Source organism: Argiope bruennichi, chromosome 10 (assembly GCF_947563725.1).
Source record: "Argiope bruennichi chromosome 10, qqArgBrue1.1, whole genome shotgun sequence".
NCBI lineage: Eukaryota > Metazoa > Arthropoda > Arachnida > Araneae > Araneidae > Argiope > Argiope bruennichi.
This window is the reverse complement of record NC_079160.1, coordinates 99,250,483-99,385,079: the sequence shown is the minus strand read 5'-3', so window position 1 is coordinate 99,385,079 and position 134,597 is coordinate 99,250,483. Positions and strand designations below refer to the sequence as shown.

General features: G+C 30.1%; 6 protein-coding genes across 8 annotated transcripts; 3 read left to right on the top strand and 3 right to left on the bottom strand.

Annotated features, from left to right (window-relative positions):
• Positions 1–3,064: 3,064 nt before the first annotated feature.
• LOC129988227 (ubiquitin carboxyl-terminal hydrolase 22-like) lies at positions 3,065–6,458 on the top strand. The gene has a single exon (XM_056096397.1). The coding sequence runs from the start codon at positions 3,206–3,208 to the stop codon at positions 4,655–4,657; it is 1,452 nt and encodes a 483-aa protein (XP_055952372.1). The 5' UTR covers positions 3,065–3,205; the 3' UTR covers positions 4,658–6,458.
• Positions 6,459–18,117: 11,659 nt separating this feature from the next.
• On the top strand, positions 18,118–56,744 carry LOC129987672 (gastrula zinc finger protein XlCGF57.1-like). Its single transcript, XM_056095627.1, has 4 exons — positions 18,118–18,275; positions 18,362–18,458; positions 20,520–21,534; positions 55,348–56,744. The coding sequence occupies exons 3-4, from the start codon at positions 20,691–20,693 to the stop codon at positions 56,400–56,402; spliced, it is 1,899 nt and encodes a 632-aa protein (XP_055951602.1). The 5' UTR covers positions 18,118–18,275; positions 18,362–18,458; positions 20,520–20,690; the 3' UTR covers positions 56,403–56,744.
• LOC129988228 (gastrula zinc finger protein XlCGF8.2DB-like) lies at positions 34,246–47,835 on the bottom strand. 2 transcript variants are annotated; one of them, XM_056096398.1, is made up of 2 exons: positions 47,646–47,835; positions 34,246–39,297 (listed from the first exon to the last, which is right to left on the bottom strand). In XM_056096398.1, exon 2 carries the CDS (start codon positions 39,139–39,141, stop codon positions 38,179–38,181), a length of 963 nt encoding a protein of 320 aa, XP_055952373.1. In that variant the 5' UTR covers positions 39,142–39,297; positions 47,646–47,835; the 3' UTR covers positions 34,246–38,178. The 2 variants fall into 2 exon arrangements, 1 of the variants encoding a protein (XP_055952373.1); XR_008785638.1 differs by lacking the exon at positions 34,246–39,297 and adding an exon at positions 45,040–45,217.
• On the top strand, positions 48,150–65,645 carry LOC129988229 (oocyte zinc finger protein XlCOF19-like). Of its 2 annotated transcripts, XM_056096399.1 has the most exons (3): positions 48,150–48,183; positions 58,345–58,497; positions 64,264–65,645. In XM_056096399.1, exon 3 carries the CDS (start codon positions 64,413–64,415, stop codon positions 65,364–65,366), a length of 954 nt encoding a protein of 317 aa, XP_055952374.1. In that variant the 5' UTR covers positions 48,150–48,183; positions 58,345–58,497; positions 64,264–64,412; the 3' UTR covers positions 65,367–65,645. The 2 variants fall into 2 exon arrangements, with proteins under 2 accessions (XP_055952374.1, XP_055952375.1); XM_056096400.1 differs by lacking the exons at positions 58,345–58,497; positions 64,264–65,645 and adding an exon at positions 54,360–55,180 and having other exon boundaries at positions 48,153–48,183.
• A 19,777-nt stretch (positions 65,646–85,422) lies between these two features.
• Positions 85,423–103,702, bottom strand: LOC129987823 (C-factor-like). The gene is made up of 5 exons (XM_056095785.1): positions 103,461–103,702; positions 97,777–97,834; positions 93,499–93,686; positions 91,808–91,972; positions 85,423–85,777 (listed from the first exon to the last, which is right to left on the bottom strand). The coding sequence occupies exons 1-5, from the start codon at positions 103,590–103,592 to the stop codon at positions 85,553–85,555; spliced, it is 768 nt and encodes a 255-aa protein (XP_055951760.1). The 5' UTR covers positions 103,593–103,702; the 3' UTR covers positions 85,423–85,552.
• A 4,672-nt stretch (positions 103,703–108,374) lies between these two features.
• On the bottom strand, positions 108,375–124,644 carry LOC129988869 (C-factor-like). The gene is made up of 5 exons (XM_056097146.1): positions 124,437–124,644; positions 116,242–116,299; positions 115,262–115,449; positions 113,440–113,604; positions 108,375–108,680 (listed from the first exon to the last, which is right to left on the bottom strand). Exons 1-5 carry the CDS (start codon positions 124,566–124,568, stop codon positions 108,456–108,458), a joined length of 768 nt encoding a protein of 255 aa, XP_055953121.1. The 5' UTR covers positions 124,569–124,644; the 3' UTR covers positions 108,375–108,455.
• Positions 124,645–134,597: the final 9,953 nt, after the last annotated feature.

Here is a 134,597-nt window from a genome sequence, read left to right as displayed (position 1 = left end):
ACTTATCAGATAAGTTCCTAATTCGTTTACTATCTTTGAACACTTTTATTTCTGATTTCGCTGAAAAAAAATTTTTCAATAATGGAAGAGATACGGCAATCAAATATTTTACGGAACAATGAAAAGAATTTGATTAGTATAAAAAGTATTTTTGTAAATAGCGCATGAAATATTTTTCAACATTTACTAAAATTTTTTAAAAAATGGATGACAACTTAATTGGTATCATTAAGAAGATATATTTTTGAATTTTAAGAAAACTACAAATATCTTCTTTCTCTCTCTCTCTCTCTCTCTCTCTGTGTGTGTGTGTGTGTGTGTTTGTGTGTGTGTGTGTGTGCGTGCGTGTGTGCGCATACGTGATATTTCCATAACCAAAATAAGCCAAAATGTTGCTTGTTTTGCTAAATTCAAAATTTAAAAAAAATCATTTTGAAATCTTCTAAATATTTCTATGCCAAGTTTGTTATGAAATATCAATCGAAAAACAAACAGACGCAAGCAAACCTTTATTATTATAACACCGCAACAAGACAATAGAGAAAGATATGTGATTTTACAAAGAATTGCTTCTAAAATAAATGTTTCTAATAATAAACAATGATGTCTAATGGATTATAGAAGAATATGCGTTTTATAGATGGTATATAACTAATGCATGCAGAATTATTAATCCTAAACTTTTAGCTTCTAAATACAACTAATCATTCTGTAGCATCGGCATAAATTTTCATTCCCTTCTGAAATGAGATAGAAACATAGTTGGTGTTAACTCCTCTTCCCATTCAAGAGATGAGATATCGCCCGCACCATCTTGCTCTGTAATAATAAAAATCAATAATAAAGGTAATAAAAATGTGTGTTGATACTAAAGGTGTCAGCGCTTTGACTCTCTATAAGGCAGACCGTCTGACATTACTAACTACCAAATTGGCACATATATACTTTGGAAGACAGGAAAGGGCGCGGCGGATCGAATCGAGATTTTAATTTAAATTTTATTTAACTAAAAATTTAGCGAAATTTCTCATTTTTCGGCAATAACTTAAGAGAATGTTATTAAATAAAAAAAAGTGACAACACTTCAAAAACTTTTTTTTAAAATAAACTGTGCAAATTTTGACAGTTTTTATTCATTAATTTATTATGCCTCATTTCCAACAACACCTTACATTGCTGCCCTAAATTTCAAATTGTTCCGCCGAGTTTTGGAAATAAGTATTGAAGAAGCAACTCGTCTTTTAAGGAGTAGCCAGTCGTATGATAGTGAATATGCAGTCGGGTATAGATAAAGCGAGGAGACAGAAGAGAATAACAGGCATTTGGAGAAATCATAGAGAATAGCTACGTAGATTCCCACCTCTCGCTGAGATTTGCATGGTCGTTTTGTGTACTGTAGTTGTTGTTTATACCCATTACAACTTATGGCTTGCTGCTTGTTCTAAGGGCTGCTATATATTTCTTGTATACGTCTCGGGTGTGTTTTGTAGTCTGTGTATTCGTATCTTCTTGTTATTAAACGTCGTTATTTGGTATTGAGTCATCTTGACCCGATATCCATTATAAGCGAATCCCGTTCACCAGTTTTAACGGATGAAATAATTTCCGCAACAATATGTGTGTGTGTGTGTGTGTGTGTGTGTGTGTGTGTGTGTGTGTGTGTGTAATTTTATTTTAACTCTAATTTCAATTTAATTAATTTTCAAAGTTTTATCTTAATTTAGTCCTTATTCCATTTCATTCTCTTATTTCCTGATCCAATTCCACTTTCTCTACTTAATTAATTCAAGGGAAGCTTTATAAAATTGCTGAATCAGCTAAACGCCCACACATTCTCACGCTCCGCGTTAAGGGATAAAAAATGTCCAGTAAACACATTCTTTTTAAAAGATCCCTGTGTTTCCCTTACTTGTGATTGACATGCGTCTGAAATCCCCATCAGAATCTTATTAATATATTGGCACTATGAAGAAATATTTTCCCTATAAAAATCTCAGGTTATATAAGACCAGGGATAAAATGCTTTCTCCTCATTCCTTTTCGGTATCTGTCTGGGTGTTCATCGCTTGTACATATGCCTGCTTCTTCAAAATGAAATAAAACGACGTCAAGAAATAAAAAGTCTTTTCACTGTTCTTCAAAACTGCATCCCTACTTCACATAAAATAATGCTTACGTATATATATATATATATATATATATATATATATATATAGGTAAACACATGGAGAGGAATGGGAGAAAACCCTGTTATATCATATAGTTAAATATATAATTTATAGTAGAGTAATCAGAACGTTAACAAAAATAGAAATTATAATATAGTTCACAAAATATTATTCAACATTGTCTAAAGTGGGATTCCGTAAAAGTTTTCACATTGTGCTTTCAGCTAGCAGTCAGCACACAGTCATATAGCTATGTAAGTAAAAATATTCGAAATTACTAAAGATTCTGTTAATTCTCAAGATGACAGGATTGTGTTCAATGTTACGTAAAATTGTACGTAAAATTACGTAATAACGAAAAAATTATGTAAAATTAACGTAAAAACTTACAGTTCAAGAAAATAAGTATATAACAAAAAAAAAATCAATAAATGATAATTAAAAAATGGCTTTTTTTTATCCCTTGCTTTCTTTTTTAATATCTTAAATTCACAAACTTCTTTTTCATTATGTCTTATTATAGTTCCATATTCTCTCTCTTTCAAAATATCTCCAGCTTTCCAGTTCGAAGCTCAGGGAATGTGGCCATTTTAACTGGAAAGGCATGAAAAATAAGCATTAATAAAACGATCAAGAAATTGAAATGGAAAATGCCATTTTATCTTTTCTTCACCATTTATTTTAATTCATTTATTTCTATTTGTCATATATTATTTCCTTCTCTCAGCTTTTTTTTTTTTTTTTTCCCACTGGGGACCAAGATTCCGTTTTATAAGCAAGAACGTAAAAAATTTCAAAGGTAAAAATTGTTTGTTCAACGATAATGCGTAGTGATACATCCACAACAGATGCATGTATCAATGCGCCAAAACGAATGTGTTATTACGCATACTTTATCACGCAGGGTTTACTAGAAAATGTCGATCGGCGATTGACGAGCATATTGATACCATTCTCGGCTGCAGAAGATTCTCCTATAATTTAAATTAAGTCGTCATAGAGAGAATATAATCAATGAAGTCTATTTAGAGGCAATCATGAACCCGAATTTTACCTGTCCCCATTTGAGAAAGGTTCGATCTGCTCTAAAAACGTATAATGTTATACTGGGCTATTATGTAGCTTGTATAGCTGAAGATGACAAGTTTAATAGAAAAGCGGAGGATGCGTATTGTCGTATCTGCGAATCAACCAAAGGAAGATTACATGCATGTTTAGAATGTGCATTTTTTGGTTGCTTTAAATCTGAGGATGGAAAGGTTAGTCATATGAAAGATCATGCAGTGAAATTTCGACACTATTTTGCCGTTAATCTTAACCACGGCTCTTTATTTTGCTACTTGTGTGATGATTATATCTATAATGAACCCTTTGATGCTTCACTCGCTGAATTCGAGGTAGAAGCTAGAAGAATGAAAGTCACTCGAGCTTACTTGCCTTGGAAACCTAATGCAAAAGAAAGAGTTCTCCTGAGAGGTAAAATTGTAAAAATCAACGAAGAGTCATATTTTGGTTTAAGAGGTATAGTAAATATAGGAAATAGTTGTTATATCAACTGTATTGTGCAAGTGTTGATGCACACTCCTATACTGATAGAATTTTTCTTTCGTGACAGGCACGTATGCAAGTTACGACAGTCTTGTCTGTTATGTGAATTGTTTCATATGTTCCAGGAGTTTTACTCTGGGATATCAATTCCTTATGATCCATCAGAGCGATTTTTTTTTGCATTGCAGAAGTTTTGTAATCAACCTCTTGGAATGGAACAGCAAGACTGTTATGAATTATTTCAAGAGATTTTGACAGGATTGCATGCTAATTGTCCAAATAAGGATGAAATTGATTGCAACTGTCTGATTCAAAGAATGTTTTATGGAATTGTTCAAGGCTGTAAAGAATGCCAGCAATGTCATGATTCATCAGCTTTACCCCCTGATTGTTTTATGGATATCCTGCTCGATTTGGATAGGAAAGATGATTCTCTTATTAATGTTTTGAATAGAAAATATCTGGAGTCACATTTATTATCTGACTATACATGCTCTAATTGTAAAGAAATGAATACAACATATTCATACCAACATATTAAAAAACTTCCAGCTGTACTTTGCTTCCGCATGAACTGCTTCCTTCTGGAATTTGACAATAATGTTTCAGTTCGAGCCAAAAACAAAAAAATGCAGAAGAAGTCAACTGCTTTTGCATTTGAAGAGTTTTTGGATATGTCTCCTTATTTGAAGTCGGTGATTATTAATTCTTCTGGTAGACCTCAGACATTTCGTACTCCTTCTCGTCCAGGTCAGAATGAGTATCGGTTGTTTGCAGTTATATTTCATAAAGGTAATTTACAAGGTGGACATTATGCAACATATATTCGGCAGTGGAATAATAAATGGTTTGAATGTGATGACAGATACATTTACAAACGGACATTGGAAGATGTTCTTCAATGTGAACCTTTCCTTTTGTTTTATCAGAAATATCTGTAAATTTGCATGCAGTTGATTTTTATGTATTTTAAATGGAGTGTCTTTTTTTTTTTTTTTTTTGCACACTCGATTAATTTTTCAAGAAATTGTCAGGTCATATCTCTGTTAATATCAACTTATAATTATTCATTTTTTAATTGCTTTTCCTGATTTACATTTGATATATTTCTGTTGAGGTACCATCCCCAAAACATTATACTAAAATATTTCATAGTAATTTGGAAATTAAAGCATTTAATTTCAACTTTTTACTATAAAGTATAAATAAATACTTGGATGTTTAAAAGAAAAAGGTACACATTCCATATATTCAAAGAAAAAAAATCTTTGCATAATTGTCATATTTGTTAATGAAGTATTAACTTTAAAAAAATTACATAGTTTATTTTCAAGTCATTTTTAAATATGCTGCATGTACAGTGTATATAAAAAGAAATTTGCAACATTTATTGTCTTGTAACTAAGGACTTACTGGCATTTGACAGTTCATTTGGGTCATTGTCCAAGTAGCTGTTAAGATATCTAAGTAGTTAACAACAAGAGTTTTAGCTCTTTTTACTTGTTTCTTTTTCAGTGTAATGGATGTGGATCTGTAACAAAGCTCTATGGATCCATTTAGTGAGTAGTGCACATTCTATTTCAGTGTTTTGGTCTGAGGATATGTTGGGTGTTGAACAATTCTATGCATCCATTTTAGTGAGTAGTTTGAATTCTTTTTCAGTGTTTTGGTCTGTGGATCTATTAGGTAATGTATGCACTTTAGCATCCATTGCAGCAATTGTTTGCATCCAGTTTAGTGAGTAGTTCACATTATCTTTCTATGTTATGGTCCTTGGATATTTTGAGTTTCAATGGCTCTATGTATGCATTTTAGTAAGTAGTTCTCATTCTCCTAGTATTATGATCCATGGATGTGTTATGTCTTAAGCATTTCTGTGCATTCTTTTTAGTAAGTAGTTGACATTTTTTTCTCTTCATGTAATGTGATTATGTGTTTCTGCTTAAATATAAAAATATATTTAGAAACAATATTGTTAAAATTAGTCAAATAATATGTAAAACCAAGTTGACATCTACTTGTTTTCTCCTGTGTACTGTGCATTTCTTATTAAATGTATATTAAGGGCTAATGTAATAAAAAAAAAATACAGTACACTCTTGAATATCTGGTTTGCGAATATCTGGCCTAGTTCCCTTTTATCAAAATTAAACGAGGAGTGCAAAGCATTGGAAGTAAGCATTTAATGTTTTTTGTAATTTCCCTACATTTAAGTTAGGCATTACAAAATTTGTTTATACCCTTTAACATAACTTTTCTTTAATAAATTCTTGAAATATGCAGTACAGTATATAAACTACCAGTACAGAGCTTTCTAGAGTAACTCAACACGATTCTGGCAACTGCTTTTATGATTCACCAGGCCGCAGCCACCTTCACATTCTACGTGGATTGAGAAAAATGGAGGGTTTAGTATTCAATAAGAAGTGAGAAAATATGTATTGTATCGGTGAGTTTTGGTATAAAAACTCTTGTCTTCTAGCATTGAAGGCAAAGTTTGAATTCATAGAACTTTATTGTTATCCAGTCTGCCCTTCCACCACATTAGGCCGGATACTCGAAAATGTACTGTAGGTATTTTTAAAATAATTATTACTTATTTTAAGAATGTGTTATTATTTTTTACTAATATTAATATACCTTTTATTATATAACAAAGCATTGGATGGCTTATATTTTTCTTAAATGTACATATATTGTTTTCAAGCTTATAAAATTTGTATGTGAATAAAATACTTTGAAAATGCAAAGTTGTGATATAATTATATGTATACAATTTATGACTATTTAACTATCAAACATAGTTTTTGAATTATAATAATATTTGTCTAAAAAAATACAGTACCAACTCCAAATTATTTTGTAAAAATGATCAGTTGCCAAAAATAGTAACCTAATTGTATTCTTTAATTAATAATTGGATAGGTTTCTATTGTTTTGCAGAAAAATCTATGCCATATTATTGGATAGGTTTCTACTGTGAAATATCTATGCCATATTATGTTGAAATGTTTGGAAAAATAGAGAAGATTGGAATTTACATATTATTAAAAGACTATTTTAATTTTTTTAAAAATAGAAAATCCTTTATAAAATAATTTTTTTTAAAGAAATTCCTATTATTTTATGAACATTGCTGAAGTTATTATATTCATTAAAAAGAAATTTGAATAACCTAGTTACAAGATTATCTACCAATAAGAATTTGATGAAATCTAATGATAGAATCAGTTTGGAAAAAGTTTTACACAAAATCATGTGGGAAGTTTGCTTTTGCTTCCCAAAATTTTAAGACATCAGCATGTACAATTCTTTTTAATATAGATCTAATAAGTGGCATTATTTTTAATGAAATTTAGAATTGGTAAAATTTCATAAAATATTTTTAGTATAAGTAACTACTGGTAAACTTGAATAATTTCCACTCCATGGAAGTGTAATAAAAGAAAATAAATCAGGTATAGGTTTTCGTCATGTATATTTTTCTAGGTCATTTTTATTAAAAATGTCCTTATTGTTATTTATTCAGCAAATGGAAAATATTCTCTAGCATATAACTTAAATGGAACAAATCCATTTCAAAGGAATTTTGGCTGACATCACAAAAAGAATATCTCCTTGTTAAAAAAAACTATGGTTTAAGCTTTAAATTAACCAAAAAAAATAAATAATAATAATAATAATCTTGTTGAATTAACAGATTTTTTAATGCATCTGAAAAGACTTTTCTAATTGAAAGAATCCTCAAAAATAAAAACTGAAATTAGCAAGCTAAGTAATAATAATACATTCTACTGAAGCACTCCAGAAACCTGATGAAGATATGCCTCATAATAAACTCTCATAATTATAGAATGGTATAAATAATATGTACAATTCCAGAAAGTTCCTACTTTTACAATATATTTATTTAAAAAATGAAGAAACAATGCATTCTTTTTAATCCTTTAAACCTGGACTTGTCCCAAACCATTCTGTTCGACAAAAGCCTAACTCGGAACACTTGGCTGTATTTGAGGTGAAAGGTAGATGGCTGATGTTATAGGTAATTTGCCACCTATCGCACACATGTTCTTTATGGTATACTAATCTCTTGATTGTAATTGATGAGTGAATTTTTAATCAGTGCGAAGAAAAGAAAGGGATGGAAGTACAGTGATTAGATATTTATCAATAAAGAAAAACTTTTATTCACTTAATTACAATTGTCATAAATTAGTTCTTTTTATATTTTTAATGCAAAAGGAATTAAAATTTTTAATTTCTTTTGCAAAATATTGAAAAACTTTCCTCTCTTTTTTTTATATTGATATTGGTTATTCATTTTTTTTAAAGCTTTCAGCTTCCCCCCCCCCCCAGATAGTCTAGATTTTTTATTTCAGCTTTCTGGATTTACTGCTTTATCAAACATATTTGTTATAGTTAAATACTTTAAGATTGCCAGTTTTTGAATTCTAATGTAGCTTCTTTGTAAATTATTAGTGAAAAACTAGTTACCAGTTGAGAAATGTCTTTGAATGACAAATACAGATTATCTAACATATTAACTTATTTTATTTATCAAAAAGTTTCTAATGTTATGCAGCTATATTAATTGTGCCGATTCTTTTAATACTTGTTTAGCATAAACTAAATCTTAAGTAAAATAGAAAATATTAAAGTTGGTTCTCAAACCCTTGTGAATTTCTATCAAAATTCTACAAGGTTGTTTATAGGCTTAAACAGATTTTTTCATGGTAGGAATACAATGAAGGTCATTTGAGCTATAAATAGCAATAATACTTTTCTGTAAAATATAGCCAAAACATTTTTTAAAATTATTTTTTGCTCAGTATATGTTTGAACTGCTAAACAGTAGAAGGTTTTTTTTTTTTTTAATTTTTTCCCCCCCTTTCTTTATTTTCTGACTAAACAGATGATAGAATTACTTGAAAATCAAAGAAGTGCATTGAAAATTTTGAATTCCATTTTATTATGTAGTAATTCTATATAATTATCTAATAATTTCTCTATAATTTATATTCATTTTTTTATATATATTTTTTCTGACACTATTATGTAGCCTCTTCACACATGTAAATGTACACATTTCTTTTACTGCAGTTTTTAGAAAGCATAAAGCATTACATACTTATTCTAATAAAGTGTGGGGATTCTTTTCCTTTCTGAATAAGGCTTGCTTTTGTTTCAATGTATTTCATAATTACTTTTTCAAAGATATGTATCTCAAAATTTAGGAGGTTTTCTTTTATTTTAAATGTAAACTTGTAGAAGAAAAAAAAAAAAAATAGGTTTTTTTTTTTTTTTTTCCTCCTATTTGTTGATAAAAAAAATCTTCTGTCACATTTTAATTTATTAAAAAATACAGAAAATCTTATCTACAAAGTGACAAACTGTTGCTTATATTTCATTTTTAAAATGTAAAATTCCATAGTGAAAAGGAAGAAAATGAAGTTAAATTAAAAATCTCTTAAATGCAAATTATCTGTAAAAAATGGAACATTGAAAACAAAATTTATATTCTAAAAAAAGTGAAAAAATATTGATGAATAAAAAAATTTTAAATTCTTATGTTGCAAAGGATGTTATTGAGGAAGTACAAATTAATGTTTTCTGTTTGTTTCCTCATTTGATTTTTTTTTCTTTAATTTTCTCTTAATTATATAGCAGTGATATGTACATACAAAAGAAAAAAAAATTGTTGAAACTTGCATGATTGTAATATTAGCAGTCAACAACAAATTAACTATTCCTTCCATAAAACAACAAGTAGCCACAATAGGGTGTTTGCTCTTGTCTCCTCCTTGTAATTTCTCAGCTGGTTGGGGCATTCTCTTTTCATGCTTGACAAATTAACCTGGATTTTTCAAATATTGGAATTCTAATAATAACCAAGATAAAAAAATTCCAATTTTTTTTCTGATGTAATGATGTATTACAATAATAGAGATTAAAAATTGCTAAATTATGATTATTATTATTATTTTTTTTTAAGTTTTGAACAAAGTGTATATATATTTATATTTTAACCTGTAGTTATGTCAAAATTTAAATAAATGTTCAAAATATAAAAATCTATATGAAAGAAGACTGCACATACCATTTAAAGATCATATATAATCAAGGGTGTTTTTTTTTAGAAACTTGCAAGTAAAACGCTTTAATGAAGTAGTTCAATTAAACCACAATGTTTACATTTTTGTGTTCAAAGATTTCTAACATGCTCAATAAAGATGGGAGATCTGCAATTTTTTCCATTTACAAGAGAAATAAAACTTTAAAAAGATGGATTAAAAAAATATCTAAAGAAGATTTTAAAACAATATGAACTTACTAAAAACAATATTCTAAAGTAAGTATCATTATTTTATTCACTTGAATTGCTGATTTCTAATTATCAGTATTTTAGATTAACCGCCTTTGGTGATCAGTTCATTCGCCTGGATGAATGGTTGCTAAAAATTTCAATCGTTTTTTCTGAGCAAAATATTTTTTAAATGCATATAATTTAAATTATTTCAAAAGCCTTACACAGTTATGTTCATTGTGCTTTACATTTCTCTAATTTTCTATCTATATCTTTATGTATCAAATTATATCACAGGAAAAAGCAATATTTTAAACTGAAAGCCTTTAAAAAATTTATTTAAAGCATGTCTTATATGGAAACCTACTCAGCATGGCAAATGAGCCAAATCTACATATTTTAAACAGTATAATGGAAAAAAAGGCACAATGAAATATTAATAGCAACAGTGTGAATTTTAGCAACAAAATATATTTTTGTAAAATATGTTTAAAAAATTAATTAAAAATAGAAAGGAAAATAACATGGCAAAAACCTAAGAATCATTGAAAAGTAAACTTTTTGAATTTTAAAATGCTGTAAAAATCATTTTTCTATGGCAATATTTTTGGAAATTGTAGCATAAAAGTGCAAAAATTTTGCCTAATTTTTAATTAAAATCTGAACAAAAAGAATAAAAAATCGCTTTTAGATGCACATTCCATTTTCCACAATTAAATGTGCCAAGTTTGATAATTGTATGCAAATGGTCTGATCAGTGCTAGCATACGCACTTTCATTTTTATTATTAGTAAAGATAAAAGAGGTGGTTTTTCTCAATTAGGGGATTTTTAAGGTAACTATTTAAATTCGATATTTATTATTAATTAGTTGATATATACAGTTTGTTTAGAAATGAATAAACAATTTCATGTCAAATAATTTGATATAAAAATAACATGTATAAAATGTAATTAAATTCTCTCAACATCTTAACCTTGTATAAAGAATGAAATAATAAAACTCAGTAGCATTCCATAAAGAACAAACATACATCCATATAGGCATTTTTTATTGTACTACATGCAAGGTTTACATTTATATACAGGCACATTTTTGTGTTTCAATGATTAAACATTATATACACAAATTTCTTTGGACGGCAACACAGAAATTTGTAACACATAATTATATGGATAAGGACCAGCTTTAGGGGTGCAGGATTCAACGGGAATAATTCTCAGAAGTATCACATTCCCAAAAAGTTTTCATCCAGAAAATAAAATAAACACCTTCTTAAAAAGCATGTTTATTATTGATTAACTAAGATTTTTTTTTTAATTGTAATCCTTTACTACTTTTTAGTATTTAATTATTGTTATATACATTAAGGTATTTTAAGATGATTTTTTTTTCTCAAATTTACACTCAAGTGCTACCGCTAAAATGAAAAGTAAATTGATATATCAATTCATAGGTCAATTCTGAGGGCAGGGGGAAAAAAACCTAAAATTCTGTACAAGTTTAAAGAATGCAAATATGTGTACAATTTCAAAACAATTATCACATCAAGAAGTGAGTGAAAATCTCATTAGAAATAAAGACATTCCTTTAATAACACCCCTGAGAATTCCATTATAAAGAAAGAGATATAAGTAATGTACATGAAATGCATGATTTATGGAAATAAATATTTTCCCGATTTAAATAAAAATGCTTATTATTTAAATGACTTTGTAGAAAAGAGTTAAATCATAGTATTACAGATTGTTAAATTTGCTATAAAACCACAAAATTATGATCTTAATGTTAAAAAAAAAAAAAAATGTTTTGAAATTCAATTCAACTTGAATTTTTGTTCATCATTATTATGTTTATAATATTTGAATGAAAGAAAAAATACTCCCAATATTTGAAAAATCTTCACTTTTTAATTAAGTAAATTTTTTTTTGTCATAAATATCCAATGATAATTTGTATTGGTATATATTTACAGATCTATTAAAACAAATCATATTTTTGTAAGCATAATGAAAAGAGAGGAATTTGTTTAATTCGCATCTGCTTAACAACTTGATTTATCCAAAAAATTTGAATTAAGAAAAATTCCTACTAAAAATGCAGAAAATGATAGGCAAAGAGTGATTCATTCATTACATTTAAGAATTTTAATTAAAAAATATAATAAAACAATATATATAGATAAAAAATTTAATAACTTTATAATAATCGCATTTAAAAATCAGAAATTAAGAAAATGTTTATTTATTTTTTTTTTTTCATTGGATACATTGAATAGCATCAAATGCACGAGGTCAATAAGAGATTTAAAAGTTCTTTACTCATGATCACTACGGGCATAAAGTACGAATGAAATTACTGAAATTAATTCGGAAATTTAAAGAAAATTATAATTTAGTCTTGACTTAAATTTATACAAAAATTAAATTCATTTTGAAAATTTTATTTTAACATATTAATAGAAAATTTAAGGTGACAGAAAAAAATTTGAATTTATATCACTTGCTGATTAAATGGTTTCCCAACAATTTTTGTGCTATAATATTTTTAAAAAATTTTCGTGAAAAAGCACAAATATTTTACTTAATTTTTATTTTATAAAATTTTTTTAAATAATCTCTCTATTGAGTACATTTTACTTTCCAAAGTATATATATCTATCAAAAGGTCTGACTTATAAAGAACTACACATTCTAATTTATTATTAATAAAGATGAACTTTTCTTATTGCATCTGAAATTGTAAAACCCTTCATGAACCCAGCATCCTGCCCAAATATTAAATGAAATTGAAACTGCCCAACACACATTTATGCATATTCTAGATTTGGATTTAAACCTTCCCATTTAAATAAAAATTCGCAATTTTTTAAAAAAGCAATCAGTATAAACAAGCAATAATATGCTATTAAAAATAATTCAATTCATAAAAGTAATAAAATGATGATGCAAAATGATAAATTTATTATTATCATTTTCTGTTTTTCCTTGAAGATATTTATATAAATAAAACTAAATTTGGAAAAAAATCATATGAAAAAAAAAGAATTTCTATTTAAAATTTAAATAAAAGAAAGAAAGAAAAACAAATAACCAACTATTTCTACTACACAGAAATTATGAAAAGGTATATGACAGTATTTATAAAATATTTAATGCATAGTATGGAGATAATTTGACATAATAAAAAAAATCACATGTAAAGAAATTAAAGAAGAAACACATTAAAAAAAAAGACATATAAAGAAGCCTATTAAAATAAATATGTTGATGTGATCAACAAAAAGGAAAGTTTTTATCAATAAAGTATCTATATCAATATTTAAACCTGCATGTGTTAAATAAATCAATTCACAATTCTCCATTTACTTTAAAGTAGCAGAGAGAAAATAGTCTCACAACACAAGTTTTCCTTAAAAAAATTATTGATTAATTTTAACAAAGATACCTGAAAAAATAAATAAAAGATTAAAAACCAAGCAATCAAAATAAGAAATCCAGAAATTTGAAACAAGGTATTTTATTGAACACACTCCTGTTATATTTAATTTGTGCATCACTGTTTGAAAGAAATAATTTCATTAATAATTTTAAAAAATTACTCTATTAAAGAGTGTAAAACTTTATGTATTTTGTAATAATTCAGCTATTCAGTTGAATAATTTTCAGAAAGGGAAAAATGCTGTTCACAGAGCAATATTTAGAAGATAAAAATATATAATAGAAAAATTATGCTAAAAGCTTCCAGGACAGAGGTTATTTCATGCAGATATTTATTTATTTATTCTAAGCTTTGTTGATTTTCCAGATCAACTTAGTGAGCCTCTTCAAAATATTGAATCAAGAATTCTTTTATCAATTAAATTCTAAATTTCAGGTATTTCTAATTTCAAAGTCACTAAAGTCCAGTCTATAACTAAGACTTCCTTTTTCTATTTGAAGTTTACCAATGATCATGCAATACTTTTACAAAATAGTAAAAGTCTAGAATCATTAATCTAAAATGGTTGATTGAATCATTTATAGAGTTCTGTATCGTGTGAATTACTCATAATATGCAGAGAAAGATAGTCTTATTTAGGCTTTTTAAGCAATGCAATTTCCAGAGGCCCTCCATTCCTTTATAATTTTCAACCAAATGTATTTTATTCTTTATATTGTGAGTTTTCAGAAATAAATATTATGACAAGTTGAAATAACAAAACATTTAATTATGCACTATTTCCTAAGAGTTGGTTTCAATTCCTGGTGATTCAGTTTTAAATTATAAATAATGTTAAACAAAACAGAAAAAAATTACAAAATGCTTAAACTTAATCCAAATATATTAGTGCAAAATTTTTCCATTCTTAACTTGCCTGTCCAAAAATCGAGAAAAAAAATACTTTGGGTCCCACTGATCTGTAAGCATGAAGGAAAAGTCTTAATTAAAATTTTAATAAGTTTGCATACACAACCTCTGTAAATCAAATGAAAACTCAAAGTAAAAATATTCTAAATATACAGGATAAAAAGATGTTGTAGAGAAATCCCTGAAGTTGCAAAACCTCAAAGTCTTAGCCAATTCAACGATTGTGTCTATTTTTGCCCCATATGAGATTAAGAAAGGAAGTGTAAAAGAAAGTAAATATTAATTTTGATGAACTAAACACTTTTTACAAATGTATTAATGGCATCTAAAATAAAGCAACACTGCATTTTTAATTAGTAGCAAACAGTTTAACTCATTATAAATGTTAAAAAAATTTTAATTTAAAAAATAAATCAAACAAACCATTTTTTTTTTTAATACTACTGCACAACTGGCGACAAATTTCCCCTTCAAATGTTTTTCCATTTACTAATATCATAATTATTATTTTTTACAGAACCTAAAATTAAGTTGGGTTCAAAAGATGCATTTCATTCTTATATCAATTTCTGGGGAAAATGAGAGAATTTGCCGCAGTATAGCACACAGCACTAGAAGCAAAAACAATAATAAATTTTAAAAAAATCATTATATGAATTTGGGAAAAAAATTTTTAAAAAATCCCTGACCACCAAAAGAAACATATTGTAAATACGAACAAATGCAAAATTTTCAGAAAACAAGAAGACAGATAACTTATGATATAGATTTGATATTTATAGCATAGTATAAAATGTAAAGTAGAATAAAAAATAGCAAAAAAAAAAAAAAAAATAGCAAAACCTCTTGAAACTATCAGGGAAAATAAAAGAGTGCATGTTCTATAAGGAGAACTCTTAATAAAGATAAGTTATAACTCAGAATTTTGTATACAAAATCAAGATTCTAAAGCATACTAAAACAAGTAACTATAATTCTCCAGTAATTTCCATAATAAAGATTTAAATTTTTTTAAATAACACCTTTTATAATGAAAACTTTGACATAAAGAAGCACGCAAAAATATGGATATCGAAGAATGAATCTATAAAGTATTAATTTGAATTAAAATAAATAAAAATTATGGATCTGCTGTAGTTTGAGAGCATATAGTAACATCATAGAAAATTTAGTATTTATTAAACTAAATTAACTGTCTAAATGTCTTGAATATGGCCTTTTTTAGAGTGATATTTTGCAAATTGTATCCGGATTTTTTTTTTTTTAAATGCAATGAAAGAAGTTAATTACTTTGTATTATATTCAACCAAGATGGTGGGCATTTGGCGAGAATTTGGAAAGTGGCACGATTCTTACGTGCTTAGTTAGAAACCAGTCAGATTTAAAATTTTGTTTGAAAGAGAAATTGAGTGATGTAGAGTAACGAAGGCAAATTTAAAAATCTTACCGAGTGTTTGTAAACAAATCAATGGTTTCACGGAATCAAATAATAAAAACTTTTAATTCTAAGCAATCAATTCAAACAGTCCCTAATGGTTAAGAAATAGCAAATCTGAGACATGAAAAGGACGTTTGATTTCTTAGTTCTACTTTTTTACATCAATTATATGATATAGTGATATGCCAGTCATAGAAAAAGCTACACAGGAGTAAGTATTAATCTATTTTTAATTTCTTAATAAATTATTTTGTTTATAACTTATCCGATATTGTATTTGGTCGCCAAGTAGCAACACAAAATGAGCGATAGTTCACAGACGCCAGTTACCCACTCATTTCTTCTCCGACATTTTAGGTGTTAAACGGTTCTTATGCCTCCGCAGTAGAAAATAGTTCTCAATTCTTTCCGTGAGATGTGATGCGGATTTGTACCTCCGCTTTAATATAAAAGTTCATTTAGTAATGATATTTCCTCAGACATTTTAGGTATTAAGAGGTTCTTATGCATCCGCTTTGGCAAATAGTTCTTATGTGAAGTGTGATGCGGTTTTGTATCTCCGCTTTGGCAAATAGTTCTTATGTGAAGTGTGATGCGGTTTTGTATCTCCGCTTTAGTATAAAGATCCATTTAGTAATGATATTATTAAACAGGGTGTTTATTAAATCGAATAATAAAAGCAATGCAATATCAAAATTCTGAATAAAAAATTTAACTGTTATTTTTAATTCTCATTTACTTTGCAATTCCAATCTTATAATTATATCCAATCTTATAATTATAATCCAATCTTTAATCTATAAATTAATATTTATATAATTAAAAATAATCTCTTTGTTTTATAATATAATATTAATCTGATAATAATAATTACTCAGTTCAAATATATTTTATTATTTTTTGATAATATCTATATATTTTTTTCACTATATTATTACACTTTATATTAATTACTTTAGTTGTATACTATTTTTTAAATTGTATTGAAACACTTTTTTCCCCCTTATTATTTCCAAACTTATCTATTACAATTAATTTTTTTTCTTTCTTTCTGCTCAAATTTCGTCGAAAAAGGAATTGAAAGTTTAAAATTTATTACATGTGAATAAGTAAATGCAGTAATGGATAATATCGTTCACTTTACAGTTCCAGAACTTGGTTCCGAGGTCTACATCCAAACATCAAATGGTATTATTACTCATTTTCTTTAATAACAATATATTTAATATTAAAAGTTTGATAATTTGTAAATGAATAATTTAATAAATTATCATTATTAGCATAATTTTCATGAGATTAATTAGATTATTTCTATTAACTAATTTGAAGAATTAATTTTTAATTAAAATTATTATTAATAATAATAATTAAAAAATTCTTTAAAAATTAATATTTTTATCTTTTTGTATTTTTTACTGTGATTATATGTTACTTGAAGCAATTACCAGTATTTCAACAAAGACATTCGACACTGTGTTGTATAGTTTTGAATGCAAACCTTTCTATTAATTTGTTTTTATTTTCTGGAAACAATTTATTCACTGTAACGCTCAATCATGAAATCGCGCTTAAAATTTCTAATAAATTCAATTTAATTCAATAGAATTTCTAATCTAACATGACTAGCTCTATATTCTACAAAATGCCATATTCATCATCAACAAACGTTAAATAAGTATAATTTTCTTGTCATCTGTATTATGACATTTATGCATTACATGTTCTAGTTATCTATTCACCAGATGATAAAATATAATTTCTGACATAATAAATTTCAGAATTAATAATAGTTATTAGTTAAAATTATTAATAAAAATTATTAATATGAAATTAAACCTTAATATTTTAATTTCAACACTTCTTCTTTGCTGCTTGTTTTACAATACAGAAACTTAAAACTGCTAAATAAATATAAGCATTTTTGTTTAGAAAATAATTTATAAATTTAAAGTATTAAGGTTTAATTTATTATTTATTAAGGTTTATATTTATTATTAATTTATAATAGTTGTTAAATTTTTTTAAAAAATTATTTTCTTGTACAATTATTACAAATTATTAGTTATCAAAATGAATTATCAAATTTTAAAGTATCAATTAATTAAATTAAATTACAATTAAGTTACAAGTAATATTAATTCAATAATTTTGAGGATACGGAAGTCATCTCGGAAGTAGATGAGAATCCGAATGCATAACATGAATCAGAACTCTTTGTAAATTTCGGTTCATACTTATTCAAAATACAAATACAATCCTAACATCCGAATGTTTGAATCTGCATACCACACAATTGGTTACCATTTCGGAGTCGTACTCTAACAATCAGCAGAAAGTAACTGTCCCATCACAGATGTAAACAAACTTGAAATCCCGCCATCAACAGAAGTGCCTGATATTAAATTATGCCGACTTTAATAATTACATATTCAATTCAGATTATAAAAATTGCCTTTAAATAAATGTAATTTTCATTATTTAATTCCTTAAAATCATTGACTTTTCTACAATGCTGGTAAATCATACTATTTATCTATATTTTGTTTTCAGATGTCGCATTACCTGGAATCATTATATTTGTTTTCCATGAAACAACTATACTAAATCATATCTCTCGCGTCGTTAAAATCAGAGAAAATACCAAGATGTTAGTATAACACTATATATCTGTGTATATATATATATAATTTTTTTTTTAGCATTTCTCTTCAAATTTCATAGCTATAGAATTTAAGCCACATAAAATGAAAACAAAATTTCGCCTGAAACTATACTGAAACTTTAACATGATGTTATCATATTGAATTGCTATAGAAATTGCAAAATGTAATACATTGTAATTTTATTGGAAACAAAAAGATAACTACATGTAGTATAATTGTTGTGTAGACATTTAAAAGAAGATTTCCATTGTATCAAAAACATCTGAAAGGTTTATTATTATTGCTTGAAATGCTTTTTATAATAGATGATAATAAATGATCAGATAATATTATGTGATCTCAACCCATGTTATTTTAGGAATGAATAATGGATATAATAGTTTCTTAGGATAATCCAGTTTTGAGTAGTTTATAATTGTCTCCTTAATTTCAACATGTGTATATTGGAAATTGAAATTAAATATATTGTAAAAGTTAAATTAAATATTTCACAGATTTCAAAGTCAGTTTCAAATAAATTTTCACACTGACTATATTTTCCTAGTCATTGGTACAAACATCTGATAAAATGATAATATCCTAAAGGATTATTCTAGCACTTAGGTTTTCCAGGATACTCATTTTGATAATGACAAGATCTGTTAACATCTTTTTCAGTTGATTATGGGATGTTAGATATTTTAATAGATAATCCGTAGTCCCTCCCCCCTTTTTTCCCATATACTGCTTTCCCCCCATTTTTATGTCTTTATCTTTCTATTCATCTCTGAAAAATATTAAATACAGCTAGTTATTTACAAATAATTACAGAATTATTTAATACAAAACTTTGAAATATTGTGTAAATCAGATAAGAAATAAATTGGTAATGAGTCTTGGATCATAGAAAGGGAACAGTTTTTTAACATGAAAGATTTCTTAAAAATTATGTTATCTGAAAATATGTTCCTAAATTGTGCATATTATTAAACCATCAGAAATATTGAATTAAAATCCAAAGAAATAAAAAAGGAAAAGATAATTTAAATAATTGCAAACAGTGATGGCAATTAGATAGATAATAGAGAAGTAATTGGCAGTTTGATAGATAATAGATAAGTAATTGAGAGTTTCTTAAGACCTTTGGGCTAAGAGGATCATTAGCAAGTCAATTAAAATTATATTAGTCTTGCTTTCAAGTAAATAAACTTACAAAAATTATATATTCTATGCTATAAAATATTAAAGATAATAACATGTTGTGTTCCTCAAATTAAGGAAATTTGAGATATGCAATAATTTATGTTTTTAATAATTAATTTTACAATAAATTATTAAAATAATTATTAAATAAGGAAAATTAATTACTTGATTATAATATCTTAGAATTTTAATTATTCATTTAACTTTGTATATTACATTCAAATTAATAAGTAAGCACTGCAAGTTAATAATTTTTAATATTATATTTGTTTGAAACTTATTATTTATTTTACCATTTATCATAATATTTAAATGTTTTTATCTGTAAAAAAAATCATTAATTAATAATTAAAGTTAATTTTTCAGGAAATTTACTACAGAAGTCCTTTTTTTCCCTGCGTCATACATATTTAAAAAAAATAAAAGTATATGCATTTTCACAAAATTACTAAAATAAAAAATTAAAATTAAGCAGTAGTATAGTGATTAGCAAATTTACAAAACTGAATTGACCAATTGTTAAAAGAGATGCCTCTTAATGTGCATTGCATGGATCTACAAAATGCCTATTGATTAAAGAGATTCAGGCTAGTTGAGAGTATTTGGTTAACAAACATGTCAAGGAAAATCTTTTTAACAAACTACCTAAAAAAAAAAAAAAATTGAGGTACATAAAATAGAATTGATAGAATATTCCTATTTCTTAAATTTAGAGCACTTTACATATTAATGCTTTTTATTATTAATTTAATAGGCTTTTGCATTAACATTTTCTTGGTTAAAAATTTCAGTCTGAAAACTTTTAACTTAATAATGAATGAAGAAGATGAAAAGTTATACTAAAAATACATTTTCTTTTCCAGGTGGTTTCTCTGGGAATAACCAAATTGAATAAAGGATTATTTTTTTTATAGATCACAAAATGGTTTTCATTATGTGCTAAGAAACAACAATTTTTTGAAGTCAGTTATCTGTGATTCAACTTAAACTCAATTTTAAGAACTGAAATTTCAAATTGAATAGAAAGTTGCAAAATGGAGACTCCTATCGAACCAAATGAAACATATTTAATAAGTGATCTTTGTGTTACAGCCTTTGGCACTGATACAAATGAGCAAATGCCAGTTTCTGTACATCAGACAAATTTTTCATGTGATATATGTGGTAAAGTATTTTCTGAAGAAAGTAGTTTTCATTATCATTTTCGAACTCATATAAATAAAAAATCCTATACTTGTGATGTATGCAGGAAAAATTTTGCTCGAAAATGTGACTTGAATAAGCACTTTATTACTCATACAAATGTAAAACCTTACTCATGTGATATATGCTGCAAAAACTTTTCTCGAAAATCTCATTTAAAGGAACATTGTAGAATTCATATAAATGAAAGACCGTATATTTGTGAAATATGTAATAAAAAGTTTTCACAGAAAAGTGTTTTAAATGCACATTTCCTTATACATACAAATGAAAAACACTACTCTTGTCATATATGCAGCAAAAAATTTTCTCGAAAGCAATTTTTAAATAAGCATTATCGAACTCATACCAATGAAAAACCTTATTCTTGTGATGTATGCAGGAAAGGATTTTCTCAGAAAAGTAATTTAAATACTCATCTACTTATTCATAGAAATGAGAAACCCTTTTCTTGTGATGTGTGCAGGAAAGAATTTTCCCAGAAACGTTATTTAAATGAACATTATCGAAATCATACTAATGAAAAGCGTTTTTCTTGTGATATATGCCATAAAGAATTTTCTCATCAAAGTCATTTTGATCAACATTTTCGTATTCATACAAAGGAGAAACCTTTTGTTTGTGTTATATGTGAAAAGGCATTTGCTTTAAAAAGCAATTTGAATAAGCATTGTCGTATTCATGCAAATTAAAAAACACTTCCCATGTGATATAAAAAAAGTTTCTCATTAAGAACATTTAATATAACATCAACATACTGGTATGGTGTATAAATGTTTAAAAAGTCTGAAATCTTAAAAAAATTTTGTAATTTTCATCTAAATTTTACAGAAAAAAAAATTTCTAAATAGATTTTTAAGTTTTTCATTTCCACAAATGATGCAATAACATCTGATGGCCTTTTATTATTTGTCATATATCTAATAATGAAGTGCTGTCTTCATTTTGAATTAATATTCCAGTAATTGATGCTTAAATATTGCCAGGACCATAATTTTTCATTTTTAATCAATTGAGGATGTGCCTTTCCATGCAACTAATTTTTGTTTGTTTTAAGATAAGATTTTGTAGCTGTCTGTGTCTTAGTTTACAAAAGTTTGGATGAATAACTGCTTACTTTTTCAAAATAATATTCAAGGAATATATATAAAAATTTTATTCTTTTGCAAAAAAACTTTATACTATACACTCTTAGTGATTTTTGATTTACCAAAATAGCTTCGTCAATTCATGTATAGACATTGTAAAATAAATGCATTTCCCAATTTATTTATTTTTTAAATTTCACCCTATATATTTAATGACTCAATTTATTTTATTTTGTATGGATATTTAAATCTGTGTTTGGGAATCTAATGAAATTCTAATGTGTGCAGTTTGTCTAAACTATTTCAGTTTATTTAAAGGCAAGATTTATTCAGTTTTATTAAAGGCAAATCTCAAGTATTTGCATACATTTCATGTTTAAATTGATCTATTTTACTGTAAGTTCTATTGATGAAAATTCTATTAATACTCATACTTGATCAGTATAATTATAATAAATCAATGGATATTATGGTGAATATTTCATAAAAGCAATTATCATATTTATTGATCAGGGTGCTTGAACTATGTCTAGGTCTTCATTAATAAATTTGCAAGTGCCTAGGGGCCTTGCAGCTCTAGACATCCCATTGTCTCTGGAATTTTTTTTTCTTTTCTTTTTTGCAGCAAATTTTGAAAAATTTAACCTATAAAATCAAATTTATTCATATAGAATGAAATATCATCTAAATTTTAGTCAGCCAGCATTCTGACATCCCTAATTAATCACCATATACAAGTTTGACATTACATTGTTTCATATTTGTAATTAGAGATTCTTCTTTTGAATTTAAAAGCTGTTCACTTATATAATTAAACAATATTTAAATTGGGTTTTAAAAAGTTTTTTTTCTTCTTTTTTACTATTTTGCGTAAAATTATTTTTACAATTTAATTTTGAAATCTTTTTTTTTTTTTTTTTTTGAGTTACGGAAACCAATTGAAAAATAACTCAAAATGAAATGTTTTGTGATTTCAGTTTGTCAAGATTTACTACTTAAAACTGTGTATATGAATATTATTTTTTAAAAAATCTGGATTTTGAAGCTGGACATGAGAAAGAGCATCCCTTCCTCTGCAATATTCATTACCTGAGGGCCCCTCTAGAGCTTAATCCATCCTTGACTTTTCTGGTCGCACTTTTGCACTTGTTGATTTCTTAATAGAACTATGAATGTTTCATATAATTATTTTTTTGGGAGGGCATAGATATTAGATTATCAAAATTTCATTATACTTACATTTTACCTTGAATGCAGAAGATATAAGTGATGAAATGTGTGTTGATGCGAATTGTGTCCAAATTCCATAACTTATCTGTACCAAAAGAAGTTCATTTGAAGTCCTAATAAATGTTATCCTTTGAAGACATAAAAAGAAGTTGATAGAATATTAATGGATATTTTATACATTTTGCTATTGTCTTGTAGAAAATATAAGCATTTCAGTACAATGTAATGTTTTGTTTTTTAAAGTGTATTTAAATCTCTGCCTTGTATCAATTAATGTAAATATTCATATTGTTTTGTAAATGCATATTTTTATTATATTTTGGTAAAAAAAAAAAAATGTTATTTGCATTGTATAAGTTCATGCTGTCATACTTACCCCTCATAACTTTAAAGTGAAGTCTGTTCCTATATAGGTTTGAATGTGCTTTCTGAGTATTTGTTACCACTAAGTTCAACTACAGTCGGTCTATATGCTAGCTTGTTAAGTTACTAATAGTTTGTTTTAATTATTTTAATCCAGGCGAATTATCAGGAAAAGTATAATAGTGTATATAAGGGTAGCAATTTTAAAGATCCAAGTTGCAGGGTTGATAGTTCAACTTAGGCCTCTCTCTCTCTCTCTCTCTCTCTTTCCTTCCACCCCAAATAAAAGAGGAAATGGGGAGGTCGTAAAATCAGATTATCGCATTCCAATGAAAATCTGTTGATCTGAGAGGAAAGATTTAACTAAATAAGATGCAAATAATAAAAAGAACTATACAATGAATCATCAAACTTTAAAATAGATTAAATAGACAGTAAATTTTTTAAGCGTTAAGTTCGGATTTTTAAAATTTTTTTTTTAATTTGAGCGAAATTTTTAGAGTTTTTGTTTAAAAGAAATATATAGTAAAAATGTCAGATCAATGTTTACATTATTTTTCGAGAAAATTAATTTTGTTGAAAAAAAATTGTTTATTCAGTCCAATATGAATGACACTTCAATTTCGGATTGCAATTTGTATTACTTCTTCAGTCGACCTATATTTCCGGATCTCAAAAGGTGTTGTCGTCCAGGGGCAAGGACATCGAATATTTCACGCATTTGCAGGTATTTCGTCGCGTTTTCGGTATCATTTTCGAATTCAGAAGTTATCTCTTTATTCTTAACTCAAGGTCAGATGACGTTCCTTGTTTTCAGAATTTGAAGAAAAATTATTTTGATTTTCATAATGAATCATAAATTCTACGTCATTGGATGGCAGTTGGTTTTCAAACTCGTGAATAAAACGAACATCGCGGCATTGGATTCAGTAGAATATCCAGTGAAATATGCTCGTTTGACCTTGGATCGAATTCACCTTTTTAATGCTTGTTCAGAACGAATCTTTTTGTCAGAAGATTTTGAAGTATGATAAACATGGTTTGATTCCAAGAAGATTTCGTAAAGGGTTTTTATTTTTTCACTACGCTTTTGGAAGGGAACGATTGCATATGTAAATAGCACAATTTATTACTTCTGCCAAAAGGTAAAGAGGTAGATCAGATTGAACTAAATACATCTAAAAACTGTACATTCAAATACATATCAAATATATTCAAGTACATACCAAAACTGTACGATTCAATCGTTTGGCATCACCGTTTTATTGTAGGGTTAGAACAGCTAATTTTTCTTTTCTGATTCCTTGTTCTAGAAGAAAATTTTCAAATTCTACATCGCAATATTCTAATCCATTATTCGTTCGGAATGTTTTTACTTTCTTTCCAGTTTGATTTTCAACTAAAGCTTTGCAGTCTATGAAGGCTTTCTTTACTTCATGTTTCGTTTTCCAGAAATTCATTACGATATATTTTTATTTATCATCAATGAAAGTGACAAAATAATATTAACCTGCAAATGATGGTATTCGTATAGATTCTCAGACGTCAGAACGCAAAAGTTCTTTTCTTTTAAACTTAGATTCTTTTGGAAAAGGTTTTGACTGGATGCAGATTTTACAGCCCTTTGATGAATATTTATATTTAATCCTGGCACCATTAATTTTGGAATGTTTATAGTGGTGGGAGCTGTATAGGGATGACAAATATTTTACGAGCGGTTATTACGTAATCAATATCATAAAGTCACAAATACCAGTGATCAATACTTTTCAAAGAGGGGTGTGATTCAAATCCTTGATACGATCTTACTGGTGATATTTTGATTACAGGTTTAGAATCACGATAGAAAGTAACAATCGATACGACCTGTCCAATGGAAGCTCTCGAACAAAACTGAAAAGGAGAAATCTGTGAATGGGTTGAAAAGTGAACGGATCGGTTATTCTTGGAATTATCGTATCATTGAATTGCATATCACTAAAACTTATCGGAGCGGTGCCTTCACTGGAAAGTGTGAAGTCGCCGCTTTACTTCATGAGAGTGACCTTGACTTTCCGATATTCGCATTTGAGGATGCACTATTCCATACAAATCATTTTTAATTGCTTGTGACGACTTTGATTGCATATATTTTGTTTACTGCTGGAGCCATCTATTGGTAGAATATAGAACTAAAGTAAACATTTTTAAAGAAATGACATATATATTTAATTCAAATTTTTCAGAAAATGGTTTACTCCAATAAAGAAATTCAATAAAAAGTTTTGAAGAAAAAATGAAATTTAAGAAGTAAGCTAAATAGATAAATTAATTCAATCACACGTTATTTAAATTAGTAAATTAAGTATTAATTTCAATTAATAAATTTTATATTTAATACTAAGTAATAATTTTTCATTAATAACATGATTGAAATGACAGATATTTGGAACAAATATTTAAAAATAACAATAGCAAAATTATTTGTTATTCAAAAAATCGTGGATTATGCATCTCTAGAGCTGCAATGTATAATATCGGAACCAAATATTGATGTCTTAACCCGGTTTCGTCTTCGTCATCTAATCAAATCATCATCCCATCATCTAAACACTACAAGATTAACCTTGACAGAGTCCTAGCACTGCTTCCAAATAAGGCAATAATAAAAATAAGGTTCGGTAACTAACGTAAACTAACTCCCTATACTTAATAAGTATTCTAAAACAAAAAGTATAGCTATTTGTTTCGTTACATTTAAATGAAGAAAATGAAAGAGTGTCAAAAATACCCACAAATAAGGTTATGTAATAATCTGCAATAGTAGCAAATGACTTTATCCATTAGAAATCTTTTATTCAATACCATTTCTGGAACTTTTTTCTATACATAATAATTTCTTATTAATTTCTAAACTGATCTTTCATCTGTATACCAAAAATTCTCTATTATTTAAAAAACTTGAATTCGCTATTTTACCTAAATTTGTTAATTTTTTTTTCGCCAAGATTCTAGCATAAGATTTTTTTTTTTTTATGTCCGTAATTTTCAATTTATAACAAGAAAAGATTATTATGCTCATTCACTAAAACATATTTCAAAGTGAGTTTTTCAAATTTTTTAGACATTACATCTATACTTTTTAATTTTTTTTCAGTATATCATATTTATTAATTGCTTTTTTTTGGTGAAAAGAGGAAATTATCTTGGGTTTCAGATTACTCCACTTGATTCTCACCGGGGGCACCTCAGATATGAGGATGAGAAATTTCCGGCATGGTGGTTGGTTCTCACCATCTCGATGGGTATAGAAATGGTAGGGGTCAGCTATCTTCTACCGATGACGGGACGTGCCACCCACGAGACAGGTTGTGTCGTGGCCGGTAATGGCACTTAGGACTCAATCTTTGTTCTCGCCAATACTGTGGCAGTAGTTCTGTCAGTCAAATTTAATCCGTATGCCTTAGCGACGAGTCGGAGTAGTCAAGTTTGCGGTTACTCCACTTGATATGTTTGTACAAAAAGGAAAGAAGAAAGAAAAACGATCATTAAATTAGAAACATCTTTTATTTTAATTAATTAAATTTTGAAATAACATTTGAAAAATTATTTAGCAATTTCAAGCTTTTCTGAATTTGCAATTATGGTACCTAGGTAATGGATTGCTCTGATAATACATATAAATTATTAAATGCAAAAGAAATAACTCCACTTTATCTGAATATTTTCTCTTAATGGGAAAGTCATTTGTCCACTCACAAAGAAATGAACAAAATGCATAAGAATTATTATTATTATTATTATTAAAGAGGAGATGTCAGTCATCGCGTCACTACCGTTGATGTGAGACTTAAGTTAGCTGATATTTTTCGTTTTTAGTGTTTGCTACTTTAAGTGTAGTCTACTAAAAAGCAAAATTATTTATTTCTTATAAAATAATATTTGTTCCTGTTTAAAGATATTGTTACGAAATTTCTGGGGGTTCGTTTGGATAGTGGGAGTTGTATGGTGTAAAGAACGCACAATCAGCAGTAGAAAATGAAACAACGACGTTTATTTACACGAAGACACACAGGACAGCACAAAAACGACAGCTATATACAGCACAGAAGACGATTATCTTCAGCCGAGACGTGCAGCATACAACAGTATACACAGCAGCTCTACTCCGTCGCTGCTCCGCTAGTCCCTGGAAGACAAGTTCTTCACCGTCGCTTCCAACTACTCTTCGACTCCACTGCCCCACGACTCAATTCACCACTTCTGGGTCACGACTACTCGGCAGCTGCGGGCCACTCCTTTTATAGGTCTCAGGAGTCGGGGCTAGAAGCCTCTCAACCAACCAGGAACGTTCGAGGCGTATCACCGTTCCTACTGGACAGGTTCGGGAAAATTCTCGATGTTTCGGGTATAATCTATTTTGGCGCCGAAGTCGCCAAATTCGTTTCCAAGTCGCCAAATGGTCGCCAAGCTCTGGGAACTTCCATGGAACCAACTATGCTGGAAAGGCGCATCACAAGTTCGTAACAATATTTATACAAATGTTTCAAATCGTGCAACAGTAATATTCTATACATATTTTTAAATCATGATCCAATTCAGATTAGTGAATGGTTTCCAACCCACATATGTGACCCTTTTCAACTGAGCCAAAAGGAATGACCATTTTTACACCATCGTCCCTTTTTTTACATGGTAAGACTACAAACTAAAATAAATCAATTACTCTAAATTAAATTAAACGAATACTTTTGAATTGTTCATTATAATTAAATAATAATTTAACTCTTTTTATAAAATATTTAAATGCAAATGAAATCGGCAACTAATAAAATGTAATATGGATATTATTCTTATAAAATTTGAACTAAAACTTCATAATTTTACACTGTGCTTGTATTGTATATGATATGAAATATAATTTCAAGGAAATTTCGTTATAAATAATTACGTTATATATATTAAAAATTCATTTTTCACTAAAATTAAATTCTTTTCCTAAATGAAAAATGTGTATTCCCGTTCAGAAATGCATTTAGTTGTTTCGGGCTAATACAAAATTAATACTGATATATAAATTGGATTTGTTATTAATTATATGTTTTAAAATAGCGTAACTTCACAACTTTTAATTATTATAATTATATATTTTTGTTTATGATGATTTTTACATTATGTAATACTACAATTGCAAACAAAAAATATCTAACACATTTCATCAATGATCTCAGATGAAGCATTGAAACAAATGGCAACTAGTGAAATAGAATATTGGTGGAATTACGAAATTATTTTAGCTGCTCTAAATATATTCTCTGAGGCATATCTGTACGTCAGAGACAGTCCCGATTCCAGAGACGACGTGTTTATTGTACTATTTAATTTCAACCACCCTGGTGTTCTTTAAAATACCTCAAAGTTTTTAAAATTTTGTGCATCAAGCATTAAAAAAAAGTACGTGTATCATAAGCAAAGTATCATAAATGGAAAGCTTGCAATCAAAGAATAAAACATTTTAAACATATTATCCAATAATATTTATAAATTAAACTTTTATATTATATTCCTACGAATTCATAATATCCAACGAATGTGCATAAAGAAGTGTAAACTAAGCATTTTACTAACTGACATTTTTTACACTATGGGAACCATATAAAAATATACTTTCAAACATTTTTATTTCCAATTTCTATAAATATTCAAGTGTTTTCATACAGTTGTTCTTCCTATTTAATAAAGGATCTGGTGACTAAGTGATAAGATCTAGTCCTTGGACTGTAAGGCTCCAGATCGGGACTCGATTCCGTTGAATATATTTATGTATGCGGGCTTGGTAAAAGTTAATTCTTATGTCGTTAGCCAAATATTCTTCAGTTAGTATGGCGCAGAAGTTTGGATTAGCTAAGGTGCCATTTTGGCCATCTAACTGGGACTCAAAAAACTAAATTCATAAATTAAATTAATGAAATTTGTAAATTGGAAATACACTTGTCTAAATGTAATGTTAAGCGAAATCAACTATTATATCATTTTTGGGGACATCCTATATACAGGGTGTTGCCGAATTCGACCGACAAACTCAGAGGGGTGATGTAGGCATCAAGAGGATAAGGAATCACCATACAACATGGGTCCCAAACGACGTTTAGGGGGTGAAAATCACAAAGTCTAGGGAGTCGGAGAACTGTAAAAAATTAATAAAAAAATAGCTAATGGTATTACATATGAACTTTTTTTAAGTGAAAGCACATTCTTAAAGGCTATTCTTCATGTAAGTAACATGCCGATTTAATGAAACAGGGGGTCATAAATTATTGAAAACGAAGAAGTAGTTTAGAACCCTTATCTGCAAAAATATTAAAACTTTAAGAAAAATAAAAGCTTGAAAATATAAGGAATTTTATACTCCTTAATTTCTGCGATGTTTTCTGGCAAACATTTTAGCTTTTTCTTGAATATCTTAAAACCTCCTCAGTTTTCATACTACAGACTTATATCAAATTTAAGAGTATAAAATTCGTTATAGTTTCAAGCGTTTATTTTTCGTAAAGTTTTAATAATTTTGCAGATAAGGGTTCTAAACTACTTTTTCGTTTTAAATAATTTACGACCCCCTGGTTCATCAAATCGGCGTGTTATTCACATGAGGAATAGCCTTTAAGAATGTGCTTTCACTTTAAAAAAATTCACAGTTAAAACACCATTTGTTATTTTTTTTTATTAATTTTTTACAGTTTCCAACAGTTCTTCGACTCCCTATACTTTTGTGATTTTCACCCCCTAAATGTCGTTTGGGACCCCATGTTGTATGGTGATTCTTTATCCTCTTGATGCCTACTATCACCCCTCTGAATTTGTCGATCAAATTCGGCAACACTCTGTATATTTTTTTAATTGTAAGACATAATGTTCAAAACTGAATTCCAATTTTTGTATTTGAATATTCCTTTGAAAAAGTGGGTTTGTGTTCTAAATATTCACTGATAAATTTTTTATCTTGAGGCATTAGAGAATGACATTTAATGCGATTAAACAGTATTTTTTTTATATATGTTTCGAGTAATTTATTACATGATAGTAAATAATATTAGACCCAGGTATGCCGTAACACATGTATGAAAGGAAACTGATAATGAGGACGAGAAAAAAACCCGCTATGATGTTAGAGAAATTTCAACATCATGACTTGACCCTCTTCAACAGGAAATGAAGACTGCGGAGATGACGGAAGCAGCTAATTTTGAATTCCCCATGATCGACTTGTCAAGCATTTGTTTTGTTTGATAATGTTGACATGACAGAATGTAAAACTCATAATTCGTGTATCTGCAGGATTGATGATAAACTAAATGTCATAAGTTTGAAAAGCAACAGTTTGGTTAAATCGAACTTTGATTTGATGGTGAATGACCTATTTTTGAACCTCTTCGTAAGATAATAGCTGTACACCAAGATCTTATTGTTGAAGTATATGACAGGAAAAAGATATTTACTGTAGAGATAGTGTACATGCTGAAGAAAGAAATGAATTGAATAGTTTACTGAATATTCTGGAAGTTCTACCTTATATTATTACTAGCCGCCTTTGGCAACCAGCTGGTTCGCCAATCTTAATGTTCGTTTAACTTTTAATAATTAAATAGGTTGAACCGGAGTGTAACCCTCTTCTTCGCCAAGTTGCGATAACGCGCCAAAGCTGGCAATCTTTATTATGCACTATAATTGAACATCTGATCCTTTGCTTTTGAACATTTCGCAAGACCGTTGTTGGCGATTTTTAAAAATTGCGCCAAGCAGGGGCTTAAACTCCGGTCGTATCATTAAATATTTTACGCAATTCCAACTTTAATAGATTCTTCATCAAAATATTTTAAAACTTCAAATTTTGAGAGTCATATAATTCACCCATAATATTCTAAAGGCCTTCAGTCATAAAGTAATATGTATCTCTCTAATTTTCTGTTACCTCTCGTAGAATTTATGCTTTAAATTAAAGTGTAAATGATTAATCTGCAATTAATATAATGATATTTTTTACTGAAACAAAGCATTTTTTTTAATAATATGATTACTGATAACAAAGTCACTGAGCGTTTAAACTTCATGGGCACTAAAGAATATCTTTCTTAATTTATGTAATATCTCAAGAATTTGTCAACAAAATTTTCTCAGATTCATCATGAACAGATCGATTAATTAACAATGTTTAATTTTAAATGCATCAAACACTAAGAAAATAAAATGAATCGTTTTAAAAAATCGGTCGAAAACAGGTTTAAAAAACTACTTAAAAAACGATGTACTTAAAACTATAAGCATATACAAAAAATATATATAACTAACATAAATACAATTTACTTACAAAAGCATGCAACTAACCTAAAAATAATTTAAACCATCCGTTGATAATGGTTGTCATGTCAACAATCAGAACACAATGCGCATGCGTGAATTTTCTTCACCAGTTACGGTAACGCAAATGCTTGAATTTTTCTACGCCAGTTGGGGTAACGCTATGCAGATTAGATATTTTTAATTTCCTTTATTCTGTGTTATTTAAATTCAAAAGTACTTCAGAATGAATCTGAAACATGAATTAATTAACAATGTTTAATTTTAAATGCATCAAACATTAAGAAAATAAACAGAATCGTATGAAATAATCGGCCAAAAAATGTTAACCCTAGCCTCATTACTGTTGGGAGAAAAAAAAAAACTGAAGCCTTACTCATTTGGTTGTGGGGAAAATGGAAGATTTTTTTGGCTGAAAAGTTGGCGTTGGGGAAAATGGAAGATTTTTTTGGCGGGAAAGTTAGTTTTTAATTAATAATTAAAATTCTAATTAAAAATTCAAAAAAAGGGACCCCAGGTGCACATTCCCGACCTCTAAGGTATACATGTACCAAATTTGGTAGCTGTATGTCAAATGACCTGGCCTGTAGAGCGCCAACACACACACACATTGAGCTTTATTTATAAGTATAGATATAAACCTACTAATTTTAATTTGTTTTTTGTAAATCTTAAAATTTCCTTCTCATGTGGCATGGTTTTCAGCGACTTCTGGTTTTATGAAGATTAATTTCACAACTCTTCCGGACAAAATGATAAATTGTACAAAAATGATGATTAAATAGTTTAAACAGATGTTTTACGAAATAAAAGATGACTTTGTGGAAAAGCAGTACATTGGAGGTAATTGGGAATAAGCAGCAAAAATCATTCTGAAGCAACATACAATAATTCCTCCTCATTTTGAATGTATTCTCAGCAAATCTTTTTTTTTTTTTTTTTGTCATAAGAAGTCAAAACACGTATTCCCAATCACGCAAATATCTGGGGTAATTGGGAAAATTCATGTAAGTGAGACTGGTTAACAGCAGAACCTCGCTTTGTTCCAGGATCTTACTCGTAATACGAAACATTCATTAAATGAAATAATTTTTTTCCGCTGGGATCCATGTGTTCAATTCCGAAAAATAATTAAATTTGCAATTATGCTATTTATTAATTATAATGCATGCGTTTCTTTACAAAATAGTTGTCTAAAGACATTTGTCTTTGGCGAAAATGAGGCGCATCAAACAGTTTGATTTAAATAAAGCTTTTCAATGAATAGCGCAATAATTTTTCATACTTTCAGAACCTCTCCCCACCCCCTATATTTTACTTGAAGGTTGTAATTCAGTTGAGGTTATTATCTCCACCTCTCCTGACCAAATCTCACCCACACCTTTTTTGCTGCAACACAGAATACTTTCCATAAGCTCTTCGAAGTTTCGACTATACTCATCGGTGTTATTGCTATCCACATTTAGCCTCATAATCTTAGCCAGAGACTCAATATTATCAAGTAAGTTCTCACATCCCTCGGAATTGCGTTCGTCAACGGTATCTGGTCAAAGCTTCTTTTGCGAAGAAATGATGCTCTTTAAACAAGTGTTCAGCAGAAATTGATGCCCTAGATGCATGCAAATCTTGCGCATAACATCATAATATATCTTGTCATCGCGCTGTGAAACATTATTCATTGATTTGATTCTTAAATAACTTTTAGATTGTGTTTTACCATGCTATTACTTTTTGTAAATTTTACGGATTGACAGGTCCAGAAAAATGATGCAATTTAGAAACAAGTTTTTAAAACTTTTAAAACAAGATTAAAGCTCACTATATGTTTGGCGCAGTTTAATCAAAAATGGTTCATGCGCCAATACACTCCATCAACCAACCATTATTCCTTAAGGGTGTTTTTCCTTTTTTTTAAGACTTTTTTTTGCCCATTATGAGAATCATTCATTACGGGTAGTGTTCATTAAGCGATGTATGACTGTATAACCATCTCTTATTTTATGCTATCATTTGAAATTGAAAAGAAATAAAGATCTGTACATAATTCCTTTCAAATTTCCTTAACTGACCAATAATTAAGATTTCAAAATATACTTAAAATTCATTTTAAATGTTAATTCCATTTTTCAACAGCCATTATCTAAAAGTATGGTAAAATTGTTGGATTAAAATTTTTTTTAATAATCATAAAAGCAATTAAAGGGTTTGAAACGCATTTCACAAGAAATGCACACATGTATAAAGCACTTTCTTGCAGGCTATAGTAGACAATAAATACAAGCACACATTGTAAAAAAGAACATCATGTTTTATTGAATTTACATTTTTTTTTTCATAACAATGACGAAATTCGGACATCAAACATCACATTATGGGTTTTTCTTAATATCTACAAATTATAACACTTACTAGAAGAATAAATAAATGTTGCGAAATTTCTTTGGCCTGATTGCTTCGGTATAAGTAAAATAATAATATATAACATGAATCGTTAAATTATTTATTCATCTATTTGGCTTCCAGAATAATTCTCATTCGCATGCATAACGAATTCTTTATACATTAATACACATACATGGAGTGTGAAGTCATAATCAGCATTATTTCTACAAACTGTTATTACTGCTAACAAAGACCATAATACTGACATATAGAAATATTTAAAATATAAAGTCATAAAAACAGATATCAATGACGGACTAGAAAGATACACAAACATTCATCATTCCAAATGGATCGGGAGAAAAGTTTGGGATTAAAAGTAGTATTTGTAAATGGATCAGGAAAAAAGTTTGGGATAAAAGGAAGTCTTGGCAAATAGATCAGGAGAAAAGTTTGGTACTAAAGGGAAATCTTTGCAATAAGATCGGGTCATCTTTAAAACAAATGCTTTTTATCAATTATTTATCACAAAATTAATTAAATCACTTCAGTAAATGTAAATGCCTAAATTTTAAGTATGGTATACAGAAGATGCAAAAGTAGAATTTCTGAAAATTTATTCTGCAAATGAAGAAGCAAATAATTGCAGGATTATTTTAGTAAAACAAACAACTACAACATCCCCTTTTATATTGAAAGGCAGCTTCATGGGAAAGAAAGGAATATCATTCATTTTCCAAGACGGAAATATTTATCAAGTGAAGCACAGATGACCCTATAAAGCAGATTTCCTCTAACGGAAAAATGTATTATGGTCAAATTTATTTAACACATTATGAATTAATGCAACGGATATATTTGCAGTTCAGCAAACATGAGAGAATATGACAAAACATTTAATAACAATTCATAGTTTAATTTGAAATTTTTCTAATATATGTACATATATATACTAAAAATACATATATGCATATTGAACGAAGACAAGGTCAGATTTTAATAACCAGACAGCAATATAAGAGCTATAAGAGATACAAAATAACTGCAAGCTTTAATCCGATTCGGCTGATATAACAAAACACTTATTCGATTTAAATTTAAACCCATTATGATAAAAAAAAATAATTCCAAGGATGTGTCGTCAAGTTAAAGTATTGCAATGTAAGCTTGTTCTTTGAAAAATGGAGAATTTAGCATGCTCTATCAGCACAAAATGCACAGCAGTAGCTCTATATTTTCACGATATTGTATGGCATTCAGAATATCGAACACGATCGCAGATATATAGTATGTTTATTTTCCAAGATACAAAATGAAGAATTCAAATTTAAACTGCAAAGTATTTTAAAAAAATAAGGGAAATGTATAAGTTTTAAAACTGATTTTGAAATACAGTTTGAAGATTTTAAATTCTTGGAGGGAAATTTTTTCTTTGTTTTCGCCATAGATAGAAAACAATTCAGATCAGTTATATTAACGTCCCATTTTAAAGCAACACTAAAGCTATTTTGGGACGAATCTCGAACCATGGTCAGATGACGAGGACGACGCCTGAACTGGCAACCCTATCCAAATTTCCACACTACACCAGCAGGAGGGGCCCCGACGGATTTATAATGCACCAGAACCACTTAAATGGCATTTCTTCGGTGGAATCGGGTTTCGAGCCTGAAACCTTCCGATTACGAAGCCGAGATCTTACCACCAGGCCACCACGGTTCCTCCTAACCATATTCAAATGGAGGACCGTTCAGATTTTAAAGCAAAATCCAATGAAGTTGAGATGCATGCATTTTGCAAATATTTTCATAGAGTTAGAACCTATGTTACCTATGAACTGTGAGTATGAACCTATATAGAGAGAACCTATGTTTCTAAAAAATTAACTGATTTTTTTCCCCTTCGTCCACATAATCTTAGATTTTATTTATCCGATCTATGCTATTACTTGAATTCGACATCCTTACAATACAATACTGTTTCTACATATAATCACCATGCAACAACAACAACAATAAAAACACTTTTATATACAAGACACTTTTAGTTCAAATATGTTATGTATATATGTAACAACAAATAAGGTTCGATGGAAAATGAAAATTTCCTCCTGTACTAACTTGCTCTGTTTAGAAATTTTAGTGGCACTCTTGTAAAGCCAAACATTTCGGAATGGCTACCATCATAAGACTGGCAAAACTGAGATGAAATTGATGACAGTAGAATGCTGTGTTCTAAATGAATTTCTTAAATCCTTTTTTTTTTTTTATTTATTATAAAAGAGTAGCAGCGTTCAGAAATGGTCAGGCTATAAAAAATTTTCACCGCTTCTTACCTCTGAAGTTTAGTAAAGACCTTTTGTCGAATGTTTTTGCATTTCAAAAATTTAATAAAAACTTGCTTTTTAACTGACATATGTATATAAAATTCTTATTATAACTTTTAAAAAATTGGATAAAAATGTGATTATATATTTTAAGAAGAAATGAAAATGCTTTAACAACCTCTAGTTTGTATAAATAAAGAAACAAATTCGTAAAGTTAAAAAAGAGCCAATTCTATAGTTAGAAGCAAAATGAGAATAAAAATTGTTAGTTGAAGCGTTTTTTTTAAGGCCAGCACGAGACAATGTATGGCATTGCTTCAAAATTGAACAAAACTCATCAAATATGTGTTGGCACCCCTGGATCTATTTTGCCCTGGATTCCTTGTCCGAATTCTTCTCTTTTCTTGGTTTTCTTTCTTGATACGTCTGATAAACAAGGCATTACCACTATGCTTTCAAATTATCGAATTCAACGTGTGGGAAAACAAAATGAATAAAATGCTGCCTTTACACTTCAAGAAAATTAAGCCCTTTTTAAGGACATCTTTTTCAAAACCAAACACTTTTAAGGTGCTTAAAAATGGTTTTCAAATTTAAGCATTTCTTAAGCACTTTTCATATCGGTACGCAAACGGGAGTTTCTCCGAATGCGAGAACGAACAGCATCAGTGAGTTGTTCTTTGCATACATCACAAAAATAAGGTGATATTTTTATGGAATTTGTGTGTATAATTATTAAACTCTCAAATAACATTTCTAAAAAAATGTTTTATTAAATATGTAATAAGGCTTTTCTTCTGTATGAATAAAAAAAAAAGCTTTTTTTTTTCCTTAATAATATTCCTATATAAATTTTTACTGTATCTTTCAAGAAAGAAATTCTTCGCTGTTATGAGTATGAAAATGCTTGTTTTAATCGCTATTCAGACAAGATAGTTTATGACGTAGAGCACAAGGAAAAAGTGTTTCACATGTGCGCGCGAATGTAAATGTCTATTTAAATCATATTTACGAGAAAACTGTTTATTACATACTTCACAAGAAATGCATTTTTCCTTTATGTGAGACTGACAATAGATAATGAAATAACGTTTCAGAGAAAAAAAATTTCTCATATACATTGCACGAAAGAGGCTTTTCTTTTTTATGAAGTTGATAATGGGAATTGAAACATGCTTTTTGAGAAGAACTTTTACCGCATACATCACAAGAATAAGGTTTTTCATTTGTATGAATTCGATAGTGCACATTTAAACTAGTTTTGAAGTGAAATATCTTATTACGTATAACACAAGAGTCGTATTGTATCCTTTAAATGTTTCTCAAAAAATTCTTCATTATTTACATCAGATGAATAAGGTTGCTCATTTGTTTGAGTTTGATTAAGATCTTTTAAATATTTCTGAGAAAACTCTTTGTTATCTACATAAGAAGAATACAATTTTTCGTTTATCTGAACTCGATAATGATCTTTGAAATGTTTCCGGGAAATTTCTGCACTGCTAACAACAGAAGAGTAAAGCTTTTTTATTTGAATGAATACGTATGTTTTTATTTAAATCAATTATCACATAAAAAGTTTTATTGCATATAATGCTAGAATAAAGTTTTTTCTCTCGAGTGACTAAGTTTATGTCTAGTTAAATTAGATTTATAAAAATATTGTTTACTGCAGATATCACAAGCGAAAGACCTTTCCTTTGTGCGAATACGTAGATGTCTATTTAAATCAGATTCATGAGGAAATTGTTTACTGCAGATTTCACAGGCAAAAGGCCCTTCCTTCGTGTTCATACGCAGATGTCTATTCAAATCAGATTTATCAGAAAATTGTTTATTGCAGATATCACAAGCGAAAGGCGTTTCCTTCGTGTGAATACGTAAATGTCTATTTAAATCAGATTTATCAGAAAATTGTTTATCGCAGATATCACAAGCGAAAGGTCGTTCCTTCGTGTGAATACGTAGATGTCTATTTAAAGCAAATTTATGCGAAAATTGTTTACTGCAGATATCGCAAGCAAAAGGCCTTTCCTTCGTGTGAATACGTAGATGTCTATTTAAATCGGATTTATGAGAAAATTGTTGACTGCAGATATCACAAGCGAAAGGCTTTTCCTTCGTGTGAATGCGATAATGACTATCCACATAACGTTTCAGAGAAAATCTTTTACCACATATGTCACAAGAAAAGGGTTTTTCACTTTTATGAAGTTGAGAATGGCAATTTAAATGACCTTTTTGAGAAAACTGTTTTCCACATAATTCACAAGAATAAGGTTTTTCATTCGTATGAGTTTGATAATGCTGATTAAAGTGGCTTCTGTCACAAAATCCTTTTTTGCATATTTCGCAAGAATAGCGATTCACTTTCTTATGAATTCGAGAATGTAGATTGAATTTAGCTCTCCGAGAAAATACTTTATCACATATATTACATATGAAAAGCCTCAAGCAAACGGATGTTTCTTCAGCTTGGACATTTATGCCATTATCAGATGCTTTAGCACAGGAATCATCAACAAATTCTGCTTCATTTGCTGCTATAGAAGAGTCCATCGTCTATTTTCTGAACATACTTTATTATTATTATTATTTTAGAAAGGAAAAAAGTTGAAGTTCATTTCTTTGGGAATTATTTTCATCTGTACATCATTACCTTCATATTTGTTTTCATCTCGAAATAAATTCTGTCGTTACTTTGAATCTGGTCATCTGGAAAAGAAAAGGAATTTTAAGTATCAAGTTATTTTCCATCGTTTAATCATATTTCATATTCGCATCTTGGAATATGGAATACAACCGATGATAACAGGACCGATTAAGAACTCTAGGAAACCTTAGGCAATGATAATCGAGGGGCTTCTACCTAACTTTCAAAACAAACTTTTTAAAAAATTGACTTAAGTTTCAAAAGTAAATTCTAACAGATTGGAATAACAAAAAAACTAATACGTGGTTCTTTTGAAGAAATTTAGTTTCAGTATCTCGCCTATGAAAAAAAAGTCCCAATTCAAATTAAAAAATAATTTTAGGCAAAATAGTAAAAAGACAAAAGATTTTTAAAGCAATCAATATTGTTTTATTACATGGTCGGACAGTTTTTAAATAATAAAACAACATAATTTTCTAGAATAATAGAAAAAGGAAATTTAATTAAAAACTTGATTAATTAGGAGTATAATGTTCCTAAATTTAAAAGATATCTGTTTTTATATAAAGAATATTCAGTACAATGCGTGTAAACAAAATTTCTCTGAATAATAATTAAAAAAGAATCTCGGGTCTTCCAAAGTTGCAGGGGCCCTAATCAGTTGCCTATCGTGTCTGTTTCTTAATCCGAGTCTAATTGGCATCTATAAAAGTATTTAAAGAATTCCTTTTCCACTGTTGGTTAGTCGTTTTTTGTTTTCCATTTTATGATTCTGGTTTTAAAAATATGGAATATGTTAGATGAAGAAAAAAGATTTTTCAACCATCCTCAAGAAAAATAAATAAAATACATAAATAACACCTTGTTACAATGTTATAGTCTGTGTATTTTCTGTAGGCGGTTCAAGGTCACATTTTCTACCGCGTTACTGGTACCAGACAACCAATAACGAGGTAGAAAATGTGACCTTGAACAGTCCATTGAAAATACACAGACTATAGTAGGAGAGGAAGTGGCCAATATTTGAGAATCAAGATAGTATACAAATTTCAATAGCCAACATATATCTTATTATAAATTGTAGTTTAAGATAAAATAAAAATAATATTACATTTTTTCCGTCTAGCTCAAAGCGATTTTCAGTTATCGTGTTCACAAACATAATTCCAAAAATGTCTTTTTTGGGAGATCTGAAATTTTGGAAATACATCAAAATCGCGTCAAATGTTGAGATGGTTAAAAGCTTTTTCTTGGTTTATTCCGCCTTTCAGAAAATAAAAATGAATGACAGAGTAACAATAAGACCATAAAACGTGATGAATAGCTGAAATGATTAGGATTAAATAAAATAAAAACCAGCTCCACCGCACAAGGTCTAAATAATTCTCTTTCAAGAATGAATCATTTTGCAAAGGCAGCTGTTTCGAACTTTGATGATACATTTCACTTGAATGATGTTGACTTTTTCCTCACTCCAGAGATAATAAAAATACATCCTTCAAAAAAGATAAATATTTCAGAACTTACAGTTCCTCCAGGTTGTGTTCTTGCGGATAAAGATTTTAATCAACCTTCAGAGATTTCTTGCTTATTAGGAAGTGAACTCTTTTTTGATATTTTTGGTCCAAACCAAATAAAATTGCCTAACTGTAACTTCAGGTTAGTAGAATCTAAATTTGAATTTATTGTCGCAGGATCGTATAGTGATGAATCTTGCTATCCAAATCATTGTTTTCTTTCAAATGATTAAATGACACCTTACGCTCCTTTTGAGAAACAAAGTATTTCCGAAGAGCAAACTAAATTTAACGATGAACTTTCATACTGTGAAAATCACTTCGAAAGAACGCACATTAGGAAACCTTGTGGTAGATATTCTGTTTCGCTACCATTCAAACATAATATTGAAGAAAATGTAAATTTAGGGTATTCTAGAACCATTGCGTCTAAACGCCTTGATCAGCTCTGGATACGTCTAGACAGTGGTAACAAATTAAAAGTTCTTTACACAAAATTTATTGAAGAATATTTTTCTTTAGATCATACAGAAGATGTTTTGAAATTTGACGAAATAAAATCTGATGATGGATTCTTTTTTTCCACATCACGATATACTTAGATCTGCCAATCGCGCTCATCTCTTAAGGGTTGGTTTTCAATAGCTGACAAAAAAAAAAAAAAAAAAAAAAAAAAAAAAAAACCCTACTCTAAATATCTCTATTAATGATGTTCTGGGTAAAGGAGGTGCAATTCAAGAAGACTTATCTTCTATAATGCTTCGTGCACGTAAACATCATTATTTCTTTAACTATGAGATATGCCACATGTTTAGACAAATTGAAATAAATCCCCAACAGAGACATTTTTCAGAAAATACTTTGAAAAAAAGGTCCAAATGAACCAGTTCAAATTTATAAATTGAAAACAGTCACTTATGGAACAACACCCACATGTTACCTGGATACGCGAGTTCTAAAGCAACTTGCAATGGAGGAGAAAGACAACTTTCCCATTGCAGCTAATATTGTTCTGCAAGATGTTTACTTGGATGATATCTTAAATGGATGCTCCAGTCTCCATTAACTTGAACTGTTAAAAACTGAACTTATTCTTCTCTCTAAAAGTGCAGAAATGAGCTTACCCAAATGGTGTTTCTCACATGATAAATTTAATTAACTATTATTTCACGCCAAAGGTTAATATTTCGTAACTATTGTATGCCAATGCCATATAAGGTGTTCTCTGCATTATCCATAATTTTTTGCGGGATAGAGCGTAATATCTTTATTAAAGAGAATGCGAGAAAGTTTTGGAGATACCATTTCCGATGGTTCAAGCATTGCAATTTCTTTTGGAAGTGAGAATCCATAGCAGATATACCTTTTTCCATCATCTTTACTGAACCTTTCATGATTTGATTCATCATTTAAGATTGATACTTAATTTATCTACGTATTAAGGTCGTTATACATTAAAACCAGCGGTATTGGTCTCGCCAAATCTTTCTAGCGCACTCTCTAGTAAAAGTAATTGTATGATATCCACATGCCACTGACGAACAATAACAACAAAACAGCCTATTTGGGTGCGATTTTTGGCGATTAATCGTTGAGATGCAATTAATACATATTTATCAGGAAACTGAATGTGTATTTAAAATTTTTTTTCCACTGATTAATACCGAAAATTACAATTGTAGTCACAATATACTAAATTTCACATATTTAAACTATTTTGTTTTGAAGTTATTACATTTAGATGCTTGCGAAAGTATAGACCAGTAGACAGTCAACCCTTCAAAAGATTTAGTTCTAAATTTGACACATATCTACACTTTAAATGTTAAATATGTATACCAAATTTTATCTATGTAGCCCTTTTCGTTTTGTAGTAAGGATTAGGTTATATTCGGACAGCCGGATCGAAAAACTTTTTCAGAACAGATTTCGTTCAAAATTTGAAAGAAACCTACAGATTTGGAATAGAGGCCATATACCTATATCCATTCGTGTAGCTCAAAGTGTTTCTGAGCTACACGATAAATCTTACAGATAAATTCCAATTCCAAAAATATCTTTTTCTGAGTTGCGAAGGATATAATAACATCAATAAATTGCCTTGACTGTTTCACATGTTAGGTTCGCTGATTTTATTTCATTAAGTTAGCAAAAGATTAAATCAGTTTTGATGTAAAGGAAAAGGTTGAATGTGAAAAAGCTCCGTATGGATTTTTTGGTGTATGATAGCCCATTCTTTTGGTGTATGTTTGCCCATTCTTCAATAATTAAAAGAGCATCGATTAGATTTCTTTTTTTGAAAAAAAGTTATATCTGAAATAAATAAAAAGTATCAGTAAACATGATCTGTATCTTTACAAATATATTTATAATCTCTGTATAATTGTTTTAAAAGAAATATATTAGAAGCAATAGATAAATGTTTATTTAGTATGTATTCTGTATTTCAAAAATGAAAATCCATCAGGTTGCTAACCTCCCCCCCCCCCCTTGCTATCTTCCAGTCGGCCGATTTAGTTAGAAAACGTATTGAATCGTTTACATAAATATTATATAAACGTACTGAATATATTGAGTTCTAGACCACAAAATAAATTTTATTTGTCTCGTTCGTTCCGGTTTTTACCTTTTTTAAAACTATGTACACGACACACAGTCTATCTTTTGACAGTCTTAGTCTAAACTAACGCAGATATTATTTTGATTTCAAGTTCTTATATTAAAATTAACATATTTGCCTAAATGTATTTTTGAATCATCCTATTCGAAACAGCTTTGAAATACATTAATTTTCGCCAAATTTTAGTGAAGTTGCCAAATGTGGCGCGAACAGCAGCAATAGCGTAACGGTAACAAAAGCGCCACCGAAAAATTGCCAACCTCGCAAAGCGCCAAATGACTGTACATCAAAGCTTAGCCTCCTATTCATATAAGCATGAAGTGACAGACATATGACAAATTTATACTTTCATACAAATATGAAATTCTGATGATTAAAATCATATTGCAAATTTTATGCTCAAAATCTGCTAGCATTTTGATTCATAACATTCACATAAACGAACAGACTTTTGATCAAACAAAATTGCTAATAATAAAAATTACCAAACTTCATAATAATAAATCTAGCTTGTTTGTGATTTTTGTGTAACGTATTCTATAATTTAAAATCATATCATAAAACTATTGAATTATGTAATTTTCTCTTTGTAAACTTCATATACAAAGTAGTTTAGAAAAACTATTTTTATTTTAAGGAAAAATATTGAATGTTAAATGTCCAAAAAAATCTTTGCTTAAAAAGTTTGGTTATACTACTTTCATTGAATATTCCGTTTTCGTATGCTATGCTTTAAATGCTATAAATATATTTGTTTTTCATAAAAAAAAATAATAATAGAATGAATTTCTTTGTATCTTTAAGCACAAAATCAATCTTATGGGTGGAAAAAATTACGTAAAAACAGAGCATCCGAGTAAAAATTCAGGCATAAAATGGGAAATAAATTAAATATTAAAATGAATTTAGATAATTCATTGATATACATAAAATGATTAAATTATAGTTTTTGATTATTAAAATGTAGCTACTATAAGAAAACAAAAAAAAAGGAACAATTACATAATTTTTGCTACAAATGTAGCTTTTTTTTTTTTTTTTTTTTGCAAAGAACAATAGAAAATAAAAAATGAAAAAATGTTGAAAAGAATGATTTTAAATAATTGTTTCACACATTTATGCAATGTTTAAAACAAAACTTAACATTCCAATCCCATGTAAATGCATTATAATGCTTGAAAATTTCATAAATTTAAAAACAACAATTAAAAAAAATTCTGTAAAATATTTTTTTTGATGAAAAATAATATAATTTCAGTGGGTTATATTTTTGGTTCACATAAAGTGGTGGAATGAATGATTTCTATTTCAATTAAAAACATATTAAAAGGCAAAATATGTTTAAAAAATTCTTTAATGATATTTGATATATATTGCACTTAGGAAGCCTTAATGTATTTTTTAAATTGTACAAGTTATTTATATTTTGTGTTAAAGAAAACCATCAACAGTGAGAAAGAGGGGAAAAATCATTGGTAAGTAGAACTTTTAATTTAAAAAAATGTAAATATATTTTTAATTACATTTTTTTGTAGGAAAGAATGAAATCATATAACTTATACAGTGATTAAACATGTTACAAATGAAAAACTCTATTTAGAGAAATAAAGACTCATATAAATAATGAATCCATATTACACAAATTAAATCCATAATTTAAACTTCATTTCAGACTTATATATAATACATTAAAAGCAATTCAAATATTTATATGTATTTGCATTGTGAACAAAAAAATCTTCAATAAAGTAAACACTGATGTTAAATATTTCGAGAGACAGAAATTGGACCAAATATGTTTTGTATGGTGGGGGTGGGGGGAGGATGTACAATCAGATATTCTTCCTGTAATTTTAGTAAAAAAATAATTAATTAATAATTAATCAAAATGTCAACATTTTTCATTCACAAATACAGAAATATTATTACACAAAAATAATTTTTGTACTGTTTTAAAATTTAAAAAATTATGTTTTTTAATAATATTAATCCATTATCACAATTCCAGCAATATAATTCTTTAGAAAATATATTAACATAAGCCTCTAAGATATTAATATATCTGATATGATGAAATATTATACTTAATATGTTTTTGAATCAATTATTTTTAAATTCAACTAATATACTGTCAGACAGGTTTACCTGTTACAATGGAAATATATCATACCTTTTTAAATGCTGATATCAGCTGTGAATTTTAAATGAGACATAAGGAATTGAAGTTACAGGATAATGAAAAGTAATGTAAATTTAAATGTAAAATGGAGCAGACAGTAACAGTTTTAATACTAATATACAATTCCATGTCTGGTCCATAAGGGAAGTTCATGTAAAATATAAGCCTGTCTGACAGTAAGTATATTATTTGAATTAAAAACAATTGATTCAAAATGAATATTATATATCATCTTTTATCATATCATTTATCATGTATATGATAAATATAACCAAGCACAGGCAATTAAAATAACATAAATTTAATTGTTAGGCCTAATTTGATATTATAAAAATGTTTTGCAGCATTTAGCATAACCGATATTCTCATCAAACATTAAGCTGACCAAGATAGTTATTAAGAGGCATATCTTAATAAAAAAAAGTGAGAAAATAATTATATTATATTTAAATAATAGAATTCTTCATCAGGAAAAAGCAACAGTTGTATTTAGATTATAAATTTATTCACTTTATTATTTCAAAATTTCAAACATAAACCTTACTGATCCTTAAATTGCTATTGCCAAAAAAACATCAATTAAAATTATGAACTGACTCTTTTTTTGTCAATAGTTCATAATTTATTGCACAGCAATAATATTATTAAACCAAAGATAAATAAATAAGTGTCAGTAATGTTTCTGCATGAAGAAGTATTAAAAAATGTAATCTCTATTCTTATTACTTAGCAAAAGATACTTAATGGAGATATTCAGAATATTATTCTGACCCACAAACTCAAATTTGCAAGTGTAACATTATATAATACTGCGAGATAAGACGGGACATGTTCTTCTTGCAATTCCTAACTGAAATGTATTCTGACAAAGCAAAGCTATTCACATTCCAATCCTCTTCACTAAGGAAGTAAGCCAAATAAAAATAAATTTAAAAAGAAAAAGAAGCACCGAAACACATGCTCCTTCAATACAATTAATATTCGAAAATAAGTTCGGACTTTGAAACAATATTCAATTTGATATCTTCATTTTGTCTTTGCATCTTTAAAAAACAAAAACAACAACAAAAAAGATTTAAGACAGAAATGTAAAATAAAAAAATTCTTTTAGAATATCTAAGATGATTAGTAATGATAAATTTTACACTAGATATTTTAATGCAAATCACTGAACATCATTATATCAATAAAAAGAAAAAATTGATAATTTTAATAGTCAGGTTATATTTATTATATGTATTGCCACTCACAATAAACTAAATGAAATCATTCACAATTATTTCATAATGTAACATTTCTTTTTAAAAAGAGATCCAGATTTTTTAAAAAATTATTAGTGACAGTCAAATAAATATTCAGAACAACAAGAAATACCATTAGGAAGGCAATTTTAATTATATCAAATGATAATTCATTAATTTTGGTAATATATTTGACATGGTATTACATAATGACTGGCAAAAGTGTAATGAACATTTTGAAAGGGCAGAGTTCCCTGTACTGTCTCTTCATAGTCAAAATACAAATCAAACCAGCAAGACAGAGTTATTTACCTCTCATACTGATGAATTCATGCTTTCTTATAACCAAATAAGAAACTATCTTTATTTTTAAACAGTTTTTATTACCTTAAATGAGCTTAGTATCTATTCATTAATGATGATTCAGTACGATCTATTCATTAATGATGATTCAAAACTCTGAAATTGCAGACTTGAATTTGCGGTATATATTCGATATTTAATTTATTGACCAAAACTCTGATAGTTTAAAGGAGTTCACGCCTGATTTGACACAATGACTTTTTTAAAATTAAATTTATCCGATTTTTTCAAGTAAAAAATCTTCTATTGCAAAGAATATCATTATCAGAATTCCTCATATATTCTTATCTTTTTTAAAAAATCAAAGAAAATTTAATTTCAGTATAATATTGTCGTAAAGATCTTAATAAATATGTACATTTAGCTCTATCTATATGTAGACAGGAATGCGATTGACTATTCTAAGAAATTGTGGTTCTTTTTTTTTTTTGTATTAAAAAATATTTATAGCATTTTGAAAAATTTCGGTGTGCGCAGCAATTTTACTAACCTGTTAGATTTTCTGACAAAATTATAGACTTCAACAGAACTTAGTAGTATTATTGATACAAATTTACTGCATCCTGAAGTGGATATTTTATGTTAAAAGTTTATTAACTCTTTAAACATTAACTCGTTAAATGAACAAAATTAGATGACACTATGACTTAAAAAAAGAACACAACTGATTTTTTTTTATGACATCCCTTGTTGCTAGGCAACCAGTGTTGCCATCTTACAAAAATTAAAATGTACAAGAATTAAAAATAAGATGAAGAGGAAAACATAGAGGACTTTACAATTCTACATTTTCGGATGCTTATTATAGAAATAAATTCCCCCAAAGCAATTATTCTATAAAAGTGAACAATACTCAGATCTGTTTTGTCTGATTCAGATTGAGCCGTTCACGCTGCGGACTCGGGAGAGCAGATTCTTTCTGAAAGTGAACTCTGTGCCATTAGAGCCAATCGCTAACTGTCAACATGAAGAAAGTGTCTACCAAAAATGTAAACAAACTGTAGTATGGAGTCAAGCAGCCATCTGAGGTAAAAGAGAAACTTCTTGATTTGTACTTATAAATTTAAACAAAGCATTAAGAAATTGTCATGATATAAAGATATCATGCAGGAAGAATTATTTTAAGACCTTTAATTCACCTTAAATAGCTCTAATCTTAGCATCAAATATATTTCCTTGCATTTCTTATTTATTTCATTTCTATCGAACTGAACTTAACATAAATCTTTTCAGCGCTATTTTATTGTCATAATAGGAAAAAGTAAGATTTTGAAGGAACAGATGAAATGGGGAAACATTGTATGATTCCAATAGGAATGATGAAGAATCTCCTTATTTTATACCAAAATTGTTAATGTTATATTTTTAAAGCTATCTGAATTTCTTTTATTCTCTGCAGGAAGTAATTAATTTTTTTCCTATCCAAGCATTATTAATATTTTTCAGCATTTAATTAGTATGCTGTAGTTATTTTGAAATCTATATTGCTAAGGTTAAATGAATTTTTAAAGCTTTATTTAATTTTTAAGATTCTTTTGATTATCATTGTATCATTAAAATATATCCCCATTTTAGCTAAGCAAATCTCCAGAAAATTAAAAAATGAAGCATATCTTGAAGATACTAATTAAATTATAAAATATTTTTAGTTAAAGATAAGGTTAGGAACAAATTCAATTTTATTTTTTCAGAATAATGCCATAAAATAATAAGTGTTTTTTTCTGATAATTTTTATGAGAATTGATAAATGTGCCAAATGATCATGATTACAAGATGTTATCATGATCTCCTGAATTATGTAAATTTTGCATTATTCTCTTATTTTTAATTCACTGTAATACAATTTAAAAATTTAAATATCTGTAAAAATCTCTATTTTTGGAAGGATAAAATATTCTTAAACCTTCTTGTTAACTTCCCATAACTTAAATAGGTGGCCATCATTATTTTCTTATTGGTAATATGCTCAACTAAAAGAATCTGATATAAGCACAGCCAAAGGATTGTTTTAAACCTATTTGAGTTCAAATAAAAATAAAGGATTTTTTTTTTTTTTTTTTTTTTTTTTTTTTTTTGTTCTATCTGCAAGTGTGGATTTGATTCTTTTCATTACAAGGGATGTCAGTATTTTTTAATATTTTATTTTACATGTTATATAAAATGCTTTGTAGCTGCTTTATTTTTAATTATATGATTTTTTTTGTGATTATTATATGTAAGAAAATGCAAATAATTCTAAATATTTAAATTTCTTAAAATATACTTTGTAGTTAAAATTGATAAAAATAATTTTTGTAAAATAAATCCATGATAGGCAAAATTTTCTTTTCTTTTTCATTAGAAGAATCTTTCCATTAGTAATATGTTTACTTTCCCCCTCATTTTACATATAAATAGAAGAATTTTCTTCTTTAATCTATCTTACATAGAATCTATGTAATAAAATAAAAATATTTAAAATATTAATATTACTTATTTAATTCTTGTTATTTATGTTTGCCACAATTCATTATTATATGAAGTTCAGTTTCTTTGGTTCCAAGCTTGTGTCTGTATATATTGATATTCTAAATATATATTATTATACTGTCTTGGTATATTGTGATGTCAAAATCAAGCTGGAGAATATTATTTATGATATCTCTAAACTCAAAAAACTGAGAGCATATTTATTTTTTAAATATATATATATATATATATATATATATATATATATATATATATAATGATTTTTAATCTTTATCTTAAATTAGACCATATTATTTCATTCTAAAATATTCTCTTAATTCCTGATGGAATTCCACCTTTTTTTATGTCATTAATGCAACAGAAGCTCTTTAAAAATGCTTATATCAGCAGTTCTCCGCTCCGAATGAAGGGATAAAAATCTGCCAACCTAAACAAATTCGTTTGAAAGATACTTAAAATAAATCTTACCTAAATCGACACGTGTAAAGAAATCCCTATCAGAATCTCATGGTATATAATCATCAGGAGAAATATTTCTGTCGTTCTTTTCCCGTTCGCTTCGATTAGATTGACGTATCTCGTTGCCTTTTGCTTGTATATAAATTATGCCTCCCGGGATGAAATAAAAGTGAAATTTAGAAATTCAAAGTATCTTCTCTGTCTTCGGCCAGAAACTGCTCAAAAATATATGTATTTATACACACACACATATATAAAGCAAGATAAAAGGAGACATTAATATTCTGCATATTCTTTTTCTTTTATAATATAGTATCTTGAAACTATTCTGTTACTATTGGTTTTCTAATCTTATTATCATTTATCTTGCTGAAATATAAAATTTGATTCCAATAGCTATTTAGTTGCAGCAGCAATATTCAAAGGATTCTTTACTAAGGTTTAAAAAATTCCATAATTGCATGCAACAAAATTTTTCAGTTCTGTTTTCTCTTATATAGTCCCATATAAGATTTTGGCCATATAGCTCTTTTAAACTACATAATCAATCGTGACCATTATCAAAAATGCTATATTTTCATTGATGAAAATAGATCATTTCTGACTTGTTTGATCAATAAAATATAATTTTTTTTTAATCAAATTATATTCTTCTAATTCTCAAAGTGGCTGTTGTCGTATACGACTTGTTTTCGTAATCAAATGGTCGTATGGCCGCCGTATTTCCCTCATCGAGCATAAATAATCCAGATTTATCAAAAATGTCTTCTACTTCCTCTGTCTCATCTACCAGATTTGTCAGTTTTCTAATGCATGATCAATTACAATGAAATTCTAGTTTCTATGGCAACAAGGTAAACAATGAAATGTTCTTAATTATCTGGAAGTGATTGTCATACATTAGTGCATCATTCATTGTACTCTTGTGAGAATCGTAAGTGGCCATTTCTTGAATGGTGGATATCTCTTGTTTGCTTTGTGCACAATGTCTCGCTCTATTCCTTTTATTAGAACAAACCTACCCTCTGGGTTTCAAATCATTCTAGTTTTATCATTTGTTGAATTTTCTTATTCTTTTGTGTGAAATGGATGATGCAGATGCTGAATAGGAATTGATTTACCCTAATGCACGTAAAAGATGCGAAATCGTACGCTAAGTCTTATTTTAAGAAACTAGCCTGAACAAAACTGTGATGATTTTAAGGACCAAACGAAAACATTTTTGTTTTCGCCTTCAAGAAAATAAATCCAGACTACTGCCTTTGCTACAAAATTTTAGTAGCTGTTGAAAATTATTTCAAACCGTTGCATTTGTCTTCAGTAATTTATTTTTTATATTTAAGAGAATGTAAGCTTTGGGTATGACCATAAAAGACCGTGAAATGACTTAAATTGAAAGCTGCATAAAATCCTTAAGTGAAAAATGTTTTTAAAAAAAATACTTTCCCTTATTTTGGTTGTCTTTCTCTTATTTAGGTTGTCCCGCATGTATCGATTTTCTTTTAACAACGGGTAAAGAGTGAAATCAATTTTCATCCCATTTGGGCCAGACATTTTCCTAGGTAGCACAGGTTGTTGAACAATATTGTATAATATTGTACGATATTATATGATATTAATCAATATTCCACAATAATGCGAATATTGTCCAGTGTCATACAATATTGTACCTAGGGAGTGCAATACCGGACCAAAATTTCAATACCGGTATTCGGTATTTTTTAAATCTTAATACCGGGATACCGGTTTTAATACCGGTATCAGAAATTTTAGAAAAAAAAGAAAACACAGGCGTTCCTTTGTTTTATTTGCCAGTTTTGTTAGAGAGTGTAAATATCACAAAAAATAATTTGTAAGTTATAAATTATAACAGTATATAATCACAAAAAAGTAAAGAAATATCTTATTTATTTAAATCACAAAAAAAGTGTATCACTATTCAGTCTAAGATACTATTACAAATTTTTGAAATGTGATCTTAAACAACATAATCATCAATTGTACTGTCATTAAGCCTGAAAAGTAATTTTGTGTAAAAATGACCAGCTGTCGAAAACGCTCTGTCGGCATCTACGCTAGATGGTGGTACTGTTAGCAATACGCGATATACTTTTTCCGAGTATTTACCTCTAAATCCCTCATCTTCAAACAAATCGATTTCTTGTCGGATGGTTTTGGATATAGCTAATTTTTGTATTGTATTTTGGTTCGTTGAGATTTTTTTATTTATCGCTAATTCTAATTTTTGTTCAAGAAACAATTCCTTTTCACTATCGACAGTAGTGACATCATAATCTTCGATAATTGAACCGAATTCTTCTGAATCTGGATAGGTTTGTGGGTAAAAAATTTTAAGAAAATTTACTCTAAAAATCACATCTGAATTGGTTCTTTTCTTTTCTTTTTCATTTTTAAAATCATTATAATTATGTAAATATCATAAGACATTTTCTATTTTGGAATGCCTATCTTCTGTGCGATTTTTCAATGTAATCTATAATTCTTCAGATAGTGATGTGTACTGTTCTTTCAGTGACTGCATCATGAAATTTATTGTTGCATTAGCTGTTAATAAATTAGAATCTCTCCGCCATAATGCCTCAATAGTCAGTTTTATTGGAGGTAGAGCTGATATAGTTCTGGATATTAAGTTGAATTCACTATCTGAAAAATTAATTTACAGGTTTAGGTCGGTTATTGCTTTTTGAATTGGATTTCTCAGTTTCAAAAATCGTTCCATCATTAGGAGTAAACTGTTCCAACTTGTTTTAGAATCTAATATTAACATATATTCTATTTTATTTTCAGTTAGTATATATTTTAGTAATATATCCTTTTTATAGGGGAATATTTAAATTTCTTAACAATTTTTCGAACTTTATAAATTATAGGAAGCAATTCTTGATAGGTTAATATTTCATCCTTATTAGCAATATCTTCTTCAAGAATTACATTGTCATTATCTTCATTGTCAATATCACTCTCACTCTTACTCTCTTCAAAGTTGGAATCCGAAATTTCTATATCCACAGTATTTGGATTCATCTGTTCTTTATTTTTTTTTTTTTTTGGTATAATACATCTATTACTCCTAATTGAATTCCATGTGCATAGCACAACTGCTGCTTTGCACCAATCAACTTTCCAACTTTTTTCATAATTGTGGCCCCATCAGTCGTTATGGATACAATATTTTCTTTCAGGGATAATCCATGTTTCGCTAATTTAGATTTAAGCCATTAATTGGCTGATTAATTTCGCCCGTTAGGGAGACATAAAAACAAAAACGTATACTATTTTGCTAGGTTCGCGATACCTGAACATATAGAGGAGACAATTTTAGAAATTTCTAGTAAATACCGAAAAACCGGTATTTAAACTTGTGAATACCGGTATTACGAAATTGTACAATTGGCTCAAAATACCGGTATTCGGTATCCCGGTATACCGGTATTGCAATCCCTAATTGTACCGTATTTATATGGTACATGGGATGCTGCGTACCGAGGGTTTATTTGTTCCTTCTTCTCATTTGCTGTTTTATTTAAATTATAACGATGTTTTGATTGCAAATTCTAAATTTAAATCAATGGAAGAAGCCAGAATCATGTGGATGGGTAGAGGAGACAGTGACAAAACTATTTTCCATTTGTGATGGAGATGACTGTCTCCCTTCCCCTTCCCCCTAATTCTGGTTGATTCTGATTAAGATGATTTTATTCAAACTTATCGATATCGGGACATGGACAACTACTTTTTTACCTTACATCTTAACCAGAAGTAGACATAAAAGTTGAATGCAGTACTTTGTAATGCGGAAACTTCTACTATGCCCAATGAAAATGTTAAATGTACGAGGGCTGTCTAAAAAGTATCCAACCATGAGTTTTCCTGTTTACAGTAATGATGCTACAGTGGAAGAGACAACTTAATTCGCGTGCTTGAATTTTTTTTTCGCCGTCTTCGAGTGTGTCAGTCGCTGCCTGTTAGCCGCTGAGCAAGGTGTTATCATAAGTGTTCATCGAATTTTTGATTTCTCTCAAGATGACTGAACAAACTAAGCAAAGATACTGCATCAAATTTTTTCAAAAGCTTCGTGATCTCAAAGCGAAACAGTTTGTAAGATTTAGAAAGTGTTTGGAGACAATGCAATGAAGATAACACAAGTGAAGGTGTAATTTAATCGGTACAAAAATGGTGGGGAAGATTACGATACGCATTAGAAGGACAAACAGTAACAAAAGAATACTATTAACAAATTCTACTCCGACTCAGAGATGCAGTTCGGCGCAAAAGACCAGACCTCTGGATGACAAAAAACTGGCAGTTGCATCGTGATAATGCCCTGGCTCATTCGTCACACCTGATCCAGACTTTCTTTGCGGAGCACGGAATTCCAGTCATCTCTCAACCTCCCTACTCCCCAGATATGGCTCCTTGCGAATTCTGGCTGTTTCCGAAATTGATGATCCCTGAAAGGATCCCGTTTTGAGAGTAGAGAAGAGATACTGCAGAACGCAACAATTGAGAAAAGATGCTTTCCAGAAGTTTTTTCGGCAGTGGAAGGATCGGTGGACAAAATGTGTGAAGGTGCAAAGGGTCTGTTTTGAAGATGATTATGGCCCCAATTTCGTCAAGTAAGGTAAAATATTTTTTTCTGGCCAAAGGTCAGACACTTTTTAGACAGTCGTATGAATTGGTTTGCATATATTTGTGGTTTTAAATAAAATGTAAATTTTGCAAATTATGTAAATCAAGCCTGATAATAAAGTAGACTATTGAAATGAGTAAATGTTTTTAAAATTAAAACAGATGTAAAAAGGATTTAATTGCGTTTATATGACAAAAAAATATATCTAGAAAAGTGTAGATGCGTATCATTGAACAAACATAGCAAACTATAATTAAGAGAGGGAATTGCAGAAGTTTAAAATAAATCTGTGGTGTGATGGCCACTCCTATACTAAATGTTTTTGATAATCGATTAGGTTTTATTTTCAACAGTTTTATTCATTCTTTTAATTTAATATTTCAGTCCCCCTCCAATCATAAGCATTAAGCACTTAAGTCTTTAGAGGTGTTAATTAATGGAAAAATAAAATGATGGTATAAAATGCATTTTCTTTTCCAGGTGATTTTTGAAAATCCCGAGATGTAATGAAGATTCAGTTTTCTTCGAAATAGAATTTTAAAAAATGAAGCTGGCATTTGTACAGATGAAAAGAATATCTGAAGAAAAATAATCACTGTTACGTTTTCAATTAAACTGTTAGTAGATTAATGATGGAGACTTCTATCGAATCGGATAAAAAAGATTTGATTAGTGATAAGTGCTCTAAAGAATCTCATACTGATGAGAACGTGCAAATCCTAACTCGCACGGATGATAAATTTCTCACCTGTGATATCTGCAATAAAGTTTTTCCTAAGAGATGGTCTTTCAAAAGACATTTGCGCTCTCATTCAACTGAAAAACCCTATTCTTGCATTGTATGCAAGAAAAATTTTTCTTGGAAAGTTCATTTAATGCAGCATAATCAAATTCATTTGAATGAAAAATATACATGTGTTTTGTGCAACAAAGAATTTGCTCAAAAAAGTAGTTTAACAAAGCATTATCGAACTCATACAAATGAAAAACCTTATGTTTGTGATGTATGCAATAAAAGTTTTTCTCAGAAAAGTTACTTTACTAAGCATTATCGAATCCATACAAATGAAAAACCGTATTCGTGTGATGTATGCAGTAAAAGTTATTCTCAGAAATATAATCTAACTGAGCATTATCGAACTCATACGAATGAAAAACCTTATTCTTGTGATGCATGTAATAAATTTTTTTCTACGAAAAGTGCTCTAAATAGACATTTGGTAATTCACACAAATGAAAAGCCTTATTCCTGTGATGCATGTAATAAATGTTTTTCTACGAAAAATGCTTTAAATAGACATTTGGTAATTCACACAAATGAAAAACCTTATTCCTGTGATGTATGTACGAAAAGATTTCCTGAAAGATATCTTCTAAATATCCATTATAAGATTCATGTAAAAGCCTATTCTTGTGATGTATGCGGCAAGTCTTTTTCTGCGAAAATTTTTTTGAATGGTCATTATCGAACTCATACAGGCGAAAAGCCTTATTCTTGTGATGTATGTAATAAACAGTTTTCTCAGATAGGTAATTTAAATGTGCATTATCGAGCTCATACAAAGGAAAAACCTTACTCTTGCCATGTATGTAGTAGAAAATTTTCTCGAACTTATAGTTTAAATAGGCACCTTCATACTCATTTAAAGAAGAAATCTTTTAATTAGTAATGCATATATTCAAGCATTTTCCAGGAAAGTTCGTCTGAATAGGCATTGATGTATCAAAACAAATGAAGAAACGTTATATGATATGCACTACACTCCTGAAAATCCGACCTGATATTGCAAAAGGACAGACCGGATTAAAAAAAAAAAAAAAAAAAAAAACCGAATAAGCCGGGATTTTATGAAATAATTTTTTTACCCACCAATACCAGAGGACAAAGTTTTTATATCAAAACTCTCTGTTATAATAAGCGGTATTTATGAATAAGCTGTGAATTTCGTCATTACCTTGCAAGAAATGTATTTTTTTTAATAAAATATAATATTTTATTTTTCTTCCAACTGTGCTTGATTTTATTTTCTGCCTTTTATCAGCATCTTATACCTTTCAATTTTGGTGGATTTTATTCTGCAGAGAGATGATACGTTGAGAAACAAAAGTACCTTTCCATAGATTTCGATTAGGTACGTTTTTGTTTTATTTGTCCTTTTTAAATTTAATTTTGATACCTATTATGTTGTTAATGTTTCTTTATATAGATTACTCAATAAAAAAACCTCTTCTATCTTTCTTCTTAAAAAATCTAACAAAAATAAACATTTGCAGATATCTGACAATGCACCTTTCATCGTAATTACTATACAGCCCTAGGAGTTTGGTGAGCATGTATGCGTACAAGACAGGAGATTGAGGAACTTTACCTTGGGTCAACAGTTGGATATCCCTACAAATCATTCACAACTATTTCATAATGTAACATTTCTTTTTAAAAAGAGAACCAGATTTTTTAAAAATTATTATTGACAATCAAATAAATATTCAGAACAACAAGAAATACCATTAGAAAGGCAATTTTAATTATATCAAATGATAATTAATTTTGGTAATATATTTGACATGGTATTACATAATGACTGGCAAAAGTGTAATGAACATTTTGAAAGGGCAGAGTTCCCTGTACTGTCTCTTCATAGTCAAAATACAAATCAAATCAGCAAGAGAGAGTTATTTACCTCTCATACTGATGAATTCATGCTTTCTTATAATCAAATAAGAAACTATCTTTATTTTTAAACAGTTTTTATTACCTTAAATGAGCTTGGTATCTATTCATTAATGATGATTCAGTGCGATCTATTCATTAATGATGATTCAAAACTATGAAATTGCAGACTCGAATTTGCGGTATATATTCGATATTTAATTTATTGACCAAAACTCTGATAGTTTGAAGGAGTTCACATCCGATTTGACACAATGACTTTTTTAAAATTAAATTTATCAGATTTCTTCAAGTAAAGAATCTTCTATTGCAAAGAATATCATTATCAGAATTCATCATATATTCTTATCTTCTTTAAAAAATGAAAGAAAATTTAATTTCAGTATAATATTGTCGTAAAGATCTTAATAAATATGTAAATTTAGCTCTATCTATATGTAGACAGGAATGCGATTGACTATTCTAAGAAATTGTGTGTGTGTTTTTTTTTTGTATTAAAAAATATTTATAGCGTTTTGAAAAATTTCGGTGTACGCAGCAATTTTACTAACCTGTTAGATTTTTAGACAAAATTATAGACTTCAACAGAACTTAGTAGTATTATTGATACAAATTTACCGCATTCTAAAGTGGATATTTTATGTTAAAAGTTTATTAACTCTTTAAATATTAACTCGTTAAATGAACAAAATTAGATGACACTATGACTTAAAAAAAGAACACAACTGATTTTTTTTTATGATATCCCTTGTTGCTAGGCAACCAGTGTTGCCATCTTACAAAAATTAAAATGTACAAGAATTAAAAATAAGATGAAGAGGAAAACATAGAGGACTTTACAATTCTACATTTTCGGGTGCTTATTATAGAAATAAATTCCCCCAAAGCAATTATTCTATAAAAGTGAACAATACTCAGGTCTGTTTTGTCTGATTCAGATTGAGCCGTTCACGCTGCGGACTCGGGAGAGCAGATTCTTTCTGAAAGTGAACTCTGTGCCATTAGAGCCAATCGCTAACTATCAACATGAAGAAAGTGTCTCTACCAAAAATGTAAACAAACTGTAGTATGGAGTCAAGCATTCATCTGAGGTAAAAGAGAAACTTCTTGATTTGTACTTATAAATTTAAACAAAGCATTAAGAAATTGTCTTGATATAAAGATATCATGTAGGAAGAGTTATTTTAAGACCTTTAATTCACCTTAAATAGCTCTAATCTTAGCATCAAATATATTTTCTTGCATTTCTTATTTATTTCATTTCTATCGAACTGAACTTAACATAAATCTTTTCAGCGCTATTTTATTGTCATAATAGGAAATAGTAAGATTTTGAAGGAACAGAACAAATGGGGAAACATTGTATGATTCCAATAGGAATGATGAAGAATCTTTTTATTTTATACCAAAATGTTAATGTTATATTTTTAAAGCTATTTGCAGTTATAGCTAATAGCTACAGCTATCTGCAGCCTTTAGCTATTCTCTGCAGGAAGTGATTAATTTTTTTCATATTTAAGCATTATTAATATTTTTCAGCATTTAATTAATATGCTATAGTCATTTTGAAATCTATATTGCTAAGGTTAAATGAATTTTTAAAATTTTATTTAATTTCTAAGATTTTTTTATTATCATTGTATTATTAAAATATATCCCCATTTTAGCTAAGCAAATCTCCAGAAAATAAAAAAAAATTAAGCATATTTTGAAGATACTAATTAAATTATAAAATATTTTTAGTTAAAGATAAGGTTTGGAACAAATTCATTTTTATTCTTCCAGAATAATACCATAAAATAGTAAGTGTTTTTTTTTCTGATAATTTTCATGAGAATTGATAAATGTGCCAAATGATCATGATTACAAGATGTTATCATGATCTCCTGAATTATGTAAATTTTGCATTATTCTCTTATTTTTAATTGTAATACAATTTAAAAATTTAATAAAATTTAATACAATTTAATACAATTGTAATACAATTTAATACAATTTAACTGTATTAAATTGTGTACACTGTAATACAATTTAAAAATTTAAATATCTGTAAAAATGTCTATTTTTGGAAGGATAAAATATTCTTAAACCTTCTTGTTAACTTCCCATAACTTAAATAGGTGGCTATCATTATTTTCTTATTGGTAATATGTTTAATTAAAAGAATCTGATATAAGCACAGCCAAAGGATTGTTTTAAACTTATTTGAGTTCAAACAAAAATAAAGGATTTTTTTTTTCTATCTGCAAGTGTGGATTTGATTCTTTTCATTACAAGGGATGTCAGTATTTTTCAATATTTTATTTGACATGCTATATAAAATGCTTTGTAGCTGCTTTATCACTCACTTTGTAGCTGCTTTATTTTTAATTATATGATTTTTTTTGTGATTATTATATGTAAGAAAATGCAAATAATTCTAAATATTTAAATTTCTTGAAATATACTTTGTAGTTAAAATTGATAAAAATAATTTTTGTAAAATAAATCCATGATAGGCAAAATTTTCTTTTCTTTTTCATTAGAAGAATCTTTCCATTAGTAATATGTTTACTTTCCCCCTCATTTTACATATAAATAGAAGAATTTTCTTCTTTAATCTATCTTACATAGAATCTATGTAATAAAATAAAAATATTTAAAATATTAATATTACTTATTTAATTCTTGTTATTTATCTTTGCCACAATTCATTATTATATGAAGTCCAGTTTCTTTGGTTCCAAGCTTGTGTCTGTATATATTGATATTCTAAATATATATTATTATACTGTCTTGGTATATTGTGATGTCAAAATCAAGCTGGAGAATATTATTTATGATGGCTCTAAACTCAAAAAACTGAGAGCATATTTATTTTTTAAATATATATATATATATATATATATATATATATATATATATATATATATATATATATAACCAATCTAAAGTAAGAAAAAGTTTGAAAACGAAACTAAAATGAAAACGAAACAAAACAGTTTCGAAATCGCAACTAAAATTTATTACCTATTTAAACTAAAACCAAAAAGGAACTTCATAGTATTTAGAGAGCGCAATTGCAGCTACTTCTAAAACACAGATGAATTGATACAAAAGTATTAGAATCAAGTTAATAGGAAAAACAAAAACCAAATAAAAATTAAACCCAAAAATTATTAAAAAATATTAAAAATATATCAGGCCGGATTCTTTTTTAATATTTTTTAATAATTTTTTTGGTTTAATTTTTATTTGGTTTTTGTTTTTCCTATTAACTTGATTCTAATACTTTTATATATATATATATATATATAGTATATATATATATAATGATTTTTAATCTTTATCTTAAATTAGACCATATTATTTCATTCTAAAATATTGTCTTAATTCCTGATCGAATTCCACCTTTTTTTATGTCATTAATGCAACAGAAGCTCTTTAAAAATGCTTATATCAGCAGTTCTCCGCTCCGAATGAAGGGATAAAAATCTGCCAACCTAAACAAATTCGTTTGAAAGATACGTAAAATAAATCTTACCTAAATCGACACGTGTAAAGAAATCCCTATCAGAATCTCATGGTATATAATCATCAGGAAAAATATTTCTGTCGTTCTTTTCCCGTTCGCTTCGATTAGATTGACGTATCTCGTTGCCTTTTGCTTGTATATAAATTATGCCTCCCGGGATGAAATAAAAGTGAAATTTAAAAATTCAAAGTATCTTCTCTGTCTTCGGCCAGAAACTGCTCAAAAATATATGTATTTATACACACACACATATATAAAGCAAGATAAAAGGAGACATTCATATTCTGCATATTCTTTATATTTTATAATATAGTATTTTGAAACTATTCTGTTACTATTGATATTCTAGCCTTAATATCATTTATCTTGCTGAAATGTAAAATTTGATTCCAACAGTTATTTAGTTACAGCAGCAATATTAAAAGGATTCTTTACTAACGTTTTAAAAAATTCCATAATTACATGCAACAAAATTGTTCAGTTTTGTTTTCTCTTATATAGTCCCTTATAAGATTTTGGTCACATAGCTCTTTTAAACTACGTAATCAATCGTGACCATTGTCAAAAATGTCATATTTTCATTTCTTTGATGAAAATAGATCATTTCTGACTTGTTTGATCAATAAAATATAATTTTTTTATCACATTTTATTCATCTAATTCTTAAAGTGACTGTTGCCGTTTACGACTTGTTTTCCTAATCAAATTGTTGTATGGCCGCTGTATTTCCCTCATCGGGCACAAATAATCCAGATTTATCAAAAATTTCTTCTACTTCCTCTGTCTTATCTACCAGATTTGTCAGTTTTCTAATGCATGATCAATTACAATGAAATTCTAGTTTCTATGGCAACAAGGTAAACAATGAAATGTTCTTAATTATCTGGAAGTGATTGTCATACATTAGTGCATCATTCATTGTACTCTTGTGAGAATCGTAAGTGGCCATTTCTTGAATGGTGGATATCTCTTGTTTGCTTTGTGCACAATGTCTCGCTCTATTCCTTTTATTAGAACAAACCTACCCTCTGGGTTTCAAATCATTCTAGTTTTATCATTAGTTGAATTTTCATATTCTTTTCTGAGGAATGGATGATGCGGATGCTGAACAGGAATTGATTTACCCTGTTCCATGTAAAAGATACGAAATCGTACGCTGATTCGTATTTTGAGAAATTAGCCTGACTGAAACTGTGATGATTTTAAAGGCCAAACAAAAATATTTTTGTTTCTGCCTTCAAGAAAATAAATCCAGGCTACGGCCTTTGCAGCAAAATTTTAGTAGCTGTTGAAAATTGTTTCAAACCGCCGCATTTGTCTTCAATAATTTATTTTTATATTTAAGAGAATGTAAGCGTTGGGTATGACCATAAAGGACCGTGAAATGACTTAAATTGAAAGCTGCATAAAATCCTTAAATGCAGAATGTTTTTTGTTTGTTTTTTTTGAAAATTTCCCTTATTTTGGTTGTCTTTTCCTTATTTAGTTTGTTCTGCATTTACAGATTTTTTTTATACAACGGATAAAGAGTGAAATCAATTTTCATCCCATTTGGGCCAGACATTTTCCTAGGTAGCACAGGTTGTTGAACAATATTGTATAATATTGTGCGATATTATATATCAATCAATATTTCACAATATTGCAAATATTGTCCAGTGTAATACAACATTGTACCGTATTTATATGGTACTAGGGATGCTGTGTACCGGAGAGTTTATTGGTTCCTACTTCTCATTTGCTGTTTTATTTAAATTTTAATAATGTATTGATTGCAAATTCCAAATTTAAATCAATGGAAGAAGCCAGAATCATGTGGATGGATAGAGGAGACAGTGACAAACTATTTTCCATTTTTGATGGAGATCACTGTCTCCCTTCCCCTTCCCCCTAATTCTTGTTGATTCTGATTAAGATGATTTTATTCAAACTTATCGATATCGGGACATGGGCAACTACTTTTTTACCTTACATCTTAAACAGAAGTATACATAAAAGTTGAATGCAGTACTTCGTAATGTGGAAACTTTTGTTATGCCCAATGAAAATGTTAAATGTACGTGGACTGTCTAAAAATTATCCAACCTTGAGTTTTCCTGCTTACAGTAATGATGCTACAGTGGAAGAAACAACTTAATTCGCGTGCTTGATTTTTTTTCCGCCGTCTTCGAGTGTGTCAGTCGCTGCCTGCTGGCCGCTGAGCAAGGTGCTATCATAAGTGTTCGTCGAATTTTTGATTTCTCTCAAGATGACTGAACGAGCTAAGCAAAGATACTGCATCAAATTTTTTCAAAAGCTTGCTGATCTCAAAGCGAAACAATTTGTAAGATTTAGAAAGTGTTTGGAGACAATGCAATGGGGATAACACAAGTGAAGGTGTAGTTTAACCGGTTCAAAAATGGTAGGGAGGGTTACGAATACGCATTGGAAGGACAAACAGTGACAAAAGAGTACTATTAACAAATTCTACTCCGACTCAGAGATGCAGTTCGGCGTAAAAGATCAGACTGGATGACGAAAAACTGGCAGTTGTATCGTGACAATGCTCCGGCTCATCCGTCACACCTGATCCAGACTTTCTTTGCGAAGCACGAAATTCCAGTCTCTCAATCTCCCTACTCCCCAGATATGGCTCCTTGCGACTTCTGGTAGTTTCCGAAATTGATGATGCCTTGAAAGGATCCCATTTTGAGAGTAGAGAAGAGATACTGCAGAACGCGACAATTGAGATGAACACCATTCAAAAAGATGACTTCCTGAAGTGTTTTCGGCAGTGGAAGGATCGGTGGCCTAAGTGTGTGAAGGTACAAAAGGCCTGCTTTGAAGATGATTATAGCCCCAATTTCGTCATGTAAGGTAAAATATTTTCCTGGCCAAAGGTCGGACACTTTTTAGACAGTCGTATAAATTGGTTTGCATATATTTGTGGTTTTAAATAAAATGTAAATTTTGCAAATTATGTAAATCAAGCCTGATAATAAAGTAGACTATTGAAATGAGTAAATGTTTTTAAAATTAAAACAGGATGTAAAAAGGATTTAATTGCGTTTATATGACAAAAAATATATGTAGAAAAGTGTAGATACGAATCATTGAACAAACATAGCAAACCATAATTAAGAGAGGGAATTGCAGAAGTTTAAAATAAATCTGTGGTGTGATGGCCACTCCTATACTAAATGTTTTTGATAATCGATTAGGTTTTATTTTCAACAGTTTTATTCATTCTTTTAATTTAATATTTCTGTCCCCCTCCAATCATAAGCATTAAGCACTTAAGTCTTTAGAGGTGTCAATTAATGGAAAAATAAAATGATGGTATAAAATGCATTTTCTTTTCCAGGTGATTTTTGAAAATCCCGAGATGTAATGAAGATTCAGTTTTCTTCGAAATAGAATTTTAAAAAATGAAGCTGGCATTTGTACAGATGAAAAGAATATCTGAAGAAAAATAATCACTGTTACGTTTTCAATTAAACTGTTAGTAGATTAATGATGGAGACTTCTATCGAATCGGATAAAAAAGATTTGATTAGTGATAAGTGCTCTAAAGAATCTCATACTGATGAGAACGTGCAAATCCTAACTCGCGCGGATGATAAATTTCTCACCTGTGATATCTGCAATAAAGTTTTTCCTAAGAGATGGTCTTTCAAAAGACATTTGCGCTCTCATTCAACTGAAAAACCCTATTCTTGCATTGTATGCAAGAAAAATTTTTCTTGGAAAGTTCATTTAATGCAGCATAATCAAATTCATTTGAATGAAAAATATACATGTGTTTTGTGCAACAAAGAATTTGCTCAAAAAAGTAATTTAACAAAGCATTATCGAACTCATACAAATGAAAAACCTTATGTTTGTGATGTGTGCAATAAAAGTTTTTCTCAGAAAAGTTACTTTACCAAGCATTATCGAATTCATACAAATGAAAAACCTTATCCGTGTGATGTATGCAATAAAAGTTTTTCTCAGAAATGTAATCTAACTGAGCATTATCGAACTCATACGAATGAAAAACCTTATTCTTGTGATGCATGTAATAAATTTTTTTCTACGAAAAGTGCTTTAAATAGACATTTGGTAATTCACACAAATGAAAAGCCTTATTCATGTGATGTATGTACGAAAAGATTTCCTGAAAGATATCTTCTAAATATCCATTATAAGATTCACGTAAAAGCCTATTCTTGTGATGTATGCGGCAAGTCTTTTTCTGAGAAACATTTTTTGAATGGTCATTATCGAACTCATACAGGCGAAAAACCTTATTCTTGTGATGTATGTAATAAACAGTTTTCTCAGATAGGTAATTTAAATGTGCATTATCGAGCTCATACAAAGGATAAACCTTACTCTTGCCATTTATGTAGTAGAAAATTTTCTCGAACTAATAGTTTAAATAAGCACCTTCATACTCATATAAAGAAGAAATCTTTTAATTAGTAATGCATATATTTAAGCATTTTCCAGGAAAATTCGTCTGAATAGGCATTGACGTATCAAAACAAATGAAGAAACGTTATCAATATGATATGCACTACACTCCTGAAAATCCGACCTGATATGGCGAAAGGACAGACCGGATAAAAAAAAAGCCGAATAAGCCGGGATTCTATGAAATCATTTTTTTACCCACCAATACCAGAGGACAAAGTTTTTATATCAAAACTCACTGTTATAATAAGCGGTATTTATGAATAAGCTGTGAATTTCGTCATTACCTTGCAAGAAATGTATTTTTTTAAATAAAATATAATATTTTATTTTTCTTTCAACTGTGCTTGATTTTATTTTCTGCCTTTTACCAGCATCTTATACCTTTCAATTTTGGTGGATTTTATTCTGCAGAGAGATGATACGTTGAGAAACAAAAGTACCTTTCCGTAGACTTCGATTAGGTACGTTTTTGTTTTATTTGTCCTTTTCAAATTTAATTTTGATACCTATTATGTTGTTAATGTTTCTTTATATAGATTACTCAATAAATAAATAAAAAACTCTCTTCTATCTTTCTTCTTAAAAAATTCAAAAATCTAATGAAAATAAACATCTGCAGATATCTGAAAAATCACCTTGCATCGTAATTACTATACAACACTAAGAGGTTGGTGAGCATGTATCCGTACAAGACAGGAGATTGAGGAACTTATCTTGGGTCAACAGTCGGATATCCCTACCGCTTGCTCGACAATTGGACACTACCACTTGAGACTACCACATTTCGACCACTCTACCTCGCTAAGGAGCGAGAAGCAGAAAGATAAAAAAATGTTTGAAATTTTTCGTCATTCTTTGGCCTATTAGATCTTTTTCATTCATATTTTTTCCTACGTGTATGTGAGTGTCGTGTCAGTGTTGACCGTACTATTCTATTTTAACCCAAAATTGTATATTGATTGCTTGTATGACTAATTAAAATGTCAAAAAAGCTTTCTAGAGTGGCACAAAGAATATTTTATACTATATCATTAAATGTGACCGAGTTTATCTGCAGTTGTTGATGTCAAAATGTTCTCAAAAAATTCGATAACAAATAAAAAAAAAAGAACTGTTTTAATATAATTTTTTATTATTATTATTTTGTAAAATTAGTGAATTTATAAAGGGAATGATCAAATTTTAAGAATAGAAATCTTTTATTTATTCATCATAATTTAATTTTTAGGTCCCTTCCATTAAATGAAAATTGTTCTAAAGTATTTTATTGCGAATTAGAATCTTTCTTCCACAATATTACGAATTATCCGCAATTTTTTCGGTTTCTAAATCTGTGAATAATCAAAGTTCACTTAATAGTTAAATATAAACATCTCTTTTCATCTTCACTCTCACCCTTATTTTGACGAAATAAACGCACCCTGACGCTTGTGCAAAAGCGCGAAGAGTTTTCGAATTTGTGACTGAACAGTAGGTATACGGATGTATGTATGCTATTTGCCTGGAAGATGATGTTGGAACCGCTAGATCATGAAATTCGCATATGGGCATCCACTGCTTTCCGTAGCTGTGTTGTATCTGGAGCTGCCTGGTGTTTATACTATTATATATGGGTACAATTCAAGTATCTGCGTACGCAAATTTTTTTTCGAAAATAGATCTTTCTAAGTGCAATATTTGCAGTTTTAATCAATGTTAATAAGATGTATATTGTTATGGACAAAATTCCTTTCAAAATAGATGGGTTCACTATAGTGGGTGTATGGTGAAACATAGTCAACAGGCCTCAATAACAACGTTTTTTTAACACGAATACACAGACGGCAAAGCACAGCCGAGACATAAACAAGCTGCACACAGCAGAGCACTTACAACAAACAACAGTCCAGAAATTGTAATCGGGAGTAAACAACCACAACAGCACAGTGCGAAGAGAGAATCCACGAAGCTATTTACTTCACTGTAGCTGTACCCAACTGCCAACTCGCTACTATAAGACTGGCTACACTACACACGGCTCGATGCTGCTTTAATACTTGTCTAAAAATCTCGGCGCACAGCTCAATTCACTATTCGCTCGAGTTCCACTCAATATTTGCGCTTCATTGGACTGATCCAACTAATTCGTCGTTATCTCATCACACACTCACTATACGGTTCACTATACTACAGATTTCAGCGTTGACTGCCGTTCTTTTATAGCTTTCGGAGAAAGGTGCGGAAGGGTCTCGAACAACCAAGCATAACTCGCTTCTTATTGGTCCTAGATTGGTAAAAATTTAGAATTCAAAGTTTTTGATTATTACAATACTTTCTCTATATATATACAAAAAAGTACTTATGAGTCATTTTTATCAATGAGGATGCTCCTCTATTTCTCACTTGAATTACTATTTTAAATATTTAAAGAAATCCATTTGTGTTTTAGACAGCCAACAGACGCTGGTAAAGCAGAAGCATTATCATCCTTTTCTAAACCAGTGATATACATTTAAACCAGTTTGAGTAATCTCCCAAAACTTTCTCTCGTACTCTCTAATAATGGCGTTATTCTTTTCCCACAAGTAATCACTTGGCCTTTTACTGAATCTATCGTGTGATCGTGTGCGATTAATCCCTGACATGTAGTTAATAGTATCAAAAAATAGAAAAACGAATTTGTGTTTTAGATGCACTTTTTCCAACAAATTAAAACCAAAATTTCGCAAAAAGCTACAAATGTCACCAAATTGCCTACCAAATTTCATATATGTAAGTCATTGAGATGTTGACTTACCGCATTTACATGCTTTTAAAGGTACAGAAGAGATGACCAACTCTTGACTAATCAGGTTCTAAATTTGATTTTTCGTTACATTTTAAATGTTAAATTTATCTACCAAATTTTCTCCAATTAATTCTCGCCATTTTGTAGTTAACGTGTTCATTTATAACCGGGTAGATGGACTTCTTCTGAATGGATTCGCTCGAAATTAGACGCAAATCGTCAAATTAAGAAATTTTTAAAATTGGATTTAGTAAAAGAAAATTTATTTTATAGATTTGATATTTTACATATTTAATTTTTTGTTGAATTTAAATCAATTGAAATCAGTATTGAAAATTCTTTTCAATAATCATTTTAAACATTGCACATAAAAAGTGGTAACAGAACAATGATCAAAACCTTTAAATAATGTTTATAGCATGATTTTTTCAATAACAATAAAAGAAAACAAATCATTACCATCAATGGCACAAAGAACAGCTACGAGGGCGCTTTTTTAATGGTCAGTCGTAATTCAGATGCATGCAATCTTGCTCTTTATTTTGAACTAAAATTATAAATTTAATAAATTTAGTTGAAGTTAGAATGTTACTTTTTATTTAATAAAATAATAAATTTAATTCTAAACCTCATCATATAAAAATCTTTCATATTTTTGTGAAACGCAAACGATTTTTTTTTTCTTTCTGAAATTCATTTGTTTATGGAATTTTAAAGAACTTTATTGTTGAAATGTTCACTATGAATTATTATGCAAACCAAAATGATACAATCAACAGAACTTATCTTATTGGTTTTGACAAAGTAATGAATGTAATACTAAATCTCGCCTTTTAAAAATCTGCAGAATTTTGTGAAACGCAAACGATTTCTTTTTCTTTTTGAAATTCATTTGTTTGCGGAATTTTAAAGAACTTTATTGTTGAAATGTTTACTATGAAATATTATGCAAACTAAAATGGTATAAAATAGAACTTATCTTATTGGCTTTGATAAAATAATGAATTTAGTATTAAACCTTGGCATATAAAAAAATTTTCATATTTTTGTAAAATGCAAACGACTTCTTTTTCTTTCTGAAATTCCTTTGTTTATGGAATTTTAAGGAAATTTATCGCTTAAATATTTACTACCAAATATTACGCAAGCCAAAATGGTATAATAAATAGAATTTATCTTATTGACTCTAAAAGAATTGTTTCTAAGAAAACAGACCAAAAGTGACGAGTCTTATTTTTCCACCAAGCATTGGTTCGAAATTGGATAAACTTTGAGCAATTTCGTTTTTCAAATTGGTCCATGTATTTGTGAAACAACACATATTGCCATACTAAATAAAATCTATGAAGCAATAAGACATTGCGTTTAGGAATGTAATTTAATAGGCAGGCTATGCTTTCTTTCCTTTTCGCCACAGAATATCCCTTGAATTCGGAATCTTATGGATTCCCTGTCAATTTTAATGGATATACGTGGAAAAATTTATTAAAGAAAAAAAAAAGAGGGGTTTAAGTTTACAATACAGCACAAGTTAAGTTCACAACATAACAGCACAGCAAATAACCGAGTAAAATAATGAAAAACGGGAGTGTTTGTTACGGAATATGAATTCAAAAATTTTGACGAAATTAAAATTGCTTGGAGAAGGCATTGATTGATCAAGGAGACAAAAATAATTCTGGGCTTTAGTCTGGGGAAATTAAATTTTCGTTAGATTGGCTGTGCTAAAAAAGAAGAAAAAGTGAATAGTTACTACTTGAATATTCAGTAAATGACCATCAATACCTACCCTGTTAGCACCAGATATTTTACGATATTCCCACGATGCTGTACGATTTTATGAATGATGAGTAACATCACGAAGATATCCTAACAATGCAGTTGGACACATTGGGCTACTAGGGTATGCTAACATCCCACATCCCCGCTTTATAATATCTGTTGTGATGTAACATCGAGTTATTTGGGAACTTGTTCTTACCGTACGAGGCTTCAACGAACCATGAATGTATTCCATCAATCTCTATTAATCAAGTTGATCTGTTCTTTCAAGTTATTAAAATGGATACTTCATGAAAGAAGATTGTTCTATGTGATTTAATGATTTTCTCACATTCTCAATACACAGTAAGCTGCTGATTGATGTATGTCCAAATCTAATAGGAACACTAGGCTGAGATATTCATTAAATAGATTTTGAAGTACTCCAGATCTCGAAACAAGAGGCAAGCGCCTCCAACGTCTATGCGAAAAAACGCTATTTTAGGCAGGCAGAGAACACAATACCAATTTTTATGCTTTTTTAGACTCGAGAGGTCTATAAAAAAGTTTCATCAAATCCAAATTGCGTTTTATTAAAGAATAAAATATTTTCTCTTTGTGTACTCTGTATTCGAGAAAGTAAAAAGAAAATTAAAACTATTCTACAAATCAAAATACATAATTTATAATTATCAATTTGTTGTTCTGCACCTCGACATTGGTGTGTGTTTACGGCGGGCGTTATAGAAACAGGTTTCTGTAGGGAATATCACTTCGAATAGGAGGAATTCGACGGATTTTTTCCCCCCTTGGCGTCAATTTGAAGCGATAAAAACAGTTGTTGCTCATTCGTCTTCTCGCTTTAATCGTAGTTGCACGTGTCTTTGTATTTGCTCAGCTTACTTCTTTTTATATTTTATTAATCTTTTCTTTGATTAATATTGACTGGATTTCATTATTTAATAATTTTTTTGTCCCTTAAATTGTCACATCCTTTAAAATGCCTTTTTAATTTAAGAGAGAACTTTAAAATCACTAGCACTTAAAGTTGTGCATGATGTTGAAGAATTTTGTTCCGAAGAAGCTACAGTAAAATTTTTGAAAGTTCCTCTTTAAAAAGAAAAAAAGACATTTGTTCAGGCTTATTTTCTAGTCTTCCTGTTGTTTCAGTAACTTTCCTTCTTAGGTATGATTCTAAGAGTCTGAAAATTTAAGCACATTAATGTGAACTAGAAGAATAAAAGTATTTAACGAGATTTCTTCTACACAGGTGATTGTGATAATAAAACGGTGACTGCTGTGTATTTTCAAACGACATTGGTGGGCTTTGAATAGAAATGTGAAGGACATTGGGAAGAAGAATTTTTAACCCCAAAGTTATAAAATGAATGCAAGAATTTATAGATCCTTTATTTCTACTCTGTTCATGAGTAGTGATATACATTGAAAAAAAAGCCCATTTATCACCCTATTATTTGAAATGACAGTTCGTGAGAAAATGAATCAATGGTCATCTGGAATACTACCTTAAAACACACTTTTACAGCTTTTTTCGTAGAATAATGTAAAGCGATGTTAGGCTTATTTATTTGGGTTTTTCTTTAAGCCCGGGATCACTGGCACGTGCCTGAATGAACACTGGAATTACTTTCAAATTCCGAGTACTTTTACATATAAACTTTGCGAAATTAATTATGTTGCAAAAAGCTCGTGCATATTAAAAATAATTTACAAATCCAAGTTAGATTTTTTTTTAATCTAAAAATTAATTTTACGTTTTGGGAAATAGTGTATACTTCAGAAAAAATAAATATAATTTTCGAAAAGTTTCAAGCATATTTGATAATAAATAGATTACTTTCTATTGGAATATAAACAACCTTCTATAAAGAATTATGAAACTATTACGATTAATTATATTATGGTTTTTACGTTTATATTAGACAGATTACCTCGCGTTTGTTCCGCAGAATTTGGTATTAATTACTTACATAAATTTAAGACAAATGAAATGAAGACGATTAATTACTTACATAAATTTAAGACAAATGAAATGAAGACGATTAATTTTTTATCATGCATTATTCTACTTTAGATTTCGAAATTATTTTTTTACTTCCTGTGTAGTCGTTAGACAAAAAACAATTATTCAGTTTTTTTAAAATTTGATTTGCATTATTCTTTGTATACATATGACTAGGGATGACGAATATTTTAAGAGCGGTTATTACATAATCAATATCATAAAGTTACAAATACCAGTGATCAATACTTTTCAAAGAGGAGTGTGATTGAAATCCTTGATAGATCTTACTGGTAATATTTCGATTACAGGTTTTGGATCAAGATAGAAAGTAACAATCAATACGATCTGTCCAATGGAAGCTCTCGAACAAAACAGAAAAGGAGAAATCTGTGAATGGGTTGAAAAGTGAACAGACCGGTTATTCTTAGAATTATCGTATCATTGAATCGCATATCACTGAAATTTATCGGAGCGGTGATTTCACTGGAAAGTGTGAAGTCGTCTCTCCATTTCATGAGATTGACCTTAACTTTCCGTTATTCGCATTTGATGATGCACTATTCCATACAAATCATTTTTAATTGCTTGTGACATGACTTTGCATATATTCTGTTTATGACTGGCGCCATCTATTGGTAGAATATAGAACTAAAGTAAACATTTTAAAGAAATGACATATGTATTTAATTCAAATTTTTCGGAAAATGGTTTACTCCAATAAAGAAATTAAATAAATAGTTTTGAAAAAAATTAAAATTAAAAAGTAAACTGAAATAGATAAATCAAGTCAATCACACGTTACTTCAAATAGTAAATTAAGTATTTATTACAATTAATAAATTTTACATTTAATAATAATTAATAATTTTTAATTAATAATATGATTGAAATAAGAGATATCTGGAACAAATTTTAAAAAATAACAATAGCAAAATTATTTGTTATTCAAAAAATCGTGGATTAGGCATCTCTACATATTATAGGAATGTCAAATATTTTCAATATTCCAGATATTTAAATGATTTTCAGCTTAGTGAATTATTTTGTGAATTTATTTTCAAAAATTATATGCAATAATACCAAAAATCGCCAATTTGTCACTAAACGTGCCAGTGTAAGAAACTTGAATGGATTTCTACCTATGCGAAATTAACTCTACCTATAATAACTTGTTTCTTTAACGACCGCCTAAATATAGACATTTGTCTGTCAAGGGTTCTTGTGGCGAACACATAGTAGTCGTCAAAAGCGACTATCAAACAATAAGATTGATTATCAGTCTTTTAAAAAATATTAGCCATTTGTAATACATTTAAGGCAGATATGAATTTAATTTGTTGCATATATAGTGTTTTTATAGTATTTTTCCTTCAATGTAACTAACTAAATTATTATTTTTTCATTTTTATTAAATCTACCAACCAAATGATTCATTTTTCTATATCTGTGAATCATGATAGATGATTTCCCCCCTAGAGAGTGGAGGAGTCACGCATGATAAGAAAAATTAATAAAAATATTGCATTTAATGGGATAGCGCAATTTTTGCATTTCTACTAAATGCGATGCCTATCTCAGTACAGTCCAGATCTTTGACTACAGTGATGGAAGCGAAAAATGATAGTAAAACTTCTAAGTCCGAGTCTAATTCTAAGATAGTCTAATTCCGAGATCAGTAAAAGATAAAAGACTAAAACAAGGCTTTTCTAGTATTCAGTATGTAACCAGAATGAGAGCGATTAATATGTATTAATCGATGACAAAATCAAATTCTTGGCATCATTTATGTCAAGGAGAATCATTTAAGAATTACTGTTATTTTAATGTATTTTTAATTAGGAAGAAACTAATTAAAATGCAAATAGTACGAAAATCACTCAAATGAGAAGGGCAAAACTTTGGGATAATTTTGTACTATGATGATTTATACTTAAAAATCAAGAAACGAATTGAAAGGTTTCAATTGTCAGGTCACGCGGATTGAAGAACTGAGAAATTTTCATGGAAGTGGGAGCAGAGGACTATCGAGTTAGGATTCCAGGTCAATTTTTGATTATTAATTCAGAAGAGCTATTAGAGAATGCCTTGAATGGCATTAAAGTAAAATAGTACGACATAATAAACTTTGGCGAGATATTTTGGCGATTAGTCCCTGGCAAGCGGTTCATAGTATCCGAAAATCGCATTTGTGTTTCAGACGAGTTTTTCGTAGCGGCTTGAAACCAAAATTTGACATAAAACTGTAATTTTATTCACAAAATCCCATACCAAATTGGAATTATTTAAGTCATTGCATTTACAATATATTTATAGGCATACAAACGTTCAACATCTTGTTGAATTTAGCTCACTCTTTGATAAGTGTCTGCATTATAGATATTAAATCCGCTTACCGAATTTTGTTCATTTATCTGTCTTCGTTTTGTAATTATTGCATTAACTTATATTCGAACAGCCAGACAGACTTACTTCTTTTAGAGATGCAAAATCCACAATTTTTTGAAGAACAAATAATATTGCTATTGTTATTTTTAAATATGCGTTCCAAATATCTGTTATTTCAATCATATTATTAATTAAAAATTATTACTTAATATTAAATATAAAATTTATTAATTGTAATTGATACTTTATTTACTAATTTAAGTAACGTGTGATTGAATTAATTTATCTGTTTAAGCTTACTTCTTAAAATTTTTTTTTCTCAAAACTATTTATTTAATTTATTTATTAGAGTGAACCATTTTCTGGAAAAGATGAGTTAAAAATGTATGTAATTTCTTTAAAATGTTTACTTTAGTCCTATATTCTACCAATAGATGGCGCCAGCAGTAAACAGCGTAGATGTAATCAAAGTCAATCATGTCACGAGCAATAAAAAATGATCTGTATGGAATAGTGCATCATCAAATACGAATATCGGTCACTCCCGTAAAGTTGAGCGGTGACTTCGCACTTTCCAGTGAAGCCTCGCACTTTCCGGTAAATTTCAGTGATATGCAATTCAATGATACGATACGATAATTCCAATAACCGGTCCGTTCACTTTTCAATCCAATCACAGATTTCTTCCGAGAGCTTCCATTGGACAAATCGTATCGATTGTTACTTTACAGTGAAGTCACCGCTCTGGCAAATTTCAGTGATATCGTATCAATTGTTACTTTCTATCGTGATCCAAAACCTGTAATCGAAATATCATCAGTAAGATCGTATAAAGGATTTGAATCACACCCCTCTTTGAAAAGTATTGATCACTTGTATTTGTGACTTTTTGATATTGGTTACGTAATAACCGCTCTGAAAATATTCGTCATCCCTAACTTCTTTTGCTCTGATTCTCTCAAAATTTGATAGAAATCAAGAAATTTTCTGTTATGATCGTATATCAAATTTCGTCTGTCTAGCTCAAAAGCGATTTTGAGTTATCTTTGTCACATTCAGATAAAAATATTTTTTCGAAATTTCGTCTTCCTTTCTATACAAGATTCCTATTCTTTTACTTTCTATACAAGAAAGTAAAAAAATTAACCAGAACGCTTATGAAGCAGAGACCTTCCAAAAACTTCAGTCCATACGTCATAATCAAGAAACTTTCATTTCACGAACTGGTCATTCTTTACAACAGACATGGCAAATTCGGATATTGCCTTTCACTTTGTAAACTCGATTCCATAGAAATGTTTGGGGGTGAATTAAACATCATTATATATCAGAGCTGTGTTCGTGTTTTGATTTTGTTAACCCGGCACAAGTTAAGAACTCGTTCAGGAGCATACGCCGGAAAGCAAACCTCCATTCCTTCCTTCCTTCCTATCAGAGCCGTGCGCTGTTTATCAGCAAGAAGCAAAGGCCATATCTCAGATGTAAACAAGTTTTTGAAGTTGCTCAAGCAAGTAATTCATGTAAAAGGTATATATTTATAAAAAAATTCACTCCACAATTTATTATTATAAATTCAATGGTTAACTATAGATTACCTTGAAATAAAGATATTTCAATGTTTAATATTATTATAAATTCAATGAAGAAATATAGATTACCTTGAAATAAAGATATTTTAATGTTTAATATTATTATAAATTCAATGAAGCAATATAGATTACCTTGAAATAAAGATATTTTAATGTTTAATATCATTTAAATAATACGTCTTCAAAGCAGGTTGTTCAACCAAAATTGCTTTTTTATTAGTTTTATTTATCAACTTCATGTTTCTTTGCATCGTTTATTTGTTCTACAAATTCGAATTGAAATTGTAATATTTCCAATGCACTGAAATATTAATAAGAGTTAGGGTGCAATTTTAAGAAATAGTTTGACTTTAAATGGACGTTTCAATTGACATTTTTGAAGATTTATGTTCATAATCTTAATTGGATTTTAATGAAAATTTATGCCTCCTAAAAGGATGTTGAAAACCCCTGGCATAATAAAACTTAGATAAATTTTTATAATTTTAAACATCATTAAAATATCGCATAAAGTATCTAATAAATTTTTGTGAAATGAAAGGTGGAAAACAATTTTAGTTGGTTGTTACTGTAATATAAAATATTGCACATAATCACTTAAAATCTCACACTCTCTCTATTTATTTATTTTATTGATTTCTATTGAAATGTGGTAATCCCAATTTTTTAGATGACTTATTTTTAGAGAGGTTTTTCTTTTTGGTTGATTGACTTTATTTTTGTAAAATTTGCAGCTTTAGTTACCAAGTTTTATTCTCCCAAAATTGCATTTTTTTTACTAAGAAATTTCTTATAAAAATGCAAACATTGATTCTAGTATTTACATTTTTATTGTTATTTTCTTTATAAAAATACTAGCTATACTGATGACCACCTGAGATATTAAATCTCATAGACATAATTTCATGTCCATAATTTCTTTAAAAAAAAACTTTTTTAAGCATCAATTTGTCACTGCTATTAAAGTCATGCAAATTTAATAGGCTTATATATATTCTGCTTATTGTGTATATAAATCTTTATAATGAGGATTTCTCTTATGACATCATAATGCTATAATAAATATTGTCTGGTTCATGTGTCTTTTAAGTTTCTATGTACAGTAACTTCAATCCTTTTTTCATTTTATATATTAATTCTCCTGTTGATTTATCTTCGTTTTCAGTATACTGTGGCTTCACTTTTTTGTGCTTATTTAAATTACACAAATAATAAATAGAATATTTAACTTTCAGCAGTGGAAGAAATCAATGTAATTAAATAATTAATTGATGAAAACAGTTTGAATTTCAGGGCAACAATATAATATATTGCTGGAATTTTGGGCATTTTTTTTTTTTGTTTTAATTCTCCAAAATTCTGGAAAAATGTGCATAGTTGTTAAATTGGTATTATTATTAAAAAAGATAATTAAAAATTTTTTGCAACTATGCAATAATACCTTTGAAAGTTAATGCAAAAAAATATTGATTGGCTATTGATACAGCTCAGAATAGATTGTTTTAATTTAAACTAAAAGACTTGGTTTTCTACTTAATAAAACTTCTCATTACAATTTTTATGAACTAGAATTCAACAATAAACTTTTGGTGTTTTATCGGAATAACTTGGTTGCTTATTGTTTTCATATAATATTAAATTTTATAAAATTGGCATTTAATTGATCAATTAATTCCATACAAGTATACTGCTTTCTAAAATTCCTTGTGTGTAAATAAATGCTCTGTAACACATCTATGTCAGAATTATTATTGAATTTTAATCATATATGATTATGCAATAAAATACTATTTCTATGAACTTTTTTTTGTTTGTTGTAACTATATACTTGCATTATTTACTTATTTTTTTTCTTTTAGCCACTGCTCTACACAAAAATGTTTTCTTCTGCATTAAGTATTATGGAATATTAAATTTTGCCACTGTGTTCTTCATCGACATAATATTGTTATAGTTAATTAGGTTAATATACCTATCATGCATTTTTTAAGAATTAAATCATCTTAATTTTTAAAAAATGAGGTTTGGGCCTTTTTTTAAACATTGAAATATAGTAGAAAATGTGTTAATCATGATGAAAATTAGAATGAAAAAGAACTATTTAAATTCTATTGTTAGCCATACTGAGTAATTTTGTGAAAAAACTTTTCTAGCTTTTGATTTTGTCCATTTCATTTGATTTTTTTTTTCTTTGTTCATTAGTAAAACTGTTTCTTTAACATTTTATTTTTAAGAAATATAAAAATGTGATATGATTTTTTTTAGCATTCATGATAATAATATTTCTGTTCGGAATGCAATCATAAATGAATGTTTTATTTATTTTTGTCAACTTAAATTTATTCTGTTCTCTAAATTAGAGTTGTAATTAGTATTTTACTGAAGTATCTCTGATTCAGTCGTAAAGTAATGTTCTAATTCTTTCTGCCAACTTAAATTCATCTTCTTTTTTTTTTTTTCACTGAAAATTTTATTATTTTAATAATATTATAATAAAATGTTTTCATTTGTAGAGTTCATAATCTTGAATGAATCATACATTATTATTTTAACTCTTTCTGTCAATGTAAATACATCTACTCAAAATTGGAGCTTTAAATAATAGGATCATTTGTTCTAGAACATGATAAATCTGTCACATGTATTCTAAATATATAGACTCTGTAAATTTGCTCTTTCATCTGCAGTTTTTGTAAAGAAACAATACTTAATTTGTAAGATGTTTAGTGAAAAGAAAGGAAATTTCAATTATGTAATGTCAAAAACTTTTCTTTCTTTCTTTTACATGTTATAGCAAAATTTTTGGATCTGATATTTGATATTGTTTGCTTCATCAAAAATTGCTAACTGTTGGAATTGATTTTCTACTATATATTATTTTATAAGGTGACTCATTCTATAGTTGCTTTATTTTTAATTTCACAACAATTTTTTTATTACATACAGAATTTTTTAACTTATATACAGGATAATGCAAATAATTCTAGATATTTGAATGCCTTAATATATATTTTTTATGACTAAAAGATGATTAAAATTATTTATTTAATTTGACCCAAATTAGTTCTTGATATGCAAAACTTGTAATATAATTTAGATGTTTTCTATTATTAATATATGTGTTTATTCTCATTACATGTGCATATTAATAAAAGATGTTTTCCACCCTTTACTGATGAAATCTGTTCTACAAAAAAATCACCTTCAAACCCAAAAAGGTCATTTTTAGCAATAATTGTCTTTGTAGTAGGAAAACATTATTTAGTAAACAATATGAATAATTATTATAACTTGAAAAAATATGAAGCTATTACTGTATACAAGACAAAATGAATATTGTTGGAAGTTATCTTACATATTTTGTCTATTTCATTTTTAAATATTGAATTTAATTTCATTGCTGAAAATAACTTCTTTCCAGCATATTCTTTTGTCTTAAATATATAAGAATTTTGCAAACACAGATTATTACATTACATCCCCAAAAGTAAGATCTTATAGTTTATTATGTTGTTTGATTATAATCACTTTAAGAAATGTTAAATTTAATTTCTTTGCTGAAAATAGCTTCTTTCCAGAACTTATTCATCATTAAAATATAACCTTTATTAATTTGTGTTCAGCTAACTCTTTTGCTTGTTTGTGGCCAGTAATACTTTGAAAGTTTTCCTGTATGTTGTTCAGACCAAGCAGAAATTCTGCTGTATAGATTTATCAAGTGCTACTTTTATTTCAAGTCTTGTATCTAACATTATTTGACTATCAAGTATGTCAACTTCCTTATATATAATCAGTTTGAATTTAATTTGTATTGTAAACATTGTACAATGATAAAAAGTTTAGGTTTGATAGTACTTTATGTGCCCCCAAGTTTGTCGTCAATCTGGTAACTCAAATAAACAAGCCGAATAATTTTCCTAATTACCCTAATACTGATTTGTTTACATTCGCTTGTTGAGTTGTACATCTACTACAACAATTTTGTAATAAATGAAAATTAAAAATAATCGACTAATAAACATCCATTAAAGAATTGAATAAAATTTTGTTTTATAATTGAAAGTATTATTATTGTTAATAAACATTCAGTGTTATTTATAAAGTGAATTACGAACAGAAAACATTTATCTTTTTTGCAATTCTTACCGAATTACAGATTTACAGACTAACTAAAATCGTCTGTTTAGGAATTTTATTAAGACAGAAACCAGAGGCATTTGCTCCAGGTTTTTGAATCGTTTGTCTGATTTACACTTTTTCATTTTAATCTTTCTTTTTATTCTAACCAAATTATTGTCGAGAAATAAGTGTTATCCCTTAGTGCTAAATTCAATATATTCTTCTGGGGATTGTAAACATTCATTCCTTAAATGATGGATCTTTTTTTGAATATTTCATGCTCATTACTAAATACTATTGTTTTTATTAGAATCCTTTCTTTAGGTTATCAAACTATTCAGGCCTTCTTGTTTGTTATCTTCATATTATTTCTGTGGAATGGATCATAGAAGATGCATATAAAATAAGATTAAAAAGACCTTAATACATTTATAAGAAGGAAAATCGTATATGAATGTGTTATCGTATATGAAAAATGATGACTTTAAGGACCAAATGAAGTCTTTTTTCTATTAAATACCATGTATCAACCTGAATGAGATATAAGATAAATAAAGGAGTACAGCTTTAGAAATGCAGGTTTAGTGTATTGGCCTTTTACCTTTTTCTTTACTGCTCTTAATAGTAAGTTAAATTTGATATTTATTTTCTCATTAATATAAATGGGAATAAATATCAAATTTAATTAAAAAATTAATTAAAAGTAATTTTCAATTGGACATAACTAATGACATCTTTAAAAAGTTCCAATTTATAGATATATTTATTTATTTGAAATTATTGTATTGTTATTAAAGTATATTAATAAATAAAATAAATCGTCTAACTTACCAGTTTTATCTGTATGTATTGTATTAAATTAAAAAAAAAAAAAATTGTGGTCTTATTTCCAACTTTATTTTGTACAATTTGCAATGGCCCTGATTTCTAGAACAGGAGAAGCATTAAAGTACGTTTCATCTTTTTTTTAGGATACTTTTTGTATTTGTTAATGAAGTGTATATTTGTTCTTATTTCTCAAATATTTATTGTTTGCTCTTTTATTGAAATTGCTACAAACTATCGATTGTTTCTTTATTTTTTAATTTGAAAATGTTTTAATTGTTATATCTTTTGTATAACAAATTTCAATTTTATATCCAGATTTATATTTAAAAAACAACAACAAATAATCGGAAATAGGAAATATGTTAAATGATGCTTTATATTATTATTATTTTTTTTCAAACCTGCCAAAGCTACATGTAGTAGTGTCTGTCCACCACAAGAACACTGCTAGACAATCGTCTATGTTTACGGCGGGCGTTATAGAAACAGGTTCCGGTAGGGACTATCCATTTTGAATGGGTGGAATCGGATAGAAGTCTGGAGGGTATTCCTTTTCTTCAATGTGAAGCGATAAAAGAAAACCTGTTGCTCATTCGTCTTCTCGCTTTAGTTGCAGTTGCACGTATCTTTATATTCGCTTAGCTTACTTCTTTTATATTTTATTAATCTTTTCTTTGGTTAATATTAACTGCATTTCATTATAGTACATTCGCAGCTATTTTTTATTCTTGCAATATAAATTGATGTCAGAAAAGTATTGATGAGAGATATTCTATAACGGAGACAATTTTATTTTGTCTAATAAATATTAACCATAATTTAATTTGCACGTAGCTGTTGTTTTAATTAAAGACCAGATTTAAAAAAAAATTATAGGAATTTAATGCAACATTAAAGTTGAATAATTGAAACGGATAGTTTTTTAAGTTAAAACAGAACACATAAACGTTGTACCTCTGTTAATATTGCTACAAGCCTGTAAATTTGCTTCCCAGCATGGTTAATTGAATCACTGGAAAGACCGTTTTATGATCAGCCCTGTGGGTTCTGATTGGGGGCCACATCAGTGATCTCAGAGCTTGGCGACTTTGCAACAAAATAGATATTACTGGAAACTTCAAGAATTTCAGTGATCCATCCAATAGGAACCAAGATACGCCTGATTGATCCCGAACCTTCTCGGACCGCATTCCGGGAACTATAAAAGGTCCGTCAGTCTCAAGCTGCAATGAATCGGAGTTGGAGTCGAAGACAAGTAACGAGTTTTATCGAGAGGATAACGAAGCAACGGTGGAATAGTCCAGCGTTGTGTGGAGCTTAAGCGATTGTTGAATTGAGCTGTGTGCCGAGTCCTATTGTTTATTGTAGAAGCAGGATCGTGTCGTGTGTGGAGTAGCCAGTAGTATAGTAGTGAGTCGATAGTTGGATACAGCTAAAGCGAGGAGACGTTGGAGAGTTTGAGCCATTTGGAGAGACTTATGAGCAAAGCTCCGAAGATTCCCTCTTCTTCTGAATTCTGTTTACCCGCTTTGTGTGCTGTGGTCGTTATTACTACCGAATTACTACTTGTGGGCTACTGTCTGCTGTAGTGTGCTGCTGTGTGTTCGACTCGACTGTTCATATTTGTCGTCTTTGTATTAGTATTTCATGTTACATAAACGTCGTTGTTGTTTTTTACTGAGATCTGATGATTGTTTTCACATCATACAACCCACTACAAGTGAACCCGGTGATTTTACGGATTTAGCAATAGTAGTAAAATTGAAGTCCCGATGTAACAATATGTTGAAAAATATATATTGAAAGCTGTGGATATTAATAATAATGCAAGCATAGCAAAACATAAGTTACAAATATAATTGTGGAACTTTACTAGCAAATCGTGTATTCACATACAAATTGATGTTGCTGATTAATTTCAGTTTAAAAATTTGTATAAATTGTAATAAATAAATTGATGGTGAAAATGCATTTCTTTTTTCAGGTGGTGGTCAATGATGGTGAGATACAACGAAATAAAAAAAAAGTTTTCTTTGAGATAAAGTGAAAAAGTGGAACTGACATTTGTGCAAATGAAAAGAATTTCCGAAGAAAAAATAATCATTGTTGCGTCTTCAGATAAAACTTTTGGAAAACAGATGATGGAGAGGTCTATTGAATCACGCAAAAAAGATTCAGTTAGTGATCTTTGCGTTAAAGAATTTAGTACTGACGCAAATGTGCAAATAATGACTCGCACGAGTGAAAAAAATTTCACATGTGTTATCTGTAATAAAGTGTATTCAAAGAGATGTTACTTTGAAAGACATTTGGATGCTCATATGAATGAAAAATCTTATTCTTGTAATATATGCAACAAAGGATTTTCTAGGAAATGGCTTTTAACACGGCATAATCGAATTCATATGAATGAAAGACGTTATTCTTGTATTATGTGCGATAAAAAATTTTCTGAAAAAGGTAATTTAAAACAGCATTATCGAACTCACACAAAAGAAAAACCTTATTCTTGTGACGTATGCAACAAAAATTTTGCCCAAAGCCACGAGTTAAAAGAGCATTATCGAAGGCACACAGAAGCAATATTCTTGTGATGTATGCAATAAAAATTCTGCCCATAAAAGTTATTTGAATTATTACAAAAATAACTATTTACAGAATTTACAAGCATATTAGAAATTATATTAAGATGAAACCGTTTTCAATTTTGTTACTTAAATAAAATTCCCGTAACATGTCCACCAAACCTTTCAGTGACCAGAATGGTCACGGATACGGGGGTATGAGACGGCGTTCTGTTCTGTACTCATACGAATGCCAAATCTTATTCTTGTCTTGTATGGTAAAATGTAAATAAAAAAAATCTTACTGTGTGTTGATTTTCAAAAAAATTACTTGTACTTTCGAAAATATTACTTTTTTATCAGCAACTTATCAAAACGATAACATCAAATTTATTTTTCACCACTTCTGCAGAAAATCAACATTACATTGAAGCAATATTTGAAATCATAGAACAGTTTTAGAAATATGATTTTTATTTTATTTTATTTGTCAGTCGAACCTCAATATTTAAAGAGTGGATAGACAGACAAACTATTTTTTATTCAAAAACTGGATAATATAATTCTTAAACTGTACACCAAATTTGAAGCAAGTTATTTGATAATTCTCTAAGATTTGCCTAATAAAGCTCTTTTTCCCCAATTAAAAAAAAAAAAAACTTATTTAATACGTATTGATTTTATTTCCCAATTCTTTTAATACAAAAATTAAAAATATAACTATTTTAGAGCAGTTTTCAAAAAGTTCATCCCAAACGTAATCGCATACTTGAAGTCTTTTTAATACCTATAATTTCTTATTTTGACATTTCTTTACAAATTAATAGCCTTTTATTTAAAAGTTAAAAAAATATATTACTACTTTCGCACAAAATCCCAATTTTCGGGGGCAAACATAATGACCTGTTTTGCATAGTCAACCCAAATAAATTTGCTATTATTATATAGCCAATAAAATTGATATAAATTGATGTAATTATTATATAGCCAATAAAATTACTATTTTTATATGTATTTCATCTTCATTTCATTACTTTCCATGACAATTCGACTTTACCAGAATGCTGCTTATATCTCAATGACATTGAGATATCCATGGTTTTAAGATTGAAAATTTTCTACTTTTCTGAATCTTTTCATAATGATTAATAATTGTTAAGAAAATCTTATTTTTTTAAAAAAAAAACATATGTATTTTGTATTTATTGAAGATTTTTTGAATGAATTTTTACTTTGCAAAAAATTTAGGACCTAAATGGTTTTTTTGCACCCGGGCCCCTTCATAGAGAAGGCCGACTCTGTATTAGTTAATAATTTATTGGATATAAGAGACGGATGTTAATCCTTTAACTAACAGTTTTGATTTTTTCAATGATTTAATTAGAGGGTACTTTTCCACTTCGGGAATGTGTTGCCCTCTTATTGAATTAAATGAATCTTTAGAATAATTCAGGCATTTGTGAATTATAATGTAATTTTTATCTCGAATTATAGCGTCTCTGAATGAGCATAGCATATACTTTCAGTCAGCATATACTTTTCAGAAATGATAATTTGATGCCCATACGACGGACACACGAGCCATGACAATTTAAAGGTTAAAATATAATTTATAAAACAATTTTATAGCATTGAAATATTTTTAAAATTTTTGTTGATGATTTTTTTTCGTGTAATTATGAGCTGAAATTTGCGAACAAATTCATTTTTACAACGAATTTTTACATGCAGATACTATTGATTTCTATCTTGATTCTGACCACATTTTATTTGACATTTGGTTATTTTTATGACATAAATTAAATATGATATAAATTCAGAGACATTTTATTGCAAATTGTTGGGATAAAGTGAGCGGACTATTTTTCTCGCGTAGGAATATCTGTGTGATTACGCTTCTGCTTCGTTCCGGCGCCATTCCTCCCGCGAGCTGCTTAACATGATGTTGTGTGCGTACTTGTCAATACCTGTGTTTTTGTTTTTATTTTTCCCCCCGTTTTCTAAGTCTAATAAATGTGCTGTCTTCAAGAACCATACTGAAATTTATTGAACAGTAATAACACAAATCATATTTTATAAACTTATCGAGTCATTCAAATTTCACGAAAAAGAACAATAATAACAATCAATACAATCCATCTGTACCAAATTACTTAGTACGGGATCGTTTCTCCGTTTCTATCCATGAAAGTTCCATGATGTCGTTCATTGAGTCGCGAAAGAGTGCTCATCATGGCAGAAACGCTTTCGGATATTTCTAAATCCGCAGCCTCACTTCCCATGTCCGTCTTCACCCAGCCAGGACACATGTTCACCACCAGGATATCTTGTTCCTTGATTGTCAGAGAAATCACTTTCATCGCCATGTTCAAGGCTGCCTGGTAAAAGAATTCAAGCTAGTCAATAAAGATGCTCATTGCATATTGGCGATTTGTTGGCTGAAAGTGACCACTTTTCATGGACATTTTTTTTTACATTGATTGATATTTCAAGTTGTCTGTGACGAACTGCATTGAATAATTTAACTTTTCATTGAAAACCGCTAAGTATCATTTGAAGTTATATTAAGGCGGACTGAAAAGAAAACATCCTTTCCACGTTTTCTTCAGTATACTACTGAAAGGTTACCATTTATTTCGTGCAAATGATTCATTTCCATTTTTTTCCCTTCAAAGTTATTAGTTAAAATAAGAAGTTTCAATTTCGAGAGGATAACCAAAAAGCACGGAATAAATGTATAAATCTCTAATATATGATTTTAGTTGCTAATAACACACCGAATATAAGGTAAATGTATTCATAGGATAAAGGCAAAGTTTTCAAGATTTTTTTTCTACCCTATTATAAGCCCTATCTTTACTAAAATCAAATGGGAATGTATACCAATATAGATATGCAAAGGTATTCTAGTGGGTTGACCACTGGATTCAGAATTTAACTTTTATGCAAATACACACTGAATGGCTAAAATTATTATGACCACTTGGCATTTATACGCAGATCGGTCATAACTTCATGTTGGTACCACCAGACGGAGAGATAATTATAAAAAGCGAATACATCAATTACATTATGTTAATTGCGAAGAAATGGACAAAAAATATAATTTAACTGAGTTTGAACACGGGATGACTGAAGGCGTTCGAAGTGCCGAAACTATTACTTTCAAAACGGTTACACCTATGAAGTGTTAGAAAGCAGCAACAGTTAATGTTTACAGAGAGTGGACTATTAAACAGAAAACCCGGTCTTAACATCAGGCTTATGTTCGTCACAGGTTACTGAATCTTCGATCGGAAAGGAGACTTGCCAGAATTGCCCAGTTCGTAATAATTGACCGTAAGAATTACTGTACGTCAAAATGAAGGAGATTTTAAGGAGCAACTGAAAAGATTTCTGAATGAATTGTTCGCCACACACTACAACATACTATAAGCAATGGAAGCCACCGACCTGTTCGAAAACTTCTAATAATTGCCGCAAACATGAGCAGACGTCTCCGTTTCGCAAAGGAGCACAAGAATCGGACTGTAGATAACTGGAAAAAGGTCATGTAATCCAATGAATCCCGTTTTCAATTACACTGTGAAAATGGCAGAATGCAAATATGGAGAAAGCAGCACTAAAGCATGGCCCTAATTGCACTGACACAACATTTCAAGTTGATGGAGGATATATTACGGTCTGGGAAATGTTTTCTTGGCACTGTATGGGTCCTTTGATTACTGTGGAACAATGTCATAAGGCTATATAAATTTTACCGTAAATCATAAACATCTTGTTATGTTAATGGTGTATCCTGTCAGGGATGGATATAGGACAATACTCCCTGTGGTAAAGCTAGCATTGCCCGAAGATGGTTAGTAGAGCACGACAGAAACTTTACCTGTCTCATTTGGTCTGCACGATCACCAGATATCAATCCATTTGGGAATATGTGGGATGAGGCACCAGGCAGATGGAATTAGTACCATCACTTCTGAAGGAATTGGAAAATGCAATTCATCGAATATGGTCTCAAATTTTCACCAGATCTTAATCCATTTGGAAATATGTGGGATGAGGCACCAGGCAGATGGAATTAGTACCATCACTTCTGAAGGAATGGGAAAATGCAATTCATCGAATATGGTCTCAAATTTTATCATACCGCCTACAAACATCGCATAGAATCCATATCAAGAAGAATCCATGCAGTATGAAGGACAAAAGGGGGTCCACCACTGTATTGAAGAGGTGGCCATAATAATTTGGCCACTCAGTATACATTGGTTGGTGAGAATAGCACTTAGAGGACGGCTCGAAGTTTTAATTTCGAGAGAGTAGAAGCATGTAATAACTGAAAAAAAAATCTCTAATATTAATCTTTCCTTTAATTGACAATAACACATCATATATAAGGGGAATAGAGACGTTGTTTTAGAATAATGGTAGGATTTTCAAGACTATTTTGTTATTAAAGTGAGTAGGTTCTATCTTACTACAAATGAACCGAAATATGTAAGTGTAGGTAAGTACAGGCCATCTGCTTGCTGGACCACTGGATTCAGAGTTACGAATTTTGATAAATATGCATTGTACGAATTTTGGCAAATATGCATTGTACGAATTTTGATAAATATGCATTGTACGAATTTTGATAAATATGCATTGTACGAATTTTGATAAACATGCATTGTACGAATTTTGATAAATATGCATTGAACGAATTTTGGCAAGTATGCATTGTACGAATTTTGATAAATATGCATTGTACGAATTTTGATAAATATGCATTGTACGAATTTTGATAAATATGCATTGTACGAATTTTGGCAAGTATACATTGTACAAATTTCGGCAAGTATACATTGTACGAATTTTGGTAAATATGCATTGGTGGATGAGAAAAGTACATAGGGGAATTCTTTTTTTTTTTGTGCAATAATTAATGATTATAAATTTTGGTGGGGTTTTTTGCAATAAATTAGAAAAAATATGGCAGAAATATTATTTTTGCACCACTTTAAAATGCAATATTTTGAATGACACCAATTTGAGTATCGTCCCATTTTATCCTAATTTTACTCAGTTTTCAAAAACTTATATGCATAATTAGGTACAAATGCTTTGCATTGTTGTAAAAAAATTTAAGTCATTTTCATTTTAATATAATATGAGTTTATTTCAAAACTACGAATTGAAGACTCTGCATTCTGATTTTTTTCGCATTCTTTGATAAAACAGCAAAAAAAATTTAAATTTTTATTTGACCGAATTATTTTTTATGAAACCTGTAAGTAACCCTTGTAAAACCCTCTTTGATATTAAGTATATGATTTTGGTGTGAATATCATACTAAAATTAAGCCATCCTGCTTGCTGTGGATCGTCCTGCTCACATACACACAAATAGACATATCGTCTGTTAATTCTTAACAGGATTGTTCCAAAATGCGATGCAGATCTTTAATTATTTTAATAAAATCATATAAAGGGTGTCCCAAAATTAACGCAAGATCTGAATTTATTTCTATTCGTGCAGTAAAATGTTGGCAACTCTATTAAAAACCATTTGACAGCTGATAGCTTAGGGTTAATAAAAATGGATCGTTACACGATAGAACAACATATTAATGCAGATTTGAATTAAATAAAAAACACAATTTTCTTTTCTTTAAATTTTTATATTTTTATTGAACTGTAAAATACGCAGGAAGGGTTATATATGGAATAAAACATACGCAACTAACATCCACGGATACATACGCACTCTTTGTCGAAATTTTTCATGACCTTTTTGCATAAATGTGGCTGAATTTCGTTGACGCAGCGTTGAATTTCCTCCTTGAATGCATTCGTGCTTGTGGACTTATTGGCATAGACCTTTGACTTCAAACAACCCCATAAAAAGAAATCCAAATGGTGTTAAATAAGACGATCTAGGAGGCCACTTCTCACATTTTGAACTGTGGCCGCTAGACATTCATTAGTTTTCAAATATTGTTCACCTATGAAAACACGCTGTTCTATCGTGTAACGTCCCATTTTTACTAACGCTAAACTATCAGCTTTCAAATGGTTTTTTTTAATTGGGTTGCCAACAATTTACTGCACGAATGGTGGAGAATTCAAATCTTGCGTCAATTTTGGGACTCCTTTTATTAAACAACTGGTTGAAATTTTGAATATCGTATGCACATAGAAGGTTGGGAGGCAATTTCGTCGACAGATTTCATTCCATATAGATATCTCCAATTTTGAATCGAAATCTACAAATTTAGTGTCAAAATCGCAAAATGAATTTAATCTCTCTGTCTCTGTATGTGTTTTTAATTGTTTGAGTTAATTTATAGATAGAGAGACGGTGGAATTTTCATTCAACGAACATTCATTGGAATTTCCCATTTAAGTAAATTTTCTTTATGATTCTTATTTTGAATGACATTTACTAGTTATTTGCTCTCCTCATTCTGAAAGATGACTTTTACATAAGAAATCTTTCATTTCATTTTATTTTTTTAATTTTCGCTTTTTGCAATTTTATCGGACGCCTCATTTATCGAAATTCCAATGCAATCCCTTGAATCACCTACCATAACTTTATGGTCCCTTGATTTTGTACGTAATGTATTAAGCTGTCTACTTTTCTCCATATTGATAAAAAAAAACTGTGATTATTATTTTCCATAGAATATTTTATATAGTAGTAATGGCAATACAGTGAACAATGAAGATGATAACGAAGAGGTTATTAAATAAAATCTTCACAAGAAGAAGTACTAAAAATGAGTTGGCCAATTATAAGACTGCCAGTAAGACAGCGCCGGAAGGGACGGAATTATGTTTGCCACTATTTCATAGGATAGATTCGGGCATTCCATGCGTGGCTATAAATTGCCATTTTAGCGTCCTTGAATTTTTGTTTTTCACGCGAGTTCGCAAATTGTACAGACTGTCTATGTCAAAGGATACCGACGTGCTCTGATTGGTTTAAGCCTTGGCATCTTTTTGGCAATGTTTTGCACTCATAATAGTCTAGTTTTCGCTTATTTGGCTCAAACTTTGTACCTTTCGTTAGTTTTATGGAAGAAACGAGTGAATATGAACACGATTTAATTTTTATTAACGTAATTGTTTTCTCTAAATATTACTAGTAATACTACTAATACTAATTATTATTATTAATAATAATACTAGTAATACAAGTAACTAATGTTGTTTATGCACAGAAGTATAAAACTATATGAAAGTAACTACTGAACATATGATGCAGCAATTAAATAATTCTTATTTTTCTATGATTTTCGTGCCTTTATAAGATAATTTATGCAGTCATTGAAACTTGTTGCTGAACGTTTGTTACTTTCCCATTAACTACATATGGGGAGATGATTACTTAATGCCCAAAACGTATAAATATTTAAGCTTTAACGAAATATGTGATTTCGTAGCTAATTTTTTTAGTTAGATCAAAATAATATTAAGAAGAAACACATACAAAAAATATTTTTGATAAATTGTAATTTTTATATTTCCTGAATTTAGGTTTCAGGATTTGATTTTTTCTGCTGTTTATGTGTTCTAGATTAATATTACATGTAAACCGTAAAAAATAGGGCGGGGGGATAAATTCACACATTTTATTTATTTTTATAAAAATATATTTCGGTATGGCATCTTTTTGCCAGAACATTGCCAGAAAGATGCTAAGACTTAAACCAATCAGAGCAGGTCGGTATCCTTTGCCATAGACTTTGTACAATTTGCGAACTCGCGTTTTTTCACTGCGTATCGTATTGAAATGGTTGATATTTATACAAAGAAACACGGTAAAATAAGAAAAAAAGGTCAACATAACTAAATTTGGAAAACTTCAGAAAGAAAAAGGCAAAATGGAAAGAAAAAAAACACGACCTCGCATTAGAAAGAACAAACAGCCAAAAATGCCAGAAGTAATCTAGGATAAATAATCAATTTTTTCTCGCTAAAAGAACCCCACCAAATTCTACAAACGCATGCGCAGTAAGAAAAAAAAAAAAAAAATACAATATAGCAGCATGTACTCGTCATGGACCGAACAACCTTTTTCAGCCTTTCTATGCGTGCGCTGCCTACTGGCCGAGTGTAAACACACCTTTACAGCATATAAAACAATTCGAAGGATCCAAAGGTTTCATATTTTTACAATTAATGTATTATAATCTTAACAAACTTTTTTGAATTTTTTTTTTATAAAAATCTGTTCTTTAGGTTAAACCTGTGCAAAGTAGAATTGTGACCTATTTCACTGTTTAAAAAGTCGATAAAGCCGATATGTAATTTTCAATTCCTATACCTTCTCTTAATTTTTGTAATTTGATTTCTGTTGAATGGAGTTTCCAAAAGGACTATTGGAACTTCATCAAATGCAGACATGATTGTACTTACCTTACTGGTCTTGTAACTTATACTATCCAAACGTTGTTTGTGGAATTCGCTGGACTGAGATTCGATTGAACCACCTGCGGAAGAAATATTGAGCACTGCTGCTTTTGAAACATTCACACCGGTCGGTGCTTGAGTCGCAGCTTTCTGCAGAAGTGGGAACATTGCCTGTAAAAGAAATTCCTATGTATTATTTTGTATTCGGAATCATGCATATAGCTAATTTTACAACTCTGATATAAGAATATTTCCTGTAAAATTTAAAAAAAAAAAATGAAAACCATTCTTAAATTTTCTGTTATTTCGGTATCTTGTGCACTATTGGTTTAATCCATTTTCACCATTCAAGTCATAAAACATTTCGTAAAATTTTTTGTATGAATGAAAGTTATTTTTAAAATCACTTTTTACTAGAGCATTAAAAGGCACATTCTTTCTATTTTAAATATTTTCTAGTTTCGAATTTTCAAACTGTGGGTAATTCGTTATTCTAAATATTACTTAATCTAAAATTGTTTAAAAAAATTCGCTCCAACTCACTTGTAAGGAATTAAAATTTTATTAAATTAATAAATTAACTAATAATCAGTTTCAGAAAGTATTAAAATAGTGCACTGCCACCGAGGAGATGAAGATGCTCAAACTTCGAAATTTCATACCACATGAAGTGAAGGAATAAATGTTTGTAAAATTCCATCTTCACGAATAGGACTAATCCTACAGTGTTTGCAGTGAAATGTAATGTCTTGATCTAGACTGATCAAATAACGAAGCAGAATTTCCAGACAATTCCTTATTTTACAGCCCTATATATACAAAAGAACAACTTGTTCTAATCTTGGTTAAATAAATAGTCATTTACACCTGTAGTAGGAGACACAATAGCCGAAGTCGAAGGTTTATCTTGAAACTCAGTTCTCCATCAATACGGAGAAACAACACCACAGGGAACTAACTGGTTGTTAGTCAACACGACAACAAACCACAGGGGCAGTTCTCGGACTCCGAACTCGTGGGCGTAGTCCAACAGTCTCCTGCAATTCGTTTCTTCTCTTCTCCCTAAAAAAAATATCTCCGCACTTTATTTCGGTGACAATCTCCATCTCTTAATTTACATTGGTCATTTGAGCTCTCTTTCGACCAAACGGGGTTCAGCAATATGCTCCCTCAGTGGCGCCAGTCGGTCGTGGGAAGGTCCTTTTAGTGATGCACATTTCATAACTGACTATTCTGGAACACGGAGTTGTCATAGTCCTTTCACAATGAGAAACATTTAGCATCCAGATGTTTGGATACCCCTTTCTCTTTGAAGGTACCATCAATATCTCTTGGACGAGGAATTCTCACGTGTGGTCTTTCACTGTAGTCACTAATGAACATATGCCAAGCCACCCAGGTGAAAAGATCCACCATCTGGCTATCTCGAGAAGTTTAGTAATTAACAGTGATGACACAGCTGGCTGTAAATGTCTTATCAGTACTGGGAAACGGGGAATGTTACAGAAGTGAAATAATTTGGGTTCTAATAAGCAAGTGATTTATGCTCGCTTTAAAGTTTGAACCCAGAGATTTAGTTGCTTTGCATTAATGCCATCCAATGAAATAGGAATTGTTCCTTCAGTACTTTTAAAATATTTATAATGGATAATTTCCGTTGTAAAAGATATAGCATCATATGAAATTCAAACCCTTACTTTGAAAACCATGACTGGGGCTACAGTGTTCGTGGTGAAGTGAAGCAGCATGTTCTCTTCTGTAATCTCTGGAAAGGCTTCTCGCTTTAAAACTCCAGCATTGTTGATAAGGAGGTTTAAGCCCTTATCGCCAACCATATCTTCTATGACTAGTCGGGCACTTTCGATCTGGTCTGCATTTCTAGCATCTGAAAACGAATCAATAGAAATGGTAACAATTATTAATGATGTACTAACCGTCTTTTGGATCAGCTTTGTAACCCAGATTATTAACTTTTTGGGTAGTTACAAATTAATGTGGAATGCATGTTTTTAAAATTTCAGTTTGCTATTTGATGAAACCGAAAAACTTGCATTTGACTGAATTGGTCAAGTTATAACTCGACCAAAATAAAAGATGCATATGCGACGAAATGAAAGGAGAAGTGAAAATCCTATTTTGGAATTAACGTCCAAGGTGATAATACTTTTTTTAATCATAATTTTAACACTGGTAAAAGAACGCTACTGATTATTTTGATGGATGAGTTTGATAACAATAAAACAAATCTTGCTACTAATTGTGTATTACAATAAGAAAAAGAAGAATAAAGTACAGAAATGAAATGGGTTTAATTAAATAGGTAATTTTGAGTTTTAAAACAATACTTTTTTTTTAAAACAAAAACCAGATTCTTACGAAATGGAAGCTTTGGAAGATACTGTCATCAATTTTCATAGATAAGTAACCACGATTTGCTGTCTGGAAATGGTTTAGTTTCACGCCTGTTTAATAGTTTGGCACAATTTCTTGATTGACATCTTTTACGTCTTATTATCTCTGAAATTAACAGAGTTTTTGGCGAGTCTAATCTAGAGAGTTTCTGATAATATTTTTCAGCTTCTTTAATTAGCAAAGCGTTGGATTAAGTGTAAGTATAATAATATTCAAAGTAATAGTCTGAAAGGTTCGTAAGTAATTTGTTTATATTTGACTGTTGCCATTCGACAGTATATAATAAGAGCGATTTCTGCACCAAATACATTAGCTTTATATATATTTAGTTTTATTGATAATAGTGCCGAAGACAGTTTTTTTTTTTTTTTAGTTAAGACTTTTTAAACTTTTGTTGTATATAATCACAGATGCATAAAAAAAACAGTACATATAGGATATCTGTATAAATCCTTCAAATGGGGGGAAAAATGAAATATATCGCAAATTTCAAGTTATCATGTGAGAACATTATTAGCTGGTAAACAAAGTTTTGCAGCTCGATCGTTTTTTTTAAATATTGACTCATGCGGAATCTGATAGTCTCGTGATTGTTTCAAATCGATTTTAATGACTTGAATTAATTAAGACAATGCGTAAGAATTCAGAAGATGTATAATTTGGAAATCAAATTGTAACTTTGGTTGGCCATAAATCGCCAAATGTGATAACCTTCTGCATTATTTTCTAATAACCTTATTTTAATCAGTTGAACCTTATTTTAATTAGTTGAACCTTATTTTAATTAGTTTAGTTTATTTTTATTAGTTAGTTAATTTCTAATAACCTTATTTTAATTAGTTAGTTAATTTCTAATAACCTTATTTTAATTAGTTAGTTATTCCTGAACCAACAATCTTTATCGATTAAACAAACAATATTTTAACTTGTTTGATTTATTTTTAAAAAACGTTGCGAGAGTTAGGCAATAACACTGTGATTTCCGAGGGAAATACTACATTAGCAGACGATAGATATTTTAAAAGCTATACTGTGAAAGCCGACTCCAAAATAAAACTACATTAGCAGACGATAGATAATGGAAAAACTATACTGTGAAAGCCGACTCCAAAATAAAAAAAAGGGATAAATCGCCAAATTGTTGCCTTCAAATCGTTTCAAAAAGCTTAAGCCAAAACAACATCATGTTCTCACATGATAAAATGATGAAGTCGAAATAGATGCCATTTATGATTTACACAAAAGTAACAAAAGTTATTTACAGTGTATTTTGAGTGCATGAGGCTTATATTCAGAATTTACAATGGAATTAAAATAATTTGGTAATTGTCAGTTGTAACGGCGACCAAAAGCGCCATGAAAGAATTTCGCCAATGTGGTGTTTCCAATAGTCTAACTATACAGCATGTGATTTGCATGTTCAAAATTTTTCATAATAAATAATAATGTATTTATTTTTATAATTTGAGGAAATTTTTCTTTGCGCTTTTTGGTGACCGTTAAAACCGAATTGTACCAATAATTCAAACTGTAAATATAATTACTATCCGCTGCTATTTATATGCTACTCTAAAAGTAAAAATAGATGAAAAAATTAATAAAGAAACGTATGCAGTATAATTTTGAAGATGCATGGCTGAAAAGATGACATTTAAGGAATAAATTTTAATTCACTTTTACACGATAGGGTAAAAAATTTGTACATGAAACGAAAAGCGGAACCTATCTGTTCTCACCAGAACATAAGAGAAAAATGAGAGTGTTTTTACTAAAAAATTCTGATAGGGATTTCTTTGACACGTGTCGACTTAGGGAAGGGAATTTTAGGTATCTTGAAAGGAATGCATGAATGTTAGGAATTTTTATCCCTTCGGCCGGAATATGGGAAGTCAAGATTCAACGATTGTTTAGAGCGCGTGTTAAGAATAATTGAATAAAAATGCGGAATTTGGATCAGAAAATAAAAGAACCTTTTAGAATAAAGTAACATAATCTAATTTAAGATAAAAATTGGGAAATGAATAAAGATTTAAATTAAATTATCATTACATATGCAATAATTATCACACAAAATACAAAGCACACTTTGACGCCCACTTTTTCGTGTTTTAGTGTTCCTTATTCATAAAGAATATTGAAATTAAACCAAGCATGTAATTAAAATTCAGTTCCAATCGAAGATTCGAAAATTACCTTTATATCAACTTTACCTTCTATCACTTTTATATATACTAGGAAATTTTTGTGGCATTTATAAAGTTGAAAAATAAAGTAAGCAGTAGATTTTTGTTGATAATTGTTTGATTTTACGTCCATTGGTCCAAGATGAAATTAGAAATATTATTTGAACTCAATAGATTGATTATTTCTCTATGTTCGTCGAAATAATCAAATAAAAAATTTATATACGTGAAATTATTAATGGAAAAGATGTAAATCATTTTTTTTACTATAGACAAGGTCTTATATTAATTTAGTTCCATTTAAACTTAATTTCGGGAGACTGATTTTTTTTTTCATGCGTAATATATTCATATAAATGAATTACAGTTCATGTATTTGCACGGAGCTGTCCATCTAGTGTTGTGATGGTACGTTGATATGTCAACTGTAATGCCACTGCAAGAAACAAATGCCTGAATATCTGCTCTACGAAAGACCATTTCGCTCTTCTGTTAAAATCCATTTTAAAAATATATTTACAACTCAGAAAATAATGGCTCTCGATCTAATCCGCACTTGCTTATTTTAGCATTTCCTTCATCTTGATGTTTACAGAAGCTATTACCATTTTTGAACCATTTAAAGATACAATAAGGTAATTTTACCCTTTGCAATCAGAAAAGTTATTCGATGCATAAATATTCAATTAATAAGGATATAATTGGTTTAAGTTGAGTTTCCTCGAAAAATTAGTTTACGGATTCTTACCCCTCTGAAGGAACTTTTAACAATAAAATTTTAAAAAATATATCAATAAAATGTCAAAATCATTCACCGTTCTGAATGGTGCATAAGAAGAAACATCCGATTCTAAAGGGTTAAATACAATGGACACCTTTTAATGTGATCAAGGTTTATGTTATTATCTCTTTTTAATATCAAAACTTGTAGTGCCGAACCAATGTATTCAAACATGCACAGAAATATTCTTTTGTGATGATTTTACATTGTGTAATGTTATCAATTTGACCAATCCGTTATTTATAAACAAATTAACGCTTCATTTGTAAGAAAAAATCTGGCAGTCATTTTCTCCATGGGAATATTTTTTTATTTGGACTAAAGCAGTCTAGATTGGTTTAAAAAAAAACTATGTTGTGAAGTGCGAGTTAAAATCTGAACAGCCATAAACACATATTACCTGAGATTAGATAAAATTGGACTAGTTAATGGACTGAAAAAAGTATTCATAAATGTTAAAGACAAAATTGGAATTCTTAACAGGTATTAAAGTTTACTTAAAATGAATCAATGTAACGTACTACTAAAATAACACTCTACAATAATCTTGGCATACTTTTGTAATAATAAAGAAATGATAAATATTTGAACTATCTTACCCATCTTGATCAGCAGAATAATTGTGTCTTTGGACTCATCTCTCAGTTGTTTCAGAGCCTAAAACAGAACAATAAAAACGATAAATCAGTTTTAAGAGATTTTATAAGATTAATTAACTATAAAAATAAAGATTTTGAAATTTATAAGAACAGTGAATAATAAACTGGAAGAAATGCGTTGCTAGTTCCCAATTGATTTTGCTATATTTGTCTTTTACTTCAATAACAAGATAACACTTTTTAAAATTTTACTATTAAACTATATTTGTTAAAAATAACTGTATTCATTTGCGGTGGCAAGAAATTCACAGATGTGCATGACAAAAAAATCCACTGTAATTCTCAGCTAGGCGAAGAAAAGTATCGGATACCTTATAGAAATCAGAAAAAAATTCATATCTTCTAAATGAATTAATTTCTGATCTAAGACTGTGCTCCTGTAAACTGTGTTCTTCCAGAAAACAATTTAAATAATCGACGGGTCGCAGAATATCCTTTTTCCTGCTGACGTATGTAGTACATTCATTGGCGATTCTGTGGCAAAAGCATCAACGTCATTCCTTCATAAGTAGTTAAAGATACCACTTCAAATTATATAAATTCAATTTTTCAAATAACACCAAATCAAATAAAAAAGATAAAATTATTCATGGGTTTGCAATAGTCTGCTCGTAAAATCTCACAGCATTGCATTAGGATGGCCACAAGTTTCAAATTCAATTTCATCAAATATCCAGCTATGTGATTCTGGTACACACTATATTTAATACTGGTTATCAAATGTCCTTTCGGACATTGGAAGTTTAGAGTGAAGATAAGAACTACTTGAACTTAATGCACAATTGAGGACGGCATTACTCTTCTGGAGCATTGAGATATCGTACCACAATATCTCACACTGGATTATCTTTATCCTGTATTATCTTATTTATATCTTCTGGAGCATTGAGGTATCGTACCACTATATCTGACACTGAATTATCTTATTTATATCTTCTAGAGCATTGAGGTATCATTCCACTATATCTCACACTGGATTATTTTATTTATATCTTCTGGAGCATTGAGATATCGTACCGCTATATCTCACACTGGATTATCTTTATCCTGGATTATCTTATTTATATCTTCTGGAGCATTGAGGTATCGTACCACTATATCTCACACTGGATTATCTTATTTATATCTTCTGGAGCATTGGGGTATTGTACCACTATATCTCACACTGGATTATCTTATTTATATCTTCTGGAGCATTGGGGTATTGTACCACTATATCTCACACTGGATTATCTTATTTATATCTTCTGGAGCATTGGGGTATTGTACCACTATATCTCACACTGGATTATCTTATTTATATCTTCTAGAGCATTGAGGTATCGTACCACTATATCTCACACTGGATTATTTTATTTATATCTTCTGGAGCATTGGGGTATCGCACCATTATATCCGACACTGGAAGTTTAGAGAAAAGATGAAAACTACTTGAACTTTATGCATAATAGGGAACGGCATTACTCTTCTGGAGCATTGACGTACCCTACCACTGACAATGAGAGCTAGAACAATAATATTTAATGATAATTGAAGGCATTGCGAATATGGAAACTGGATTATTTACCACAACCGGTAAGTGATATTTTATAAATATAAGATGTTATGAAATAGAATTTTCCGTTACGGTAGAAAAATTAGAAAAAATGGTGTTTCCGTATGTTAGAAAGAATAAAATGAAGCCCATCTTCATCTCTACTACTAATAAAAGATTTATATGAAAGTTAGTGCTCTACAAAATAAATCATTTGACCTAGAATTATCAAAAGTATGGATATAATTTAGGAGGTGAAAATGTGCATCTAGAAATCATGCTTTTTGAAATTTTATTTAAAATTTCAGCTAACTGAATTTAAATAAATGTTTACGCGATAAGTTTCGAAAATATTATTCCAAAAAAGTGATTTTTGCGTTATTTTTTTTAAAAGAAGAATCATACATCAAATCATTCAAAATAATTCCATCAAATATTTAATCATGTAATTTTCTTCCATCGTTTACAGCTAAAGAAGAAATTCTACTTATTACTTGCACAGTTCATAAATGGGATCAGAAAGTGAAATTACATTTTTATAAAAGACGACGTGCAAATTAAAATGGATTACACAGATATTTAAGCATTTAATTCTAACATAATGCCATGCGATTCGATTCCATTAGGAAGATAATGGAAGAAGAAATTCGCAATAAAGAAATATATTGTTACAAAATTTTTTCTACAAATACCGTCAATCAATCGTAATAACGCAGCGCATTTAATCGCCAGTTCAGCAGTTTACTAGCTGTCTAATCCTCTCAATTCCCTTATTTGTCGGCGACTCCAACTACTCTCACACACCACCTCCTCGCAGCTTGAGAGTGCCTAACTTTTATAGTTCCGAGAGGCGGGGCTAGAATCTTCCAGACCAATCTGGGTGTATCTCTGTTCCTACTGGATGGATCGTGAAAGTTCTCGAACTTTCCAATATTATTCATTTAGTCACCAAAATGGCCAAATTCGTCGCCAAGTCGCCAAATGGTCGCCAAGCTCAGCCCACATAGGACAGATCTTACAACGGTTTTTCCCACGATGACACTATTCGTGCCGGGTAGCAAAATTACAAATTTGTAACAATATTTAAAATTATTGAAATAACATGGCTTTAATGCATCTAGCAACTTTATGCTTAAAAAATACTTTGTTGAGAGAATAATAAATATTCTAAGAGATTTAAATGAAATCAAATAAATTAATATTACTTGCTATCAAGCTGGTCGCTAAAGGTGTCTAGATAAAGGAATGGAAAAATACCCAACATCTGACATTCAAAATCAAAATAAATATTACTGGAAGATATTATTTTATCCAGAAAGAATATAATAAACAGAAAAAAAAATATTTATTTCAGCTTAAGCTGAAATGTGCAAATTTTCGTTCAAGAGTCTGTGACCAAATGTTCTTTAAAGCAAATTCTAGAAAAAAAGTAGAATTTGAAGACCACACACGCACGTTATCCAACGGCCTTCCCTTTACAAAGTTTTTGTATTACAAATATCGCATCTCGCAATTTACATAGAGTATGCTGATGTACAAATATTGGCTTGACAAAAAATTTAAGGCACGACGTAAGTTTAACCCTCTGCTTGGCGCAATTTTCAAAAATAGCCAACTCGCCAATCACGGTCTTGTGCCGTAAGATCTTGCACGGTAAGATTTGAAGAGATAAAATTTTGGTAAGATTTGAAGTTTTGAAACTATTTAATCACAGACTAATTCATACTTCAAAAGCGAGGGAGCAGATGTTCAATCATAGCGTATAATAAGGACAAAAAATAATAGGTTTGCCAGTCTAGAGAAAACGGTAGTTACCAGCTTTGGCCCGTAATCGCAACTTGGCGAAGAAGGGGGTTAAGCTACGATTCACCCAAATTTAAATTTCTCATCACTTTCTTGAAACTGGCATTATTGCTAAAGTAAACATTTTATAACGGTAGAGAATGATAGTTTATAAATTTCTTGAAGTATACCTGAAATCGCACAAAATTCGTCTATATATATATGATTAAATCTCTTAAAAGGGAATAAAAATTTTTGATCTCTTTGAACGAATTTTCGTTACGACCGGAGTTTAACCCCCTGCTTGGCACAATTCTCAAAAATCGCCAACTTGCCAACAACGGTCTTGCGCCGTGTTTTGCGAAATGTTCAAAAGCGAGGGAGCAGATGTACAATCATAGCGCATAATAAAGGGGAAGATAATAGGTTTGCCAGTCTGGAGGTTGCCAGTTTTGGCGCTTTATCGCAACTTGGCGAAGAAGGGGGTTAAACTCCGGTTCACCCGAATTTTTACGCATCATATTATCAACAAAGAGAAAACCCATATAAAATTATTAGTGCCATTTTACATATTTTAATCATCTAATGTCTGGTTTTGCTTTGAATATTTTTCATGCAAATGACATTTATGATGACAAACATTAAAAAGAAACTTTAATGACTTTAAACCTTTGAAATTGAAACCATTCTACGAATTGTGTGAATTATTAGCCCCTATTTTAATCATGTGTAAATCATATAGAAAAATATAGCTCTTGCGCCGTTAAAGATCGATTATCCAGTTCACCATTAGTATACGATATTGTACGATATCTCCGCGATTCTGACATTCTAAATGCCAGACAACATCGTTTAGACATAGTAACAATGTTGTTCAATATTTTTTGCTAATAGGTCCCATTCCTTACACAATTAGCAATTACAGCAGTTAATAGTTTCTTAGAAAATAGAAACGAGAACCAATTTTTCCATTAAAAATCTATAAACTTTAAAAGTTTATATTTTAAATAGATCTCATACCGAATTTGGTAAAAGTGAATTTTAGTGTGCACCCAGCTGCTCCAACAATGCCAAGTCGCCAATAAAGATGGCGGACAAAATAAATAAATACTTCCGCGGAGCAGTTATGGTTACCATTTCTCGCCATATAATTAGGACTTTTTACTGATGAGTTTTTTTTTTCCATACTGCCCGGTGCCTTCTACAGATGCCGAAGGCACCGGGCAGAATTTTTTGACTTAAAAAATCATCCTACGGCTTCGCTAGCAGCGGGAGCGGGAACCTAGTAGCTTCGCCAGCACATTGAACATAAAGACTGTGTGGATAACAGAAACAGTACATAACCAAAAGAAAAGAAAGAACGGAGAAAGAAGCAATCGGAACATTCTCCATACAAAATTTCAAACAAACATCCTTTTCCCAACTTCATCACCTCGTAAAAAAATATATTCCACTCACCCTTCATCCATTCTGCCGGTTCGATACCAAACCATTCTCAATACAAAATTTCAAACAAGAATCCTTTCCTAACTTCATCAACTCGTAAAAAAATATACATATATATGCATATTTAACTCACCCTTCATCCATTCTACAGGTTCGAAATACTCCCGACATAACAAATTATGAAGGAACCAACCGTTAGAATACCAAAAGAATTGCGAGAACTGCAAAGAATTCCATTGCAGCTGTCTTTTAAAGTGAGAATGCAGACGATTTTTTAAAACGCATACTGACAATTAAAAATTACAAAAGAATAAATATTTTCTGTTCGTATTCACATTAAAAAAAGAAAGAAGAAAATAACTTTTAACTATAAGCTTAACTTTCTTTATTTAATAAATTTTAATGATGATAAAGAACAAAATTAAAATCTTTCATCGATATTTTTTTAATATTTTTAATTTAACATTTTTCATAATGTAATTGTAGTTTATGTACAACTCGACCATTGCAAAAAGTAGTAAACAAAACAACAGTATGGTTGCTATAAGAGGGATCCGATGGGTTGCAATATTGGCGACAAACAGCTAGTGCACACTAATCTTCACTTAGGCCCCGAAATTAAATCTATCAAAAATTTATTGATAATTTTAAAAAAATGCATAAATAATATACTATTAAAATCTATTTTAAGTGGCCAGACATATCGCCAAGGAGCTAATGATGCCAAATTTCCACAGTCAAAAATTAAGAGGTCAAACACGATAAACATTACATATGCATAATTCAATAAAAACTTATTCAATTTGCTTGTTTGGATTGCCATATTGGTCATATTAAAGTAGGTTTCAAATGAAAAACGTACCTCTATCGTATTTCTGTCTCTGTAAGTAGCAAAAATATATTTAGGAGGCCTAGGTAATTTTACCAGCTGTCTTACAAACTCCAGTCCGATTCCTCGATTGGCACCAGTAACTAAAACACTTTCGACTTCCATTTTAACTTGGAATGCTATTTTTCGATCTTAAATTGAAATCCACTCAGCGACTGAAAATGATTGAAAACTCCCCTTAATATTATCACCGGCCTCTGCCATGTGTATCTGAGCGTTATCAATAGAAAACGCAAAATTATTACAAGAAGAATAATAGATAAGCGCAAGATAAATAGCAATAATAGAAGTCATTTTTATTGCTACAAGGATATTCTTGTTTCTTATCAATTCTTTTATTGTAGTGTTTTTATAGGATTCAACAACAGATAATTTTATGAAATTTTGTGAAAAGATGATAGCTTTAATCGAAAATTCTTTTTCATTTTAAAATGTTCTAAATGCATTTATTTTTTTTAATGCTGAAGAAATTAATTGAACGTGACGTCATTTTTATTTGACTTCATTATTCATGGAAAGTTATTTTCTTTCATCCATTTCACATAAATGCCGCGTTAACACTTGGCCAGTTATAAGACGGCAAGTAAGCAGCGCATGCATAGGAAGGCTGAAAAATGTTGTTCAGTCGATGGTAAGTAACTGTCCCGACGAGACAATAACAAGCCGCTGCATTGTATTTTTTCTTACTGCGCATGCGTTTGTGAAATTTGGCGGTGTTTTTTTTTTTTTTTTTTTTTTTTTTTTGGCATGGAAAAATTTATCACGTATTGTAGATTAATTCCGACATTTTTTGTTCTTTGCTCTTTCTGATGCTAAGTTGTGTGTGTGTGTGTTTTATTGTATTTGCCCTTTTTTTCCCTATAGTTTCCCAAATTTAGATATGTTGACTTTTTTAAATTTTATTTTACTGTGTTTCTTTGTGTAAAATCCACCATTTTAATATGATATGCAGTGAAAAAAAATAGGGAGGCCAAAATGGCAATTTGTAGCCAAGCATAGAATGCTTGAATCTATCTTATGAAGTTGTAGCAACCATAAATCAATCCCTTTCTACACATACGCCACTTACTTGCCGTCTTATAACTGGCCGCGTGTAAACCCGGCAAAAAATTATACACAACGTGGAACATATTTTTTTTATGCCAGTTTAGTTCTTTTCATGCTATGATAATATTGATGAAGAAATTCTATAGTTTGAAATCTGAATAATATAAGGAATTTAATTAGATTGATATTACTACCATTTTTCATACATAAAATATGTATATATTTATTATTATGCCTGAGAGCATAAATATATAATCTTGAACTTGGAAAAAAAAATGTTACAATAGATTGAGTTCAAATAATGGATCTCTATGTGTATATGACTATCTTTGTTTTTGTTAAATTTAGTTTTCACGGAATGACAACAAAATAGATATTCAAAAAAGTTTAGAATAAATTGACATTTGAAAATGAACGATTATCAAAATGTTCTTATCTTTTTGAATATTATAAATCATGAAGTACATCTTTAAAAGCGTTGAATAGACTTAAAATTAATGTACGGTAGTCAAAGCTGAATTATTTTTGGGCAATTTCTTGCCAAATGTAATCTTGACAAATTTTTGTTGCAATGCTGAAAGCCATTTGTACCCATTTCTGGTAGCCATCCAAAATGGCGGATTTTTGGCAAGTTTTCGCGCAACTGGCATGGTTTTAACATGTTTGGCTTGAAACCGTATATTGATGCCACATTTATTCAAGGTGTTTTAATTTATGTAGGTTAATCTTATTCTAGAACATTCATTTGTTTATTTAGTAGTGTTAACAAACACAAACATATGCATTTGAGGGGTTAGCATTGGTAAATAAACTGAGAAATATTAAACTATAAATGATTATTTTTTTTCCAATCTCTCTAATTATCATCCGTACATATAATTATTTTGGATCTTTATTAAAGTTCTACAGAGAATATCCTTTCTTCCTGTATATTCCGTATAAATGTTTTGTTTTCTTTCCCATCTACGAAATATAGAAAGAGAAAATATTATAATCGTCAAAAAATTTGATCTCGAGATTTTGGCGAATCTTCACTTTTCAGACTCTCCCGAGTTCAAAAAACACATTTTTGAAAATATCTCCCAGTCTGTCTGTCTGTGATAAAGATGACTCAAAAATACTTTAGCTAGACAAATGAAATTTGGTGCACGGTCTTTACACCCAAATTTATAGATTTCTGTCAAAATTTGAACAAAATCCTTCAAAAGTAATCGGTCTATTCGATTATGCATTAACATGATAATTAAAAAATGAAAAGAGATAAATAAGATAAAATTTTATGCACAGATTTAACAATTGCAGTACAGACACCTATCAAACTTTGAGTCAAATCCAACAAAAGGTTGACCCTTCGGCCGATCTGTATTTTCAGAGATATGCCAACGCGATAGCTGAAAAACGCAATGACTTAAATATATCAAATTTGGTATGTGATTTTTTTTCTACAAATTTTCTCTGTCAAATTTTGGTTGAGAAAAACGTATATAAAACATACATTTGATTTTCGAATATTACCCGCATGCAAGCAATTAATCTCCAAATATGAACAAAATTGTCACCGTTATCAGTGAAATAAAATGTGACGTAACACATGCATAAAAGAGAAAAAGAAAAATAATTACAGTATTAATTCGCTTTTACCCTTATAAAGATATCAGAGAAACGGTTGTGTAAATGGCGTGAAATCACTTCTTTTGTGGAAAAAGGAAAAGGAAAAAAAAAAAAAAAAGAATTGAGTGTGTCATTAATATACTATATCATTAATATTTCTGTCGGCGTCCAGGCATAGGGCTAGCGCGTCTTCCCCGTGATCTGGGTGTCCTGGGTTCGAGTCCCGGTTGGGGCATGGTTGTTCTTCACCTGATCTGTCTGTGAGATGTGTGAATGTGCCCCCCCCCTGTAAAAAGGGGCTGTGCAAGCGAATGTGATGCGGGAGTAGCTAAGATGTACTCTTGGCCCTACATAAAAACAAGAGACGCACACTCGGCTTAAAATCGCTGATTTCGTCAGCAAGCTTGTCCATGGCAAGTGCCATTAGAAATAACAACATTAATATTTCTAGTACTTACTTCAAATAGATGACAGTATAGATTAATAACTGTTATTGGCTTTGTCTAATTACTTAGCTAGAAGAAGAATAGAATATGAATAATACAGTCTTCCAGTTTCGTTATCTTTCATAACAGGATGTGAAATTACATCTCATGAATAATTACTTAGAGTTATATGTAAAAAACGTTAAGTATTCAATAAATTGATTTGTATTTACAATATTAACAAACATTTATTGGAATAAAAAGATTATTTTTTTCGTAATATAAAATCTAAAGAGAAATTTTCTGTTTGCCTCATTTATTTCTTCTTCGTTTGATATATTTTTCAAGATCATAAATTTTACCTAAATTTTCACTTCCTCAATAAATGACGTCATGGTTACTCGAAACGATCTGTTTGATTATGACAGAATTTTTAAATCTTATCTTATTCCCGCTAGAATTGCTTGTCGTGCTTTAAACGATGGGAAACATAAAATTTCATAAATGTAAACTTGAGGATTTTAATACGTAGTGAACATAGGCAATCTAAGGTGTCAAACAACAACAAAAAAAGATGTTGTCAATGATGAGAAAACTTGAAAGACAGGAACGTAGAAGTGTGATAAAATTGTGGTATTGAAAGCTGTTTTCAGAGCTGTAAGCACTTCTCTATTTTGTTCAGAAATTCTTATTGCAATTTTTTTTGAAGAACTTGATAAGTTTGCTGAATATTCTTATTCTATGTGCTTTTTAAAGGTAGCTTGTTAGATGCATGTCTTAAAAAATTTTGTAGAATTTGTTTATAGATTTTTTTGATGAATATATTATTTGTGTTAAAAGAAAAACATAAAACAATGTGTAGTTAACAATGTGTTCGCACAAACACGCTTCTAAAAAGTTCTTACTCTATATGCTTTTTAGAGGCAGCTTTTTAGATGCATGTTTTAAAAGAAAATGAATACATTTTATAGAATTTGTTTATAGAATCTTTAGTGAATATATTGTTCATCTTATTAAAAGAAAAATGCAAAACAATGTGCAATTAACAATATATTTGCACAAATACACCTCTAGAAATGTTTGTGCTCCAGTATCGATATAAAAAATATTCCCCCAAAAAGAATTCTCAATCAAAAAAGTTAATAAGGGGAAAAAAACATCACATAAGAAGATTCTTAAGATGATTTTAAGGAATTTATCCAATTTCAAAACACTGTATTTCAAAAGAAAATATTACATATGGAAGATAGATATTACATGCAAATAAAACTAAATAAAATGTTTCTTTATATCACAAATTTTTAATGTTCTCTAATCATATAATATACATTTATAAAGCATTTAGTTTAAATCTCTATCCCTACTATTAACTTCGTACTAATGGTTGAACGAAATTAACTTCGTATTAATGGTTGAACGAAATTAACTTCGTACTAATGGTTGAACGAAATTAACTTCGTACTAATGGTTGAACGAAATTAACTTCGTACTAATGATTGAACGAAATTAAATTTAATATTTCGATTTTTGAGTTAATTTTGAAATTGGTTTCTAAAACATACTAAATACTTAACTTCAATCTCAGTATATCATTAATTATTCCATATTTTGAAACTATTTTAAAATTGGACCAATGATTTATAATCAGGCAATATAAGATATCAAGCAACAACAAAAACTGTAAAAAAAAAAAACAGCAAAAGAATCAATAATTTATGTGAGATTTGCAACAACAAAAATAGCCTACTAAAATAATTGCTAATAGGTATGATGTAAAATATTTTTTTTCTTAATAAATTACAATTTTAATTAGATTTCCTGAATGTTTATTAAGTAATAAAAACTACAATTCGGATACTACAAGTGGAATTTTCTCAGGTAGATTTCAGAACGGAATTGTTTTTCCTTTTCTGTTCACAAAAACTCCTTGATGAGATTCGTCGAGTCGTGCAAGAGTCTCCATCATGGAGGAGACACTGTCCGTAATCTCTAATAGGCCATTTTCCGTTCCCATGTCCGTCTTCACCCAGCCAGGACACATATTCACTACTAGGACACCCTGGTCTTTCACTGTGAGAGCAACCACCCGCATGGCCATGTTCAAGGCCGCCTAGAAGAGCAAACATGAATTAACCGATAAAATAAACATCGGTAACATCGATAAAATAAATATTGATGACATCGATAAAATAAACATCGAAATAGGATAGACATCAATATAATAACTTTCTGATTGTATTTAACTATAAAAGTCTTTTGGTGAATATGGAATATGTCATGCAATTTAAAATACTTTTTAAAAATTATTCTACGGTAATATCGATAAATGAACGATAAATGTATCGACAAATGTCTACGGTAAATGAATCGATAAATGTCTACGGTAATATCGATAAATGAAATTATAGCACAAAATACAACAGTCTCTATAGATCTATACAATCTATATTTATATACAGGGTGGTTATAATTGAAGTTCCAGTTTGAAATTATCATAAGAGAAAACTTACCGGAATAAATGCAATCAAACTCGATTATAGTTTAAAAAAGGATATAAAAATTTCTTTTCCGGCAAAAAAAAAAAAAAAAAAATCGTTCAAAAGCTCACAACCAGGAGAGAAATAGCGTTGTATGTAATATTGATAAACAAAGTACAACATGTTTAAAATGTTTTTAATCATTTCTGAAACGTGTTACAAAGCATGCTCAATGTGTGTTATCTCAAAAAGCACTGTTTATGGTGATAATATAAACAATTTAGAGGAACTGAAAGATTCGATACACCGACATGTGCGTGACATTCCTCCTGATATGTTAAGACTACTGTTGAGATTGCAGTAATGCGATTTAACTCGGTTTCAGAAAATGGTGACGCCACATTGAGCATGCTTTGTAACACATTTTAGAAACGATTAAACACATTTTAAACCGATGTCTTCGTGTCCTATTTTGCATGACAATATTGCATACAACGCCATTTCTCCCTTGCACATAGAGAGAGAAATATTGCCATGTCAAAGAACTCGGTCAATAGATTTTGATGAATCTTTACCTTCCAACAACTCAAAAAGGCTTTAAGTGAGACGGATGAAATTTAGTATATAATCTATCACATTTATAAACTTCTGTCACATTTTGCGAGAATTCCAAACAAAGGAAGTGTGTTACACTTGTACAAGTTAATTTAATTTGATACACAATTGATTTGATACGTTTTTTTAAATATTATGATGGAATGAAAACTCATCCACCAAAACATTCTTTTAGTTGCTTGTTTTCCTTTGTAGAATATATATATTTAACATGTTTTGTTTGAAGCAGAATGCAGTTTGAAGACATAGACGAGACGCTCCATTTTTAATTCTCTTTAATATCTATCTCGGTAAAGCAATTTATTTACGACTAAATGGATCATACTGGACAGTTCGCGAAGTTTCACGATCCATCCAATAGGAACCACGATGCACTCAAATCGTGTATCGTGGTTCCTATTGGACCACGATACACGATCCAGACCAATCAGGGTCAGTAGACCCTGATTGGTCTGAAGATTCTAGCCCCACCTCCCGGAACTATAAAAGACGGGCACTCTGAAGCTGCAGTGAAGAAGTTGTGTGTGAGAGGAGTCGGAGTCGCCTACAAGTAAAGAAACAGGAGGATTAGACAGCAAGCAAACTGCTGAACTAGAGATTAAATGTGTTGCGATTGATTAGCGGTATTTGTAGAAGAAAAATTTTTGTAACAATATATATATATATATATGTGTGTGTGTGTGTGAATAATCATTTAATAGCATAAAAATATGGGCAAACAAGGTGGTCACCAGTGGCGGCTATTTTTTTAAAAAACTAAATTAATAAGTAAATTTTATGTCTTTAAATCTTATCGAATCTTATCTCGTATCTTAAACTCAAATCTAGCATTTCTTTTCGTTGTCTTGAATGTGGATGGGTAAGTAAAAATTCTCTGTATTAAAATAATATTTTTACAATAATTTAAAAAAATATTAAAAATTTTAAAAAAATGCTTAAAAAACTGTATTAAAAATACTATCGATAATTTTGTAAACATAGCTTAAAAATAGCATAACATTGTATATAAATAATAATAATAATAATAGCATAAAAGTAGCATAGCATATAAATGCTTAAAGAACTATATTAAAAACAACAATGTGTTACTAAGCATTTCTGTTTGTATCTAATTTACTTAAATACTATGATTTTAAATGTTCTTTTCCAGTTTTAAAATTTTAAATATTGCAATAAATTATTTAAAATTTAAGCTTTTAACACTGGTATTTTGTTTACTTTTTCAAAATCGTCTTCTCAAAAACCACCCGAAAAACACGGCGCAAGACCGTTGTTGGCGATTTTTGAAAATTACGCCAAGCAGGGGATTAAACTCCGGTCGTACCAAAATTAATATTCGGGTGCCAAAATTGAAAAATTTTTTAAGTGATTTTCTCCAAATATAAGTGTGGCAATTTTTTATAGCAACTTTAAAAACTGTTTGTTAGTATTTCTGGTATACACCCAGGATTGTAGACTTTTAGAGAGCTTTTAGACGATTGGCATGAATTTTGACGTGGTTGTCGGGAAACGCGCATTAATCTTAATTTTTTATCACGATTACTTATCTGGCAACGGGTAAGTCTATTTTTGCACTTGATTGAACTTTTTGTTTGAGATCTATTTCTTTTATATCTTCTTTCCTCTGACTGAATGTCTTCTTTGGTGACATTATCTCCAGAACTGTCTAATGATATTTTGAACTATCTCCAGAACACATCTAATAATATTTTGTAATTCAATTAATTAGCTAAGCGAAGCGTTTGATTCAATGCAGCTGCAAAAGTGTTCAATGAATGAAGCAGTCTGAAATCCGCATGATGTTTTGTTTATATTTGACTGTTGCTATTTGATAATTAATAATGAGCCCGATTTCTCTGCCACGAAAGATAGCATTTCATATATATAGAACATCAGCAATCTATAAACATCTTAAGTGTTTTATGGATTCTTAATTGAATCATTATATTTTTATATCAGAAGGTGTCATCTAATTATAGAGCAGAAAAATCTAGGTAAAAGTGAATTTTAGTGTGCACCCAGCTGGGCCAACAATGCCAAGTCGCCAATAAAGATGGCGGACAAAATAAACAAATACTTCCGCGGAACAGTTACGGTTACCATTTCCCGCCATACAACTAGGACTTTTTACTGATAAGTATTGTTTTTTTTTTCCCATACTGCCCGGTGCCTCCTAGAGATGCCTTCGGCATCTCTAGAGGGCACCGGGCAGAATTTTTTAACTAAAAAAAACATCCTACGGCTTCCCTAGCAGCGGGAGCGGGAACCTAGTAGCTTCGCTAGCACATTGAACATAAGGTCTGTGTGAATAACTGAAACAGTACATAACCAAAAGAAAAGGAAGAACGGAGAAAGAAGGAACATTCTTCATACAAAATTTCAAACAAGTATCCTTTCCTAACTTCATCAACTCGTAAAAATATATATATACACATATTTAACTCATCCTTCATTCATTCTATAGGTTTGAAATACTCCCGACATAACAAATTATGAAGAGAACCAACCGTTATAACACCAAAAGAATTACGAGAACTGCGAAGAATTCCATTCCATTTTAAAGTGAGAATGCAGACGATTTTTTAAAGCGCATACAGAGAATTAAAAATTGCAAAAGAATAAATATTTTCTGTTCGTATTCACATTAAAAAAAGAAAGAAGAAAATATCTTTTAATTATAAGCTTAACTTTCTTTATTTAATAAAGTTTTAATTATAATAAAGAACAAAATTAAAATATTTAATCGATATTTTTTTAATATTTTTAATTTAATATTTTTCATAATATAGTTGTAGTTTATGTACAACTCGGGCATTGCAAAAAGTAGTAAACAAAACAGCATTAGGGTTGCTAGAAAAGCATTCCGGTGGGTTGCAATATTGGCGACAAACTCGGGTGCGCACTAATCTTCACTTAATCCAAAATCTATTCAGGACTAAATATTTGTATATTTTCTGTGTAAAAGGATTTGATTTTAAACCAAAATATTAACCCATTTACTGCCATTCCTTTTTGAAACTTTTGGCAGGATAAATTAATATGTAAGCCCAAAAAATGTGTGTAATAGTATAATAATAGCCAAATTATGTTTTGTTTTGAAAATATTTGATATTTTTGGAAAAGGCTATCGTTATAAAATGATCAGTAAAATCATTTCAATAAAAAACAAAAGATCGAGTAAGTAACAGATCGTCACTATAACTTTTAAATTGCATATTTATGTACAGTTTTTCGTTATAATATAAAAACCAAACCAAAAATATAATGCTTCAAATACAAAAATTTCAAATTTTCTCGCTTGTTTTAAAGAAAAGAAAGCACAGAATACACACTTTCTGCTACACAAAATATTGACTGATATAAAAAGAATGTAAAATAAATTGTCTATATTTTTGACGCCGACTGGTGATGATGTCGTGTCCGCTTTACCACGGAAAGGGGGTGCAGTAACTTTTGAGGGTAAAGACCCCTGAGCACCCGAGGGCAGAAGTCTGACTTTAGCTCATATGAAGATAAAATTCACACATTCGCTTGCACAACCCCTTTTTACAGGGGGGCACATTCACACATCTCACAGATAGAACACAGACGAAGAACAACCATGCCCTGACCAGCATTCGAACCCGGGACGGCCAGATCACGGAGAAGATGCTCTACCCCTATGCAAGGACGCTTACTTACGCCGACTGGTGTACGTAAAAAATTTATGTGTACTTTTAGGGATGGAGATAGTTGAGACTATTAGATTGAGAGGGGTTCAAATGTTTCAGAACTTACCTTACTGGTTCTGTAACTCATTACTGTCAGCCATTTTTCAGGATATGTTTCTGTCAGTTCAGTGACTGAGCCGAGAAAAGCGGCAATGTTGAGAACTGCCGCTCTAGAGACGCTCATCCCTCCCATTTTTCGTGCAGCAGCCTTCTGAAGCAGAGGAAACATTTTCTGAAAAGACAGTTTTTCTTCTTGATGAAACGTGAAACTGAATTTTCAATATATTTTTACTTTCTCATGCACGAAAAAGTTTTGTTATCATCAAAAAATTCGAACTCGAGATTTCAATGAATATCCACGTTTCAGAATTCGAAAAGTGCATTTTTAAAATTATGTCTGTTTGTCTATCTGTGAATATGATATATCAAAAACACTTTGAATTAGACGAATGGAATTTCATATATGGTCTTCACACCAAATTTTATTTCTATCAGTTCAGTTCAATTCAGTTATATTAACATCCCGTTTTAAAGCAACACTAAGGCTATATTACGACGGACCTCGTCATTTTGAACCGCTGTCAGATGGCGAGGAAGACACCTGAGATGGCATCCAGTGGGAGGACTAGATTTCTGTCAAAAATTACACACCTATTTATTCATTAGATAAGAAACATGCTTTGAAGTTTATGGATGATAAAATATGGGGCATAGATTTTTCACCAACTACAACTGTAGTAAATTTATAAATACAAGTGCAGTTCTGCGTCACATTTTTGTTTTAGTCAGTAGAGGAAAACATGTCTAAAACACAAACAGGATTAATCGCCAAATAACTCGCCAAGGACGGAAAGATAGATTCAGTTAAAATGTTAAATTCCCACCAAAAGTTAATATTTCGTAACTATTGTACGCCAAAGCCACGTAAGGATTTCTCTGGTATGACAAGTTTATTAGAAAGTACGCGAGAAAGTTTTGGGAAGACCAATTCCCAAAATTCTTTCTTCTTTCTCTAAATTTTTATTGCTATTCTTTTAGTACCTGTTTTATATTTGAACTCTTTTTGTAGCCAATATTTTCTGCTTTACTCTGTATATATTTGTATAAAACCTCAATGCGGTCCTCACTTTTGTTTTGAATATCTTCAGTGACAGACTCCATTCATTCCCTCCCCCCTACTTTCATTCAATTCTATTGATTGGGAATCTTTACTATTCTAAACGTCGAATTAAAATCTCCTCAAATAAGTTTGCAAGCAATTCGAATATCCTATCATGCAACATTTCCCAATGCATGATGCCAAAAAAATTAGCAAACTTCGATGAAGAGTTTAGTTTAGTTTAGTTATATTAACGTCCCGTTGTAACGCAACACTAGGGCTATTTTGGGACGGACCTCGTAATTTTGAACCGCGGTCAGGTGACGAGGACGACACCTGAGCTGGCACCCACACCACACCACACCAGCGGAAGGACGTTTGGCATGACGGATTTAAGGTGCAACAGACCACCTTACACGACGGTTCTTCGGTGGAATCGGGTCTCGAGCCTGAAACCCTACGGCTCACAAGCCGAGACCTTACCACCAGGCCACCTCGGACAACTTCGATGAAGAATATACCACAAAGTGAGATCTTTTTTGCGATATGTATTTTGAAATTTCTAAAATCCCATCTCTAAAATAATAGGATATGTGGCGGATTGTTATGAGCGAGGATAGAACCTGGGACTTTGCGGTTCGCAGCCGAGTAACAAGACCACAAGACAAAAGAAATTACTCGGGTTCCGTAACTGTTAACTGGCTTATAAGCTTCACCACAGATCTTATAAGAGGACATATACAAAAATACCACGGATCCTGTCTTAATACCTATTAAAAGACACATTTACCTTCAAAACCATGACAGGTGCAATAGCATTATTCCTGAAGTGGAACAGCATATCTTCTTCTGTTATGTCGAAGAAATTTTGATATCTAAGAACACCAGCGTTGTTTATTAAGAGATTGAGGCCGCTGTCTCCGACTTTCTCTTCGATAAGCTTCTGCGCTTTATCAATATCTTCTGCTTCTGTAACATCTAAACAGGAAGAAACAGAAAACAAATTCAAATCCATGAACAAAAAATTTCAATAATTATGTTGCGTTTTAAACAGTGACTGAGAGAAATTTTTTTATAATTTGCAAGGATAAGGGGTAAAAAAAAAAAAAAAAAAGAAGAACATAGAAACTTGAAGGGGGGGAGAGGCAAAAGAATTTACCGATCAATAGAAACACTAAATTGTAGCGCCAGTTGGTAATCTAACTTTGGGTCTTTCACCAACAAACTATATTTTCAATAAATGGTGTTATCACAGTGTATAATTTGCACCTATTTGCATTCGAAAACATGCAACGAACACAGCAATACGGCATTAATGTTTAATACTCTTATTAATACAAGATTTTATACGATATCTCCACGATGTTCTAGATACCAGCCAATAATAAAGATACCGTAACAATCGTTGTTGTCATTTGGTGCTAATAGGAACTTCAGTTGTCGAGTGGCTCGCCAATGATTCATACTTATCACTTAAATAATTAACATGTTAATAATTATAGCGCTACTGATTGTATTGCTACTGACATAGATTATAGCGCTACTGATTTAGAAATCTATATTGCTTCATTTTTGATGATATAGTTGGATCTAAATTTCTAACTTTCACACACATATACTTGAAATATACTTAACAACAAAATTTACTCCTGACTTTCATTTAATTATTCATATTTTATATCAGACTTTATAAATATACATAAAGTGATATATTTTAAAATTCAGGCTCATATTAAACTTTAAACGAAACAAACAGTCGTTAAAACTTACCCATCTTGATTAGGACCACTTCTGTCTGTTTTGCTTCGTCTTGGATTTCTTGCAGAGCCTAGAAGTGTAAGAATAATAAATGCTTATAATGTGAAATTACTAAAATTATACCTCATAGCAGAAGTGTACCCTCAACTTTATTTTAACTTCATAGCCTCAAACTTTTATTTGCTGAATTTCTTTAACATTTTTGTAAATTTGTGTTTTTTTTAGATTTAATTTAGGTACAACTAAATAATCTACAGTATACTTTTCATTTCAAATTATCTCGAAGGTTATTAATTACATGAAAAATACTTTAGGACTTAAAAGTTCTCATAGGACATTTCGGAAGCACTATTTTCGGAATATTAGTATTATATTATTTTCTTATATTTGAAATTTTAATGGTAATTTTAAAAGAGCAAAACAATTTTATCAATAACTTTATGCTTGATATGAAAAATGACAAAATAGAGAAAAAAATTATAATTTATCATCAAGAAATAAGTATTTTGGCGCGATCGTAGTTTAACCTCCTGCTTGGCGCACTTTTCAAAAATCGCCAACTCGCCAACCAAGAGACCTTACGCCGTGTGTCTCGGAGGAGACCTAGACTAGAAAAAACGGGAGTTGCCAGCTTTGGTGCGTTATCGCCAACGGCGAAGAAAGGGGTAAAACTACGATTCACCCAATATATGCGAATACAAAAACGATTTCCAATCTTTTATGCAATTATCCTGGGCTTATATCTTCATATATACTTGTCTTTAGCCAGCTTCCAAAGAAAAAATATTCAAATTCAAAAAAGAATTTCATAGAAGTGGATTTCATAGTTCATGAGAAAACTGATGCAGTATCACGATAAAACTAATGGGATTTAGGAGTCCCTTCAGTAAATAAATAACTGATTTAAATCAGCGGGAGTCGTACCACCAAAACTTTCTCGCATACTCTCTAATAAATTTGTCATGCCAGAAAACGCCTTAAGTAGCATTGGCGCACAATAGTAATGAAATATTAATTTTTTGTGTGAATTTAGCCTTTTTATTGTCATTTTTGGCAAGTTATTTGGCGATTAATTCCTGGCAAGCGAAAATCGAATTTGTGTTTTAGACACGTTTGTCCCAACTGATTAAAACAAAAATTTGACACGAAATTGCACTTGTAGTCACAAAATCCGATACCAAATTCGATATATATTGAAATCATTGCGTTTTTGAATTACCGCGTTTACATGTTTCTGAAAGTACAGACCAATGGGCGCTCAAACCTTGGGTGAATTTGTCTGAAAACTTGATAGATATCTACCCTATAGATGTTAAAACAGTGTACTGAATTTTAACTATTGTTATGGATATCCCTCACTGACGGGTTCTTTTGATAGTTGGTGTATGGTGTGAGAACACAATCAGCACGCCTCAGTAGAACACAACGACGTTTATTTACACAAAGAGCACAAGTACACAAAGACGACGAATACACAGACGACAAATATTTACACCCTAGACGAACACAGGACATCACACAGAAGCACACTACAGCAGACAGTAGCCCACAAGTAGCAACTGTCGACAGCACACGTAGCAGTCAAACAGAAACCAGCAGGAGATGGGATCCTCGGAGCTTCGCTCTACCGTCTCTCCAAAACGGCTGTACTTCTCACTGTCTCCTTGCTTTAGCTTCGGACTCACTACTTCTGACAACTGGCTACTACTCAAAAGATACGACGCTACTTCCACAGTAGACAACAGAATTCGGCACAAAGCAGTTCAGCACTCTCTCCACGTAACGTTGGCACTCGTCTGTTGCTTCGTTACCCTCTCGAAGTCTCAGTACTTATCGGCGTCTCCTACTACAATTCACGACGATGACTCTCGACGACACACATTGCTTGAGAATGCCGGCCTTTTATACTTCGGGAGGCGGTCCTAGAATCTTTTAGATCAATCAGGCGTATCTCTGTTCCTAATGAACGGATCGATAAAATTCTTGAAGTTTCGAGCCTTATCTATTTTGTTGCCAAAATCGCCAAATTCGTCGCTTAATCACCAAATGGTCGCCAACTTTGTCGCCAAGCCCTGGGATAATTGCCTCGGCATCCGACATCATTAAATACAGATGACTGTAAAACGGTCTTTCTTATGATGTTACTATTCGTAATGGAAAGCAAAATTAAAGGTTAGTAACACTATCTAGCTCTATTCATTTTGTATTTGAACAGATTTTACCTAAAATTTGATAGAACTCTACAAATTTGGTGCAAAGACTGCATTTCAGCCGTCTAGCTCAAAGGTTTCCGAGTTATCTTTGTCACAGATAGACAGACGACTGACGTTTTCCAAAAATGTGTTTTTCAAACCCAGGGAGGTGAAAAACGTGGAGATTTTTCAAAATCTTTAGTTCGAATTACTGCTTCGCGACGATTTCGAATTTTTTGACGGTTTCTTTCTCTATACTATGTATATGAGAAAGTGAAATGTTTCTTGAATATCAAGAAAAATAAATGCTGGATTTGGAGTTTTATAAAATGAAACATAAACATCGATTATTAATACTCACAACATTAAAAAAATAATACTGAAACACCCGGAAACTTCAAGATGTGTTGGTTTTATAAAAAGCGTGTAAATTAGGATCTACCTTTGTATTTAAATACATGTGAATTGTAATTAATTGGAGATGGTTCCTTTTGTTAGGAGGAACGAATAAAGATAAATTATTGTATCAATACGCAGTAAAATTAAACTGTTGTACAAAATGGAATTATTTAGATGAGATTGATCTCACAAGATAGGAAAGACTTCACTGACCTTTCAAAAAAATTTTTTCCTGACAAAAAATATTTTCCTCTCTATCTAATTTTTTTAATTCGTTTCTTTGTAATTAGGACGTATTTCTCAATAAAAACTGCAATATCTAAAATTTTTAACTTTTTCAATTTTGATTCAATTATTGATTCAATTTCATTTCATTTCTGTCAAACTTGCATATGCTTTTTGCTTTTTTTTTGTTGCATCTGTTTCTGAGATGTCAGCTTTATGGTTACCATCATTACATATTTGACATCATTTTTATCAATTAACTTCCAAATGCGATTGCAAATACTGCCAACTTCAAATATTATAGAATCAAATTGTGATTTAATCAATTTCTTATATAAATTTCAGGACATTTTTTTAAAAAGAAAAACGAACTAATTTTCGTTTTCTTTCTGGATTTACATTTGTATTTAATTTAACCTGTGGCGATTTGAATTGAGCGAGGATAGAACCTGGGACCTTGTAGTTCGCAGCCGAGTAACATGACCACAATACAAAAGCAATTGCTCATGTAGCGTTGCTGTTAATTGGCTTATAAGCTTTCCCCACAGACCCTCCCTCCAGTGAGTTGAACGATATGGCTGTTGAGTAGAGATGTATTAGCTATTGATTCTAATGCGCCTGTACTCATTTGAGTAGCGCCAATCGTTATGGCGAGCGTGTGTGGGTGAGTGGTTGCTGATACTGCGTCAAGTGAGTTTGACGATTTTGGTTTGCTGCGGGCAGATGGCACCACAACAGCTGTACGAAGGTTGAAGATTCATCGTCCGAGGTCACCAATATGGAGGATTGAATTGAGCGAGGATAGAACCTGGGACCTTATGGTTCGCAGCTGAGTAACATGACCACAATACAAAAGCAATTGACCAATTGCTCATGTAGCATAGCTGTTAACTGGTTTATAAGCTTTCACCACAAACCCTTTATCAGGCATAACTCCGAGGCATGGACAAATTCCATTTTTTAGGGTTACATAACGATAAACTGATGATGCAAATACTAAAACATCAAAAGTTTGCTGATTTTTTTATTTAAATTATGAACAAAGGGGTGGTAAATATACTTATCAGAGATAATTCAGGGGAATCTGAAACATATTTACCATTGAGTGTTAAGGCTGAAAGTATCATTGAATGTTTATTTCTAAATATATTCATCATTTAATTTTAGGCAATTTAAAATAACTTTATTTAATTTTTTTTAGTTCGAAATCATGGAATTTCTTAGAATTCAAATTCAGTATTGTCTTACATTAAAGTTTGAAGTTCATTTACCATTTGATAGGACAACTAAGAGGATTGCCAGATTAAATAAAAATAAAAATGTTGCAATCTGATGCAATTTTATTGAATAACATCTTAATCATGTTTAGCGTTAAAAAATAAATTAAAATGCTTTAAACTACAGTACTCATATAATTAACACATCAAAAATGAAGTCAAAATATGCATAAAATCATTAACATGAAAATTTCGAATTTTAAGAGTCTCCAATTGCATGAACAGTTTTTGTTCATTTTTAAAAATGAATGATGAATTTAAATTAAATAAATTTAATAACAAATACTGATAATTATACATAAGAATATCATACTTAGATATAACAGAACATGGTGGTGTTTCATTTCTGAGAACTTTTCCGAGAGTTAAATTTAATGAGAAAATCTGGAGCTTAATGTCATGACGAAAACTCGCAATCTGAACGGGTAGTGTTAAGCATACTTATATCTTTTGAAATTAAACGATATTTAATAGAGACAATATTTTCTCAGCTGTTCAGATATCTCAAACAAATGTTAAGCATCCAATTATCCTATTTATCATTTTAAAGTTCTTTTTTAAGGTCTCATAAAATCTCTTTTTGTAGGTGGTAAGCATTTCTACCAACGAACCATAAAGGGTTAATGTAGGAAATATTCGAAACAAGGCGAAATTGTGACCGCATAACTTCGATCTCACTAATGTCGGAATAATTTAAATCGACGCATTATTATATATGCTTTAAATTTTAGTTTAAAGTGTGTTTTACCAAAACTAATCAATTATATTTAGATGCTTCTCTGAAATTTTTTTTAAAAAACGATACTAGAAACGTTTTTCATAGAATATGTGCTTTATTCACTTGTCAATTCAAAAGAATATTGTTACAGAACTTCCATCTGTAAGTCCGTAAAGTTAACGGGTTCGCGTAGTGGATGTGCGAAGACAAACAACGACTTTATTTAACACGAAGTCACTGATACGCAGACAAATTCACAGCTGGAGACGCACACAAGCAACATACAGCAGTACGTAATAGCACAAAGCTGCGCAACAACAAGCTGGTCGAAACACTCAGAGAGAAAGAGATCGTTCAACTATTAACCAGAGTTGTACTCAAAATACTGCCTTCAGCTTGAGACTGCCAGCCTTTTATAGTTCCCGGGAGGTGGGACGAGAACCTTCTGGGCCAATCAGGCGTATCTCAGTTCCTAATGGATGTATCGTTAAAATTGTCGAAATTTCCAGTATAATCCATTTTGTCGCCAAAGTCGCCAAATTCATCACCAAGTCGCCAAATGGTCGCCAAGTTTATCGCCAATCTCTGGGATTACTGGCTCGCCACAACGAGCAGTGTCCAATACAGATGATTATAAATTGGTCTTTCCGGTGATAGAACTAACCGTGCTGGGAAGCAGCATTACAGGTTTGTAAAACAATCTATTCTTATAATAAAGCTCAATTTGTGTGTATGTGTGTGTGTGTGTGTGTGTGTGTGTGTGTTGGCCTCTACAGGCCAGATCGTTCGACCTACAACCATCAAATTTGGCACATGCGTACCTTGGAGATCGAGAATGTGCACCTGGGGTCCCTTTTTTTGAAATTTTAATTAGAATTTTAATTATTAATTAAAAACTAACTTTCCCGCCAAAAAATATTTTTATTTCCCTACACCAAATGAGTAGGGCTTCAGTTTTTTCCCCCACTATAACGAGGATAGGCTTAACATATTTTCGGCCGATTATTTCAAACGATTCTGTTTATTTTCTTAGTGTTTGATGCATTTAAAATTAAACTTTGTTAATTAATCCATCTTTCAGATCCCTTCTGAAGTACTTTTGAATTAAAATAAAACAAATTGAAGGAAATTAAAAATTTTTAATCTGAGTAGCGTTACACCAACAGGCGTAGAAAATTCACGCATTTGCATTACCATAATTGGCGTTGGAAATTCATGCATGCGCATTGTGTTCTGATTGTTGACAACTCTATTTTCAACGGATACGGACTTGGTTTTGAAGGTTAATATGCTTCCGACCGATTATTTCAAATGATTCTATTTACTTTCTTAGAGTTTGATGCATTTAAAACTAAACATTGTTAATTAATTGATTTGTTCATGATGAATCTGAGAAAATTTTGTAGAAAACCTCTTGAGATATTACATAATTAAGAAAGATATTCTTTAATGCCCATATGGTTCAAATATTCAGCGCCTCTGTTTTCAGTACTCATATTTAAAAAATGCTTCGTTTCAGTAAAAAATGTTCTTATATTGATTACAGTTTAACCATTTCCAATTTAATTTAAAGCATAAATTCTACGGGAGCTAACAGAAAATTAGAGAGATACATATTACGTTATGACTGAAGGCCTTTATAATATTATGAGTGAATTATATGGCTATCAAAATTGGAAGTTTTAAAATATTTTGATGAAGAAGCTATTAAAGTAGGAGTTACATAAAATGTTTAATTATTAAAATTTTAACGAGCATTAATATTGGCTAACCGGCTGGTCACCAAAGGCGGCTAGTATTGAATAAAAAGAACATTGACTAAAAAGTCATTGCTCTCAACTAATTGCCAAAATCGTGAAAGTTTAAAAAAAATAGCTCATTGAATTAAATGGAATTATCAGTTAAAGTAAATTGACTTAAAATAAGCAATCGATTTAGAATAAATAAAACACAAGTAATTTAACGCTGATTGAAAATCAAATATAAACGCTATATTTTCTCTAAAACTATCTATACAAACAGAAGAAATATATATAAAAAAGAAACTATAATAAATGTAAAAAATATTCAAATCTAAAATCCAAAATATCACAGCAGATCAATGCAGTCATATTATCCCATTAAATGTCTTTTTTCGACTGAATAGGTTATATATATATATATATAATGAACAAATAGTTGAATAACAGTATGCTTTGTTTTGAAAATATTTGATATTTTTGAGCAAGGATCGTTATAAAATTATCAATAAAATCATTTCAATGAAAAATAAAAGACTGAGTAAGTAGCATTGTTACTATAGCCCTTAAATTACATGTTTATGTTCGGTATTTCATTATAACATAAAAAAATAAATAAAAATATAATGCTTTAACCCTTTAAAGGACCATTTTTTTCTAGTCATATTATGTTAAAATATTCTTAGGCTTGAAATTAGAATAAGAAAAGGGATTCATTTAGCTTATTAGATAAATTTAATTTGATTCATTAATTAATTTGGTTGATTAATAATTAAGTAACAAATCAAGACACATCATTTTGTCTGAAATAAAAAACTGAAGCATCTAAGTTTCTGACTTACTAAAAAAATGTGTCAGAACTGATTCCAACCTACATAATTTCATACAAAGATTGATAAATTTGGTGGGAAGTATACTTCCCACGGCCTTAGAAAGGGTTAAATATGACAAATCTGTGTCATTCAACTTACAGAAGAATTTCAAAATTTTTCGTTTGTTGTAAAGAAACGGAGCACAGAATACACACTTTCTGCAACACACGATATATATATATATATATATATATTTCTGTGAAATTTGAAACGAATTAAAAGAAAATCTAAATTTGAAAGCTAAACAATTTTGAAATGTAAGCTTATTATGTTTTTGATTGAAAGGTGAGAGCCAACTCCTCAATTAAACAGATTACAGTTCATTTCAGAAGAGTAATAAATCTTTATAAAATGTGCTGTATGATAAATGTTCAAAAATTAATTTAATTAAACTGATTTTATTAAAATTAAACAAAATATTGCAAGGAAATTAAATTAGCATTACTGAAAAGATAAATTATTAAATTTTAAAATAGTAAAAAATCGTAAATTATTGAGTAATGTTGTAAATGCCGTAAGTTATTGAGGGAAATGTGAACATTTTAATTAATAAATCGATTTAAAATTCAAAATACTTTTTAAAAACTTTCTTATAAAAAACTGTCTAAGAAAGAAACTAAGTGACTAAATTTCTACTATAAAGAACGTTTTTAACAATTTCTGCAACCGCAATTTACAGATACTATGCTTGCCTAAAAGCATTGCCAAGTTAAGAAGAAAAAAAAAAAGAATCAAATGTCTGTTTCCTCTTCTCTAAACTTAAAAAAAAAAAAAAAAAAAAATACCTTTGCTGTGCTTTCATTTCTGAAGGTGGCGAAAATAAATCTTGGGGGCTTAGGCAATTTCACCAGTTGCTTCACAAACTCCAGACCAATACCACGATTAGCTCCAGTGACTAAAACACTCTCCACTTCCATGTCGGATTTTAGAAGATGTAACGGCCGTTTTCTGATACAATACACAAAATCATAAATGTCGAAACCACTTGCTGATTCAGCTGCTTTTAAACTAGGTATATGTGGAAAAGAGGGAAACCTGCTCTTAAACCGGTATATGTGGAAGAGGGGGAAAGGGAAACGAAAAGCAATTGTTATTTTTATCGCTAAATTCCTAACGGAATGTAAGATTTTTTTCTATACCTGGTATATATCTTAATCGATAGATTCTCAGAAAATTCAATATTACTTTTGCTAGCCGCTTTAATTGTCCTTTTTTATTGTAGTACTAGCCGCCTTTGGCGACCAGCTGGTTCGCCAATCTTAATGTTCGTTTAAATTTTAATAATTAAATATTTTACGCAATTCCTACTTTAATAGATTCTTCATCAAAGTATTTTAAAACTTCAAATTTTGATAGTCATATAATTTACTCATAATATTATAAAGGCCTTCAGTCATAACGTAATATGTATCTCTCTAATTTTCTGTTAGCTCCCGTAGAATTTATGCTTTAAATGAAAGTGAAAAGAATGAATCTGCAATTAATATAATAATATTTTTTACTGAAACAAAGCATTTTTTTATAATATGATTACTGATAACAGAGTCACTGAGCGTTTAAACTTTATGGCCACTAAAGAATGTCTTTCTTAATTTATGTAATATCTCAAGAATTTGTCAACAAAATTTTCTCAGATTCATCATGAACAGATCGATTCATTAACAATGTTTAATTTTAAATGCATCAAACACTAAGAAAATAAAATGAATCGTTTAAAATAATCGGGCGAAAACAGGTTTAAAAAAAACTACTTAAAAAACGATGTACTTAAAACTATAAGCATATACCAAAAAGTATATAACTAACATAAATACAATTTAATTACAAAAGCATGGAACTAACCTAAAAATAATTTAAATCATTGAAAACAGGTTAAAAAAAACTACTTAAAAAACGATGTACTTAAAACTATAAGCATATACAAAAAATATATAACTAACATAAATACAATTTACTTACAAAAGCATGGAACTAACCTAAAAATAATTGAAATCAAGAATCATCCGTTGATAACATTGTCAACAATCAGAACACAATGCGAATGTGTGAATTTTCAACGCCAGTTCCGGTTACGCAAATGCGTGAATTTTTCTACGCCAGTTGGGGTAACGCTATGTAGATTGGACATTTTTAATTTCCTTTATTCTGTGTTATTTTAATTCAAAAGTACTTCAGAATGAAGCTGAAGAATCGATTGATTAACAATGTTTAATTTTAAATGCATAAAACATTAAGAAAATAAACAGAATCGTTTGAAATAATCGGCCGAAAAATGTTAAGCCTAAGCCTCATTAGCGTGTGGGGGGGGGACTGAAGCCTTACTCATTTGACGGTGGGGAAAATGGCGGTGGGGGAAATGGTGTTTTGGCGGGAAAGTTAGTTTTTAAGTAATAATTGAAATTATAATTAAAAATTGAAAAAAGGGACCCCAGGTGCACACTCCCGACCTCTAAGGTATACATACACCAAATTTGGTAGCTGTAGATCAAATGGCCTGGCCTGTAGAGCACCAAGACACACACACACACACACACACACATTGAGCTTTATATAATCATAGATTTTGTCGATTTTTGGGTAATATTCATAAACGTTGTTATGAAGTGTTGATGTACTCTCACGGTTATTAGTTGAGAATAGAATATTGCTGTTGTGTATCAGAATCAATCATACAAGTAAAAAAAGAGTTCCTAAAATAGACTTTAATAGACAAACGGTTTAGATAATTATAATAATCTTATTAGTCATCCTCATCATATCATAAATATGTTTTATTTTAAGAAATGCAGGCGTGATTTCAAGATTACTAGTGGAGAATAGGGAATCCCTGTAGAGTAATATAATGATATGAGCATACGCAATGTTAAAGTAGTCATTATCTTTACTTAAAAATTTTCATCAGATAATAAATAGCACTAATTATTTTTGATAAATATTAATTGAGAATGGAAACTGAATACGGTATATAATTAATTATTACATAATAAATAAATTTTATTTTAATGTAATAAATTTATTTTTGGGAAATGGAGACGCGATTTCAAGTAGAGAATAAGGAATCCCTGTAGAGTAATTATATGAGCAAACTCGATGTTAAAATAGTCCTCATCATTAGTGCAAAAATTTTCATCATATAATAAATACATTTGTTGAAAAGCACTAATTAGTTTTGATAAATATTAATTGAGAGTGGAAACTGAATACGGTATATCATCAATTATTATATAATAAATAAATTTTATTTTAATGTAATAAATTTATTTTTGGGAAATGGAGACGCGATTTCAAATAGAGAATAAGGAATCACTGTAGAGTAATTATATGAGCAAACTCGATGTTAAAATAGTCCTCATCATTAGTGCAAAAATTTTCCTCAGATAATAAATACATTTGTTGAAAAGCACTAATTAGTTTTGATAAATATTAATTGTGAGTGGAAACTGAATACGGTATATAATTAATTATTATATAATAAATAAATTTTATCTTAATGTGATAAATTTATTTTTGGGAAATGGAGACGCGATTTCAAGTAGAGAATAAGGAATCCCTGTAGAGTAATTATATGAGCAAACTCGATGTTAAAATAGTCCTCATCATTAGTGCAAAAATTTTCATCAGATAATAAATACATTTGTTGAAAAGCACTAATTAGTTTTGATAAATATTAATTGAGAGTGGAAACTGAATACGGTATATCATGAATTATTATATAATAAATAAATTTTATTTTAATGTAATAAATTTATTTTTGGGAAATGGAGACGCGATTTCAAGTAGAGAATAAGGAATCCCTGTAGAGTAATTATATGAGCAAACTCGATGTTAAAATAGTCCTCATCATTAGTGCAAAAATTTTCATCATATAATAAATACATTTGTTGAAAAGCACTAATTAGTTTTGATAAATATTAATTGAGAGTGGAAACTGAATACGGTATATCATCAATTATTATATAATAAATAAATTTTATTTTAATGTAATAAATTTATTTTTGGGAAATGGAGACGCGATTTCAAATAGAGAATAAGGAATCACTGTAGAGTAATTATATGAGCAAACTCGATGTTAAAATAGTCCTCATCATTAGTGCAAAAATTTTCCTCAGATAATAAATACATTTGTTGAAAAGCACTAATTAGTTTTGATAAATATTAATTGAGAGTGGAAACTGAATACGGTATATCATGAATTATTATATAATAAATAAATTTTATTTTAATGTAATAAATTTATTTTTGGGAAATGGAGACACGATTTCAAGTAGAGAATAAGGAATCCCTGTAGAGTAATTATATGAGCAAACTCGATGTTAAAATAGTCCTCATCATTAGTGCAAAAATTTTCATCAGATAATAAATACATTTACTGAAAAGCGCTAATGAATTTTCATAAGAAACGGAAATTGAATATGGTTATATCATTAATTTTCAGGTATCATTTTATTTTATTGTTATACTTCTAATTCATCAATTTTGATAAAATGTATCAATTTATATATAATATATTGAAGATCCTAATAGTTTATATTTCTTTTAAAAATATTCACATTTCTTTAAGTATCACACTAATTACAATCCCTTTCTATATTATAGATAAAAAACATTTTTGAATGTTTTATTATTAATATTATTACGGATTTCACCGGGATCACCTGTAGTGGGTATATGGTGTGAAAACAATCAGCAGGCCTCAGTAAAACAACAATGACGTTTATTTACACAAAAAACACGAGTACACAGACGAGACAAATACAAAGACAACAACTATATACAGCCGAGACGAACATACAGGACAGCACACAGCAGCACTCTACAGCAAACAGTATCCCTCAAGTAGTTTCAACCACAACACACAAAGCGGTCAGACAGAATCCAGAAGAAGAGGGGATTCTCGGAGCTTCGCTTTAGACGACTGAAACTCTCCTCTGTCTCTTCACTTTACCTTTATCCAACTGTCGACTCACTACCAAAGGACTGGCTACACCACACACAATTTGATGCTGCTTCCACACTGGATGGCAGGACTGGGTACACAGCTCGGTTCATCACTAGCTTGTGCTCCACACAACACTGGCACTCCGCCGTTGCTTCGCTATATTCTCGAAGACTCTTTAATTGTTTATGACTCCGACTACTTGCAGCTTGAGACTGCCGTCTTTTTTACAGTTCCCGGGAGGCTGGTCGAGAAACTTCTAGGCCAATCAGGCGTATCTCGGTTGTTAATGGATGGATCGTTAAAATTCTAGAAGTTTTGTGGTGAAAGCTAATAAGCCAGTTAACAGCTACGCTACCCGAGCAATTGGTTTTGTATTGTTGTCATGTTGCTGTGCTGCGAACCACAAGGTCGTAGGTTCTATCCTCGCTCGTCACCAATCCGCCACATTGGTGACCTCGGACGATGGACCTTCAACCTTCGTACAGCTGTTGTGGCACCATCTACCCAAAGTCGTCAGACTTACTTGACGCAGCAACAGCATCAGCAACCACTCGCGATAACGCTTGGCGCTACTCAAATGGGTATAGGCGCATTAGAATCGTCGGCTAATACATCACTACTCAACAGCCATAATCGTTCGTCTCACCTACGACTCAGTGGAGGGTGAGTCTATGGTGAAAGCTTATAAGTCAGTTAACAGCTACGCTACCCGAGCAATTGCTTTTGTATTGTGGTCATGTTATTGGACTGCGAACCACAAGGTCCCAGGTTCTATCCTCGCTCATCACCAATACGCCACAGTTTCCAGCGTTATCTATTTTGTCTCAAAATGCGTCGCCAAGTCGTCAAATGGTCGCCAAGCTCTGGGATCACTGACTCGGCATCCGACAGCATCCAATACAGATGATTGTAAATCAGTCTTTCTGGTGATAGAACTAACCGTGATGGAAATACCGTGCTTCACGGTTAGCAATATATTCCGTTACACACTGCAATATACTGCGTCCGCAGAAAACGAATGTTATTTTTATTCCTAATATAGTTTGAACTGTTTATAATATAAATTACTAGTAAAGCGTTCCATTATACTGCCAATGCTTAAAATTTTTATGTAAAATTTATTTTTTGCTGCTAATTTCAATCACTCATTACAATGTAGTATTTTTGAAAAATATGCTTAATTTTGTAGGCAATCTATAACTGAATTATAACAGAAAAAATTTATTTTTCTTCACAAAAATTTACCTATGTGTAAGTAACAAGCAGGTTTAAGACGATTAATTTAACCAAAATAAGATAAGATATAGTTTTTTAAGAATTTGATGCGTAAGACTTGATTGTAATAACATTACGCTGAAAAGTAGTTAGCTTTATTTTTTGAGGGTCTTTCCACTGTATGGCATTCGAAATGGCCAACATGAGTATTTTATATTAGTATTAATAATTAAATTAGTATTTTTAGTAGTAGTAATCATGTTATAAATTATGTACGTAGTAGTATTTAGTAATTATATTAGTAGAAGTAATTTTATATTATTATTAATTAGTCAATATTAGGATTTTTATTTGCGGATGATTTAGATTATCTTTGAGAAATACTTAAAATTAAATCTAGAATTCCTGGCTTTTTTTATGCAGCTGGTTTGTTTTATTTCATTTCAATACAAATATTTCCGGAATAATTTGAGTATCTAGTAACTTTTCAGTGGACTGAACTGAAGGTATAAACATTTTAATATTTCTCTTCTTATTTTTGAACGCTCAGAAAAACTACTAGTTATTATTTTTGATACATTTTTACGAACCTCCTTCAATATTTTAAAATTATAATTCTAACGTTTGATGAATGATTAATTATAAATTGTTAAATTAATCGCTTTCATAAATAATGAAAAATAACGATGAAACCGAGAGTTATTTAAAAATCAAAGCCAAAATGTATTTTTAGTTGGAATATATCGAGTTCAGGTATACAAATTTAAAGTTAAAAAAAATTACAAGTCGTCGATTTTATAATACTGTGTTAGACTAGTACCATAGTGATTGGGAAGTATACATGTCATATTCTCCAGTCATGGGGGGGGGGCATGAAGGCAAAAAGAGTGTTTTTGTCACTTTTTAGTGTAAAATATAGCGACAGAGTGAAAAAAAACCAATTCCGTGTGCCAATTAGATTTTCTGCATCATTTATGACGACTGGGCGCGACCGATTTACTTTCACTACACCACTGTACCGGAATGAAACTTCAAGTAATTCTTAATTCATATATTTATGATTCATTTAGGTGTGTCTAACTATAAAATCTATAAAATCATATAAGTTGTAAAATTTTATTAAGTTAAAAAAATTAAAGAACGTTGGAAAGAAAAATGTTTTCAATTGAGTACTACTCACAAATGAAATTTTGCTAACTGATTCCATAGGAATGATACTTAAAAAAATGTCGCCAAAACGTGGTTTACAAAAATCAGTACTGACAAGTGCTAGACGAAATCTCCCGACCCTAAAGCCGAGTTCAACGGGCTGTGGCCTTTACGGATATGGTCGTAAATCTTCTAAATCTTCCCGCAAAGTGTCGGTAAACTGAACAGACGTCAAAGAACACCGGAAAAAACCACAAAAGAGGGAAAAGTGTGCCTGTCCCCAGACGCGTACAGGTCGTTGGAACGAGACTAAAATGGTATGACACAATAGGGAAGGGATTTTATGAGGCAATTAGTGTTCAGCTGGAAAGTTTACATAGGGGAACGAAATCCAGACTCGTTGCTTGTACAACAGTAGTACCGACCCTTAAGCTAAAGGTGAAATGTTTTATATGTCACATCCTTAATTATTCACTAAAAATTTAAATTTATTTAGCCCAAACAGACATCGGGTAGATATCATTCTAGTATAATTGTTTGAAATATCGAATAGCATAGAGTTACGTAACATGATTTATGGCGGCCAACGTGGGGAACGGTTTGGCTGTTTGTTGATATTTTGAGCCTGAAAAAAATGGATGTGAAAATGCTTAAAACACAACGAAAATCGGCTCCGTACGTTATTTACGGCTTGTGCTAAGAAGATTGAAGTAAAAGCTAAATGAAAAAGTTCCTAATATAAAAGAAATTTCTGTTTTAAAATCGCAGATTGGCGATGAATTTAAGCGCTTGGAAAAGTGCCAAGTAGAAATAGCAGATCTTATTTTGAAAGATCAAGACGCCGAAGCGGTATATGAAGAAGTATTTTTGTTTATTGAAAAATGCAGAGACAGATATTCCGATATTTGTTCGCAAATTGAAAAAGTGTCTTTGAAAGAGCCTATAACAGAATTTTCTGAAAAAAAAAGTTTAAGCTCCCGAATATAAAGCTTAAAAAGTTCAACGGAAATGTTAAGAAGTGTTTAGTATTCTGGTGTCAATTTCGAAAAATAAATGATGACGCAAGTATTTCTAATGAAGATAAAACTCAGTATCTCTTGAAAGCTGTTGTGCCTGAATCGAAAGCACAATAGATTCGGACGTGGCGATTTATTAGTGAAAATATACGTCGACCTGTTTACCATGGTTATGAAAAACGAGTTTACCTGCTTTATAAGATGAGCTAGAAACAAAACATGCAATTGAGAAATTAGGCATTAAATCAAATAATAACATAGAAATGCAACATGACTTGAAAGAAAAATGCAGTCATTTATGATGTATATGAATTTCTTATCAGTTTGCTATATGACTCATACAATCGTGGAGTTAAATCTTTCGGGGAAAAAGAGATTTGTGGCAAAATGTCAAAAGTTAGCAATCCTACTTTGATTGAATGACTGATGATTGCGAAATTGGTTTATTGATAGAAGCGGATACTGCAGGAATTTTGTTTGTAGATGACTCTATCGAATTGGATTCAGTTTGTTTTTCTTAAAAAAGTGTTTAGAATACACTTTAATTGGAATTAGGATGTCTCCGTGTTTTCAAAACTGTGATATTGCTTTAAATGTTAGTTATTTATATATTAAAATTTCATCTATCAATGAGTTGTAGATTCTCGAAAGTATTGGAATTCTTGATCCAATTCAGAAATTAAATAAAAATAATGAACACTCAAAAGTGATAGATGAATTTAAAAACCATATGAAATTTCTGCCGAACGGTGGGTACGAACTTAGTTTGCCTTTTAAATCAGATGCAATTGAGTTGTCTTCCAATAAAAAATTGACTTAGCAGCTGCATAAAAAAAATGAACGAACGCGAACAACGGAATGGGTTTGTGGCGGATTGAAATAAGCGAAGATAGAACCTGGGACCTTGTGGTTCGCAGCCCAGTTACATGACCACAATACAAAAGCAATTGCTCGGGGAGAGTAGCTGTTAACCGGCTTATAAGCTTCCGTCACAGGTTTCTAGAGCAGTGGTGGGCATTAAGTCGATCGCGATCGCCCGGTGGACCACCAAGACATTTTGGGGTGACCGCCCCTACTAAGACCTAAGATGCGCATGCTAAAATAAACATATTTTATGGAACATTATATTCTCTTTATTTCTTTAGGAAAACGAAGTTTTTCTTCTTCAGAAGGACATAATTTTAAAAGCACGTAGTTCAGAACTCAAGAATAACCTTTGGAATCTAATGAAGGAAGTAAATTATCTTAATTTAAAAAAAGTTGCATATCATTTAACATCAATCTATGGCTTAACCACCTGTATGAATCTGCATTTTCAACGATGAATATCATTCAATCCACATATCGTTCCCATCTCATAGATGAACACTAAGAATTCAATGTAAGATCAGCTATTGGTAATTATAGATCGATATATTCAAGATTGGCGGACAGTATATAGACTAAGTCTTCTGCTAACTAAAGCTACGGGAACTAATTTTAGATGAAAATGATTTATTCTTTGATTCATTTTGAATTTCTTGATATTAAATGCATCATCTGATATTATTATATTTGTGGCTATTGATATTATAAATATGTGATGCTGCTTCCCAGCATGGTTGGTCCTATCATCGTAAAGATTGATTTACAGTCATCTATATTGGATGCTGCCGGATGCCTAGCCAGTGGTCCCAGAGTTTGGCTACAAAATGGATAATGCTGGAGACTTCGAAAATTTTATAGATCTGTACATTAGAAACCGAGATACGCCTGATTGGTCTAGAAGATACTCGGCCTGCCACCAGGGAACTATAAAAGGACGGCAGTCTCAAGCTACAAGTAGTCGGAGTCGGAGTTATAGACAAGTAAAGAGTCTTTGAGAGTATAGCGAAACAACGGCGGAATGCCAGCGTTGTGTGGAGCGAGTGCTGAACTGCTGTGTGCCGAATCCTGTTGTTTACAGTGGAAGCAGCGTCGTTTCTTTTGTGTAGTAGCCAGTTGTGAGAAGTTGTGAGTCGGCAGCTAAAGCGAGGTGACAGCGAGAAGTTCAGCCGTTTCGAAGAGACCGCAGAGCTGAGCTCCGAGAATCCCCTCTCCTGCTGGATTCTGTCTGGCCGCTTCGTGTGCTGTGGACGATTTCTACTTGTGGGCTGCTGTCGTCTGTAATATGCTACTGTGTGCTGTCCTGTGTTCGTCTCTGCTGTAAATGTTTGTCGTCTGTGTACTTGTCGTCTTCGTATTTGTGTTCTTCGTGTAAATAAACGTCGTCGTTGTTTTCTACTGTGGCCTGCTGATTGTGTTTCCACACCATGCACCTACTATAAAGCGAACCCGGCTGAGAAAGCCGTAACATTTGGTGTCAGAAGTGGAGTGTTTGCTGTGCCAACTCGTACTTTAAATCGTAGACTAAGGCAGATTTCAGATCTTCGTCCGTTAGTCTTAGTGCTTTTTTAATCTCATGGTTTCGGACGCCATCGACGAAACATTGTAAAGCTAAATTTTTACGCACGTCCTCTGGACAGTCTGGAGAAGCAAAATGTGCTAATCTTTCGATATTCGAGGCTAACTCCTGTAGAGTTTCACTCGCTCTTTGATAGTGGGACTTTAACACTAGGCGGCTGTAATCTTTTTGGCACTTTTCTCCA

Bases quoted from the DNA above. Each gene is read 5' to 3' on its own strand.
- LOC129988229 (XM_056096399.1), top strand. From the start codon at position 64,413: ATGATGGAGACTTCTATCGAATCGGATAAAAAAGATTTGATTAGTGAT.
- LOC129988869 (XM_056097146.1), bottom strand. From the start codon at position 124,568: ATGGAAGTGGAGAGTGTTTTAGTCACTGGAGCTAATCGTGGTATTGGT. The intron at 115,450-116,241 runs GTAAGTTTTAAC...CTTCCTGTTTAG, and splicing joins AGTGGTCCTAATCAAGATGG to ATGTTACAGAAGCAGAAGAT. The intron at 108,681-113,439 runs GTAAGTTCTGAA...TTGCTCTTCTAG, and splicing joins TGAGTTACAGAACCAGTAAG to GCGGCCTTGAACATGGCCAT.
- LOC129987672 (XM_056095627.1), top strand. From the start codon at position 20,691: ATGGAGACTCCTATCGAACCAAATGAAACATATTTAATAAGTGATCTT. The intron at 21,535-55,347 runs GTATTCATGCAA...ACGTTTTCAATT, and splicing joins CAATTTGAATAAGCATTGTC to AAACTGTTAGTAGATTAATG.
- LOC129988228 (XM_056096398.1), bottom strand. From the start codon at position 39,141: ATGGACTCTTCTATAGCAGCAAATGAAGCAGAATTTGTTGATGATTCC.
- LOC129988227 (XM_056096397.1), top strand. From the start codon at position 3,206: ATGAACCCGAATTTTACCTGTCCCCATTTGAGAAAGGTTCGATCTGCT.
- LOC129987823 (XM_056095785.1), bottom strand. From the start codon at position 103,592: ATGGAAGTCGAAAGTGTTTTAGTTACTGGTGCCAATCGAGGAATCGGA. The intron at 93,687-97,776 runs GTAAGATAGTTC...ATTCGTTTTCAG, and splicing joins TATTCTGCTGATCAAGATGG to ATGCTAGAAATGCAGACCAG. The intron at 91,973-93,498 runs GTAAGGGTTTGA...TTTCTTTTACAG, and splicing joins CCCCAGTCATGGTTTTCAAA to GCAATGTTCCCACTTCTGCA.